We start from the raw sequence: 144,179 nt of genomic DNA on the forward strand, positions 1-144,179 counted from the left end.
CAACCCAGCTGGAAAATTAGGTAAAAAGCAAGGTCTCACTGGGGCTGGGGGGAATTGGTGCCTCTGAGCTGAGATCTTTTGGGCAAATACATTACAAGATTCTGTCTTCTGAACATACTGCAGCCATGACAAGCAGCTGACATGGTTTAAGAGTTACATTAAAATGTCTGGCTTTCGAAAGAGAAGCTAGCTAAAACTAAAGCAAGAAACTTTAGTACCCACTATCCCAAAGGATATTTTGCCTTCAAAAGATATTGGATATACACAGTAGTAATTCATGATCATGGGAGCTTGCATTCTTATGGGCTCCATGTACCTATAACCCAACATCCCATTGAAATGAGCAACAGAGATAAAAAAAAAAAGTCTGTTGAAATAGCTGTTGTCACACACTCCTGACTAAAGATTCAGGGCTTAGCTACATAGCATTGCCATCTGGACTAGGAGATCATGATTTGTACAGTGCTCTAACTGCCCGGTGTCTAGAGCACTCTACAAATCACAGCCCTGTAGTCTGGACTGCAGCAGCGTGTAGACAAGACATCAGATGTCACTTGTGATGTGCTTGTTAGCAGGAGGTAACACGTTACAGAAGTCACAACTCTCACCGTGAAAGACGGCATTTCCAGTCCTTCTGTCACTGCTCATTTTCACAAGGGAGCTTGTCAGATCATCTATTAAGATGTGAAATATTTCTTAAAGGTAAACTGCAGAGTTAAAATTGATCTTTTCATGCACAATGTGTCTATACTCATCAGTCCAAGAGGGGACATTGAGCAGAGCAAAATATAGCAGCTCATCTTTTAAAAAAAAACTTTTCCTGTCTTTGAAAGTCTCCTGGCAGAGATGGGATCTCCAAAGGGCAACCTACTGTGACCTCACTGAAACAGAAAGTCTCATTGCAACACACAGTATCTGTGAGTTCACAGAACAAAGCACTCTGGGGATACCAGCAAGTAGCTGGAATTATTTCAGACAGGGCTGCTGGGGAAGCAGGGAGAAAGTAAAATGCGTAGCTGTGTTGAAAGCAAAGGCATTCAGCACTCAGATCTGTGCTTCATTTGATTTTCATTTCAGCCTTAGTTTGCCTTTAAGATGGCACATACCTAGTTCACAGTTGGTCGTAATCTTACTTACCTTTAAGTCAGATCATGGGTTCAAGTCTCACCTCCGGAGTCTTGGACTCAGTTTGGATGACAACACAAAAAAGTGTACGTAGCACTAGGCAGTTGCTGCATGGTTGGAGCCAGTTTTTCCCCAACCTCTTGGTGCCACTCAGGTTTAAGATCCCATGACACTTACTGTAAGAGTAAAAGGATAACCTCAGGTGTCCTAGCAAAATTCACACTCTCAAAACAAGTTCAAACATCCAAGGCACTCAGAGCTATTGCTGAGCAGTGAACAGCTCTCACATTTACCTACCCAGACCCAGCACTACAGGTATGTGCAACTTGGCGCATAGAAAAGGTGTTTTAGCAACCACATTTAGATCTGTCTCTACGAGGCAGAACAGGTCTATACACAACCATGAAAAAGAACCAGGCAGTAAAAACAGCATTAAAAGAGTGCAGTAGTAGGCTGGGATCTCCCCTCACCAGCAATTAGCTGACAAAGTTCAGCTTCCCTTCTGGGGATATGAGCAAAACCAAAGCAGAGTTTTTTCACTCTAGGTTATGATTATTTATTTCCAGTAATGCCCCTCCCCCCCTTTAGTAGGTGCACTCCAAACACTGGCAGCAAAGTCCCTGTCCCAAAAAGATCACAGATAAATAATAGGCAGGTAACAGAAGGAGAGCAACAGACTTAGAGATAAGTTAGTAGCTCTTTATCTCTATGTTAAATAATCAAGAACTGTAAACTAGACCCAAAATTATTCCTCAACTGTAACCCTGTCAGTCAGCAACTTTCCCATAGACATCACAGAGACAGGTTGCAGGAGGGGCACCAATGTGGAGACTGATTTTCTAAAATTATAAATAGGTAAAAATCAGTCAGACTCACTGTGGTGTTAAGGAAATGTAGTCGCCTCTCAGTTTGTATCCAGGTTGCTCCGCCCCTCCTTCCTGCTGTTGCTGCATGCCAGCTGTACCTTATATTTTAATGAACTTCAGCTGCATCTACTTTCCAATCACTTAATCCTTGACAGTTTGGGTTCATCCTCTGCAGATCTAGCAGGTAAAAATGTGATGTGGGTTTTGTCCCTGCCTATGCAACCCCTGGGCAAGCGGCCTAGGGAGTCTGTGTCAGGATATTAAAGGTTCAATATATTATCCTGTAATTAGGTAAACAATTTCTTCCCAGGTCTGCTAATTACCAAAGCATTTAAGCTGGGGCTTGCTCCCTCATGAACATCTTTTCTTGTTTGATCTCACAGTAAAATCAGAATGCTAATTTCATCTGTCACTAACAGTTCTAGCATCAAGCAGAAGGAAGAGCTTGAGCTGGGGGCTCTTATTTCAGTAAGGGTTCAATAATAGCAAAAGCGATAACCAACAGAGTGTTGCGTAATTTTTAAAGTTTACTTGAGTGCGTAAAACCTCTGTACAAAAGGAACCAGAAATTAGCCATTTGGGCGCTGATCCTGCAAACACTGACTCGTGCTTAACCGGGTTCCATGGCCCTGCTCACATTCATGTGCTTAACTTTATGCATAAGCATTTGCTGGATCAGGGCCTTTAAGACTTTATGTTCTTCAGGGTAGGGATTGCCTTTTCATTATGTACAAGTGCCTACCACAATAGGGTCTCGCTTTCATATGGGGCCTCTAGGTGCTACTGCAGTAGAGATCATAATTAAATACAAAGACCATCTGTTATGACATCAATCTTATTTCGGAGTGCCACAACTCAGATAGTCTAGAGCAGGTCAAAAAACAATTTGCATTCTGCAGAAATTCTGAGGTTTCGAAATTTGGGTTTGTCCTGAATCAAGACGAAAAGTGAAAATCTCAGCGTTTTTTGCAAAATGAATAATAAAATATTTCATTTTGATCTCATTGAAAAGTTTCCTTTCAATCAGGTCAAACACTTCAACTCTTAGATATTAGAGTTGATAATATAACATAAGCCAAAAAGATAGAGAAGATGAAATGCTTCAATAATTTTCCATACAAACCGTCCACAAAATCAGTGTTTCCACAAAAATGTTTCAGTGTAATCAAATCAGCATTTTCCAATGCAAAACTGTTCCATCAGAAAATTTTCAAACAGCTTGTTCTATGGGCTCCTCAGACCAATGACATTTTGTACATATCTAGCACCGGTCTTCTACAGATCTCAAAGCATGTTATGTGTATTACCATCGTGCCGGGGACACCAGTCTGAGATCAGGACCCCATTGAGCTAGGACTGTACAAACATGGAATAGGAGACAATCCCTGCCCTGAAGAGCTTACAATCTAAATACAAACCAGAGTTAAGCCTCACAACAGCTCCACAGGGATAGATGATAATATTTCTATTTTATAGATAGATAAACAGAATCTGAGTGCCTTGTTTGCCCAATGTCACACAACGAGTCATGAAAGAGCTGGAAACAGAACCCAGGCTCTCAGTTTCCTGCTCCAACACTGGAGAACAACGGTTGAAATGCATTCTTAAAATGCTTCGCCAACTGATGCAAGGCCACTTGTCACAACCTTCTCTAAAACTCAGAGGTTTTGTACTGGTATAACTATTTTGGCTGGTGTGTGTGTGATTTTTTACCAATATAGTTACACCAGGACAACCACTAGTGAGGACCCAGTTTATACTGCTATAAAGGTGTCTTACAGTTTATTCCCCTTCTGTTCAGGAATAGCTATGCTAATACAAACCACCTAACTAGGATAACTGTGTCCACACTAGGGGGCATGACTGTACCACTCTTTCTTTTAAAATCAATCAGTACTAAAATGCTTCCAAGATTGGAGGCTGAGATCATAATAGCTAGGCAGAACAGCTGATTTCAGTGAGACCAGGGAGCTCAAGAAAGCATGCTGCCTCTCACGAGGAGGCGGAGGAGATTTGGGTATCCTGTACTAGTGAGGAGTCCAGAAGCAGTCCACAGTTGTGTTATACTTTGTCAACAGATGCTGATATGGTGATGGCTGACATTTCTTTTATTATCTGCACTACGGTAAGTAAAACTCTATTAAACTCCGCCCCACAGCCCTGATGAGGATGATCCCATACACCCTCTCTTAAACATGTCTTCTTACACCTCTTTTCATACTGAGACAGAAGAAAGGTCCACGTCCAACTCTAGTCTCAAAGCAGAAATCAGATTTAGCAAGTACCCTCATACTGGGGGGAAATTATCATTAACTTGCACTCTAAGAAGAAGATACTTTCTATATTTTTAGCCTACACAATGACGAACATCTTAGATTAAACTAAATCTTTCAATGTTTCCCTTTAAAGTAGTCCTCGCCCTGTTGTCTGCTCATATTGGGAGGAGTTTCTTTGTATAGACATTGTCCAATCTGCTCTTTCTGTAAAGCTGAATTTTAATTGCAGAGGCAGGAGCTTTGTAGCTTTTCTCCAATAGGTAGGTATATTTTAACAACAGCAAGAGTGTTAATCAAGGGCATGTCATAAAGCCAGGTGCACTGTGTGCCTAGGCCTTAATTCTATCTGGTACCAAAAATAGTAGACCATAAATTAGAAAGAACAAAACTTTCACATAGTCAAGGTTTTAGTTTGGCTATTTACCTCAGTTACCATATGGTTAGATCCTAGCCACGCTACAGATTTTTAACCGAGTTGTAACTCCTTCTTGAGACAGCATATTGTAGCAAAATCTCCTGGTGTGGTTTAGTGATTCAGGGCTTGTCTACATGAACATCTGGTTTGCACGAACAATCAGTTTGTGGCAAGGTGGGATGTGAATCTACTCCACACTAGCCTGTGCACATTAACTGTCTGTATGGACCTGTTGATACACATTAATAGCCCATTAATGCGCCTTCATCTAGTCCCATTTCAAAGGGGACTAGATGATTAACAAACTGTTAATGCACATCAGCGGAGTCCACACAGACAGTCCACGGCAGGCTAGTGCAGGATAGATTCATACCCCAGCTTCCCGCATACTGATTGTTCATGCAGACAAACCCTCAGAATGGCTCCAAAACATTAAACTGAATTTTCAGAAGATAACAAATATGTGAGGCTGTCAGGTTAAATACTTAAAAGCAGAAACCCTGGTTTTATGACACTGCTCACTAATATGAAAAATGGAAGGCTGAGAGGCTGGGGGGGAAAACATAAAATAGGCATCAGAATTACTCTCTAGTTTGGCAGCCTGCTCTCCAGGCCGACATGGGAAAGAGCAATTACTGGGCACATTTTTTTCAGCTTCATATAGATAACATATTTATTGAAAATTTGCTCCACCAACAATGGTGAAATCATGACCAAAAATTACAAAACATCATGGTAGTTGGCTTTATAAAAATAAACTAACGGATATGTCTCGCTGATTTGTACCAGTTTCCTTCCAATTTCAGTTTCTCTTACATCGTTAAAGGAGTACGATGTAATTTCTACTCTTCGTCACAATACAGTATTACAAAATTGCATTCCATCTGAAAAAAATGATTTTGCTTCCAAATAGCAGAGGTCCTTAAAGTGACTTTTCTCCCTCTCCCCAAAAATAAATATAGAAAATAGCCTTTACAAACAAATTTTAGTTTGGTCATTTGGGGGAAAAAAAAAAAAAGGGTCCTTTTCCCCCTCTTGTAATGACTGAGCAGGCTTTTAAACAGTGTTCAAGTCTTTGGTGAGTTTAGCTGCTGAAAATCGTAGTTCTATGTATATACGATCAAATTAGTCCCTTTTGTCAGAAGCCAAAGACTATGAGATGATGTCACATGTGAATCACTGGTTACAATCACCATATATGATGAATCGTCATCAGGAGCAACCACCTGTCCAGTAAAGCAACCAATAAGAGGAGGACATCTTTGGCAACCGTGGTCTGTCAAACGGAAGGCGTCTTTGGTGGATGAACCTGTTGCATAAGTTGTGGTCGCTTGACTCTTGGTTTCCGTCTCTTTGGCCTGCTCTTAGCTTTGTTGATCTGCACCACAAAGAATGCAAGAACCACCATCGCACCAAGGAAAGCAAAGACAGGTATTGTCTGTCCCACATCCTGGTTATAGCGGCCAGGCATTATACCTGTCAGAGGGAGTGATGGGGAAAGAGAACAATTAAGAAATGTACCTGTTTTAATACTTTTACAGCAGCATTTACATTCTTTATCTACAGAACATGCCATGCAGTAACTATTCTTAACTAAAGCAGAGACCAATTCACTCAGATTACATTTTTAAAAGGCAGATTAATAAACGCAGAGCAACTAGTGCAGAAGAGGAGGACTGATAAATCTGCAAGAGAATACAAGAGATTTCATCTGGAGCTAGTTTTGACAAATGAAGACCTAGCCTGGATCTGTATATAAATTTTCCCCAGAGATAGCAATGTCTTGCTTCTTATAAAAAGAAAAAGTAAGCTTAAAAAAACCAAACCCACCTTCACCATGAATTTACTATCAGATATATATTTTAAATGGAAACAATACATTAACTACAAATTCTGATGCAGTGAAAGGATTGGTTTTGCACTCAGCTCAAGATGGTGTAGAGAGATGAACAGAAGGATAATTTTGGGCTTGGTTGGGTTTTTATTTATTTATTTTTTTAATACCCTTAGTTCTAGAACCCTGGAACTGAAGGCTCTGTGTGTGTATTCCACCAAGAGCAAACTGCTTTGAAATGGGCTCTTGCAGGGCATATGATGTCACGGTGAAGGCAAATCCCATGAAGGAGAATACACGATATTCAAACTGAAGACTCTGCTAACTACTCTACAATTCCTCACCAGCACCTCTTTCCCAAACCACAGTTTTATGGTAGGAAGCTTAGCTAGTATTATAATAGATCTTTAAGTCTTAAAAATAGCATCTACTTGTTAAATTTCAAGAGTCAATATTGAATTGTTTCTAGCCCTACACTGAAGGTATTAAAAGTCATGAACAGCAAAATTCCTACACAATCTGAAAGCCACAAAGTTATTACAAACAATTGTCAGTACTCCTTTACCTCCAATTAACCACCTTTGTTAACATTCACAACAAGCTTATTTTGAACAAATCACAAACTTACAAAAGTTAATTTTAATTTTCAGCACAGACAAACTTTTATACTGTGGCAGTCACTGACATTTCTGAGCGCTTTAAACATTTTAAAGAAAACATGTAAAATCTGAGTCTCTCTGCCCCCCCAGGCAGATTGATATTTACCTCCTGGAATGTCCCATGCTCCACTTTCTCCAGGGGATAAAGGTCTTACTTGGGGTCGGTTCTGTCGAAAGCTGGGTAAAGCCACTTTATCCAAATCAATTGACAATAATTTTTGATGTTTCCAAAGGTTGCTGGAAGAAATTAAAATATAAAAGCATTTTCACATTGGTCCAAGAAGTCCAATAAATTCTGCAGAAATGTTATACGTTTAATTATATAACATTACATAAAAATGTATACAAAGAAATTATATAAAAAGATAATCTGAACCAATAAATAACTCACTAAATTGGATGCACAGATTACTGTGCAATTAATTTTATTGGTTTCAAAGAATACAAAATTCAAATCAAATGCTGTAGATATGAAGTCCGATAGGTATCTACTTACCTACAAAATTTGTCTCTTAGGGGTAGCCTACCAAAAGTTAACCATAATGGCTTAGTGAACCATTAATGGATATATTGGTTTGTCTACCTCTAAACTACCAACAGATGATACACTGGAAAGTAAAGTTAATCAAAAAGTGATTTAGAAATATTTTTCTGAAAAAACATGAATTTTCATTGCTGTTATTTGCAAGATCATATTAATTGTAGTTTGGAGGCACTCAGATAACTACCATTTTATTTGTGGAAATGTCTGTAAATTCCCTAACTTTCATAAATTATAGTATGAATAATGAGTTAGCCAAAAATTTGTATCAGAAGTGCATTAACCATTATTTCCTATTTATTATTCATCTTTTGTTATTCTCCTATTTAAGAAGTTTCAGTCATCCACTCAGAAAGCAGAGACAATACCATTTGATTTAAGTGACTTTTTGATCAAATTCAAACCTGAACATTTCTTATTAAAAACATTTAAAAGAATATATATAATAACCTGGGTGCAGTTTCATTCAAAGGCTGTGGTTTTGCCCAGGACAAGTGAGGACAAGCTGGAAGAGAACGGGGTTTTGGATCTCCCAAGTGAGCCTCAAGCACCTTTGAATACCGATGAAGATGGTTACCTGTAATTCCATATTACACAGACAAAGACAGAGTTACACCTGACAAACTATGAGGACATAAAATTTGTGTAAGATTTTCTAATATTTGTATTATACCAAACAGTATTGTGATTAAGAAAGGGAGTTTCTTATATAAAATGCCTTAGCCCTAAACCTCATTCTTGTAAATAATTAAAAAGTATCTTATAAAACAGAATTGTGAATGTACAATCAGTTGCCAGGCAACTTTAAAATCTCTAGGTTTTGCTAGTCAGCATATTAGACAAAACTGAATGCTTTAAATACACATTGTATCTATCAATTGGTATTTGAACTTAGAAGAACAGTATATATTAGGAATATATGCAAGAGCTACTACTCCAAATTCTGTTTGCATACAGTGCTACAGATAACAAAAACTGTATATTTAAAATTACTGCATTGTGATTTTAATAATAGCTGAAGTCTTTAAATATGTACATACTCTGAAAATGCAGTGTTAAGAAAACAAGAACATTCAGGGAGCTACTCCTATTTCCTGCAGTACCACAGGATTAAACTGGTACTAAATACTAGCAGGCTCTGCTAAGTAACCAACACTCTCACCTTCCATCCTCTCTGGAAGAGAGTATCCTGCTCCTGTTGGTGGTCGTTGTCTGTTTTCAGAATGACTGAGACTTGGTGGCATCACCCCATAGGAAGTGTACTGAAGAAGAGAATCTAGTAGCCAAAAGCAGTCTGTGTGGATTTAATGGCCCCCCGGTTCCCCAAAACAACACACATTATGATAGTTTGGACTTTTAGATAAATAAATAAATAAATAAAATAAAGAAGTTTTAACTAATGAATATGACTGAGTTTTAAATAGGATACCTAAAGCTTTAAAACCTGGTCAGTTTTTCTCTTTCTTTTTGTTAGACAAGTAGTACAAGTATGGTTGTTTCTTTTGGCATACCTAAGGAAAAAATATCCCTGTTTTCACATATGGGGTGGGTTTTAAAGTGTCGAAATTACAACAAACTGTTCAATTTTAAAGGAAAATATTTTCTTCTTTTCTGAACTAAACAAATGTTTAGCTCTTAATGCTGAGAGTAGGTTATTTAGCAACTGCGTCAAGGATGGGAACTTTGGTTTGGGCAAGACTTAGAGCAGGGGTCGGCAACGTTCGGCACGCGGCTCGCCCAGGTAAGCACCCTGGCGGGCCGGACCAGTTTTATTTACCTGCTGACGCGGCAGGTTCGGCCGATCGCGGCCCCCACTTACATGGACAAAGTATATTTTTGGTGGGAGATGATTCTAAACGGCAGAGGTTCTGAACCTGGTATGATGCCCCACAGAGGTGTGCCAAACACATCAGAGATCCCGACCCACTGCTCTTCCCATAGTGCTAAGTAGAATGGGGGTCCTGCCTAGACCCCAGCATCCCAGCTATAGGTGAGGTGGCTCCCAGGGTGATCCCAATATGGACAAGGGGGTTGTGATATGGAAAAAGCTGGGAAACACTGCAGTAGCAAATTTCTTTCCAAGTGTTCTTTACACTGTAGTACGGCTCATGAGCACTGGTTTCAAATGTTTCTAAAACTGTCCTGGTCTTGCTGTAGAACTTGCTGTTGCTACTATTATGATCACAGGTCTCCAGCTCTCTGAAATTTTAGTTTGTAGAATAAGGACAAGTGAATCTTCTAATTCGTTTTTAACATAGAGCCAAAAAAAAAAAAAAAAAAAAAAATCTCAGAACTTCTTTGCTTGAAGAGCTGTTTGGTGGGAATGGAAGTTAATCTTCATAATCCTGATATCACTTAAACCCTCACCTTTGATTTTTGAAGAGGTCAGTCAACCACATTTTAAGGATTTATATTCACATATGTGAAGAATTTAACAGCTTAAGGTCAATGATGTCTTAAGCAGGAGATACAGCTCTTAATTCATAACTTAAAAGCCAATATAATGGAATTATTTAAAGCTTTCCAGTCTGCTTGCTACACAGAGTTACACCAAATATAACAGCATCAGTGTTCAAAAGGCACAGCATTCTATGACTAATATCATTGTTAAAATATCTGTCCTTGCAGTAAAGGTTTTTAATAACCTAGACAAAGCACTCGATAATGGACCATAAGGAACAATCATGGTTTGCAAGGAAACAGACTGTGTGATCCGATACGTCTTTTACACCTCTATCTTCCATGATTCTATGAACCTGGTACCGATCAATTTCAATAATTAAGGGTTCTTCAAGGAGCAATATTTAATTTCTCACCGAGTTCCCATAGCTGTTCTGTGTGAGATGCAGAGTAAAATAGGGCAGCACAGCTGGGAAGTCCTGTTATATTATAAATCTACAATGCAACATGCTCTGAAAAGGATAAAGGCTAATAAGTCCTTAAGTTTTGCTAGACCTACTGATAAAAAACGGTAATGCAAAAATACACTTTAAACGACAATTATACTATGCAAATGACACTATAAAAATAGGATCATGGGGTACCATATTTGTGTCTCAATGACTCCAAATCAGACATGCCCTTAATTTACAAGTAAAAAAAAAAGTTTTTTAACTGCTAATCCTGGAAATCCACCCTGATATCTCAAAGTAATGCTATGTTCTATTAGAAACAGGTTCAGAATATAGACAGGAATCTGTATGAGTAGGTTCAGAACTACTGGAGATCATGAGGTCATTTTACATAGTCACTCTTCTAGCCATAATTGGATTCTACAAATATACTAGACAGAGCATATTCAATACAGCTATGAAGAAATCAGATGGTCCTATGATTGGTGGCATTTAGATTTTTTCTTTTCAGAGCAAATATAAATTTTGCTGATGGGAGCTGTAAACCAGACAGCACTGCAGGTGTCAGTATATAAAAGCAATTCATTCTGCATATCTCAGTTCATATACCTTTTTGCCGATGACTATCATCTAAGCAGTTAGAGTCTCCATACAGAACTAGTCTGCCTCCACCTTCAGAAGGAATTTGGTACAGTCCCAAAATGGGGACATTTTCAACTACAGCAGTCTCCTGCTTTAAAACTTCAAGACCTAGAACAGAGGGAGAAGGAATTTTAAATTTTACTAAAAGCCATATGCAATTTAAACCATTCCCCCCCCTCGACGATACACAATCCTCCACATTTTACAACGTATAAATAATAAACATTCAATAAATGCAGTTGTCTGGCTCTTAATTTGAGATTACATTCATGAGAAGATTTCCTAGACAAATTTGGCAACAAATAAAACCACTCCAAGGCTTTGGTTTTGTAATTCCCCCTCTGAGTTTTTAATTTTCTTTACTTTAGTGCAGCTGCAGAATCAAGACTCAAGTGTTTCACTGTCTTTAACGTTCTCTAATGAAAAATCCTAAAATTTCACCTACAATTCCCCAAGTTTTAAAAATAGCAGATAATTAAGGTTTTCTACATAAGGTTTTTTTTTTCCATTGGAAAGAGTGAATTTTTTATGAAGAGTTTAAAGGAACTTTGTGAAATTAATTTCTTGTAAGGGTGTGCAGTATCTACTAATTTAAACACTGACCATTACAATACATTTTGCTTAACATCCACATACATGGCTACCATGTTTAAATATTATTAGAAGCCAAGCACTGTTCATGGAATTAGAAGCAAGAATACAGTAGTCTCAAAGTAAGGCATTCCCTCTCTTTGTAAAGAGCAATAAAATGGAATTTCTAACTGAAGAATGTTCCTATACAACGTGTTTAATAGTTGGGGTTATGAGGAATAAAGGCAATTGTTTTCCAATGTGTGCATCTCATTATGTCTATGCACTACAAACTTCTGGTGTATTTAAACTCCTGTTCAACTTTCAATTTATGAACAAAAGACTAAGTTTATAATGGAGAAATATGCCAAAAAGAAAATTTTACCTAACTCATATGCTTTCCTCCTATTTTCTCTTTTGTTTTAACTCTTACCTAGTTTCACTTTTTTCTGTTTCTATTTAAAAAAACAAAACAAACCAGATTTCATTGTCAAGTTCTGCTATTGCTCAGTCATCTCCTCTGAGACAGTTGCAATAACAATCTAAAAAGCAACTTTATAAGGATATTCAGGTGCTTGTCACTTACAAGATTGAGACTCTCCTAATGATTAATAGCTATTTAAACTGATGGCTTGTAAATAGAATATTTGCACCTAAATTGAAACTAGTTGTAAATGGGAAGGAAGAAAAACCAAAGAGACAGGTGGTGGTATGGATACATTTATCAACAAAGCAAAAAATTATTAAAATCAGGCACTCATAACTCAAAAGGGCACTAACTATACATTGTGAGATACATTCAAACTTTTGACAGTGAACCATTGATAACTAGTCTTTGAGTATTGTCTTTCAACCAGTTATGCACCACTTTACAGTAATTTCATCCAGACTACATTTCTCTAATTTGCTTATGAGCATATCATTGGGGACTGGGTCAAAACTCTTATTAAAATCAAGATATATCACATCCACTGCTTCCCGCATCCACTAGGCCAATAACTCCATCGAAGAAGGAAATTAGGTTTATTTGGCAGGATTTATTCTTGACAAATCCATGCTGGCTATTTCTTATAACCCTATTATCCTCTAGGTGTTTACAAACTGATTGCTTAATACTTTGTTCCAGTATTTTTCCAAGTATTAAACTGGTCTATAATCCCCTAGCTCCTCTTTATTCTTGCTTTTAAAGATAGGTACTATGTTTGCCTTTCTTCAGTCCTCTGGGACCTCACCTGTCCTCCATGAGTTCTCAAAGATAATTGCTAACAACAAAATGTGATACTTGTTCAAAACATTAGCTATAGCTGTAAGACAAATGCATCACCAACTTATGGCTTGGAAAAGAAAATCCTAAACTGAGATATAGCTAAAGATAATATAAAAATATAGAAGATACAGTCAAATTTGATAGTACCAAGTCTGAGTTTAAAGACATTTAGACTTCAGCTGTCACTTTAACTGAAAAGTACAAGAAACAGTCTGAACTAAAACTGCACAAAATCACATGCAGAAAGGACACTAATAATTACCTATGCCCCCAGATGCACACACAATTTCTGCTACATCTGTAAGTATATATATAGATACACAGAGAGAGCAGTGTTAAATAAATGTGTGTGTATATAGTTGCATATAACTGTCTTATATCAAAAGCATGCCTGTACCTGGTTATAACAGTGCTGCATAAATTGCTTGTGTCCTAAACTGTGTGTAAAAATGCTATACCAAAAGAAACAACTTATCTACTGAATTATTCTACATATTTTTGGTAACTTTTGCACTCAATTATAAATGTTTACCTGTGTACCTACCTAGAAATACCATTAATAAAAAAATAATAAAAAAAATAAGGAAATGCAGAGGTATACCTTGGTCTTTAAAAGTGTGTGAAATTACAATGCCATCTTCTGGAAACCTAGCAATACTGCATCCTGATGCATAGTTCACTGAAAAAATAGACATATGAAGTTACAATGCACAGGCTATGAATGCTCTTTTCCCTCCCCCCTCCCCATTATTCAGTTAACTGTGAAGGTCAATAGAGAAAAGAAATGCATCAATCATGCTTATATGAGTTCTCATATTCTGATTAAAATCACCATATAATCTGCATAGTCAGTGAGTTTTTTTTTTTCAATTAACTGTTAAAGAATGTCCAAGCAAAGGTTTCAAATATTTCATTTCATATATTTCACTCAAGTATACTTTCATTTTAGAAGTTATAATGTTATAATCTTTCTCAAACCCAAAACAGAAGCTTAATTATTTTATCTTCTACAAGCCGCTGTTATCACTATGAAAGATAGTTATTATTTGTATTCCAGTGGCCCACGCCAACAATCAGGGATTGTACGAACAAAATTAGAGGCAGTCCCTGATCTGAAGAGCTTACAGTCTAAATAAACAGAATAGACAAAGAGTGTGGAAAAAAAGGAAACAACATACAAGTAGAAGATTGGAAACTAAGGCAAAGGGAGATTAAGTGACTTGTCCAAGGTCAACTAGAAACCTGTGGCAGAGCTATAAACTGAATCCAGTTTTCCTGAGCCCCAGTCCAGAGTCTTTCACCACAAGACCATTCATCATAATAGCTATAACCTCAAACAATGAAACGTATCAATCTATATGGGTAGACATATTTAAATCAATCAATTATGGATAGAGAATTCAAAGGCCAAGAGGACAAGATGTGCTAAAGAACATCTAAAAATTATATATGTGTGTCAAAAGTGGAATGTTTTGAGGAGTGACTCCACATGTGAATTTTTTTTTAAAGAGAAAGAACTTCAAAATTTAATTTAAAATATTAAGTTAAAATAGGACAAACCTGAACCTTGATATCTGTATATGTTTAATTAGTCAGTAACTATAGTTTCAAATTAAAAAATAAATAAAACACTCAGAACTACATCTGGAACGCAAATACAAAGAAGACCACAGAGTTTATTATACAGATATTAATCTAAAATCTAATAGATTTTTTCATATAATTCCATAGGAGTGTTAGAGTTGCAGTATCTCTGAAAGTCACATGTCCCATAAGTATAACTATTTCCCCAAAGAACATTCTATTCTTGGAGTAGTCAAGTACTGTATTCCATGACTTACTTTCATGGTTTGCCATGGTAAAATCCCCTTCGTACAGCCCATCACTAAAGGCCATGTTCCAGACAGAGAGAAGATCATTGAGAGCTGGAATATTAGCACCTCCAGTATCTGGCATCCACCATTGCCTACAAAAATTAGAGCATGGCACAGCTTATTAGTATAGAAAATCCAAAATTTTGTTTCATGACAGAAATCCAAAATCTCCCTGGATGATATTCAGAATGCACCAAAGCAATCAGTACCAAGGACATAAATGTCAATGTTTATTTGGTAGTGACAGTTTGAACACTATGACTAGGATTTTCAAAGAGGTCTGAAGTGATTTATGTGCCAAAATCCCAATGCATTTCTATGGGATATAGGCACCTCACTCCTTTGAAAATCCCAGCCTAAGCTAATTAACATTACAAATGTGAAATTCTCAATGTGGTCCAGCTTTACAGTGAAACGAAGTGTGCTTTATAAGAACAGGACAAAAAACACCTTGAAATAAAACATTTTGACATAGGTCTACTTGGTTTGGCAAGGAAGGAAAAAAGCCAATGGCCCAAATCATTTAAAAGCTGTCCGAAAGAACGAGGAACTTCTGATATTTCCAATAAAAGAAAATATTGTTTGTTAACAGTTGGTTGGATAATTTCTGGGTTAAAAATAACACAGAGTTGACTTATTAAATGTTTCATTATTAGTGATGCTCACGTATTTCCCCCTTTATAAAATATATAGGAATTATTTCAGATATTTGAATACTGGGTCATCTAGCTAATTGATACCATTCATAATCTATGTTCTTTTTCCCACTCGCCTCCCAAAAACTGACAACTGAGAACTTTTTATTTAAGTAGTCATTGTTTTTTCTAGTCTCTATATTTGTGACATATGTTGCCCTAAGATTATATATAAATTTACAGCAATTGCTGTTAAAAACATGCCCATTTACCATTAGATAAAGACAAAGTGAATTTAGCATCTGCAGTATTCCCTTCCTTATACATATTGTGGGAAACACTGCAAATACTAAAATAATGTTACTTCATTATCTAAGACAATTGACAAAGTTTTTTTTGATGATGATGACCTCCTTATAAAGAGCAATTATGTTAAGTTGTGATTCCCACTGACCCGCCACCACCAACTAATACCTTGTGTTTTCATCGTAGAACTTGACTTTTCTCATCACTGAAGTGTTGTACCAATCACTGAACACTATTAGCGAGAGTCCATTATCAACATCCCTCCTTAGCTTGGTGATTTCTTCAGGAAAATATTCTTCCTCACTGTCCACCATCAGTAAGGTCCCTACATGAACAGAGCAAACAGAATTCATAATCTCTGAAGGTCTAACCAATGTAATGTTATCTCTATCCACAGAACTCATGCAGAAGGTAGCATCTGTGCAGTGTGCCTAGGCTGTCCTAACAATATGCTCCAAACTGACTTGAAGGAGCCACCGTTAGCAGTATCGTGGTACTTCAGTTTCCATGTCCTTTCAGTCCCTAGTTTCTTTCAAGAATGCCAATAATAAGTGTCAATTGTAATGATGGTTTCTAGGATGTAGGTACTGGATTAAGACCACCAACTCCTTTAACGTGTCATGCTACAGAGGAAGTTATAGTAAAGAATAAAGGATGCACTGATAGTGACTCTATAGTTACATTTCAGCCAGGATTTTTCCTTTGACAAGACCTTAAAATCTCACAAACAAAATCAGTGGCTTGCCATCCTGAGCAGGAACATACAGCCATTAAAACAGGAAGGCTTCAACAACGTGTGTAAGAAAATACCAACATGAAAACAACTCAGTAGTGAATATTACACGGATCAGTGTGTTTTGAAGCTGTGCATATGTAGGGGAAGAAGAGGAATTCTGTAGCGTCTCTAATGTAAATACACAAACCGGTGATTAAGTCTTTACATGAGATAGATTGGATGTCCTTTAATATGTAAAGCTTTTTACTTTGATGACAAGTTTAATTTTTATACTTGATAATACAAGAATGAAGAATGAATCCTGGCCAAAGAAACAGTAAAGATTTGAATGGTAATTGCTTGCTTTAATACAGAAAACTGTAAGTTTAGTGATCTATCGCCATGTTTTCCTTCTGTTCAAATACTATCTTTTATTACTGTAGCTGCTGTGAAGTCATAATAGCCAGATTAAAAAAATATTGAGACTTCTTGCTGCAGAAAATTAAAAAACGGTCTTCGTTATTTCATTTAGATATGCCCCTGAGTATGTTACAATGTTATTATAAATAACCAAACAAAATAAGAAGGTGACTTATTTGCCCCACAGGAAAAGTAATTGGAAAAATATATTCGTATGCCCTGGAATAAACAATTGAGATGTTCATTTGCTACTAGTTATCGAGGCACCTTAATTCTTCACTCTCTCTCTGTAATAAAACATTTCCTAATAAGAGGTACATTAACATTATTCTTTCTTTCTTCTAATATTGCTAGAGCTCTTCTTTCAAAGTTGTCTATTGGAATTGTTTTTTCCCCTCCTATTTGCTTTGTTATATATAAAATGGTAATAGGACAAAAGCATTTCAACTGGAAGTGTTAACAAATTGCAGCATCACCAAGAACACAGAAGAGAATACCATCACCTCCTCCCCCTTCTGCAAATGAAGTTTTTATACAGAAAATGCTATTCAATATATTGGACAGTTGAGTAGAATGAACATCAAATTCATTTCCACTTTTGACTGAAGGTAATTTTGTATATTTATCCATATGTGACAGGATATCCTTTATAGTTTATATATTTATGCAAAAGAACAGTCCTATTCTAATTTCTGAAAGCCCAACAGGCCATTTGCTTTTTCAGTGAATGCTGTTACAGTTTAACTTGTATAGGGATTTCCATTAACACAATTTGAGGAATTTAATATTTAGAGTATTTAAATGTATAAGGCTGAAACAAAGTTCGCTGTCATGCAAGAGAACCTTGTTTGGCAGCGTCCATGTGACACTGGCATTTGTCTTAAGGGCTTCCTATTCTCCAGCAGCGAAATGAAGACAGCATGCAAGGTGGTTCCACTTATCATTATAGCAAACCCTATATTAAGGTTGCCTAACGCTGCCCATGATAAAGGATTCTTGCAACCTTTTCTTTAAGGTCTCACACTTTCCTTATTTGCAGCAGTCCTTTGATATTTGGCAGAGGGGGGGATGCCCGAAGGCTATCTAGGCGCCTTCTCTTTGTTCCATGAACTGTAAACTGTTGAACATTGCTATTCCTCTTCTCTCACTTCCCTTCCTTGAGAAGATTTTGGCAGCCTGCCATAATATTAATTAAACCCATGAACAATGTAAGACCAAGATTCACCACCAAAGCAACAGCCACAGACAAAGTAGTGAGAATACATTTCTATGATTCAATATACAATGTGATATAGGGGCTAAGGAAATCAAAACATTATGGCAGATTGAATGATGAGTTTTCCTTCTTCTCAGCCTATTAAATATTTTTGGATACAGCGAAAGGAGAATTGACTAATTTTACTGCTAAAAATGGAATACTACAGAAAAACTTCCTTTGTAAAATTAAAGACACATTTATAATGCATGCAGTTATTTTTCTAATAGCATGTACTCTCTGGTATTTTTTCAAATCTTTTCAATCCCTTACAAAGATAAGAAAGCTTCTAAAAAAAATTAACCGAACACAAATAATGCATGACTGCTTACCATACTGACTAGCGTCAAAACATGTAAATGGTGAACCAAGAACTTCAACAAAATATCCCATGCTTCTTAGATGCTGGTACATATCCCTGAAGTTTGTATGGATGTGGTCACCATTCCTAATAAAAATAAAAGTAAACAAAAATAGTGGTCAAGAAATGTAAACATCACATGCACAAACCTAAACTACATTATCTTGTTATAGGGTCAATGTTCATTTTCTTTTCTAAAAGAGACATTTTCAAATGATGGCTTCTAATTTTCCATGCATAATCAACTCTATGCACAATTCTGTATAATCTGTGAGTGCAGTAATAGAGTGCAATGAATTACACAAACAACATTAAGGGCTGGGTTGAGGCCTCTTATGAAATACATTAGCATCTGTTTATTACACATCACAAAAAGAAAAAATTACCCCGTATTGAAACCAGCTGCTCTTACTGACTTTCCTTCCCACAGAAGAGCTGGTGAGAGCAACGCCAGCTACCAGGAGATGAAGCAAGGAAGTGGGACTGACTTTGGAGAACTGCTGAAACCAGTGGAAGCAGCTCCTGGCCACTTGCCAAGAGCCATTCTAGGGAGACAGGAGTATCCCTGTTCCCCAGGCAGCTGTTCAGAAGACACCCAGCACCTGTAACCTACTTGGTTCCCATTGCTTTCTCACTGTATGCTCCCTCCCACACAGTGCCCACAGTCCTTGTCTCCACCCAAGTCAGACTCTGGAGTAGTTCCTTTTTTGGTACTAACATCAACTTCTTTAGGCGTGAGGGACCAATATGGAGACATTTCTCAAAAAGCAGGGGCCCTAGTCTGGAATCTCTCAGGTTGCTTTGATGTGTGCCAACACAGACAATAATGTGTACACCAGTTCCCTATCACAAAGAGGATAGAGGAGCTGAGCAAATGCCTTATTCAATCTGTAATTAAACTAAAATATTACGTTATTTTTAAAAATGAACCTTCAGTTTGAGTTTTCTATAATGAATTTAGCTGAATTTGTAAAGGTGTTTTGTTTTTTAAATGAAAGCAAAACACTTTAAAAAGAGGAAGCCTTAGTTTTCAAATACATTTCATTCTTTACAGATATCAAACTTTTCTTCAGAAATCCAGGAAATAATTTAAATAAGTTGTTAATAAACCACAGATAAAGCTCAAAAACTCCATCCAGAAACTGTATTGTTTTCCATTAAATTATTAGAAAATAAAATTCCCCATGTTATGCTGGAAGTGGGATTGTGTTCCCTAGACAATAAAGGTACAATACACCCTCGCTATAACGAACCCCTGGGGATCCAAGCCATTTGGTTCTTATAGCCAGGGGTTCGTTATAGGGAAAGAAACCTGCTGTGTGTGGGGGGGGAGAAGGGGTGGCTGACACCTTGAGCCCCGCAGCAGAACTGAGAGCTCCTCCGGCCCCGGGGCCACGGCAGACAGCTCCTCCGGCAGCAGGAGGAGCTGTGCCCCCACCTCCCTGGAGTCCTGGAGCCAGAGGAATTGTCAGCCCCCTGCTGCAGTAGGTGAGGCTGGAGATGGGATCAAGGGCCAGGTTCGCTATAGCCCAAGGTTTACTATTACGAAGGGTGTTATAGTGAGGTTGTACTGTATTGCATGTCATTAATATACAGTCAAGAAATAAACCCACGGAATTAGTTACGATTTCTCAGATAAAACAGAAGAGACACACCAATCTAAAGGATCATTCTTCATCCTCAAATTATCTCTGGGGAAGTATCCTGGTGGATAACGAAGATTGTGATACTGATCCCAAAGGACTCGCTTGCTACGAGGAGGGGTAGGAATAATCTTTACTTTTATTGGGAGCTTCACAGTAGAAGTCTGCTCTGCACCACTTTTAGACTGGAAGAAAAAACGGAAAACAAAAATAATGAAATGCTTTTCCTAAAAGAGTATTTACAATTTCATTTAGGATTATAAAGGTCCAGAAATACTGAAGAATGATTTTTGATTTTTATTTGCCAAGTTACCCACTAAATCCAGGAACAGTTTCCCAGTGCCAGCAACGAATGTTCAGAGATGAAGGTCTAACCCCATAAATCACAAAAGTATTGTAACCCCATTATAAAAAATCCTTTGTATTTTCAGTGGTTTACATTTATACTCAGAATTTAAAATATTTAAAAAAAGCATTTGAGACTTCTCCAAAACAATGAGTTCTTTTTTTGGAGAGAAAAATAATTCTAATTTATTATCAATCTCTGAAGATTTCCTATATTCCACCAGTTTACTTACAATTTATATTAGCCTTATCTCTCTGTGGAGTTGGCCATGTGAATAGGGTTTTTGTTTCTCTGAGTGCATTCATTTCATGTTTATATCATGCCCTGAACTGTTAGATTTCTTGCTCAGACTATTAAACCTTGTCCCCAAATTCAACTGCACTCAAGATTATAAACCTAAACCAACCACTTAGAGGGATATTCATTTATCACTACATGATAAAACACTGAAATGAGGTAAACTTACTTCATTTTCTGCAGGGGACAATACTGTGATCATGACATGACCTTGAGCAATGCCTTCCCAAGATGCTGCTTTCTTTGCTACAGAGATAGAAATTGCTAGGTATCCTGACCAAGGCCATAACACCGGGGAATAGGAGAAAGCCACTTCAATATTATCTCCATTCTGTGGTAAATAGGGCTGCCAGTCTGGCTGCAGAGTAGAAAATAGAAAGTGTTGGTAATTATTTTAAAATGTTGATGAAGGAATATTTGTTGTCACAAAGAAGCTACTAAATTTTATATACACTGCACAAAAACACATTTTTGGAGATCATGTTGTGCTCAATTATAAAATATGAAGTCTGGGAGTCAAATATTGTATTAGCAGCAAAGAGCCCTGTGGCACCTTATAGACTAACAGACGTATTGGAGCATGAGCTTTCGTGGGTGAATACCCACTTCTTCGGATGCATCAATTATTTAGACAGTGAGCTCTTGGGCTGCCTTTAACAGGTATTTGTACAATCACCAGAACAAATGGGTACTTCTGTACTAAAAATAATAATTAATAGAAACAGTTTTCCTCCAACAACAAAAAGGGATGACTAAAGGGTGTCCACCCAAATTATACAAACTTGGTCTAAGTGTTAATGTTAGCCCAGGATGTTGGAAAAGGACTGCAACATGCATCGATGTTCTTTTAAGATTTAATCTGTAATAATGCGTTACTGACCTGCCCAAGGACTATTCATTGTCTTTCAGAATGGCAATAGTCACTAGACCAGGGAAAGAGAGTTAAGGTTGACTATCACCTGGTAATTAGGTCACTCATTTAGGACATGGGAAACCCAAGTTCAAGTCCCTGATCCAATGACTAATTACTCATAAAAAGTGGAACAGCTTCAGCAGGAGAGGTTGAGCCCAGTAGTTAGGGTACTCTCCTGCAATGTGGGAGACTCAAGTTCAAATTGTTTCTCCACAGCAAGCAGATGGGGGACTGAACCCAGGACTCCCACATCTCAGGCGATAGCATTAAGCACTGGGTTAAAGCTGATAAGAGAGCCAGCCCATCCTCTAGACATGTTACAACTCCACTCCTCCTCTGCTTTTGTCAAAATTCCCCAAACTGAAACAAAATCTTTTGAGTTGGGTTGAAACTACATGTTTTAACCCAGCTCAACATTTTTTTGACTTTTTGAATTGCTGAAAAAATTTGTTTTCAGTTCAACTCAAAACGAAACATGTTTTGATTTTTCAGAATTGCTAACAATTCAAAAAATCCATTATTCACACAGCTCTAGGTGTACCAGGTTTATCATGCCAAATAGAAAAGTAAGCACAAAGTATTATCCTCTCTCTAGTCAGAAAACTTGGTATTGATGAAATAGCCTTGACTTGGGAAAGGATTAGCAGCAGCACTTCAATGTGAAACATTATTGTTCCAAGTCACGGCTATTTATGTCTTACCTTGTCTACAATTCTCCCAGTGACACCCATACCATTAAGGATGGTAATATTAACAATAGTTGGCATTCCTCCATAATAAATAGGTTGGGAGCAATAGGGCCACATGTAGGGGCATTCTGTCAAGTCAATGTAGCTTGGACTCAAACTGAAAAAAAAAATACATACAGTAAATTTTAAAAAGTACGTACAACACGATCGTGTTAAAAAGTCAGAGGTAAAATTAGCAAGCTATAGTCACTCTCACAGCTCTGACCTTTCTTCCCAATGAGTCTGAGACATAAAAATCATAATTAAATTAAAATATAACATGAGAAAGTTTTATGTCAGGGATGGTCTGATGATACTTAAGCCTGCCACAGCATGGGGGAATGCATTTGATGATCTTTGAGGTCCCTTCCAGCTCTACATTTCTATGTTGAAATAAAGTTATTCTTTTTATTTTTAGAATGAAAAAGAAAAAAGAAAAAGTAACAGGACACAATTTAGCACAATAAAAATAATCTGGTGTTGGATAACTAAAATTGGACTATTTCTCTAGTTAATTGCTGTATTCACAATACTTGTTAACGTAGTGCTAAATTTTCCACTACACACCCAGGGGATTAAACTAAGGAAGGGAAGAAAATGTAGAAACCTTCATAATAAAGAGGTGACAGATTCCTGCCCCTATTCTTCTCTAATTTTAGCAAGATGATGGCTTCTGACAAGAGGCTTTTCATTAAACTCTTCCATTTGAATTATGTAATCTATATGCAAGTTCTCTTCACCATGTGAGCATGCAGACTGCTCAGCTGAGCAAGATGTGTGACTTTCTTTTAAAAGAAATATTCAGAATACAATGAACATGAATAGATTATTAATTAGCTAAGAATTAACACTCACCTGGCCTGTGGCTTATAGCTATTAAGGATCTGGTAGGCTCTAAGAAGATCCAGTTTGCCATGCCCTTGCTCAAACATGTTAACGCCAGGAAGCCTACGTGCAGATGCAATCAGGGCCTGCTTCATACTAGCTGGATTCACCATTTCACGCTTCTGAACTGTGCTAAAAATGACAAATGTTTATTAGATTACATTTAATAGGCACTGTTCTGGTCTCAGGCTAGGCATAGACTGAGAAATGAGACTAAGGCCAGGTCTACACTCAAAAGTTAAGTCAACGCAGCTACATCGCTCAGGCATGTGAAAAATTCACATGGCTGAGCAAAGTAGTTCAGCCAACCTAACTCCCAGCATAGACAACACTAGGTCGACAGAAGAATTCTTCTGTCAAACTAGCAGCCACTTCTCAGGAAGCGGATTTACTATGACAACAGGAGAACCTCTCCTGTCACAGTCGTGAGCGTCTTCGGCTGTGCTGCTGTAGCGTTTCAAGTGTAAGCAAGCCCTAAACTTATTCTAACCCATTCAATTTAAGCAAAACGCAACTGACGTTAATCTGTTATATGCATAACCTACGCTTAAAATTGGAGAATATCACTTAAGTGACTTTTCAATGGAAATGCTTAAGATGAAAATGGAAATGGCAATTTTGCCACATATTGCTCCTTAAAACATGTATAATTTTTCATCTCTACAACCCAATATGCTCAACTATCAACAATATTTTCAGCCCAAGAGATATTTTGTTCCACGTCAAAAGTATACTTGAAGTTGAAAACATCTAGCCCCATTCTCTGGAAATCTAAATCTTTATATATCTTTCTCCTTAACAAATACCCACTTCTTTTTAAGGAAAACAGAAAAAGCATACTTGACTATTATGTTTGAAGAAAACAATCGCAATTATATTCAAGAAATATACAGGCTGCTAATACATGTGAATAGTTAGTGAATAGTTAAATTTGGGGGATGAAGTTTTCTAAGTATTGTATGTGGGCCATTCTTAAACTACTGCAAGATATTCTTGAACTATTGTAATATTATTGCAAGTTCAATGTAGAAAATGAAAAATCCTCTTTTTCATACAGCTATTTAGCACTTAGCAGAAAGACTTAAGAAGCCATATAATGATATAAACAACCAATGCGCCCACTGCCCCCGCATACATAAAATTTATAGTATTTAGGCACCTGGTGTAAGAGCAAAATGCAAATATCTCCCTTTTTTACCAGAACAAATGGACAAGTAAAGTTCAGTGAATGAAATAAGCTATTAAAAAATATGGCAAAAATGGATCAACAATATAAAATATTTATTTAAATCTTGTATATCTAATAGGGCTGTCAAGCGATTCAAAAAATTAATCATGATTAATTGCACAATTAATCGATTAATTGCGCTGTTAAACAATAATAGAATACCATTTACTTAAATATTTTTGGATGTTTTCTGCATTTTCAAATATACTGATTTCAATTACAACACAGAATATAAAGTGTACAGTGCTTATTTTATATTTATTTTTTATTACAAATATTTGGACTGTAAAAAAACAAAATAAATATTGTCAAGTATCAGGGGGTAGCTGTGTTAGTCTGTATCTACAAAAACAACAAAGAGTCTGGTGGCACCTTAAAGACTAACAGATTTATTTGGGCATAAGCTTTCGTGAGTAAAAACCTCACTTCTTCGGATGCATAGAGTGAAAGCTACAGATGCAGGCATTATATACTGACACATGGAGAGCAGGGAGTTACTTCACAAGTGGAGAACCAGTGTTGACAAGGCCAATTCAATCAGGGTGGATGAAGTCCACTCCCAATAATAGATGAGGAGGTGTCAATTCCAGGAGAGGAAAAGCTGCTTCTGTAGTGAGCCAGCCACTCCCAATCCCTATTCAAGCCCAGATTAATGGTGTTGAATTTGCAAATGAATTTTAGTTCTGCTGTTTCTCTTTGAAGTCTGTTTCTGACAGAAACAGACTTCAAAGAGAAACAGCAGAACTAAAATTCATCCTCTCCATGTGTCAGTATATAATGCCTGCATCTGTAGCTTTCACTCTATGCATCCGAAGAAGTGAGGTTTTACTCACGAAAGCTTATGCCCAAATAAATCTGTTAGTCTTTAAGGTGCCACCAGACTCTTTGTTGTTAAAATAAATATTATTTTTCAATTCAACTAATTCAAGTACTATAGTGCAATCTCTATCATGAAAGTTGAACCTACAATTGTAGGACTATGTGCAAAAAATAACCGCATTCAAAAATAGAACAATGTAAAACTTTAGAGCCTACGAGTCCACTCAATCCTACTTATTGTTCAGCCAATCGCTCAGACAAACAAGTGTATTCACATTTGCAGGAGATAATGTTGCCCACTTCTTGTTTACGTCACCTGAAAGTCAGAACAGGCGTTCGCATGGCACTGTTGTAGCTGGCGTTGCAAGATATTTACATGCCAGATGCACTAAAGATTCATATGTCCCTTCATGCTTCAACCACCATTCCAGAGGACGTGTCCATCCTGATGATGGGTTCTGTTCTATAATGATCCAAAGCAATATGGACCAACACATGTTCATTTCATCATCTGAGTCAGATGCCACGAGCAGATGCTTGATTTTCTTTTTTGGTGGTTTGGGATCTGTAGTTTCCACATCAGAGTGTTGCTCTTTTAAGACTTCTGAATGCATGCTCCACACCTCGCCCTTCTCAGATTTTGGAAGGCACTTCAGATTCTTAAACCTTGGGTCAAGTGCTGTATCTTTAGAAATTTCACATTGGTAACTTCTTTGAGTTTTGTTAAATCTGCAGTGAAAGTGTTCTTAAAATGAACAACATGTGCTGGGTCATCATCCAAGACTGCTATAACACAAAATATATGGCAGACTGCAGGTAAAACAGAGCAGGAGACATACAATTCTCCCCCAAAGAATTCAGTCACAAATTCAGTTAATGCATTATTTTTTTAATGAGCGTCATCAGCATGGAAGCATGTCCTATGGAATGGTGGCCAAAGCATGAAGGGGCATATGAATGTTTAGCATATTTGGCATGTAAATACCTTGCAATGCTGGCTACAAGAGTGCCATGCAAATGCCTGTTCTCACTTTCAGGTGACATTGTAAATAAGAAGCGGGCAGCATTATCTCCCATAAATGTAAACAAACTTGTTTGTCTTAGCAATTGGCTGAACAAGAAGTAGGACTGAGTGGACATTGTTTTGGTTTTGAGTGCAGTTATGTAAGAAAAAAAAATCTACAGTTGTAAGCTGCACTTTCATGATAAAGAGAATGCACTACAGTACTTATATGAGGTGACTTGAGAAATACTATTTCTTTTGTTTATCATTTTTTACAGTGCAAACATTGCAAAAAAAACAGAGCAAAACAAATAATATAAAGTGAGCAATGTACACTTTGTATTCTGTGTTGTAATTGAAATCAATATATTTGAAAATTTGGAAAAAAATCCAAAAATATTTAATAATTTTCAATTGATATTTTATTGTTTAACAGTGCGATTAAAGCTGTGATTAATTGCAATTAATTTTTTTTTAGTTAATCACGTGAGTTAACTGATTAATCGACAGCCCTAAAATCTAAATATTAGGCCCAATAGATATAGATTATTCGAGACTACTTAATGTCTCAAACAGAAAAACTGTATTTGTTGTTCTTCAGAGAGTTAGTTTTCATAAGTGCAGAAACAAATATTTTTAATTGAGGGGCTTTTTAAAAGTCAATTTACAGATCTTGTTAATCAAACGCATTTGAGATACGTGTTCTTCCTTTAATCATTACCTTACTAGCAAAGTGACAGCACCTGCCACTACCGGAGAGGCAACACTTGTCCCAGAGAGGGAGCGGCATCCACCCTTCATACCAGAACCTCTCACTCCAGAGCCATAAGTAACAATATCAGGCTTCACTCTACCATAACCTCCTGGCAGTTCCTATGAATTAATTAAAAAAACAGTTTATGTTTAGATCAACATATCATTTACTGGTGCTGGCCTATGTCAGAGACAGGATACTGGACAAGATAGACCCCAGGTCTGATTCAACCTGGGCAATTCCTATGTGATTCAAACTATTCTGTATATGTTTTAGATTAGCAGTTCATATACATTTTTCACTTTTTTTTTTAAGTAGAAAAAATTTAAATTCAGAAAATTTTAGACTTCTTCAGACAGCTTAAAATCATAAGTCTTAATCAGTCACATGTAAGACACAGGAGGAAATTATTCCACTCTACCAGACAGTGTTCCTTCTAATTTTTCCCACCCATGTACGGAATGAATTTTGTTATGTGCACCAATATGGAGGTGATGTGTGACACATCACCTCCATATTGGTGCACATAACAAAATTCATATGGTGGGGCCGAAGGGTTCGGAGTGTGGGAAGGGGCTCAGGACTGGGCCAGAGGGTTGGGGTGCAGAGGTGTGAGGGCTCCGGCTGGGGGTGCACGCTCTGGTGTGGGGCCGGGGATGAGGGCTTGGGGTGCAGAAGGGTGCTCTGGGGCTACGGCAGGGAGAGAGCACTGCTCCCAGCAGCTCCTGAGCGGGGGGAGGGGGGTGGGAAGGCACCTTTCCCTGCCGTGGCAGCTTCAGGGGTGGGGCCGCAGGATAGGCGCCCCTCCTCCGGCAGGCTCAGGCCTGGGGATGGGTGCCGCGGCAGGTTCGGGGAGGGCCGCCCCGGCTGGGTCTGTGCCTGGCTGGGCTGCCCCGGCAGTTTAGGGCTGGGCTAGGCTGGGGCCGGGGCACCTCTCCCTTGGCTGCTACAAGTCCTCAGGCGGGTTCCCTGAGCACCTGTGTGGTGCTAAGAAGGCTGCTGTGTGGCTGTACAGCTTATAGGGAAATTAACTACCAGGTAATGGTGAGGCCTCAGCTAGTATTGTCCTGGATTCTGGGTGCCACTCTTTAGGAAAGAGGTGGACAAATTGTAGAGACTCCAGAGTAGAGCAACAAAAATGATAAAAGGTTTAGAAAACCTGACCTATGAAGAAAGGTTAAAAAACCTGGACATGTTTAGTCTTGAGAAAAGAATAAAGGGGGACCTGATAACAATCTTCAAATATGTTAAGGGCTGTTATAAAGAGCAATCAATTGTGATCAATTGTTCTCCATGTCCACTGAAGGTAAAACAGGAAGTAATGGGCTTAATCTGCAGCAAGGGAGATTTAGGTTAAAAAGGTTTTCTAATATCTAATTATAAGGGTAGCAAAGGGCTTGCACAGCTTCTAGAGACAAGCACTAAGCCCATATGTGCTCCTCAAGTTAACAGACTGCCTAAGGATAGTGCCGACAGTGGAGCTGGGATCCCACAAAGGGAATGAGGTGGAATGAAGCAGTAACCACAGCATCCTGCACAGTGGCTAACAAATCTGGGTGATTTGAGGGCAAAGACATGATGCACCCCATCAAAAGGCATAAAAGGGTCCCTCTGGCTCACTTCCTGTAGCACTGAAAACCTAAAAGCCCATTAACATAAAGTTCTGTTCTGAGGATGAAATGGCTATTTTAAGGATTTACTTTTATCACCTAAAAAGGAACTTCATTTAATTGAAGTCAGTTTGTGATTAGAGACTGCATTCAGTCAATTCTCTTGTACCTATTACAGTTCAATACTTTGCACATTTTACCTTTTCAACCACATGAACTAATTTAATCCCAGATGACTGGACCTACTGAGATTTTAAAAAGCTAACACGGCAGAGAGGGCATCTCTGTTAGAATGAGAAAGTTCATGTTAAATGTTTTGAAACCACGCATATTTTATATTTGAGCTTACCCAAGTGGTCATTCCCCTCGATGAGAAACGAGCTATATTATCTTCAAAGTCAATTCCTCCTACTCCAATCACATCCATCTGGTCAGCAGGGTTATTGAGAGTGCTAAAATGAGTGAGCAGAGGGAGGGCAGAAGGAAGGGGGGGTGGGAGGAGACAATAAAAATAATGGGCACATCACCACCAGGTTCTTTTTGTCTGTCTAGGTTCTGCAGCTTTGACAACTGACAACCTTGGATAGTTGGGTGAATTATTTCTGACAACTTCATTTACAGCAACTATTCAAGCAATCCCTTAAAATATCAAAACATATACCAAGAAAAGGAGCGATATTTATTTTAGTATTATTACATGAGGGGCCAAAAAGCAATCAATACATTTCTTAGATTTTCCCTGAAGTTTGAGATTTGCATGCACGAAAGTTTGTTAATATTGACAGGCAAACATCAGTTTTAAGGACTCACTGACTTCTTTTATGGGTTTACATACTATCAAAACTACTGAATTAAATAGCTGCAGCTAATCTAATTCAAGAATGTGCTCCTCAGGTAAAAGAAAAATCTACAGTGGAAAAAACAGCCTGACTCATTCTCAAAAGACAGAATAATCTGCGATTTTTTTTCCCAAGAGGAGGTAGGGGATTATACCTCAGATACAGGAAATTTTTAATCAAACGCTTTTAAAGAAACTTACCCATATAAAGGGCCATCATTGCCAATAGCAGAAACCATGATCACATTGTTAGCTGTCAATTCCCATACCTGCAAAGCCAACAAATATAGACACATTATTGAAAGCAATGTACTGAAGCCAGTTAAATAAAGAAATAAATTATTTACACACGTACTGCACTGGTCTGACTACAACAATTTCCTTAAATCCACACTTTTTATTTTAATGGTACTTGCATCACACATACCATTGACACTTTCACTAATATAATTCTCCGTCTCAAAGAGTAAGAATAAACACAACTGTTAGTGCAGGCCAAGATTTTCAAAAGAGACAAATGATTTGCATGCCTTCAGCTCAGACATGTAATTTTTAGTATTAAGTTATATGCTCAATAATCCACCAGAACTGCACCCTTGCATAACAACATGTACATCCTAGACACCTAAATCAAATACTACTTTCCACCCAAATTTTCCAAGGAGAGCAGTAAACATTTGATTTTCAAATTAAACTGAATTAAGATAATTTAGAGAGCGTTTGGAACAGAACAAATTATTTTCATGTGCCAAGCTACCTACATAGCCCTTTCCAAAACAGGTTTTTACGTTTTGGTTCTTTTTAAACATTTTAATTAATTTAGTGCTTTTGAAAGATTGGTTCCTATGGCTGTCAGACTAAGTCATATTTCTTCATAATTCAGGTACAGTTCTGCAGTTTTTACTACAGATGAATGTGGGCTTAACGATTTTTAAAGATAAAATGTAATTGCTAATTTTAAAAAGTTATTTTTCAATGCTGACTTACTTTGAAAAAGACTTGTAGTCACATATTCCAGCCTATTAACTCTACTTCTAATTAAATCAAGTTTCCTCATATAAAATTTGCAATTGAACTTCTGATAAATGGTTTCTGATTACAAAATTTACCCACCATTCAGGAGTAAATTTTTCAAAAGCAATGGATTTTAGCCAACAACTTTCCATTTAAGTTGGTGAGAGTCACACTACTAAAACTTCACCTAGCACTTTGAAAACTTTACTCATCAGTCTGTATACATGGGCTTTTTAATAGAAACCATTCCAATAAAAATAGTGGCCAGTAAAGCACTGATCTTGTAAGCTGCTCTGCAAGGACAGACGCCTGAATCTGTGCAGACCTTCACTGATGCCAGTGGAACTCTGCACAGTCATAAGGGTCTGCCCACACAGAACAGATTTCAGAATTGGGACCAATGAGGTGACCATGCTAAAATACATATGTTCATACGGGGGAGTCGCATCTTATGCGGGGGTTAGGTTCTGAAGTCAGCGCATAAGGCGAAAATCGCATATAGTCAAATGCTCATTGAGTGGAATGGCGGGCAGAATCGCCCGCACTACAGGTACAGTATTTAAATTGTTATTTTTCTCTTCTTTGTTTTGTTTTGCCGAGTGTGTATAGTTAAAATCGTGTAAGTTAGATGCGCCTATGATGAGACTCCACTGTAGTTTTTGTACTTACCTTGTCAACGAAAGGATGATCCATAAAGTCTGGACCACCAATACTAAGGTTTAATACATCTATCTTCTTTAAGATGGCATAGTTAAAGGCATCCAGAAACCAAGATGTATAGGAGACCTGTTCATTAAAGCACAACAAAAGCAACCATTTAGAAATCAAATGAGAATATAACAAAATAAAGTTAGGTATTAAAAGAAATAGAAATTTAAGGGTAGGAAACAGACAAAAGTAGAGAGCTGAAACAAAAAAAAAAATCTTATTTTGTTTTTTCTTTGGTATTTAAAATGAGAAGTTCATTTGATTTTTTTTTTTTTAAATCCTTCATTAAAATAACACTAAAAGTAAGAGGTAGTGGCCCTGGATTTTAATACCAAATTCTTATTTGAAAATAAACTCCAGGAGGCAATTCTAAAATCTGTGTAAATGTACATAATTCTGTTAAAAAAAACAAACTCTTTCTCTTTACAAAAGGAAATACTTTAAAGTTCATGAGAATTAACAGTATTTGTAATTTAAGGGTTAATAGTGTGTTATTCCAGAAAGGTTTGAATTATAAAACATTTACAATATCTACCTGATTATTTGTGAAGACCCTAAAAATGTGCAGCTCTGCATTTGGAGCAAATCCCTGGCATTCCCGCATGCTGGCTATAACACCTGCCACAAACGTCCCATGGCCCAGACCTGTTGCAAATTAGTAGTAGTATAAAGTTAATAAAATAAAATGTTAGAGGCCAAACCATTTCACTATAAAATTTTAAAAAATCCAGACATTTTGTATGCAGATCCAATTGCTTATCTCTTTCATCCTTAGGAACATTTAAGTTTATTTTAAAAAGCAACAGAAATGTTGGTCCAAGTTGAGAACTTGTTTCACTTTGATCGAAAATGCTTTGCAATAGATGCTAAGCAATTCCTACCAACAAGAATTTCTACAACTGAAACTGTATATATATGGGGTGAAATCCTGGCCTCATTGAAACCAAATTTTCCTCCTGATTTCAGTAGGGAAAGAATCTCATCCATTAAATATATAATGTGCAGAAACAGAGGAAAAAGGATATCCTACAGACAGGAAATATTTTCTATCCCTCAAGTTTACTTATTAAATGTTTTGGTCAACTCTAAACAACTTTTTTTCCCCCAACTGTTTGGATTTGGCTGTTTCGGGTGTGTTTCAACCTTTGTGTGTGTGTGGGCGGGAGGGGTTGCTTTTGTTTTTTTAATTGTCCAAATTTGAAATCAAAATACCATTTTGAATAAAAAAAACAGTGCATAAAGTTAAGTATTTGCATATTTGCAGCACAGGTGTATAAGATGGGGCAAATACAAGATGACGAGAGACAATCATACAAAGGCAGATAAAAAGAAATGCAGAATATTGGCAAGGATCTGCAGAGTTTATGTTGGTGCCACAATTTTACTTTTCCACTGAAAAATTATGTGGATTACTAATGCTTAAAGGAGAGCTGCCAAAACTGTAATAACTCACTAGATTACCTGAAAATGAATCAAAATATTATCTCCGATAAAAGGAAAAAAATAACACACTAATATTAAAAAATAATAGGGGCAAGTCAAAAAATGCCTGGGAGTTGCCTCACCCCCAGGTATTTCTACACTGCATTTCTGCTTGGATAACATTTTGTCCCCTAGCCCTTTCTTAAAATCCTTGGAGAAATATGGCATATGACTCAGCGGAGACAACACAAAATCCTGGGCAGTGTTGAGCCATCAGTGAATTTAGTGAGAATTCAAAGCACTCAACACATTGCAGAATTCGGTCCATTATCTGGGAAGACATGTAATTCTAATCTCAAATAAACAATTTTACTTCATAATCCAGGATGAAACACATGATGTAAAATACATAATCTATAGTTTCAGCAATGCTATATATTAAACCCACCATCATCCAAGGTTCTCTCATTAGTCCAGTTTGTTCTTTCTTTTACGTTTTTGAAATGTGGATGTTTCTCACTCAGTCCAGTGTCAAAGACAGCAACTCTTACACCAGCACCTATTTCCGTAAAAGAGGATTGGTATGCAAACATAGCATTTGTATCAGTTTATTCTGATATATAAATGGAGTCTCCTGGGTGCTCAATGCACTGCCTGGTCTACACAAAGCATTTCATGTTTTCCAAAACCAAAAGTCCTGGTTCACTCTAGAAATTCACCTAAAGAGCATTAGTTCCATTCAGTTTCATAAAGGCAAGACTAATTTCACAGAGTCTGGGGGAAAAAAAAGTAAAGCTAATTTTGACCCCATGAGGGATTTGGATCAAGGTAAGGAGATCAACAAATTGATCTCCTTTTTACTTTTACTAGCATACAATTGAAAATTACACGTGTATCTTGGTTTTTCAACAAAAATGATTTAGTATAATTTTCTAAAGAACTACGTTAAAAGAATATTAAGTTTACAAAGTGAAACACTTGAAAGGTCAGGAAATATAAAATATAGTTGCCTGTGCAACCTTAACTTTTTCCACATGCACGTATGTACAGTAAAAGCTCTTTCATCCAACACTTCACCAACCAGCAAGCTCTATAAACCAGCATTTCTGATCTGCATTAAAAGTCTGGTTTATAGTGCAATTGGTGCGGGGGGCCAGCAGGGGGCTGGGACGTGGGAGGAGCTGCGGGGCGCACTCTGGGAAGAAGTTTGGGTCTGGGAGGGGGCTTGGCTCAGGGGGCTTGGGACGCAGGAGAGGATTGTGGTGCCAGATTGGTGGGAAGGGGGCGCTCACCTCCAGCAGCTCCCTGCAAGCAGCTCCCCGTCCCTGCTGGCGGAGGCACGGCCAGACGGCTCTGCAGGCATGCTGCCTCCGTTCCCCCTCCCCGAGCACTGACTCTGCGGGTCCCAGCCCACTGGCCAGGAACCGCAGCCAATGAGAGCTGCAGGGAGCGGCGCCTGCAGACAGAGGTAGCGTGCCTGCTTGCACAGCCACCTGCTTGCCAGGAGCAACAGGAACAAGGAGCCACTTGCAGGGAGCTGCCAGAGGTGAGCATTCCCTCCCTCCCACCAATTTGGCACCCTGAGCCTCCTCCCACGACGCAAGCCCCCTCCTGGACCCAATCTCCCTCCCAGAGCCCATGCCCCAGCCCCCCGCCACTCCAAACCCCTCCCTCTGAGTTAACTGGCATTTTTAATTTATCGGCACCCCCCGTTTCCCCAGCATCCTGGTTAAAAAAAACTTTTACTGTATTATGAGAAAGTACCTCCATGAAAAACTTCCTTAAACTTCCAATATAGAACCAAACACAATGCCCACACAAAATACCTCTACATTACATCCAGCGCATGTACAAAATCCTCTGTATCAGTGGTTCTTAACCAGGGGTCTGGGTGCTCTGGGGGGCCACAAGCAGGATTCAGAGGGTCCGCGAAGCAGGGCTAGCATTAGAATCATTGGGACCCAGGGCAGAAAGCCAAAGCCCCACTGGATAGGGACGAAGCCCAGAGCCCTACCACCTGGGGCTGAAACCGAAGCCTGATCAATGTAGCTTCCCAGGGACTCCTGGAGTGTGGGGCCCCAGGCAACTGCCCCGCTTGCTAATCCCTAATGCTGGCCCTGGCTCTTATATTCAGAAAAACAGTTTTTGTGACACTAGTAGGCCGTGGAGTTTTTATAGCATGTTGGGGAGGGGCCTCGGAAAGAGAAAGGTTGAGAACCCCTGCTCTATATTACATCCAAAGCCCAGCCTTGGATCTCTACAGCAACAGCTAAATTATAATATATTTATATACATATATAGTAAAGTCTCTAATGTTATTTTCACATGAAAAACTGTGAGACTGGAATAAGAGTTGTGTGTTTTGAGTGCAATGTGGAGAAATTTAGTGTTCGAATTACAGCTGGCTTGTTGCTGGAACTGCAACCTGTTGTGCAGATGTACTGTGAGAATATTCGAGTAGTGTGAAGTTTGGGTGTTTAAGGTAACCTTCATTTGCATGCTTAACTTGTGATTTCCTTGATTTTTTTAGTGATTGTAATGGTATATCAGTGTTGACAATTACTGACATGATTAGCTATCAATGTTGATATTTGTTATCCTCCTTAATCCACTACAGAGACTCAATGTCCCCTACACTTTCTACAGCTGAATTCCTTCCCACTTCCCCCAGCCCCAGCTACCCCTAACACAGAGACATGCTCTCTACCTTACATGCAACAACTTGCTCCTCACCATCTCCCCCTACCACATTAAGCTTTTAAAAGTGGATATGTATCAACATTTAAAAGTTTAACGTAGCAGGGAAGCTGGGAAAGAAGCATATTGAGAAGTGGGGCTGTAGGGGGACAAAAAAAAGGAGATGACATGGGTGGAAGGAAGAAATTGGAGCTGTGGGAAAAATTTGGGCTGTATGTTCTCTTTCTAAATTAACCATTTTAAAATAACCGATTTCATTTTTCAGCTGAAGAAAAGCTGCACTGAGTCTGGGCTGCATAAATACAAACGGTATACAGCACTTTCCATCAAGTCAACAATGTTCAATAAATGTATTACAAAACTAAGTACCTCTCAGGCCAGGTCTGCACTACAAAATGTTGCTAGTATATTGCATAACCAACCGTATACTGGTTAAGGGTGGGGAGAGGTGCGAACAGTGACCATCGGGCTCTACTGGCAAAGCCCCTAGTACAGACAGTTATACCAGTAAAACTGCACTTTTGCTGGTATAGCTTATTTTGCTCAGGGGGGCTGAAGTAAGCTATGCCAGCAAAAGTGTAAGCATTTCTAATGTAGGCCTGGCCTCAGTCTCTAGAGAATTTAGACACATCTGTAATGGATTAATAAATACAAAAAGGGAACTGGTTGTGTATCCTTATTACTACATGAGTATTTTCTTTTCGCTTGTCTCAGAGACTCTCAATTTTTTTGTATTCTAGCCAGGCAGTTATCCCAAACCAACAGACAAAAGCATACCTGTATAACCCATTTGCCAGAGTACATCTGCCTGCAGGGTTTGAGCAACTTGCCGTGGTATAGCTCTCAGTAAACGCCTGCTTGAATGTCTGCCTGTTGCATGCCAAAATCCAGAGCCTAATGATAGGCTTGCTCTTCTCAGAGGACGAGATGACTGCCATTTTTGAGTCCATCTGGTTTCATTGCATGGCAATGTAGGATCAGCTAGATATGATTTGGTTGGAGAAAAGAAAAACGCAAAACATTTTATTTTCTATACTATGAAATATATAAATATGTTATTAGTACACTTTAGCCCTACTGTGAACAAAAATTTTAGATAGAAAAATTTTCACTTTTCAGACATTTGTCTGACCCAAATTTTATTTAAATCCTTAATATATCCTCTAAATACAAAAGCTTCATTTTAAAAGCTAATTACTACAGCTCCTATACCGAATATATTACATGCGTTTAACTTAAGCATGTGACTAGATTAACTGAAGTCAATAGGTGAAATCCTGACCCCACTGAAGTCAGCGGGAATTTTGCCCATTAAATCCCTAGTAGATTGAATCTATAACATACTGTATTATGTCACTACAGAAAATCCTTGATCACACCTCAGAACAGGTATTCTAAAATAGTGATAGTTTCACAGTTAACGGGATGAGCCTTTATCAGAAATAAAACATAATATCCAGAAGTCACTGCATTCTTATTTGTATAACATACTCCTGGGGATTTCTGTGTTAAAAAATTTAAATTTCTGCGCATAATATTTTGAAATTCTGCAAAATTCTGCATATTTTATTTGTCAAAATAACACAATATAATTACTTCAGTTTCAATGATTTTGGTAATTTATTTCAAAATACCTGTCAACAAGTATGTCAACAATACAGACAACAGCAAAAAAAATTCCCCCAGGAGTAGAGAGTTAAAGAAACCCCTACAACAACCCAGTTCCGGATGGGGGGTGTTGGAAGGAGCTGTGTGGGGCCCCCACAGCCCAGACACCTGTACTTCCATTCCTCCAGAGTCCAGCTGTGGGGCAGCCCCCGGCACAGATACCGGCACCCCCAGAGCCTTTACTTCACTCAGCTTCTTTACTATCCGGCTGGGGACAAGGGGTGGTACAGCCCTGCCCTTCCTCACCCTCTGCCAGAGCTGGATGGGTCTCCCAGGACCCCCCCCCCCCCCCCCAGGAGAATAAGGATCAAAGAGCGTGCAGCCTCCAGCCCTGACAGGCTGGACTCTCTGCTCACTGCGAGTTGGGCTCTGCAGAGTCCAGCAGCCCCTAGTGGCGGCCAGAAATTCTGCAGGGCAACCAGGGAATTCTGCATTCCGCAGTGACGCAGAATTCCCCCAGAAGTAATAACACTAATGTTTTGGGATTGGAATAAAGCCCACTGATTTTTTAAAAATGAACTTAGTGCCATCAGAGATTAGGAACAGCTCTTTTGAAGGATGAATATACTTACGCTCTGAATACTTGAGAGAGCGAAATACTTTCCGCTGGGGGGTTACTCGTTTGATGTTTGGGTGGTCTTCTAGTGTCAGTACTCCATCCTTCTGTTTCTCTTTGATCTGGATCACCTCAAAATCACTAGGGTAGTCACTGGCTGGGTTGTTGCGAGGTACAATCCGCCAGTTCTCTATATCACTGTTCTTCAATGCACTTGAAATAAATTTACTTCTAGCTTTAGCTGTAAAGTATCCATTGAAAGCCACAATATATTCTGCAAGCAGAATACCACATATTAGAAATGACATTTCAACCATACATTACAAAAGGCACATCTATACCACCACCGAGAACTGAATCTTCCTCCTTACTATCAAAACAAATGTCTCCACCTCCCAAATGAAAATATTATGATTCCATTACTAAGAATATTATGGTAACTTGGATTTACTATTTATATAGGTTATGATTTTCAAAACAGTCTAGGGGTTTTAAAACACATTAATTTTAACAGAAGGTACGATATTTGTCTAATTATGCCCAGACTGTTTGGAAACCTCATACACAGGTTAGTTCAGAATCTGTCACCAAAAAATAAAATAGTGAACACTTTGTTTTATATGGCTTTTATGCTGTGGAATTTGTAAAACATCCAGAAAAAATATTTAAATTGACTTTATATCTGCATTTTAATGTGTATTAAAAATAAGCCAACTAATGACAATGTCAGAGACAAACCCATTCCCTCCAAAAAGACTTTCTAAACAATTTGGAACCCATCCAATTGTGCACATCGTTAGCCTACATAATCCCATGATATTTTTACCATTAGCTTGTCTTCTACTCCCACCCTCTTATTATTTGTCATGCTTTTTTTATGTATCTTGTTTTCAGTTAGACTGTAACTGAAGGGGAAGGGGACAGGGTCTTCCTATATGACTATAAAGGACTTCGCACAACAGGACCCCATATCTGATTGGGGTCTTTGAGCACTATGTTAACACAAATAAAATAATACATAAATCATCATCAGCATGTATCTAAGCTTTAAACACATTTTAAAAAACTGGATTCTTTATTACCATGTTCTACTACTGTTGAAGAGAATTCCACTTTCAAAGTAAGACGAGAGCATCCAGGACATAGGTGGGCCTCATGAGAGGAATTTCCTAGTCTTGTACCCAGGTGTTTTTTGCCGCAGAGTAAAATTACAATCAGGATCAACCAGATGTTTGCAAACTTCATGGTCATAAGAGAATATGGTTTCATTCCAAAAATTCCATATATTCAAATGACACGTTTTCTCTTTATAAATTAGTTCAATTTTGTATCAATAAATGTTGCCTTTGCTGTGCTGTTCAACTGGATAGTCTCAAAGCAAAAATCTAGATTTCATGGTTTTTTGAGGTTAAGCCTAGTAAACAGGCTTATTTCTTTCTACGTTTTCTCTCCATTTTGGATTAAAGGATTCTCTCACTCAGAATGTGATAGCTGAGTCCTGTACTCCATTTTTTGATCGGAAAGGTAAGCCCAAAGTAGAATTAAGCAAGTTTTTTGCAATCCGACCTGTAAAATAAACAAACCCACCAACAAAAATTATTAGATTTGCCAAACATACAAAAACATATATGACAACAATAACTGACATTCAGCAATTATTATTGGAGAGAAACCATTTCATTCTAGATTATGCTTCTCTTTGATTTCTAATTTTAATTTATTTTATTTTTGTAGTTTTCAAAACTGCTGACAAAGTCATTATAGGATATGTTTTGTATTTACTTATTAACAATTGTCTCCTCATTCATTTTTGTACAACACTAAACACAATGGGACCCAATCTTGACTGAGACTTACAGGCACTATCATCAAATATTATTGTTATGTGTATTACTGTAGCAACTAGTAGTGATAGTATAACAACATGTATTAAATTGAGAAGTGTTATGGAAAGGATAGCATGAAGATATAAAACAAGATATTTATCAACAAGCTTTTGCACATACTGAGTTGAAAGCACAGGCAAATTTCACATCAGACATTATGTTTGATAGAAATTGAGGCTAAAGGAATGTAGTGATGATGAATCCAGTTTCATTCTGTCCACTATTACACAAGAACAGACCTTGGCTTATACTTTTGAGTGAAATTTTTATGGCATTTGTCTGTCAAAATTCCCCTAAAGGAATTATTACTTAGAGGTATGTGCTTGTTTTTCCTGAGTGAAGGTGTTATATAATTCCAAATGACAACCATTTAGTAGAGAGTATCACTGGGGGGATTTCAGTGTAACAGGGACTCTGTAAAAATGTTTTTCTTCGGAATCTAGGCCAGCTAGGCACTATAATATACAATACATTAATATGAATTTGTTATTCAGAAAACTCGCTTTAAAAACCGCTAAAATCCTAAATGCTACACTGACATTTTAAATACTTCACTTGGATTTAGGGATGAAGCAACAGGATATCTTGGATGAACAGCTCTGCTGTCCGAACCAGAGGTAGTGAGAAGCAAGTGATTTTGGGACACCCAACATCCAAAATTTTTTATTTGAGTTGAGTTAAAATACAGCATAGTAAGTGACAAGTTATGACAACTCCATGCTGGCAATGCAATTTGTCCTGCTCCATGTAAGAACCACAGCTCAGGATAAAAGTCTTCATCTGGTACAAATAGCACAGATGCATCATATCTTAACAGATCCAGCAGAACATGGCAACAGGAACCTACTGAGGTTTCCAATAAAGAAGTAGTTTAATAGTATAGCAGTTCACCAAAAATGCAGTCTAGAAATATCTGCTGCACTCAATGCAGGGAGCAGCATATGACAGACAAAGCAAGAGGACGGGGACCCAACCCCATCCTTACTGCAAATCAGCCATTCAGCACTTATGAGAACCAAGAGGCTGAAGACAGTTCCTCATTTACCATACCATCTCCTTATTCATGGGTTCCCATGACCACATTCAAAGAACAAAATTATTTAAAAATATATCAGATTTTTTGGAAATTTCATCAAATTAATGTGATAAAAAAATTAATTATTAATTATTTATCAATTAAATAATCAAATAAGAAGTTGGGTTTTGACTGCCTATATGTGACAAAATAAGTCTTGGTCACCCCAAGTGAAGGTAACCTTGAAGGAAGAACTCACTGCAACATTTACCAGACTGCATTAACACCCAGGCAAAACAAGATGCCTCTGAAATAATATCAAGTAATATAGCCCATTTGTATTTGCAGTACATTGCTATTTCACTTTTCAAAAAGCATATGTACATGTAAGCTCAGCTGCACCTAGTATTGGATGTTCAGAGAGTGGGTGTATGTAACTTACACCTCAATGTCACAGGTTAAGGCTGCAAGCTTGATTCCGTGACTTCTGCAGCGGCTGGTGCGGCTGGCTCCAGGATTGCCCAAGGAGCTCGGGCAGCCCCTGTGCCAGTCACACCAGCCTTTGCTGGGCAGTCTCGGGCCACTGTCTGCCCCCCCAGCAGTAGGAAGAGTTTGAGTGGAGGTATCGGGGGTCAGAGTGGGGGTTGGGGCATGGGAGGGGCAGAGCTTATCTTGGGGGGGCTCCCCAGAAACAGCAATACGTCCCTCCCTCAGCTCCTAGCTCCACACACTGCCTCCACCTGCAGGCACCGCCCCCAAAGCTCCCATTGGCCACTGTTGCTGGCCAATGGGAGCTGCAGAGCTAGCAGTGCGCGGAGCTAAGAGCTAAGGGAGGGACATGTCGCCGCTATCTGAGAAGCCGGGGAGGGAGCCTGCCAGCCCTGCCAACCTTCCGCCCCAGCACCAACGGGGATTCCGGGCTGCTCACACCCATGGCACTCCCCAGACCGCCCCCTCGGCATCCCTCAGACCGCCTCCCTCTCCCCTCCCCCCCAAGGACCCGTGGCACTTCCAATATTTACTCAGTGGTATAGCACAAGTCATGGATGGGTCATGGGCCATGCATTTTTGTTTACTGCCCATGACCTGTACATGACTTTTGCGAAAAATACCCGTGACTAAAATGTAGCCTTAACTACATTTAATTATGGTTAGCAGAGATGCTAACAGCTGACCAAAGCACTCCAAACATTTCACATTAGCTGGCCTTACTTTCTATAGATATTCAGAGTAACTGGTCATCAGTTGAGAGAACAAAAAGCAAACTATGACTTTGGTTGGGCTTTAATTCATGCTATTACAGAGGTTATCAGCCAGATGACTCCTATAAGTTATTTCAATGCTTGTTTTAAGTATGTACTGGAAGAGGGCAAGCTGATTTTACAATATTATACATTTGCCATAGTGCATATGATAAAAATAATAATATGTGGACATTTAGCTAAAGTGATTTTCCACTGATGTCAAGAAGTTTTACTTGTATGTTTCTGCAGCATGATTTTCAGTACACGATATTTTACTAGACAGTGCACTAAAAGAGGTAGCACAATGTGTACAGAAACAACAGATTTTCTTCACTTAAAACATTCTTGTATTTGATCATGAAATAGTGATTGAGAGTAAACAGGGAGCAACTTGTACAATTCAACTTCTGTTAAACTGATTTCATCACATAGTCTCGAAAAAGATGATCAGGAGAATGTAAATTCTCCTCCAGACATACATTAGGGTGTTGAATTGCAGGAAATACTGTTCAAGTATGTCTCAATATGACCATTATGGAGTGGCAATGTGCTACACACAATAAAATCAGCCACGAGGCTCGTTCACCTGCACATCTACCAATGTGATATATGCCATCATGTGCCAGCAATGCCCTTCTGCCATGTACATTGGCCAAAACGGACAGTCTACGCAAAAGAATAAACGAACATAAATCTGACTTCAGGAATCATAACACTCAAAAACCAGTAGGAGAACACTTCAACCTCTCTGGCCATTCAGTAACAGACCTGAAGGTGGCAATTTTGCAACAGAAAGACTTCAAAAACAGACTCCAAAGAGAAACTGCTGAGCTTGAATTGATTTGCAAATTAGATACCATTAACTCTGGCCTGAGTAGAGACTGGGAATGGCTGAGTCATTACACTACCTGAATCTATTTCCTTATGATAACTATCCTTACACCTCTTGTCAACTGTCTGTAATTGACCATCTTGATTATCACCACAAAAGTTTTCTTCCTGCTGATTATAGGTCATCTTAATTAATTAGCCTCTTAGAGCTGGTATGGCATCTTCTCTGTATGTGTGTGTGTGTGTGTGTGTGTGTGTATATATATATATATATACACACACACACTCTTTTTATATGTTCCATTGTATGCTCAAATAGATTTGTTAGTCTCTAAGGTGCCACAAGTACTCCTGTTCTTTTTACAGATACAGACTAATATGGCTGCTACTCTAAAACCTAACAAAGGACAGTAACACCACTGTTGAAAACTGGTTCAGAATAGTGAAAAAACAAGATCTGAATGACAAACTCCTTGAAGAGCTTCAGAGTTTGTGGAAATTATGAAAGAGACAATTAAAGGTAAACCATGTGCAACTGCTATAGGCATCTTGCATAACTGTAACAGGAAGTAGAAGTCTAAGAAGAAAGTAGCTGACGTTGTTGCTGATTTAGATATTCCAAAGCATCTCACTCAAGTTGAGACCTGAAATAAATGTCCACATTCAACACCCAAGAACTGAAACAAATATTTTAAGGCTCCTCAAGGGCAGGTGCATAAACCAAAACATTGGTTGTCCTGTCCTCAATAGAGTGTGTGGTCAAACTGAAGAAAGGCAAGGTGATATTCACCAACACACGCCCAAGGGATAATCTACTGTACATCATTAATATAAAAATAAAAAAATATCAGGCAGTAAAAACTGAGGTTGAACTATTTCAAAATAGATATGAAGTGCTGCAAAGGCTATTTACAATGAGTGAGACATTTAACAACAACTGGACTGCAGGGAAATAATGATGGTTTACTCAGTTTCAGAAATTTACAGGAAGGAGTGTGTGGGATTGGTATGGAAAGGAAGGAGATATGGTGACTTCCCAACTCTCCTATTTCTTTACCACAACGCAGTGTTCTACATGTAATAGTTAAAATTTCCCCAAAAAAGAAAATGAAATAATGCTACTTAGTGTATGATAGGTATATATTCTTACACTATATGATGTCCCTCTACCAAGCACCAATGATGGTAATTTGTAGGTAATTTTTTAAAGTCAGACTTTCATTTGTATGCATTTGAAATTGATCACTGAAAGATGACCTTTTATTTGAGCAAAAACCTGCATATACTCCAACCTATGCACATGCATTTTCTGGGTTAGCATGTGGCTGCATGCAAGTTCTAGAATTTTTACATACAACCCTGTTAGTCTTTGTGCACGTGGGCAGATTTTGGATTCTTCAAATTGCACACACAGAAGTGCTAGATTTTTTTTTTAAGTGTGTTGGTGTAATTTTTTTTTTCTTTTTTGAGCGGGGGCCAGACAACAAGTTTTTGTGAAATGTACTTAATATTGTAAATACTGTAGTATTTCTTCATTTTTTATGTGTCATATTATTAATTATATTAAATTTGCCCTATGGCTTATACTGTATTAAGACCATTAATTATATTTTTAAAAATCCTTGGTAATTATATATAAAACACCCAATAAAGCATGTAATAATGGTTTAATATCAACAGTACGTTGGGGTTATGAATAAAGCTTGCTGGGCTTTCTTTTTCTTTTGGAAAATGCAAATTTGTGAAAACAAACTAATGTGTGAAAGGGCGGAGTCCCAAAAAAGTCATTGTGAAGATTTCAGTCTCTCTCTCTTTGGCCTAATGAATAGAATTATGCAGGTGGAACAGCTTCAACAGGAGAGATTAAGAAAGACAAAGATGCTGACTCTACAGACGGCTGGTTTGGGAACTTGCCTGGGGTGCAGGAGACCCAGGTTCAAGTCCCTAATTCAGAGTCAGACTCTCCCCTGTGAAGCGGTTCTGCTTTGTATAAATATTTATATTCCATTGGCCAAACAGAGAGACAGACTCACTCTGTGCTCACCCAGGTCTATGTCCCCACTAAAAAATCAAGCAGAGCAGAGACTTGAATCTAGGTCTCCCACATCCTTAGCGCCCTAACCTCCAAATTATTGGCTTTGCTTGTGTTTCTCTTTTTCTCTGTATTTTTCTGCAAAATATTTGGAAAGATCTCGGTTTTGTCCAGATGCAGAATGAAAACAAATTCTGAAACCTTCAAATTCTTTTTGTGCGAAGAAAAATCCATTTTCTGGTCCGCTGTAGTTAGAAGGCGCTATGTAAAATGCAGTGTTGTCCTAAAACAACTGTGCATTTAATAATCTGACTACTGTTGCTCCTCCATAATGAGTTTGAAAATGTTATAAAAATAAATACAAACTTTATAAACTGAAAAATAAGTCTTTTCACAAAACATTTGAACATTTTGGTCAAAATTTAAAAGTCTGCAACTTGTCGAATACACAAATCTTATTTAAGTCAGTGGAAGCTGCGTACAGCCAGCACTTTTGAAAATCAGGCCACTTTCACTGTCATGCATAAATGTGGGTTTGAAGCATAACTTCAAATACCAAAATTTTAAAACTTTGTCGTATACTACACCATTTTGCTATTTGTGGTGCATTTAAACTGACTAAATAGTACATGTTACAGAAGCTTATTTTATGTACTCTAATTCACTGATAATGTTACTTTGGCCTGGTCTATGCTACACAGTTAGGTCGATGCAACACAGCTTATGTTGACCTAGCTGTGGATGTTATCTACACTTAAATTTCGCTCCTGCTGATGTAACTGCCCCACTACACTGACTTTATAACACCACCTCTCCAAGTGGCGTAGAGTCATGGTCAATGTAGCAAGGTCGACACAGTGTCAGTATAGACATTGTGTTACTTACAATCGACTGTTACTGGCCTACAGGGCTATCCCATAATGCCTTCCCTCCCCACCCCCTGACTGTAACACAGGAGGTGTTGGATCTCCTGTATGGGGGCGGGGGGAGAGAGAGAAGAGGCTATGTAGGCACAGCTCTGATCCAGCCATAAAAACGCTTGACATCTATGAGCAGATTGCTTGGGGCATGGAGGGGAAGGGCTACAAGAGGGACCACCAGCAGTGCTGTGTGAAAGCCAAGGGAGGTCAACAATCGATCTGGTGTGGAGCCACAGACATGCCACTTTTACAAAGAGCTGCATGCCATCCTCTACGGAGATCCCACCAGCACCTCCAAAAGCCCCATGGATATTTTGGAGAAGCCTGAGTCACAGGTCCCCACCATGAACAGTGAAGAGGAGCTGGACGAGGAAGAGGTAGAGGAGTATAGGGGTCAGGTGACCGGGTGATCCAGCTGGGCAGCAAGCCAGGACATGTTTTGATTCCACTGCAGTCTAGCCAGTCCTGACAGTCGAGCACGGACGACCCTGATGCAGGGGAGGAAACCACTGATAAGTATGCAGTTTGCTTTGAAATTACAGAAATGGAACCCCCAAATTATCAAGTCACATCTGTCAATTTACTCTCTTATACTTGTGCTAAAAGAGGTAATGAAACAAACAAGAGAGGTAGTATTGCCTTCTGCTTTTCATTCCCCTCTAGAGTTAGGCAAAGGGGGCCGTGTGAAGCAATTTGTTTGTGTGTACTGGGATGTCTTGCGATATATACAACAAAAATAATATGAAGAAAGAGCATAGGCACATTTGACCCCCAAATAACCATGCTTATTAACTATATACAAACATACGAAAAAATAGCTGAATGCATGCTGCACTTCTGATTGGTTTCTGATGGCTTGCAGAATGCAGTGAGCACCTCTAGAGGAATTGCAATTCACTTAAAGGGATATTACCCTATTGTAATGCACTACAATTAGTTGAATTAGTGAGTGGCTTTAGTGTTGCTTTGAGACTTGCAGTGTGGCTTGGTACACTTTGATTTTTTTTAGAAATGGGAGAACTCTTCATTTGTGGCTGGAATATCTCCACTTCCTCAGTCATAACTGAGGGCAGGTCTTCACTACGGGGGGTGGGGGTGGGGGGTGTCGATTTAAGATACGCAATTTCAGCTACGCGAATAGCGTAGCTGAATTCGATGTATCGGAGCCGACTTAAACCGCTGTGAAGACGGCGGCAAAAATCGACCTCCGCGGCTCCCCGTCGACGGCGCTTACTCCCACCTCCGCTGGTGGAGTAAAAGCATCGATTTGGGGATCGACTGTCACGTCCCGACGAGACACGATAATTCGATTCCCGAGAGATCGATTTCTACCCACCGATTCAGGCGGGTAGTATAGACCTAGCCTAAGACTGCGTGTCTATCACGGAGGCCATAGATTCCGTGACTTTTGCAGCAGCCGGTGCGGCTGGCTCAAGGGATGCCCGAGCTGGGCAGCCCCTGGGCCGGCAGCAGTAGTTTGGGTGTGGGAGGGGGCTCAGGCAGCGGGTTGGGGTGCAGGGCGGCGCTTACCTCGGGGGAGGGGGGAGCTCCCCAGAAGTGGCCGGCATGTTTCTGAAGCTCTTAGGCGGAGGGCACAACCCCCGCAACTCCCATTGGCTGTGGCTCCTGGCTAACGGGAGCTGTGGAGCCAGCACTCATGGCGGGGGCAGCACACGGAGCCCTCTTAGCCTTCCCTCCCCCTAATAGCTGCAGGGACATGCCGGCCGCTTCCAGGGAGCTGCACAAAGTCAGGCAGGGAGCCTGCCAACCCTTCCCCACCTCCAGCACCAGCGGGGATCCAGGGCCACCTCAAGTACTCACAGTGTCCCCAGAGCACCCATGGCCCCCCAGCTCAAGTTTTAGTTACAGGTCACAGGCTGTGAATTTTTATTTATCGCCTGTGACCTGTCCACGACTTTTACTAAAAATACCTATGACTAAAACATAGCCTTCATCATAACAAATGTTGGGGCAAAGTCATAACAAACGTCTTACACATTTAAATTTTGATAAATGTAGCCATTTTCCTGTTCAGTTTGATTAGGAACCTTTGTGTGTAATCACAGACTTTCTAACATCTAGTTGTCCATATAATTTCTGTGAGAACATTACAGATGAATTTGCAACAAACTAGTTAAATACTTTAGTGGAAGATGTACAATATTTGGGAGAGTTTACCTCAGAAAAGAAGCTTTTGTTATGGATAGAACATATCCCAGCTCCTTGAGAACCATCTGATGGTCACCAGGATGGGTCACTTCAGGTGACCCAATATTTGTTTTGTCACATACAGTCAAAACCCAGCTCCTTATTCAAACACCACTTAACTGTAAAATTGGGGTGAAGGAGTGACTTGGCAGCATACTGCACAGGAACAAAGCTTTGGGATGGGGGTGGCATGCCCCAGCTCCTTCACAACAGTCTGACATTGTTGGCCACAGGGGGACATGTCACTTGAGGTGTCCCAAGAAGCATTTTGTCATGTACATTCAATTGTTAGATAGCTAATTCCTGATTCCCACAATGTTAATGTGATGACATTTTTAAAAAATTAACCTTACCCTGATATATTTTTAAATTGTTTGGGCCTTTGAATAAGGAGCTGGGAAAATGGAAACTAACTAACTACAGGCTCATTGAGAACTGTATGCCCCTCCCCAAAACAACCCTACGTGCCTCCACCAAGTAGTTATGCAGCTTCTTCACCCCACTAGGGCTGCGATACAGGTCCCTCACCTCATTAATAAGCGACAAAGAGTCCTGGGGCACGTTATAGATTAACAGACGTACTGGAGCATAAGCTTTCAGGGGTGACTACCCACTTCGTTGGATGCATGTAGTGGAAATGTCCAGATTTCTGATCCTTGCCTGCATATTTATACCTGCCTCTGGAAATTTCCCCTACACACATCTGACGAAGTGGGTATTCACCCCCGAAAGCTCATGCTCCAATACGACTGTTAGTCTATACGGTGCCACAGGACTCGGTCGCTTTTTATCGATGCAGACGACCACGGCTACTGATACTTGACACCTCATGAATGTGAGACCCCTTGTCCCCATCTATGCCCCCTATGGTTCCCGCACCCCTTAGGGCCCCGCTGTGGCTAGGGCTGCACACAGCAGCTCCAGAGCTCTCTCCTGGCCCCCCACACGGCCGCCCCACATTCAGCTCCATCACTCCTCCCCCCCGGTGAAGCGCCGCCTCTCGAGACGGGCCAAAGCTCCCGCCTCCACAGCAACACCCGCCCTCAGTCACCACCCCTCGCCGCCTCTAACCGTATCGCCGCCGAAGCACCGTGCCCGGGGCCTCCACACGCCATTTTGAGCGGTGTTTACCAACAACGTCTCGCGAGAAGACGGCGGCCAACAGCGTCGGGAACATGACCTGACGCTCAACATCGGGGGAGGAGGGGCGCATGCGCAAGACTCCGGAGCCGGTCACAGAGCGATAGGCGCGCATGTGCGTCAGAAGTCTCGCGAGGTTGGTGCGGGATACAGGTCTTTCAGGGTCGCTGTGGGTCACGTGGGGGTGCTGCCGCATGCCCCGGCTGGAAAGCGCGGCGTACCTACAGCAGCCTGGGGCGCGCCTCCGGCAGCCGCGAACGTGTCCTCCCGGGAACTCGCGTGTTCTCCACGCTCACGCTGCCGCGGGGGGTTTGAGCCCCTCAGTAGTGCCATGCTGTGGAGGGGCTGGGGGTGATTTGTGGGGTGTAACGCCTGGGGGGGGGGGCTACCCAGCGCCGCGCTGGAGGGGCCACTGTGGCTGGGGTTGGGTAGGACCCCCGTCAGTTACTGTTCACCATGTCTCCAAGGGACGAGATCACCTGAGCACACGCCCAGAGACCGTGTGAAAAAAGAAGAGTGAATTCCTCAAGTAGACTAGGGAGATCCTGTCACAGCATTGAATGTTAAAGTCAGTCTCTTCTCTTGAGGAAATGCACTTGTATTCGTTCCCTAACGTTCAAGAAGCAGGCCCTACATGGCATGGCATGACTGAAGTTAGCCCACGAAAGCTTATGCTCAAATAAATGTTAGTCTCTAAGGTGCCACAAGTACTCCTGTTCTTTTTGTGGATACAGACTAACACGGCTGCTACTCTGAAACCTGTCAAATAAATTTAGTCTTCCAGGAGAGACAGCTGTACTACATTTTCTATCTTACCTTTAACTGGCAGGGTCGATTGGGCCATGCTAAATAAGACCAGCTTTGTTCTCTTCTGACTCGGGGAGAGTGAAGGCTTCTGCTAATGCATATGATAAACAATGCTGCAAGCGTTTCTGCTGCCACTATAGTTTAACTCTGAGCTGGAAGGACCACTTCTGCAAATGAATAGAGCCTTGCAAATACACGGGTATCCACTTTAGATCTGCGGATATCCGTGGGACCATTTCTGCGGATACCAGCATGGATGCAGATACAAATTTTGTATCCATGCATGGCTTTGATGGTAAGAGCGGGCAGGCAGCTGAGAGGAACTGGGGTGCAGATCCTCCACTTGCCCTGGGCAGAGGGCCTGGGAGGCAGGGCCAGGGGCGGCTCAGGCCCCATACCCAGGGCAGGTGGAGGGTCTGCGATGGCTCCCCACAGCTTCCTGCCCAGCTCTTACCTTGACTGGGCTGCAGCTCCCAGCTGCCCCACTCCCCAGCCAGACCTGGGTCGGGGAGAGTTGTGCTGGCAGCTGGGGGGAGCCTGGGTCCCTCCACCTGCCCTGGGTGGGGAGCTGTTTGGGTCCCATGCCCAGGACAGGGGGAGGGTCCGCTGCAGCTCCCCGCAGCTGGACTCAGGGGGTGGGGCTCAGATAATTAGCCCCTCTACTGATGCTAACACTGATGGCACAGTTGGGAACTAATATAAATAAACGTTTGTGGTGTATAGTGCAGTTTAGACCCTTAGTCATAGCACAGTGTGTCACAAATATTTTAATTGTTAGTCCTGCAGCTCCAATACACTTTAAGAGAGCAAGCTAGATTCTACTATGGTTCACACAATCAGCTAATTATTTTTAAGCTAGCAATGATGCACAAGCTGGGGGAAGGGAAACAACTTTCAGCTCCTCCATGAGTCTCAACTGCTTGTAGTTAAGAAGAAAAGTATTTTCTTCAATCAATTGAGCACATTTGATCTGGAATTACTCACAAATGTTGAGTTTTAGTCACTTTTTCAGCTACAACCATAGTTTTATCACAACGTATATTATTATAGCCAATGAACACAGATAGTTCCATATACGTTGTGTGTCTTGGAAAGCTGTACAAAGATGCACTATATACAGTGTAGTTAACCAGAAAGCTTTCACTTCATTTTATCACTTGTACAGGTGGATTCCCCTCCCCCCCTTTAAATAATTTAGTGATTATTTAAATTCTAATGAAGGTCAGAAATTGACGACACTAGCTAAAGCAGGAAATCGCCTTAGAAAGACACGGTGCAAGGTTCTTTGCAGTGCTATCCCAGTGCAAGGTGTGCATTATTTTGCAATACAGACAACAGGTACTTGAGACCACCAAACTAATGTCACAAATGATCACAACTGAATTGGTCTTAAACGTGGGCAGCCTAGTCCATCCTTAACCTACTGTTTCTCTCACTTATATCTAATTTTTTGTTTTTAAGTGCTCCGACTTGGCTGTTTAATTTCTAAGGAACCTTTATTTGATGTTACATTCACATGATATTTATATCACATTCCTTTTTTAGTAATTAATATTTGTGGTATTTAACTTGATTTCAATTACTTTTCAAAAGTTTGTAGGTTTTAGCTGCATATGCCATTTCACTTTTATAAAAATCAGTACCATAAGTTAAAGTTCCGATTTAATACATTTTTACATATACACCTCTACCTCGATATAACACTGTCCTCGGGAGCCAAAAAATCTTACCGCATTATAGGTGAAACCGCATTATATCAAACTTTCTTTGATCCACCTGAGTGCGCAGCCCCACCCGCCACCCAGAGCACTGTTTTACCACATTATATCCGAATTCGTGTTATATCGGGGTAGAGGTATAGTTTGAGAGTGGGCAAAATTAAAGAGTTTGTTTATTCACAGGTCACTGACTAGGACCCCAATTCCTGCAAAGACTTAAGGATGTGAATAGTTTGAGTATGGACCTATTCATGTGCTTAAAGTTGAACATGTGAAAAGTTTTTGAAGAATCACTTTATCAGTGTTTTCTAATAAAGTGTGTACAGTTTGTGTACACCATTTTTGCATGTACCCACATTTATCTAAATCAATCTTGTTCATGAGCACGAGTCTTCAAACCATATAGGCTTATAGGAAACACAAATTACGGTGTTAGACCCAACTGAATTTCACTCTCGGCCGTAACTCAGTCAGCCAATTGTTAATTAGCATTGCAAGTATACTGAGTCATAAAGCACTTTGTCTCATTTTTATATAATAAAAACCTGTGGGAGGTTTCACAGTATGAACTATCTGTATATTGGATTTTAAAGAGATCTGACCCAAAATACCATAAGATATGTTTTAGAATTAGCCATCTTGTAACAGGTTTGTAATTAGTCACATCGGCACCCATCCTTTATTCAATTGGGGCTGAATTCTAATCCCCCTGTACAAAGTAAATATTCAGGCTTTGCACAGGGCACCTACAGTAAGTGGAGTTGGGTGGTGGGGGAGAATCCTGCTTTCCCAACCCACAGCAGGCACGAAGGAGTCAGTTTTATTTTGCAGCCACAACTGCATCATCTGGGATCTATCAGAGGCTATAACCTGCTATATGCCCTCCACCGCGGGGTTTTGGCCAATGGATAGATGTAGTTGTTGGACCCATGTGAACTCTCTCTCCATGTTGCTGCCATGAAGCACTGCTCTGCTGTACAAGAGGTGCAGAGTACTCCTGCAGGGTCTCCCACCCTCCCTCCCACAGTGGAGCTGTATATTGTTGCTACTGCTCTTTAGACCTGTATCCCACACAAGACGTTGGCATTGAATGTAGGGCAAATCCTGTCCTCATGGGTAACAGATCTATTAACACAAATTAGAAGATATAGAAGTTACCCACTGCTCTACCTGAAGTTACTTTTGCATCATTATTCTATATTTTTAATGGTCTCATTATAACAGTTAAGGGGGTGGTAATACAGAATCCTAATGATATTACATAGAAAACTGAGTGATAAATCTACTATGCATAATTCAGATTCTGGTTTAACATGGGATTTATATGTAGACAACAACAACAAAATAGCACACCTGACTCCCAGAAAATTTAGTTTTTGTGGTGAGTATTAACACCACAGTATATGGTACCAGGTGGACAGAAAGTAGTGAAAAAATGCTACAGTACTAGCTACATAAAAGCAAATGTTACAAAATTAATTAGGGTTTTCACTTACCGAAGAATGAAGACCTAAATATATTTTAAAAAGCTCAAAAGACTCCACCTTAAATCATGGACTTTTTAAAATAGTTTAAGTATCTGATTTAATAATCTGTGATGTCTGAAGAATTTATGGAGTATCCACTTGAAAACTGGATCAAAATCTTTCACACTTGGTATAGGAAAGCAAGCAAACATTTTTATTTGAACTTTATTGCTGCTCTATCATAGCAATACAGAACACACACAAACAAAAAGGAGTTAATTAACTAAAAAGCCTTAAATGCATTCTATCTTTTCCCCAGTTTTGAAAAAGTAACCTTATACATTTTTCAACATAATACCTGCAATGACAAGATTGGAAAACCAACACAAGATAGTCCACTGAAAATCTGAGATTGTCTTTATAAACACAACATGATTTGGGATCCCCTTCAACTCTTCCAGTGCCCAATCCTGCAAAACACCGGGCTATCTAAATTCCCATTCATATTATTAGAATTTCCATAACCAGTCAATTCCATGCAGGATCAGTACCCCGCCCACTCTCATTCAATTACATGAGAAACTCAGAGATTTAACTATCTGAACTAAACTAGACAAAAAACAGTTATGTCCTGCTCAGCTTTTGCTCTGGGCCCAGTAGTACAAAGAGAGGGGCAGATCCAGGCTTCTCTGGTAACTATGGTACGTATATTGTTTGTGATGAAAACATATTAGCAAACTGTTTTTTGTTGTTTTTTTTAAAAAGAGTTCTTCCAATGCTCAAATTAGGTTACTGCAGTAGTTTAGCACATTGGCTATTTCCTAGAGGATATTCCTAATATATTCTGTGGGATAAGGCGTCCTGACGTAGAGCTCTGTTGAGAATCTGCATTCCCCAAACCCAGAACCATTCTGGCATGTACTGTACAAGCAGAAACTACAAAAGAGAGGGGGAGAAAAGGTTAAAGGATTTGTTCTGTCTAGGTAAACTTGCAGTTTTTCGAACTACCATGAAAGTACAACTCCTTTTCTGAACATCAACACTTATTATTTTACATTAAATAGAACAAACTACAGAATATGACAATTAAAATTAAAAAAGAAATGCTGTAACTAAATATAATGTTATGGACCTTACAACCACCTTACTCATACAGGTGTAAGATCAGGCTCTGCAAATATATCTTAGTTGTTTATTCATAAATTCCATGCTCTCCCCTTCATTTCTTCCTAATCTCCACCCCTTACGTCCCCCCTTCTTTCCCACTTTACAAAATGATCCAAATTAACCAGGAGATGTCATTAGTGCTCACACCAGTCCCTTTGCAAAGTGAGGTTATGGGCACATACTGTGCAATTAAAAAAAGGAAATCTACATTAAACGGAGAGACATTTTCAGGTAGTTGTGGCTAAAGATGTGGATTTTGTAACAATTTTTTTAAACACAACAAATATTTTCAGGAAATTTTAAGTATAATTCAATGAAAACAGTTACTGAACTGTGACATATTCAAGTTAAGAGAGGTGCAAGATGTTATATAAGAACACCATACTGGGTCAGACCAAAGATCCATTTAGCCCAGTAGCTAACAGTGGCCAATGCCAGGTGCCCCATAGGGAATGAACAGAACAGGTAATCGTCAAGTGATCCGTCCCCTGTCAACCATTCCTTGCTTCTGGAAAACAGAGGCTAGGGACACCATCCCTGCCCATCAAAGCTAATAGCCATTGATGGACCTATCCTCCATGAACTTACCTAGTTCTTTTTTGAACCCTGTTTTAGTCTTGGCTTTCCCAATATCTTCTGGCAAGGAGTTCCACAGACTGACTGTGTATTGTGTGAAAAAAATACTTCCTTTTGTTTGTTTTAAACCTGCTGCCTATTAATTTCATTTGGTAACCCCTTATGTGTTTTTGAATGCAATTTTTTTTTAATTTGCGCTGCAAATTAAAAGTAGCAATCATATTCTCCCTCTCCTCCTAAGGCAAAATATGAAGTCCAGTCATAATTTGATTAAACATGGAAGCGGTCAACCAGTGCCTCTGGTTTAGGTTAATTGGTTTGTGCTGCTGATTAGAACAAATGTTCAAAACTTTGCACTTGTTTTAGCTTCTCGACTCCCATGAAAATCAATGGAAGCCACAAAATTAAATTTCCCCCTTCGAAAAAGTAATGAGATTTACTAATGTAAACTAGTTGGATTAATTATGTTACCTGAATAGAATGGATCCAGTATCCTGTAGTCCTTCTGGATATCCCAAGGGTGGAAACAGCATGATGTGCATATACTTTAGCTGAAGGCACAAAAAAAAACTTGTTTGACAGAATGCGATCACCAAATTGTGTCATGTTTGTGGAGATGAAGAATGGGATTAAACTCTGAATAAAGATTCCTTTTGAAGCATATTCGTAATGTAGTGCTCTACTGAAGTGGTCCAAGTAGGCCTGGTAAAATAAAAGCAGAAAATTAGGATTCCTCAATTTTGCATGGGGAGGAGCGGGGTAATAAAGCCTTCGTGTAAAGTATTATTAAAACTAGTATCTTGGACAACTATACTACTATTCTGACAAAAGGGTTATAAAAAAGAAAACCTATATTTTGACATAGATACTAGAAAAAAATCCAAAATATGTTTTTATGGCATGACCATGATTTCCAGTTTTCAGCATCTATTTGTGTTTTTCAGCAAATTATAGGAGACCCAGTTAATTAGTTTAAAGGTATGTCAATTTTTAAGACCCTTACTTCTGGCTGAAGTGTTGCACCTACTATTGCTGCAAACACTACCTGAATTTACAACCAAAATATTTTTTCTTTAATACCTTTTTTTTTTTCCAGTTTACTTAGTGCATTAGACAGCACTGTGTAGCGTTATTTAGGTCCTGCTCCTGCAAACATTATACAGGTGCTTAACTTTTCATGTGCACGTAGTCTCACTGAAGCTAACAGAAGTACTCGTGTGTAAAATTACACACATGCATGTTTACAGAATTAAGGCCTGGGCATGGCCCAAACACCTTCCTCAGCTCATTTTACTCCCCAGTGTAAAAACTAAACTTTAGCATCATAAACCTGATAGTGGGGACTATGGAAATCAAGCACAGCACAATAAATAAGTTTGGTGCACTCTTATCATAGTAGTAACATTGCTGTAATGTTGTCTGCTGCATTGCTATCATAATAAATGGTTAGTCAGATGCCTGCGATATCAGTGCAGTGCTGGTAACTAAGTGGCCAGCCAGTACGATCCTGGATTCCCACATGTGCACATACTTTCTGCATTGCTCCATGACTCATGGGATTCTCTCCCACAGTTGCTCATGGGGCGTAGTGGGAAAAAGGGAGTCATCTTCCCTTCCCAAACTCACTCTGCTTGTGGAGGGGAAACAAACGAAACATGAACAAAACAACCCCCGCCCCCCAAAAAACTTTAAAAATAAAAATAATATGCCTGAAGCAGAAACTGAACCTGCAATGTCAATAGCCCCACTAGTGCTTCTCTAACTCCTGGTAGCCTTGGCTGTGATCCTGCAAACACTTAGCCTGTTAGTAGTTCAACTGAAGTCAGTGGGATTACTCACATGCTTAAAATTAATAAAGTGTTGAAAGGATTGGGACTGTCGTAATCCTACCCCTTCATGGGATCTTGTATGGAGGAGGCAGGAAGTCTCTGATACTAGTTCTACTGCTATCACGAGGATTTTGGTCACTTCTAAAACTTCTAGGCACTACTGTAATATTAATATATGAAATTCCACATCTAGGTAAGTGAGACATTAAGGCACATCCTTTTCTCTAAATTTTGCAAAAAATAGCACTTTACTGTTCTGAAACTGACATTTAATAAAGGATTAATTTAACAACAAAAAGAACTACCAGCAAGTAGCTACACTAAACTACTTTTAGAGGTTTACTATAATCCACAGCAAATTACTGGGAACACTATGCCACAAACTTAAAAAAATAGTGTTATATGAGAACCTGAGAGTCTCATGTTTTAGCTAGGTAGAATATATCTTAAAACATCTGAAATGACCTGGGACTTGCCCTGTGGGGGTGCCTAGAGGGGAGAGGCAGAGAATGAAGTCCAGAGCCTTCCCTCTCCCTCTGTAGGGAGAAGGCACAGTCCTTGTGCTTCAGACGGCCCAGGCTAGCATCATTTGTGACACCAGCCATTCTAAATGGACCAACAGGTAAAGCCATTTTTTGTATAGCATTTACCAAATGGTGCCCTGATCCACGACTGGCGCTCTTAAGAAGTACCACAATACAAATAAATAGCCTCACGCCCCTCTGCACAAGCTAGTGAAGCTCAATTGGCATGGTAGGGTTAAGCACATTCTGCACCCTGGCTTACCTTGGAGGCTGAATACGCTGCCATCTGTGGTGTGGGTTTGCAGCAGGATCCAGAAGAAACATTCACAATCGCACCTCTTTTCCTCTGTACCATCCCTGGCAGCACTATATGCACCATCATGTTAGCGGCAGCAATATTTACATTGACAATTTCCCATAGTTTGTCCTCAGACAACTTGGTAAAATATTCCGGGTAGGTATAAAACACTCCTACATTATTCACCAAAATCCCAATGTCTTTGTCTCTGAGGGCTTCCTTAATGGAAGAGTAAATCTCACGACCTTTGCTGAAATCTGCTACTATAACAGCAGTTTCAACGTTATAGGTTTCGGTTATGTCTTTAGCTACGGCCTCCAGCTTCTCTTTGCTCCGGCTGATTAAGATAATGTTGATGCCACGGCTTGCCAGTTCTTCAGCATAGGCTTTTCCAATGCCAGCTGTGCTACCTACAGTAGAAAGTAAGATAGTAATGTGGAGATACAGCAGCTAATATGGTGACCCCAGTTTTCTGTTTCCACTTTTATTTCATTATGATATTGTTCCCCCTCAAGGTGATAAGAAATAAATGATCAGCCCTGATCTCAATAAAGCCATGCCAGAGAGAGACTTGTCTGTTACAATCAGTTAAAACCCCAAATCATAAAGTAGTAAATGTAACTATGAGAGTGGCGTAGGGTTTAAAACACAGGATTAGAAGACTGAGGCAAGTCTAGTGAAGAGAGTATGTCAGAGGTGCAAATTTTACCCTGAGCCAAATCTGAGTGCTTTGTGAAAGTCGTTATACAAAGAACGTGAACAAGATAGTGGGTACATATCTGCCTGCCATTCTGCTCCTCCAGTAGTCACTTTTCAACTAGAGGTCTCTGCTCATCTTCTTAGATGTCAACAGCTTCTGAGTCTGATCAGACATGCAGAAGCAGCAGAATCGCTAAGTAAAGGAAAAAGAATGGCAGAATCCAGTAATATCTGCATGGAAAGAGGTTGTGTCAGACTGTAAGAGCATGACTGAAGTCAGTAGGACTCCCTAAGCTCTGAGACACTGGATCCTCTGTTTAAAAAGGGAGGAAAACTATTGCTGGAGAGTTTAATTGTCAATGCTGTTATTTCAGGGCCAGTATTTACTATGAAAAGTCCAGATTCATCTGAAAAATAGCTCCACAAAATATAGTAACATATATCACCAACGGGTTGATCATTACTAAGGGCAAGGAGGGGAAAAGCATCTTTCAAATCAAACACAAGTACGACTGGCTTTCAGATAAAAATAACAGACACACTGTTGCGTTCTCTTACCAGTGACTACAGCCCATCTTCCATACTGCTTGACAAAATCAGCCCTGCTCACCAGCTTGGGGATGAAATGCAACCTGATCAAGCTGTAAGAATCACACACAAGAGCGAAGCATTTTCTGGCCACATACCAGGCTCCAACTAAAGCCAGCGCCTCCATATAACAACTGCAGGAACGACCAATCTCCCTATACAAGAGGTAGAAACTGTCAACTGCAGCCATGGCAATCAGAAATCTAAAAAAGAAAACACAGGTGATAGATAAGCAATTATCAAACCCCTCTGTTTAGCAGAACACAAATATTACACTGAGCATAGCTTTAGAACACAGAATAATCTGATTGAAATGAGGTGGAATTTTATTCTTTTTGTACTGATGTTTAGTAACATTTCAAGATGGAAGGAAGCCAGGACACCAACACAGAACCATGCAACTGTCGAACATTTGGAAAGTCCACCGTTAACATCAGCAGTCTGACTTTCCTTTTCCCATAATGTAAACCAGTTTATCACCACCTCCCCACAAAATAAGATGGTTTCAAATCCACCCTACTTAAAATCCTGATCTATAGTTCATCTTTTCTTGGCTTCTTGATTGCAATGCTTCCCCAGACAGCAACAAAAATGAAAAAGGTTTAGAAAACCTGACCTATTAGGAAAGGTAAAAAAATCTGTGCATATTTAGTCTTGAGATAAGACGACTAATGGGGGACCCGATAGCCTTCACATATGTTACAAAGAGGATGTTGATCAATTATTCTCCATGCCTAGTGAAGGTAAGGCAAGAAGTAAGGGGCTTAATCTGAAGCAAGGAAGATTTTGGTTAAATATTTGGAAAATCTTTCTAATGATAAGGGTAGTTAAACACTAGAATAGCCTTCCAGGGGAGGTTGTGGAATCCCCATCATTGGAGGTTTTTAAGAACAGGCTGGAGAAATACCTATCAGGGATGGTCTACGTTTACTTGGTCCTGCCTCAGGACAGAGGACTGGACTCCATCCTTTCCAGCCCTACATTTCTACGATTCTTGGTGTCCCAAGTCCTATCTCCAGACTGTCACATGAATGATGATTTCACCCATCCTACTGCATGTTCCCACCAATGGGCAATCCCCTACAACACCTCTAATTCCCTATTACCTCCAAGATCAAAACTGCGGTCCTTGTTTTGAAGACACTACATGGCCTTGCACTGGCCTCGCGCTCATTTCTTCATGCCTACTTCTGCTCATTCTGCACCTACCTCTTCTTTCTGTCCCAGCCCCCACCAATTTCACCACGATTGGTGCAAAATCCTTCCATTTTGCTACTCCAACTACCTAAAATTGTTTCCCTTTATCTATCACCTCCCCATCCCCATCCCCCATTTGGCTTTCCATTTCTTTTCAAATCTCAGGTGAAAAGATCACTTTCATCCCTCCTATATATTATTTAATTTCCTCTCTGCTATTGCTTTGGATTTATCTCTGTAATTGTATTATTTACTCCCGTGAAGCATTTGGGCATGTGAGACATTCAGGCTTGGCAGAATTCAATTTTTATTTTTTCTAATTTTGACAGATAATATCAATGTTTATTTTTAAGCTTTTTTCTATTTTTATCAACTTATATTTTCATAGTTTCACAAAATTTGGGGTTTAAAGATTTTTTTTATTACCTATTTATATCTGCACAGTTGCAGGAAAGTGTTGAGGTGTCAGACAATTATTTAACAACAGCCTCTAACAAGTTCTCAAGAAGAATTTCTCTTAGTTTGCTAATCTTTAAATTTCAATCATCATCTACGGAAATACTGTTTAGTCAGTTTGTGTGTGGTGAAATAGATACCCACATTTACCGATAAAAATCTAATCTTTCCCAGCCTAAAGAGGCTACATACAGCATATAGTTGCAACATATTGTACATATTCTACTCCTACAAGTGCTTGTAAAATGTTTTGCCTATGAACATTATTTTCTGCTGTTATGATTGCAACACATAGGAACTGGCAAGAGATTAGAATTAGAAACAGGGAGTTAGAATTCCACAACAGGATAAAGAAGTTTATGTGAACCACTCCTCTCCGTTAATTAAAGACATGCACAGTTCAGGATTTGTATAGTTACTTGCTAATTATGGGATGCATATACTGTAGCTTGGATTCAGAAAATACTGTGGAAAGTGCAGCCCACTTGCAATCTAACAGAATTCAATGCTAGTTTTGTCAATGTCTTCAACATGATCATGAAGAGAAGCTATGAGATTAATGTAGTTCTACTGGTCAGACACACAGGGTGAAACAAAAAAGCAAGCTCCTGAAAACCTGTGGTTACAGTCATAAAATACAGTATGGGGAAGAGGGGTGGCTTAATAAAAAAGACTTTCTGTCCCAACTAAACTTCAACTCTGGCTATTCTGTTCTGACCTACCTATGTTTCTCCTATTGTTTCAGTTGAAGATATTCTTCCATTTCTCTCCTAAATTAATATGCAGTATTCCTAATTTTGGAATATTAAGTTATATGCCACATCCTACTTGCGAAATGACTACATTTTAGTGAAGGGTCTATGGACCCATATATTGTCTATAAAGCCCATTGCAATCTGCTTCTTTTGGATAAAACATACTAATTGTGAAGCTTAATAGGCATGTGAAAAATTATCATCACTTTGAGCTAAATTGAACAGCATATTTCTTATTTTACTAGATCAAACTATAGTCCATCTTCTTAGTATGCAGAAACAAGCAAAAACTAACAAACATAAAGGTTCACATGTTCAAAAGTACATGCCCAATGCGCACACATCTAAACTGAGGATTTGTAAACTCTCCAATGGCTCCAACTTGTGTATGTACCCTGGGTTGTTTACAAAACACTTGGAAATGTGGGTCAAAATGCTGATCTCAAATTCTAGTTTGTTGGCCAAAAGACCATAAAGTTCATGCAGTACTAATGTAAAATGTAATTTTGTGCATGTGAATTGTCACCATATAAAAAGCTGAATTCAGCTACATGAGTCTTTTCAACAGCCTATTATTTATTCTGCAGCCATTAATTACGCTTTCACTGATTATAAGTGGCCATCAGTTTACAAGCTAGTAATTTCAAAAACTGATTTTGAAATCGTGTCAGATACTACACATACTGCTGATTCATCATGCCAATATTTGTGGTTTTACAAATATATTTTCTGAAGTTTTATCCTGCCCTAATATTTTAGCATTCCATGTTGTTGTGTGAGAGAGACGCACCCACACCAAAGGGCAAACAATCTATGCAGGAGATACTGTTGAAACTGACTATATACAAAGTGCTGTAAAACACAAGCTTGAGAAGGAAAAAAAAATCACTTTTTCTGCTAACCTCTTTCAGCTAGTCATTACTTGTAATAGAAGTACGTAATACAGACAGAAGGGCAGTTTTTAACTTGATGTTATCCCTTTAGCTGCCCTCACAGATTTAATGCTCTTATCAGATAATCCCGGCAGGTTGTTTGCTTCTAGAATGTTTCTAGTCTGGTCCACCAAACCACCACCCTCTCTGTATTCAAATGCGGTCTTAAAACTTACCTCAACTGCAACAGCCCACAAGTGATTCAATTATAATATTTTAAACAACTTTGTTTTCCCACCCATTTGTACACATACCTAAACTGAGTTACTATATGATCTACTATTTACTTGCATCGCCCCACTGCCATAGTATCCAAGTACCTTCTAACTATTTCAAAACAGAAATAATCTCTCTCCTCTCTCTCATCCTGATGGAGAAACAATGTGGCTAGTTTGCCTGTTAACCCTTGTCCTTCCCCTCCCTATTATTTGTACCTTCACTCACCCATATCATATCTATTATAAATTTGTCAGTTCTTCAGGGCAGGGACCTTATCTTTCCATTTGTTCTCCAAATCATCCACTGCACTTCTGGCCATTATGAAATAAATGATAATTCTTTGAAGTCATAAAAATCTCAAATTCCTGAGAGAGTCTGAATTTATTTTTTCCAAACTAAGTAAAATAAAATACATTTTGTATTCATTTAAATCTGAAAACCGAAATTAACTTCACATTTTTAAGGAGGAGGAATATCTTCTATCAGATGCTGCTGTGAGGGGCTCTAACTGAGAAGTAAAATCATTTTAATTTTAAATTTATCTCTATAAAGGCAGTGGCAAAACTAAAGATAAACCTCCAGTTTTAGGGACCAATCTGTGGTGGTGCTTTCAACAAAATATGTTAAAACAACTTCAGGAATGATTGGCGGATTAGACCCTTTTGAATAGTATTAAACACGCTGAAGTTTGCATGAGGAACATGGATGTTTTACTGGCATTGGACATCAAACAGAAAAAAATTGACTCCCAGTTCGGGTTGCCACCTGTCCAGGTTTTCCCAGGATCGTTCCTTTTTGGAGGTAGTTGTCCCAAGAAACCTGTAATGGAGGCTTAGTATACACTGGCAGCTGTCCAGTTTTATGGGCTCAGGATCATGCTGTCTGTCTCTTTTTTTGTACCTCAGAGGTGGCAACCCTTTCCCACTGCAGATGGGAAGGATTAAGGGCCTGGGGAAAACAATACATTGGTGTAAAAAAAAATCTAGTCCTTAACTGACCTAAAAGTGCCCCTTTAATTAATGCATGCATGACGCTCTCAGTACCAAAGGCATCATCTTAAGAGGAAAAAAAATTCAAGATCAATACAATATAAAAGAACCTCTGCTTGTTAACAGAACTCTCCATAAGACTCAACCAAAGTCTGCCCAAGCTAATAGCTCTTACACTATGTCCAGAGGGCTGCCAAATGCAGATTCTGGTGAACTGCTGAGGACAGCAGACTATACAAGCATGCCTTTGCTGTGAATGTCCGGCCACCAGGAAAGTAATTCCAGAACAGACCTGACAGATCTCAACTTCCATGGTGGGGCATTTTCATTTCTTATTCATAGAGCACTGTAAGTGTACGTGACACTTTCCAGAACACACAGAAGGCTTAGGTCCCAGTCCTGAAGGGGTTACAATCTAATTTTAACAAATATAATACTGTATATAGCACAAGTACACACAGAAGAACCATTGTGGAGGAGATTAATAATGGAAGATTACAAAAATAGGTAGGGTTTAAAGCGATGAAGGAAGCTGCTTGGCATACAGAAAAGGGGGCTGCATGAGAGATGGTGAAAAACCAGGAGTAAGAGGAAACCAAAGAAGTTAGAGAGGATCTGGAGGACGAGAGGGGAGTTTATGATGCAATGATGTTTGAGATGTATTAAAAATAGTAAATGGTCAAAACTCCTCAACTCTCTTTTTAAAAGTGGATGGTTCTATCTTTATTTCACTCACCGATGTTGACATTTTGATCTATTTTAACAATTACCGCCTGAGTAAATATATTCAGGATAAACTGCTTCTATTTTATCGTCATGTTTGTAAATTACCCAACTAAAACAGCTGTCTTCAGTCCTTATCTATACACATTGTTGCTCATGTGTTTCATGTTATTGAAACATGGTTTTTCATGTTATTACCCTACAGAAAACAGAACCACAGAGTCACTGGCCCAAGGAACTCACAATTTATACAAACACAAAATACAAATCAGATAGAAAATACAAGTAACCAGAGGATGGATTCTGCACAGTGCAAGTTTTATGTAAATAATATAAAAGTATAACAACAGATTTTACATCTAGAAATTTGACAGCAAGATACTCACACATCCATGCTTGAAGGAGTATCACAGAAATGCTAGGTCTCTCATCACTTGCTGGAATTTCACTCGTTCTTAAATACGTTATGGTTGGCTCAACTGAACGTGCCTAACTGCAACTATAATGCTACTGCACCTTTGAGAGGGCGTACAGACGTATTTTTAATCCTTGAGATCAGAAGCAACAGATCTTGGCATTACAGTCTGAATTTATTACCTGGGATGGCCTATAGCTGTATTAGCTATTAAATGGAGATGAGCCCAGAAAAGTATTGCAGCAGAGTCTGGGGTAATGCTCCTCAGTTGGCAAGTGACAGGATTGCCATGACCAATATAAATAAAGAGATTTACTTCCAGCCTGATGCACTCAAGATCTATTCTTGTGCCCTATGAGTTCAGTAAAGCACCATCACATTTTGAAAAAGACAGAAAGCTTCCAGGAAAATATCCTGGGACAGTCAATGCTACACTCTTTGTGAATCAGATAATCTTGCTTCAAAATTGGCCATGTTTCTCTTCCCCCACCACTCCACTCGCCATCTGTACCCCCATGTCTTTTGCCCCAAAACTCTTCAGTCCACACAATTCTATTTTATCTTCCAGCCCATTTGAAGCCTGCATGCATATATTATATTCCAAAATTATGCCTGCTTGCTTTGCTCCTTTAAAACGTTGTACAGACACATTTAATGCATTATTGACAAACACCTCCCGATATTTCTCTTGGTTTCTCTGTATTATTCTTCCTTGTATGCTATCGGCTAAGTCGACTCAAGTCTTTGCTGGCAGCAGCAGATGGAGATCTCTGGCAGCATACAGACTAGTAGGGGGCTACAGGTGGATAGCATTGGTTGAAGAGGATGCAGGGTCAGAGCAGCTAGGAGATGTGTTGATCCAGCGCATCCTATACCAGCAGGGTTCCTGACATAACTCAGAGCTGCCTTTTCCCAGTGGCAACTGCGAGGGAGCAGTACTACCACCTGTTTTCTCTGGTTGAATCACTCCCCTGTTGATCACAGCAGGAAGGAATCTGACCATATGCCTACTTTTGGTTCTCTCATCAATCACTCAATTTACACTGAAATTCACACAGCACTCTCTCTGGAATATTTGTTTCTCTGCTTTTCTCTATTTATTCACTTGTGTAAGTCAAGGCCATTTACGTACCAAAAAAACAGAAGTGGGACTGACACTTACCCACAAAGTATCCCCCCTTTCATCCTGAATGATTTCCCTTTGCTAACCCTGTCCTCTCTCTAGGCCAATCGTTCTCAAACTTTTATACTGGTGATCCCTTTCACATAGCAAATCTCTGAGTGTGACCCCCCTTATAAATTAAAAATACTTTATAAATGCTGGAGGCAAAGCGGGGTTGGGGTGGAGGCTGACAGCTCACGACCCCCATGTAATAACCTCGCGACCCCCTGAGGGGTCCCGAACTCCTGTTCTAGGCCATTGTCTCATATCAATACTTTTCTATTCTAAGATTTTTGACCCTGTCAGTTTCCTACCTTGCAGAATATTTACCTGTAAATTATTTAAAAAACAAATGCCTCCCCTCCAGCTTCCCATTAATAATTCAGTCCAAAAAGAGGCTGATTGTAGGTGGCATAAGCATACTCGCTTTATTTTTAATAGGTTTTTTCTTACCCGATAAGTCCAGACATTAGATCAGAACACAAGTCAAGAAACCCATAAATTTTACATACCCTGTGAAAAACTGGTCCAAGGTTTCTGGTTATACTTTTGAAGGCATTTTCTATTAAATAATAAACCAAGAAGCAAATCCTCTCCTAAGTTCTGCTCATTGCTTTAATAGTTTCAGCGTGAGAAGCTTCAAGATCAAAGTAAAACCTGGATAGCGGATTCTCACATTGCCTGGCAAGTGTATCAAGAGCGTCACTGGCAAACTACAGGTCATAAAGATCCAAAATCCAGGTTTTCAGATGTTCGGCTTTTAAAGAGGAGCAGTGGGTCTGACATTTCTAAGTCTGCATATTCTATAAAAAAGGTAAACTGCAAAATTATGTTTGCAGTGTAGCCATAGTACAATACACTGATATTACTTGAAGATTTTAAGGCTAGGACCTAACCATAGTTCAATGGGAATTCTCCCCACCCAATTTTCTTTTGGAGAAAAACAGTATTTATATCATTGTTGACGTAGATACCTTAAAAGGACCTGGATATAAAAGTGATAAGCCCACAATAGAATGAGTCAGTCGCATGGTAACCCTGGGGCATATTTATCCCTACTGAAAGCCAGAGTAATTTTAGAGACTTCAATTGAATTATACCTTTTTCAGCCACTCTAAATTTGGCCCATTACATTTTTTTTGCTATGGAAAACAAAATGCTCGTTTTTGTTTTGTTTTTCCAACGATGGAGATGAAATTTGTGAGTGTCATGACACTAGGGACAAACTGGGAGAATGATGTTCACTCTTTTTATAGAGAAAATGGAAATTCAAGAGACAAAAATCCTACTTAAGTCAACTATACATTACAAATACCAAGAGCATGGGTAGAACTGAAACAATTTTGTTATGGTTTCTAAATATTTAGAGCAGTCAATACACAATGATTATGAACGTTAAGAAATCATCAACATCAAACAGATCATCATTATTCATGTAATACTAACAATAAGACTTTGTGCTACATGGAAAGAGCAAAGTTATTATTTACCATTTTCATTCATGGGTTTGGAAGTAATTTATGAAGTGGGGAGAGCATCTCAATCCCTGTTTGGCAGATGGGAAAAATTAAGCAGAAAGTGATCTCCTGGGCTTCCAAGGCAATGCCCTACCACTGGACACTTACGCTCCAATTCAGTAAAGCACTTATGGATGTGCTTAATTGTATAAAAAAAGGTGTGCAAGTCCATCTTTGTTGAGCAAAACACCAACTCATGCTTAGTGCAGCACACAATATCTGACTTATATAAATACTTCATGCAAAGCACAGTCAAGCACTCAAAAGCCAAGAAAAGCCTAATTATTGCCCCACACACAGGCCTAATTCTGTGAGGCCGAAATTGGTTTCTTATCCGTGCTTCCCAGTTCCCCTATACGCTACATGTGGATTAGGAAGCAATTGTTAATTGCATACTATTAATTCAGAATGCTCATTTCCTTATTCAGCACACAAGATGCACAATGCACAGTGAAGGAGAAAGAGGTACAGCACTTATTTTTAAACAGCTTATTAAAAATAGAAGCAAAGAGGAAAACAATTGCTTTCAAAGAATTTTAAAAATACTAATTCCCACTGGGAAAATTATCTAGTTATTTTTAAATATTTTAATAAATGAAATATTCTGATACATTATTTCAATGCTTTACTGTATCTTCCCTGTTCAATGAATGCATCTCTGCTTCATTCACCGAGCACCATCCAACCTGAATGAGGCAAAGCAATTACCAAGAAGTAGGTTTCAGGGTAGCAGCCGTGTTAGTCTGTATCCTCAAAAAGAACAGGAGTACTTGTGGCACCTTAGAGACTAACAAATAGCTTTCGTGGGCTACAGCCCACTTCTTCGGATGCATATAGAGTGCATCCGAAGAAGTGGGCTGTAGCCCATGAAAGCTATTTGTTAGTCTCTACGGTGCCACAAGTACTCCTGTTCTTTTTACCAAGAAGTAGTGACTGTAGAATGCTGTAATATATGTTCTCCTCTCACCCAGACTTCCTCTCCCCACTTGTATCTAGAACCAGAACCATCATGGTTATAACCTAATTATTAAGGATTGAGTGGGCAAAAGGGGAAGGGAAGTGACACTTCATGTCAAAAATGACATTACCTGCTTCTAAGTCACTGACAACTTGGAAGAAAATGATCTTGAATGCTTTTGGATCAGTGTCCTAATAGATAAAGCACAAGATAGGGTACCAGTTGGTATCTGCCACAAACCATCCTTAGTGTGATTTGAACAGGATGACCAGCTCTTTAGGAACATAGAAAAAAAGCTGCATGATCATGGGGGACTTCAATCTGAGCAACAGACACTGGAGGTTTCATATGCTGCCAGTACTAAAACATCCTCAGAATTTCAAAACATAGACAATTTCCTATCTCAAAAGCATTGCAACCAACATGGGGGAATTCTATATTAGATCTTCTCCTGATAGAAGAGGTAGCTTGGGGTAGCTTAGATACAAGTGATCACATTTGTTATGAGCAAACCAAATAAAGTTCAAACCAGTAATACGTATACTTGGTGCTTTATAAGGGCTAATTTCATAAAACTAAACTATTATGAGCCAAATCACATTTAAACAGAAAAATGTGAATAATTGGGAATTGTTCAAGAACATTTTACTAGAGGCCCAAAAAGCCAGTCTCACAATTGAGAAAAAAAGATTGTACTGGCTAAAAAACAACTTGGCTTAGAGGGGAAGTAAAGGCAGCTGTAACAAATAAAACAATATAACAAATTGAAGGGGAGGTTGATTAAATAAGAAACTAGGAATTGTAGAACATTGATAAGGGAAGCTGAAAGAAACAAGGAACAATCTATGGGCAGTAGAGTTAAGGAAAATAAGAGAGGTGTTATTCTTTTAAAAAAAAATTAGGAACAAAAAGAATCCTAACAATGGTATCAGTCCATTACTAGATGGAAATGGTAGAGCTTTCAATAATAATGCAGAAAGTTCAATAAATATTTCTCTTCTGTATTTGGGGGGAAAAAACAGAGATAATGTAGTTCTCATATGATAAAGAAACACTTTCCATTCTAATAGTAACACAGAAGGATGTTAAACAGCAGCTACTACCAAAGTTAAATATTTTAAAATCAGCAAGTCTGGGTAACTTGAATCCAAGAGATTTAAAAGAGCCGGCCAAGGAGTTTGCTGGACCATTTGTGTTGATTTTCAACAACTCTTGGAACATTTGGGAAATTCCAGAAAACTGGAAGAAAGCTAATGCACCATTTTAAAAGGGTAAACAAGATGATTCAGGTAAATACGCCTGTCAGCCTGATATCAATCCTGAGCAAAATAACAGAGTGGCTGATACAGGACTCAAATAATAAAGAATTAAAGGAGAATAATATAATTAATGCCATTCGTCATGTGTTTATGGAAAACAGATCCTGTCAAACTAACTTGATATAGTCGGTTTGGTTTTTTAAATGGAATTACAAGTTTGGTTGATAAAGGTAATAGTGTTGCTGCAACATACATGGACTTCTGTAAGGCAGTTGACTTGGTACCACATGATATTTTCATTAAAATATTAAAATGTTACAAAACTAGCCTGGCACACATTAAATGGATTAAAAACTGTCTAATTTAGAGGTTTTATAATGTAGTTGTAAAAGGGGAATATCATTGTGTGGGTGTGTACAGGGATTGGTTTTGGGCCTATGCTATTTAACATTTTTATCAATGATCTGGAAGAAGACATAAATCACTAAAAAAATTTAAAGATGACACAAAAATTGCGTGCATGGTAAATAATGAAGAGAACAGGTCACTGATACAGAGCGATCTGGATTGCTGGGAAGCTGGGAGAAAATAAACAGTATGCATTTTAATATGATCAAATGTAAAGTCATGAATCTAAGAACAAAAAAAATGTAGCCCATATTTACAGGATCAACTGAACATGAGCTTGCAGTGAGATACTATGGCCAAAAGGGCTGATACAATTCTTGGATGTACAAACAGGAAAATCTCAAATAAGAGTATTCAGGTTATGCTACCTCTGTATTTGGCACTGGTGTGACAAATTGGAGAGAGTTCAAAGGAAGACACACAAAAGTGATTAAAGGATTGGAAAACATGCTTTATAGCGAGAGAATCAAGGCACTAAATTCATTTTCCTTAATTAAGAGAAGATTAAGGGCTGACTTGATCACAGTTTATAATACTTACATGGGGAACAACTATTTGATAATAGGCTTGTTAGTAATGATAATATAGCATTTAAGCCTGTTTATTTGCTTGAGATAGAATTTTAGATTTTGTTTGCCCATTTGTATTTTGAGGTTTTTAAAATACAACTGTTTGTGTCCTATATCCTTACTGACATAAGTGAACAAAGGCAGTGTGGGCTGCTTCTGCCTACAGCCAGATGGGGTTTTTAGAAAAATGAGAAAAGATAAGAAATAGAGTTAAAGTGCTGCTGGATAGGGTGGGAGTTTGTTATACAAATGTACAATTGAAGAACAGTTCTGCCTCAACTCCTCTCCCAAGACAAGGTTAAGCAACCAGTTGGGAGGGGCAAGGAGGATGAGGGAAGAGGTATAAGAAACAAAAGTAAAAGAAAAGGTGTCCCTGGCTGGTACATAATCTCACTCCCTACCCCCCTACCCCACTCCATGGGGTACAAAAGAGGTGGTACCAAAGCCCCCATACTCAAGACCCTCCAAAACAGAACAGGACCATAAATTGTAAGGGGTGGTACCAGGGGTGAGCACTACAGGTAGAGTTAAGCCTGTTAAGGGGAGCAGGAAGAGCTCTAAGGATGTATAGAGATGTGCATACATTTGCTTGTTAACCCCAATAAACATCACATTGCCTGCACTTTGGACTATGACCTTCTGCTTTCTTTCTGCGGGACAAGAACCAAGCTCTCTAGGGTGGGGGAGCCCTCATAGCACTCTTCAAGCTAGCAGAAAATAGGGTTGCCAACTGTCTAATCACACAAATCCAAACACCCTTGCCCCACCCCTACACTGAGGCCCTTCCCCCTGCCACACACCTTCCCCAAGGCTCTGCCCTGATCACTCCATCCCCCCTCCCTCCGTCGCTCGCTCTCCCCCACCCTCACTCACTTTCACCAGGCTAGGGCTGGGGTGCAAGCTCTGGGAGGAAGTTTGGGTGCTGGAGGGGGCTCAAGGCCGGGGCAGGTAGTTGGGATGCAGGATGGGGTGCGTGGTACAAGCTCTGGGAGGGAGTTTGGGTGCTGGAGGGGGCTCAGGGCTGGGGCAGGGGATTGGGGTGCAGGAGGGGGTGTGGGGTGTAGGCTCTGGAAGGGGGTTGGGGGTGCAGAAGGGGCTCAGTGCTGGGGCAGGGGGTTGGGGTACAGGAGGGGGTGCAGACTCTGGAAGGGAGTTTGGGTGCAGGAGAGAACTCAGGGCTGGGGCAGGGGTGCAGGAGGGGGTGAGGTTGTGGGCTCCAACCAGGAGGCGCTTACCTCAGGCGGCTCCCGACTGGTGGCACAGCAGGGCTAAGGCAGGCTCCCTGCGTACCCTGGCCCTGCACCGCTCCTGGAAGCGGCTGACATGTCCCTCTGGCAGCGGATCCTAGGTGGGAGGTGGGGCCCAAAGGGAGTCTCCACACACTGCCTGCGCTCCCAGGCACCGCCTCCGCAGCTCACATTGGTCACAGTTCCCAGCCAATGGGAGCTACGGAATCAGCACACAGGGCAGGGGCAGCACACGGAGCCCCGAGCCCCATGTCCCCCTCCCACCCCCCCATCTAGGAGCTGCTGCACATGCTTGCCACTTCTGGGAGCGGCGTGGGGTCAGGGCACGTAGGGAGCCTGCCTTAGCCCTGATGCACCCCCAGACTTTTAGAGCCTAAAATCTCCCGGTTTGGCTTCAGTAGCCTCCAGGAGATAGGGCCTGATACCAGGAGGGTTGGCAACCCTAGAAGAGAAAGGTATAACAAGATCCAACAGCCAGAAGTTGAAGCTAGACAAGTCTGAAGATTAGGTGTAAATTAACAACAATTTACCAAAGTCATGGTGGATACTCCAACACTAGCAACTTTAAAGTCAAAGTTGGATGTTTTCCTAAAAGATATACAGTACTCTCGTTCAAACAGGAATTAGTTCAGCGAAATCAATGGCCTGGGTTAGAAGAGGTCAGACCAGAAGACCACAGTGTGGTCCCTCCTGGTCTTATAGTCTAGAAAACCCACATCTCCCAACCTGTACTTAGAACCCCCTTCCCCTCACCCAGACCCTCTTCCTCCTCCTCCACATATACCCTGTAAGCCCAGACACCTTCTCCTCTGCCCAGATCCCCCTACCCAATCCCTGTCTCCCCAGACCCTCACTCTTCACATATCCCACACCCTGTCCAAACCCCCCATTCCCCTCTACCCAGAGGCTCCTCATCCCCCACATATACCCCCTAAGCCCAGACCCCCCTACCCAATCCCCTGTCTTCCTAGACCCTCACTCATCACATATCCCACACCCTGTCCAGACCCCTCGACCCGGACCCTTCTCCTCCACATATTTCCCTTCAGCCCAGCCCCTGCTGACGCCCCATACCTGCGCGCGCGAAGGACGGGGACCGGGCTGGCCTATTTCCAGTTCTCCCTCGGCCCCGCCCACTCCCAGACCACCTGACTCCTTGTTGGTAAGGTCCGGGGGCGGGACGCTCCGGACGCCGTTGCTAGAGGGCGCCGCGCAGGGGCTTCTGGGTCCGCCGTTGAGGTCGCCATGGTTACGGGAGAAGCGGTTGGTAGCGGTTGAGGCGGAGGGAAGGGGGTGAGTCTCCGCTCCGGGAAGGGAGGGGGGAGGGGCGCGCGCGACCCCGAAATGAGCGAGGGGGGATCCCGGCCGGAGAGGGACCCCATGATCAGTCCCTCACGGGGTGAGTTTTCTCCCCCCGGCACGGGAAACGGGAGGAGTGTGACGCCCCGCTGCCGGGGACAAGCGCTTCATGGGGGCAGGGTGACACCCCATAGGGGTGGGAGCGGGTTATGCACCCCCACTCAGAGGGGAGGAAATCTGCATGACACCCCCGGGGGGGGGGTCTGTACCCTACACACACAGGGTAGGGGATTTGTGAGACACCCATGGGCACAGTTTGCTTTCTATATTTGAGGGGGGCAGCTCCAGTCAGGCCAATGGGGCTGTGCACGGGGGGGGGGGGAATTCCGTGCTTGCCCACAGGGGGAGGGGGAGGGGCAACTTTAACCATAAATCCAGGGGCCACTTAGGCAACTGAAAACTCCAGTGTGGTGTTTTTGTTTGTTTTACAGATAATTTAGAAATTATCTAATAGGAGCACTGTATCTAATTCCTATATAATGAAAGAAAATTAAATATTAAAAAAATTAAATTAAATTAGACCCACTCAGCTCTAATATGAACATGTTCTGACATCTTTAAATTAAATTAATGGCTAGAACTGGAAGGGACCTTGCAAGGTCATTGAGTCCAGCCCCCTGCCTTCACTAGCAGGACCAAGTACTAATTTTGCCCTAGATCCCTAAGTGGCCCCCTCAAGGATTGAACTCACAACCCTGGGTTTAGCAGGCCAATGCTCAACCCACTGAGCTATCTGTCTTCCCTTCCCCCTCTCCCACCACCACAAGTCACTAGTCACTTAAGGACAATGGTTAGGTTTAAAATTGTAATGTATCTTACTCAGATACGCTTACTGAAGTCAGAAGTTTCAGAGTGGTAGCCCTGTTAGTCTGTATCAGCAAAAAGAATGAGGAGTACTTGTGGCACCTTAGAGACTAACAAATCTAAGCTTATGCTTAAATAAATTTGTTTAGAGACTAAGCTTAAATTTGTTAGTCTCTAAGGTGCCACAAGTACTCCTCGTTCTTTTTGCTGAAGTCAGAAGTGACCATCATGATCATCTAGTCTGACCTTCTGCAGCTTGCAGGCTACAGAACCTCACCCACTCAGTCCTGTAATAAACCCCTAACCTCTAGCTGAGTTACTGAAGTACTCTTTTAAAGACTACAGTTACAGATAATTCATCATTTACACTAGTTTAAACCTGCAAGTGACCCATGCTATAGAGGAAGGCAAAAAAAAAAAAAAATTCAGAGTCTCTGCCAATCTGACCTGGGGGAAAATTCCTTCCCGACCCCAAATAAAGTGATCAGTTAGATCCTGAGAAAGTGGACAAGACCCACCAGGCAGTCCTGTCATACCCAGGGGTGGCTCCAGGCACCAGCACAGCAAGTGCGTGCCTGGGACGGCAAACTGCGGGGGTTGCCTGCTGGTGGCTGAGGACGGTAGTCAGGCAGCCTTCGGCGGCGTGTTTGCAGGAGGTCCACCGGTCCCGCAGTTTTGGCAGCAATTCGGCGGCGGGTATGCCAAAGCCGCGAGACCGGCAGATCACCCACAGAAACGCTGCTGAATCCGCGTGACCACGGACTGCCCGCAGGCATGCCGCCAAAGGCTGCCTGACTGCTGTGCTTGGGGCGGCAAAAAACATAGAGCTGGTCATGCCATCCTCTCTATAAAGTTATCAAGCTCAGTTTTGAAGTCAGGTTTTTTGCTCGCACTGCTCCCCTTGGGAAGCTGGTCCAGAACTTCACTTCTCTAATGGTTACAAACCTTCGCCTAATTTCAAGCCTAAACTTGTTGATGTCCAGTTTATATCCATTTGTTCTGGGGTCCAAATTGGTGCTTAACTTAAAGAACTCCTCTCCCTCCCTGGTATTTATCCCTCTGATGTATTTATAGAAAGCAAATCATCTCTCCCCTCAGCCTTCTTTTTGTTAGACTAAACAAGCCAAGCTCTCTGAGTTTCCTCTCATAAGGTAGGTTTTCCATTCCTCAGATCATCCTAGTAGCCCTTCTCAGCAACCAATTTGAATTCATCTTTCTTAAACATGGGAGACCAGAACTGCACACACTTCTCCAGATGAGATATCACCGGTGCCTTGTATAATGGTACTAACACTTCCCTTTCTCTACTGGAAATACCTCGTCTGGTGCACCCCAGGATCGTGTTGGCCTTTTTCATGGCTGCATCACATTGATAGCTCATAGTCATCCTGTGATCAACCAATATACCGGGGTCTTTCTCTTCCTCTGTCACTTCCAACTGATAAGTCCCCAGCTTATAGCAAAAATTCTTGCTGTTAGTCCCTAAATGCATGACCTTGCACTTGGCACTATTAAATTTCATCCTATTTCTATTACTCCAGTTTACAAGGTCATCCAAATCTTCTTGTATGATATTCCGGTCCTCCTCCATACTGGCAATACCTCCCAACTTTGTGTCATTTGCAGACTTTATTAACACATGCCCACTTTTTATGCTGAGGTCAGTAATAAAAATGTTAAATGAGGAACTCTACTAGTAACCTCCTTGCATTCTAACAGTTCACCTTTCAGTATGACCTGTTGCAGTCTCCCCTTTAATCAGTTCCGTATCCACCTTTCAGTTCTCATATTAATCCCAATCTTCTCCAGTTTAATTAATAATTTCCCATGTGGAACTGTATCAGATGCCTTACTGACATCCAGGTAGATTATATCTACTGCATTTCTTTTGTCTAAAAAATCAGTTATCTTCTCAAAGAAAGATATTAGTAATTTTGTTACTACCTCTTGAATACAACAATTGAAACAACTGTAGAAAAATCTACAATTACTTTCTATCATTTAGACTACTTACTTTTTGCAGTTCACCGAGCTTGGAAGAGATCATTTAACTTTAGGAAACATCCTAACAGCCCTTTCTTACCTTAATCCCCTGATAATCAATACGTTTATAAACAAAATTCTGACTCCCTGCTTCAGGGGCACAAGCTGGGAGCAGTCTCCTGTCTCCTCTGCAGAACTCGTTATATTGCACTCAGGCTGCCTTGCCCCACCCCAAATCTGCCCATGATGACACCCCCTTGTGTGGATGAAAGCTGTTCATGTGATACCTCCATATAGGAAGGAAAGTTTGATACCCCCACCCACAGGGTAGGGAATTTGTGTGACGCCTCATATGGGAGGTTAGGTGATACACCCCTGTCAAGGCTTGTTCCCCACTTTGAACTTTAGGGTACAAATGTTGGGACCTGCATGAAAACTTCTAAGCTTAACTACCAGCTTAGATCTGGTCTGCTGCCACCACTCCCAAAATGCTAATTCCCTTCCCTGGGTAGCCTCGAGAGACTCTTCACCAATTCCCTGGTGAATATAGATCCAAACCCCTTGGATCTAAAAACAAGATAAAAATCGATCAGGTTCTTCAAAAGAAGGCTTTTAATTAAAGAAAAAGGTAAAAATCATCTCTGTAAAATCAGGAGGGAAAATAACTTTACAGGGTAATCAAACTTAAAGAGCCCAGAGGAATCCCCTCTAGCCTTAAGTTCAAAATTACAGCAAACAGAGATAAACACTCTAGCAAAAAGGTACATTTACAAGTTGAGAAAACAAAGATAAAAACTAACACGCCTTGGCTGGCTGTTTACTTACAAGTTTGAAATATGAGAGACTTGTTCAGAAAGATTTGGAGAGCCTGGATGGATGTCTGGTCCCTCTCAGTCCCAAGAGCGAACAACCCCCAAAACAAAGAGCACAAACAAAACCTTCCCCCCACCAAGATTTGAACGTATCTTGTCCCCTTATTGGTCCTTTGGGTCAGGTGTCCGCCAGGTTACCTGAGCTTCTTAACCCTTTACAGGTAAAAGGATTTTGCAGTCTCTGACCAGGAGGGATTTTATAGTACTGTACACAGGAGGGCTGTTACCCTTCCCTTTATAGTTATGACAACCCCACAAGGAAGGGAGATGGATGGAACCCCACAGAGTAGGGGATCTGTGAGGGACACTCCTTGAAACAGGGGCATGTAGTAGGTTAGAGTGGGTGAGATTCATATGACAAGCCCAGCCTAGCCCAGCTACTATTAGAAATAAATAAGAATATTAATTTCATGTTCAAAATGACCCAACAGCCTCTATGCAGGACTCAAACCCATAGTAGTTCATGTCTTCTGATACTGGAGAAACGTTACAAGCTCAGAGCTGTGTATGGTTTTCAAGCTTCATATCACCACTGTCTGTTTTATACTGCACTCATCACCATAACTAAGAATTATAATTCAGCCCAGATTTGATCAAGAAGTCAAAATGAACTTGGCCTGGCATTTCTTATTTAATATTATACTGTGGCAATGCCCACTGCCACCATTTTGCTATGCATTCTGCAGATTTACAGGAAGATATGGACCTGCACCAAAGAGTTTACAATCTAAAATGATAAAAGATAAAGAAAGAGAGTGGGGGAAAGGATCCACATACAAGCAATGGGTTAAATTGTCCCTGGCATTTACTCAGATACACAGAGGAGTAAGATTCCATCCTCTTACTTCCCCATGTGACTGAGTTCCTAGCAACTCACCTTGTTGCTCTGGCCCTGGGAGTGTGGTGAGGGGAGAGTAAAGGCTGTTCATCCAGTAATCCCTCCAGCAAGCAAGTGGTCAGGGGAAAGTTGGAGAGGGACAGAGAAGTGGGAGGAGACTTTGGTTATTCCCCAGCCAGAGTAGCCACTCAAGTACATAAGGGGCAGTAAATAACATCCTGAAAAGGGTTGAAGAGACTTACTTCCTCTTAGGGCAAGAGAGGAATTATGTCTCCTGGAGGCACAATTCTTTCCTGTGCTCCTTTTGGCGTGGCACAATTTATGCTCTGCCCTTTTCTCTGGGCTGAGCCTAAGGGCTCTATCTAGCATGAAGCGACCAGGGTGCTGACAGGCACACAATTTGATAATTATGTACTGTATTTATGTTGATAGGCGAGGGAGTTCTGTTTTTTTTTAAATATAACCTTACCATGATCTTATGTGACTACTGTGTTTGTTTAACTTTTTGTTTGGTTTAATCCTTGCTTATTTACTCTGTTTTAGTGCTTGCTCTTTTTCATCCTTCTCTCAAAAAACACATCAGGATGGTTTTCAGGAAAGATTTTGAAAATAATGCATTTTTTTCACAATATGTTTTTTCAGGCTTGGTTTAGGTCTCAATTCTGCAATCAGGTCCCTGTGATTGTACCTTCCTGCCCACAAAGTCACAGGCGCAAATGTCTGCCTACACCAATCCAACTGCAGGACTGGAGTTTTGGTCCTTACTTACACAATACTCCCATTGAAGCCATTGGAAATTTTGTATGAGTAAAAGTAATAGGATTGGCTAATAGGTTATACCCTAACTTGTCATCCATCTAAATGGCAGAGCTTAAAATGCGACCACCATATGGAGAGACTGGTCCAGAGAAGGGAATCAAAGAAGATGTTAATGAGCAAGATATGTCAGAAGAGTCTCCAAGTGATTGCAGAAATGGAGATATCCAGACAAACAATGAAAACAGTCTTGTAAAAACAGGTAATGGAAAGGAAAAGCTACATTAACACTTGACCATAGTGTTTTCTGCTAGTATGAATTTAGTGATCAGGTGGCTACTTAATTTTTGTTTTCTTAAGTAGGTGATATTTTACCAATTGAACTCTTAATGTCCAGTCCTGCCCTTACTCACATGGATACAGCTTGCATTAGGCTATATCCTGCTCTGTTATGCTAGTGTAATTGGGATCAAAATATGATCCAATATGAGCTTGTTCCTGCTCCCACTAAACTCAGTGAGTTTTGCCCTAAATGAGGCCAGTATAGGAACCTTAATGACAGGGTGGATAAAAATCAATGATTTAAAAAAGATTAAAAAAAATCAGATTTTTTTTTATTTAAATCAGATTTTTTTTGATAAAATGCTTTTTGAGGAAAAAAAATATAGTTTTAATTAAGATACCTTATAGCTCAAAGATCTCTCTTCATGGGATAGGGATTATAAATTCTAATTCTATAGTATGAGACAATATATTCATGTAATGTTTAAGAAAAGTTTTGTAAATGAGTTCCAATAGTTCATGGATTAGGGACCCAATCTTATGGAGTTCCAGGAGCTTCTGTAAAGATTATTTAGGTTAATCTTTCTATTTACCCAATGGGACTCAGTGCTCAGTCTAGAAGATACAATCAGAGATGCTTAGTTTTGCAGATCTCAAATTGTGAATTTGTGTCTCCAGAGATAACATGCTTGTTAACAGCAAAAATGTTTTAAAATAAATAAATAATACATAGAGGTGAGAAATAACAGACCTCAAACCTACTGTCCCTCTGCAAATTTGTGTACACAGAGTCAATCCCTTATCTCTCTCTAAAAGTGCAAAGTTTCAAAAAGTTCAATGAATAGAAGATTGTTGGGGCCAGAATAGATCTGGACAAGGAGAAGAAGTCTGGAGATAAATGTGAGAAGGGAGGGACAGGCAGCACAAACAAAAGTAAAACTGTTTGAGCAGCATATTCCAGAAGGCTTGAGGTCTTTCTGAGTGTAGCCTTCATTGATTTGAGATCTGCCATACCATTCTCTCACTAAAAGGGAAAACCTATAATGGCAGCAGACCATAAAAGAGACCCAGTTTGGGAATATTTTAATGAAGTTCATCTACCTGTGGGTAAGATAGGCATGCGTGCAAAATGGAAAGAAGTGCAACAAAGAGAAATGCAAGGCCTGGTTGCTCAATTGAAACAATATCATGAGAAGTGTTCCTTCTCAGGAGGAAGCTGTGTTGAAGATGATGAAAGGAACATGTCTGAAACATGCAGGATCTTCAGGTTGGTAATCTTTTTTATTTCATTCTTCTTTCTTAAGGACTGCCTGTCTTCCTTCTGGACTATTCTTGAATTCTCATGTTTGAGCAAAAAATATAGTTATTATGCTATGGTACTATCATTTTAGATGCAGTTGTGATAAAAAAAATAAATAGCTGAAATAGGCAGATCTTCCTTTTACAATTTCACCTTTAAAGTAGTACTGAGTGGCAGTGAATGCAATGAGTAATATTAAATGAACAGTATGGTAATAATCATTAAATAACTGCATTGTTATTTATTTTGTTTAGGAGAATCCATCCTCAACATACAGGATTCTGAAGACTATCCACCTTCAAGATCACCATCATTTTCTATAGTTTCAGAGTTATCTGCCAATGATAGTGTTTCAGTCACATCATGTATGTCACACAGCCACAGTATATCACCTTTAGCAAAAAGAAAAAAAATCTCTATCATCCAGAAACAACCATAGATAAGTTTGTGATAAGAACCAGCAGATTACAAAAAGAGGTTATTGATGAAAAAATTGCGCGGTTTGTTTATGCAACAAACTCTCCTTTCCGTATGATTGAAAACCCACACTTCATTAACATGGTTCAGTCATTAAAACCAGGATACAGTCCACCCAACAGAGCAGATGTTGCAGGCAAATTGCTGGATAAAGTGTTTGAAAGAGAAACTGAGTAGTGTGCAAAATGTCTAGAGGGTACAATTGTTAACCTGTGTCTTGATGGGTGGAGCAATGTCCACAATGATCCTGTTGTATGTGTTTGTGTGACAACAGAAGAAGGGAATGTCTTCCTTACAGAAACAATTGATACATCAGGAAATCCACACACAGCAGAATACTTACAAGAAGTAGCAGTAAAAGCTATAACAAACTGTGAAAAAAATTCAAATGTCTGGTACGCAGCTTGGTCACAGACAATGCTGCAAATGTATCCAGGATGAGGAGACATTATTTAGAAGACAGTGACGAGAGTCCCAAGCTAATAACATACGGTTGCGGTGCTCATTTGATGCGTCTCCTAGCCAAAGACTTCAGTGTTCCATAAATAAAGGCTAATATTGTTGAAATTGCAAAATATTTATGTAACAACCACTTTGCAGCAGCTGCTCTGAAAAAAGTGGGAGGAACCAAGCTAACTCTCCCACAAGACATGCAATGGAACTCAGTAGTGGACTGTTTTGAGCACTATATCAAGAACTGGCCTAATCTGATGACAGTTTGTGAACAAAATCGTGAAAAATAGATGGCACTGTCACAGCCAAAGTTCTCAACATTGGGCTTAAGAGAAACGTTGAACACATGCTGAGTACCCTGAAGCCTATTTCTGTAGCCTTGAACAAAATGCAGGGAAATGTTTTATTGCTGACACTGTTGAAATTTGGAAGGAACTGAGTGAGATCTTAAAAAGAGAAATATGCAATGACAGAGTTAAATTACAAGCATTAAAAAAATGAATGGGACAAGCACTATCTCCAGCTCATTTTCTTGCAGATATTCTCAATACTCGGTACCAGGGTCAAACCTTAACTGCTGAAGAAGAGGAGTTGGCTATGACATGGACATCCAGCAATCATCTCTCTGTAATGCCAACTATAATAAACTTTAGAGCTAAGGGTGAACCATTCAAGAAATATATCTTTGCTGATGATGTTTTAAAGAAAGTCACACCAGTGAACTGGTGGAAGTCACTTAAGCACTTGGATACAGAGACTGTTGAAGTGATAATCTCACTTTTAACAGCAGTAGTTTCTTCTGCCGGTGTAGAAAAAAATATTTTCTTCCTTTGGACTAATTCATTCCAAATTGAGAAATGGTTTGGGACCTGAAAAAGCAGGAAAGCTTATTTTTCTTTTTCAGATTATGAACAAACAGGAAAATGAAGGTGAAGATGACTGAGTTAACTGCAGAAGACAATATTTTAAAAGTTTCTCATGTTGACCTCGCTGACATAGTCGATTTAATTTTTGTGGGTTTTTTTAAATAGTTCATTTAACTATTTTAGTTAAAAACAATTTTAACAAAAACAAACCTGATTTTAAAAAACTTGAATGTTTAACTAAATTCAAAAATTCATATGCTTGTTTTGTTAAAATATTATATGTTTGCTGTTGGAGAAAAAAATCCAGAATACGTAATGTTGTTGTTTTAGTTAAATAAATCATTTTAAATGTCTGTCTAGTGATGTTCTCCTCCTAATACAGCATGGCAAGAAAATCCTCCAATATTAATGATTAACCTGTTGAATTGGAGATAGTTCATCTCCCAATGACTTCATAAATACCTTCTTCAATTACCTTTCATAAATGAAATAACCAAACAATCATTCATTTTCTGATACAGCTGTAAAACTAATCTGAAAAGTTTTCAAAATAAATCACTTAAAAAATGTATAGCGTGTACCTTCTAAAAATGAAACCTACATCTACCTCTGAGTTGTGAAGAACATGTATTAAGGTTATAACAACCAACAAGAATGCACTTTTATGTAGAAATCCATGATTAAATCAAGTCTTCCTGACTAGTGATTTAAATCATGATTTAAATCAATTTGATTTAAATTTGATTTAAATCAAATCCACCCTGCTTAATGACCTTCCAATTTTTACTATGGAATTAATTCTGCCCTTAGTTATAATCAGACAGCTTCCATGAACTCCCAACTGGTGTAACTGAAAGTCTGATTTAGCTCTGTATATTTATATATTTGCTGAGGCCATCTTGTTTATTTCTTTCTCTCTAAATGGCAGAACTACAGTCCCAATCACAAGATGTAGAGCCAGAGGCTGAAGAGGGAATCAAAGATGATGTGACTGTACAAAGGAAGTCAGAAGAGATTTTGAATGATTACAGTACTGGAGATACCATGATAGCTGTAAAAACAGGTAATTGTATGAAAAAGCTACACTAACAACTAAGGTGCCCTGTAATAATATGGATGTACTATTATTTTAGTTTCTTTACATGCAAGGTTGGCAGTCGTATACTAATACCAAATCACCAGTAATTAAGAGGATAACTGTAATATGCAACAATCATATATCATTGCAACAAGAAACTACAAGAGCTCTGATACTAATGCTCCCATTGTTACCATTCATTTTTGGAGTCATAGATACTACCATATCAAAGCTCACTTCAAGCTTATCTAGAGGTAAGCAATAAATAAAATATTGGAATATTCTTAGTCTGTGATTAATAGCTACTGCTTCTAAAAAAGCTGCAATTTTCTTTAATTAAAAAAAAGTTAAATGTTTTTTGGGGCAGACTGCTTTTACTTGAACATTTTTATGGAAATGAACTTTTTAAAAATTAATATTTCTCTTTAGAAAGTAAACAATGTACATTTCACATTCATACTGTTATATGGCAATATTTTTTCTTACATAAAACAAGAAGATACTAAATCTGAAGAGAAAACCGTATACACTGTGTCCAAAACATATCAACATAATGAGCAGCAGTCAAGTGGTGATCATAAACCAGTGACCGACTCATCCAGTCACAAGGCAGAAGAAAACAAAGGTTGCCTTCGGTAATTTATTTTAAAGTTATTAATGAGTGAACCTGTGGTTTCATTGAAGCCAATGGAAGTTTTGCCATTGACTTGAGTAGAGCCAAGATCTTGCTGTCTGTGGTTATCTTAAATGATGCAGCAAAATGGTATATAAGATGAACCTGATGCCAATCAAGAAATCAAAAATTGTCCTTGACACTTTACAAAATTCATACTGCTTTTTGATGTCCGTAGTAGCAAATTGCATTTTGAATACACCATGAAGGGTTATTTAATGGCTTCAGGGACAATTGTGCAAACTTAATGGAAGCTTTGTCTGTAGGATTGGACCCTTTCTCAGTACCACTTCAGACAATACACTGTTTAGCAACCTGAGTATGAATATTTCAAATTCAGAGAAAAATTTTAACAAAGGAAACGTAGTAGGTGGCTCAAAGGGGTGGGATGTAAATCTTTTCTTTTTCTCCAAGGACTCTGGTTCAAATCTGTCCTGAGTTAGTATAGATTTTTACCATCTGAAGTTCATGCAGTGGCAGATGTGAAATGGGCTAGTTTTCTCAGTCCATTTCCCTCCTGTGGACAGATGTGCACTCCACAAAATCTGCCACTATAACTAGTACTAATTGGTAACCTTGTTGAAAGTTTCAGCAGGCAGACCAATTACTAAATGGACATGATATATGAATTACAGTTGTAAACGTGTTGGTGGGAGATAATATGGGGAACATTGCATTTCTGTTAGCTCCTGTTCTGCCGCGTTTTTTAAAGTCAAAGGAAAGAGTCCAACTGACTTCAGCAGGATGTGGATCAGGCTGTAGATATATACAGAATTTCAGTCCCTTGGGTTACCAGCCAACACGTTTCAGAAGAACTAAATTCATATGAAAAATATTGGAAGGGAACATATGCTGTATATAGTGAGATTAGTTGTGTTTCCAAAGGAAGTAGCATATTTTATTATGAGCCTATACATTGCCTGGAGGTGCCAAGAATTTAATTCAAGGGCTTCAAATAGTGTAGATTCATACCGAAAAGCAGTGAAATGTTGCAAATAGGTAAAACAAAACACTATGATCTGTCATGCATAAAATAGTTTGTATTGTCTACTAACACTAAAGAATGATCTAGATGTAGAGGTTTTGCTCAATGCTTATAAACCCCTTCAGTTCTTATTGAATCTTCAGACCTTCTGGGAGTATTTCAGCCCCATGATGTTTATACATTCTGACAGTTGCCCACATTTTCTATTGCATCGTGAATTCAAGTGACCAGTCAATTGTGTCAGAACTGTTTGTTTCTCAGAAATATAGAATTATTCCAGTGTAATAAGTAAAACTCTAAATGCAGTTTCATTTCTTAAGGTCCTGATTCTACCAGTTTTCCTCAGCTTTACTGTGTTAGTTTGGGCCTGCCTTCCTGACAAGAATATATTACCATTTTAAGCCCCAATCCTGCAAAAATTTAAGCAACTGAGTAGTGCCATTCAATGTATAAAGTTAAGCACATGCTTAAGTCTTTGCAGGACTGGGGCTTTAAAGTTCAACCTATGCGGTTTTTGTATTAACAACAGGAATATAGAGCAGTAACCCTGAAATATAATTTTGTAATATCTAATACTGGTTATAAACTAATCACAACAAAACTAGATACAAGTTTGTACTGTATGTAGGGATAAATTACTAAAGTTCTCTTTTAACCTTTTAGACAGGTTTATTTTAGTAAAATCAAGTCTCCTCAAAGACACAATTATTTTCAGCTTGTTTCAAATACAGTAACTCTTCACTTAACGTTGTAGTTATGTTCCTGAAAAATGCGACTAAGTGAAATGATGTTAAGTGAATCCAATTTCCCCATAAGAATTAATGTAAATGGGGGGTTAGGTTCCAGGGAAATTTTTTTCACTAGACAAAAAACTATATATTATATAGATATACACACAGTATGTTTTAAACAAACAATTTAATACTGTTCACAGCTATGATGATCGTGAAGCTTGGTTGAGGTGGTGAAGTTAGAGGGTGGAAGAGGGAGGGAGGGATATTTCCCAGGGAATACCTTGCTGCTAAATGATGAACTAGCACTTGGCTGAGCCCTCAGGGGTAAACACATTGTTGTTAATGTAGCCTCTCACACAAGGCAGCACGAACACGGGGGAAGGGAGACAGCATAGCAGACAGAGACAGACAGACACACACCTTGTGTGTGGGAGAGAGAGAGAGATGCATACTGCCCCTTTAAGTAAGCTGACCCACTCCTAAGTGCATTGTCTTTTTAATTGGATCAGGAAGTTGAGAGGGCAGCTGCTGCCCCAAGCTCGCTCTCTCTCTCTCTCTCTCTCTCTCCCCGTCCGTGTCCCCGCCCTGCTCTATATGGTGAAGGGGTAAGCGGGTACAGGAGCAGAGGGACACCCTGACATTAGCCCTCCCCTTCCCCCCCCGCACAGCAAGCAGGAGTCTTTGGGAGCAGCTCCAAGGCAGAGGGCAGGAGCAGCACATGGCAGTAGGGTGAGGGACAGCTGAACTGTCAGCAATCTGCTGGGCGGCTGCAGCATAGGGAATTTAGGGGAGCGGGAAGCTGATAGGGGGAGCTGATGGGGGGGGCTGCCGGTCCACCCTGGTTACAAGCCCCCACCAGCTAGCTGCTACAGGCTGCTCTTCCTGCAAGCAGGCGGCTGCCAAACGACTTAGAAGGGAGCATTGCACAACTTTAAACCAGCATGTTCCCTAATTGATCAGCAACGTAACAACGAAACAACATTAACAGGGACCACTTTAAGTGAGGAGTTACTGTATATTCTATATATGTTAATTATTTAAGTTTAAAAGCTTACATATTAAAACAGTTCTGTTTTTGATAATACCCAACATGTGTTAGGTGATACACAGATTACTAAAAGAGACAGGGGCACTGATCCTGCATGTGGGACTCCATATGGGTAGATCACTGTGCCCATGCAGAGCCTCATTTACTTCAATGGGGCTGTACATGGACACTGGGGTCTGCCTGCTAGTAATAGATTCAGGGGCTAAGTAACAACAAGACACAACAAATGGAAACAAAAAATTAAGGGGTGGGTAGAGGAAGAGAAAAAGAAGTTCTAACAAAAAGATCATGTGGTTGCTTAGCTAATTACATTCATGAGGAAATATTAATAGCCTATGTAATTTCTTGTTTGTTTTCTTTTTTTAGCAGCATAGAAAATGATAAGCAAAACATGTGCACTCTAAACAAGCAGAAATGGAAAGCAGTTCTAAAATAACTACTATATGATTACTCTGAGTAATGTTCTGAACTCTGAGTAATGTTCTGAAAGGGTAAAGCCGCTAATGAGTTACATGTCATTGAAGAAGCAGATTGTTCAGCTATTTGAAGTCAGGCAGATATTAAAGCTTCCAGAATGTGTTTTATAATTTAAAGGTTTTTTAACTTGTTCATGCTTCCTGTTAATATTTTAGAATGACGAAAAAGCTCCTGCGAGACATCTGCAAACAGCAAAAATTATACGTGACCCCATGTTTGAATGACACACTATATTTACATTATAAAGGTAAGCCACACACACACACAAAAATCACATTTCAGAATTATTGTTCTAACTAGCAATATAGCAGGGGATCTGAATAAGGTTCATTGAGGGAAGGTATCTGAAAATTGTATTAGAAATATAATTTAATTTGATGGGGAAATTTAATTAGGGGTGAAGCTGAGTCAATAGCAATGTACAAAAGTACTTCAGCATCCGTGTTAAGGCCTGATCCTGGAAGATCTTCCAGCTTCCATTAAATTCACCGGGAGCTGAGGATGTTCAACGTAGTGCAGGATAAGATTCTAATGACCAAGGCTAGCGGATTCAGCGACAACTCTGTTTAATTTTGTGGCACTTGTGTATCAGCCAGTTATGTGATTCTTCATTTAAAGACAACAAATTTAAAATTGACGTAAAATTACACACTGTTTAGTCAGCTGTGATATTCATCATCCGCTGAAATCAATCAGATTTATGGCTTTTGTGGAATTTTGAGAGCGAGTTTATATACATATATGAAAAAAACCCAGCATATGTAGCTGCATGAGCTGGCTAGATAGGCCCAAAATACTAGGGTTATTATGCCTCATGGTTAAGGTTATACGACTTTCTGTGGGGTTAGAAAGCAATTTTTTCTGTTATGATAAAAGATCATGTTTTCACCCCTCAGCTCACAGACAGCAGAGAATCACTGTTGCCTCGGTGCCTTTTTGGAATGTTTTCAACTTATTTTGAAACATGCCAGTATTGGAGGCAAGATACTGGAACTGAGGGAGTACTGATATGTTCTGGTTTGACAGTTGTGATGTTGCTACAGACAACCAGTTAACCAGGGGTAGGCAACCTATGGCACACATGCCGAAGGCGGCACGTGAGCTGATTTTCAGTGACACTCACACTGCCTGGGTCCTGGCCACTGGTCCAGGGGGCTCTGCATTTTAATTTCATTTTAAATGAAACTTCTTAAATATTTTAAAAACCTTATTTACTTTACATACAACAATAGTTTAGTTATAGACTTACCGAAAGAGACCTTCTAAAAACATTAAAATGTATTACTGGCATGCGAAACCTTAAATTAGAGTGAATAAATGAAGACTCGGCACACCACTTCTGAAAGGTTGCCGACCCCTGAGTTAATCTAACCAGACACCCAGTTAATCTAAATTTGAATCTTACTCTTTTAAATGTACTTTTAACTTCTGAACTGTGACCAACAATATTCATGAAAAACAAGTTACTATAAATTAAGGTGGGATCTAGGTGGCACATTGAATCAAAACACTAGCTTCTCACTTCTAAAGACCTGGTTTAAAATATTGGTCCTGAATATCTCATGAGCAAAAATGTACCTTATTCCTTCTTAAATGTTCTTTTAGAAAAAGACTGTTTTTCAGCTACAGGAGCTTATGTACTGATGCATAAAGAATGCCCAGAAAAAAAATGTAAGCACATTGCGTTCAGTTTTGTTATTAGTGAACAATATCCAAATGTGGATACTTCACTTTCTGCATTCTAGTATTAATAAAGGGAAAAAAGAATTCCTAGAGCTAATGTGAATGGTGCCCTTTGTTGTCTTTAAGGACATTTTTATGTGGTATACCTAGCCTTTCCATAACAGCTTAAAAGTGGTTATATATATATATGCCATGCTAGTCTCCAGAGAGCCCATCTCCCATTTAGTGGCACTGTTTGTGCCATTATGCCAACATATTTTCTTTGACATTTAAAATCATCACCTTTGTAAATCTTTAAGCTTCCTTTTTGATGGGCCTGATTCTTGAAGTCACTGGGAGTTTTGTCATTGACTTCAATGGGAGCAGTTCATAGATTCCAAAGCCAGAAAAAACCACTGTGATCATCTAGTCTGACCTCCTGTGTAACAAAGGCCATAGGACTTTCCTGAATTAATTCCTGTTTGTTTGATTCTAATCTTGATTTTAAAATTGCCAATAATGAGAATCCACTACAACCTTTGATAAATTGTTCCAGTGGCTAATTACACTTGTAGCAATTAGTTTATTTAATCATTTCATAGAGATTTATTGTTGTGACTAACAGGGCCGGCTCCAGGCACCAGCCCACCAATCTTGTGCTTGGGGCGACACCTGGAGGGGGGCGGCGCGGCGCTCCGACTCTGGCCACCGGGGAGAGCGGAGCCGCAGCGGGCTCGCCGCCCTCCCCCCGGCACTCTGGCCGCTGGGGAGAGCGGAGCCCCGGCAGGGCTCGCCGCCCTCCCCCCGGCACTCTGGCCGCTGGGGAGAGCGGAGCCCCAGCAGGGCTCGCCGCCCTCCCCCCGGCGCTCTGTTTGGGAAAACAACCACAACAATAAATCTTCTAATAAATTATTAAATACACTAATTGACTACAAGCCTCCTTCTTTGATGGGATGAATATTATGGAAAAATAAGAAACCATCACGCACAAATTATATATCAATATGAAGCAAGCACTATAATTCACTACAAATATAACTTAAAACTTGTATATGTATAATTAAGGGCTAGTAGTTTCTTCATATGGAAGCTCGGGGGATTGATACACTGTTTCTACAGGCTGTTGGTGATGTACAGAAACATACGGAGGTTCTGGTACTTGATATGGTTTTATGCTATGCTTATCTTCATAAATACTCTCCTATACTGTGGCTATGGACACTGCTACTGGATTAACTGTGGCTTGAAGAGGGATAGAAACAGGTTGGACTGAACCAGGCTGGTCTCTGGGCATTTCTTCGCTTAAAGTCCTAATCTTTCCTCCCCTATAACATAAGGCAAAAATAATGTAGTGAGGATACTTTGGACAACAATCCATCCCTTCCCTCCCTACAGGGGTGGTTAATACTGCATCTGTTCCATCTAATAATTTGTTCAATGTTTGCTTTGCTTGATCCATATTACTAATTTCAATAAGATGCCAATTTTTCCTTTCTAACACCTGTTTTAGCTGTAAATCTAATGGTTGTATGTGTACAGAATACCGTGCCGGGTATTGCATGGGCTCTTTCAGGTTTTGTATATGTGTTGGTGTCATAACTATAAAGGGAAGGGTAATAGCTGTCCTGTGTACAGTACTATAAATCCCTCCTGGCCAGAGACTCCAAAATCCTTTTCCCTGTAAAGGGTTAAGAAGCTCAGGTAACCTGGCTGGCATCTGACCTAAAGGACCAATAAGGGGACAAGATACTTTCAAATCTTGGGGGGGGAAGGCTTTTGTTTGTGTTCTTTGTTTTGGGACGGTGTTCGTTCTCGGGGACTGAGAGGGACCAGACATCAATCCAGGTTCTCCACATCTTTCTAAACAAGTCTCTCCTATTTCAAACTTGTAAGTAAATAGCCAGGCAAGGCGTGTTAGTTTTCCTTTGTTTTCTCAACTTGTAAATGTACCTTTTACTAGAGTGTTTATCTTTGTTTGCTGTACTTTGAACCTGAGACTAGAGGGGAGTCCTCTGAGCTCTTTAAGTTTGATTACCCTGTAAGGTTAATTTCCATACTGATTTTACAGAGATGATTTTTACCTTTTTCTTTAATTAAAAGCCTTCTTTTTAAGAACCTGATTGATTTTTCCTTGTTCAAGATCCAAGGGGTGGATCCTGACTCACCAGGAGTTGGTGGGAGGAAGGAGGGGGAATGGTTAATTTCTCCCTGTTGTAGATCCCAAGGGGGGTTGGAACTGATTCACCAGGAGTTGGTGGGAGGAAGGAGGGGAATGGTTAATTTCCCCTTGTTTTAAATCCAAGGGGTTGGATTTGTTTTCACCAGGGATTTGGTGAAGGTTTTTCAAGGTTTCCCAGGGAGGGAATCCATTGAAAATGGTGGCAGCCGAACCAGAGCTAAGCTGGTAATTAAGCTTAGAAGTTTTTCACGCAGGCCCCTACATTTGTACCCTAAAGTTCAAAGTGGGGATCTCAGTCCTGACAGTTGGTGATTGTAACATTGATTATCTGCTTAGTGAAACTTATAATATGGACAAAATTCCTTACTTGTGACTGTGTTTGTGGCCATTGTATTCATTCTGTGTGTGCTCCTAGGGAGTCTCCAGACCCAAGAAAATTTCTCAGGGTAACTCACCCCGCTGATTTTAAAACTGTAGCTTCACAGGTGACAGACTCACTCACTAGGGACACTGTGGTTTAACACAGAACTATTGATTACTATGTCAATTCACAATTTTACTATGTAAAAGCTATACCCTCATTGTCATGGATCACAGTTTACATCAGCATCATTGCTTAATTTTTCTCTATACTCATTTTCAGCCAATCTCTTCTTATTTAAACCCTGTTTTCTGCAGGATTTGACCGCCTTGAGAATCTTGAAGAGTATACAGGATTAAAGTGTCTATGGCTTGAATGCAATGGTTTAACAAAAATTGAGAACCTGGAGGCTCAGACAGAGTTGCGCTGCCTCTACTTGCACCTCAATTTAATTAATAAAATTGAAAACCTGGAACCCCTGCAAAAGCTGGATTCACTCAACCTCAGTAACAATTATATCAAGATCATTGAAAACCTCTGTAAGTATTTCTAGTGTAGTGTGTTTCATTTATGTTGTATTCATTTTTCCATGCATCAACTTACTAATGACTAGTGATCATATTTTGCAGGGTTTTTTTTATTGGGTTAAAATATTGCAAAAAGTGCAGAAGCAATTTCAGGGAGGCTTTTGGATGGAAAGTCAAACCTATGTGTTTAAAATTTAAATTTTGGAGGGGTTAATTGATCAAAAGAACAGGTTTTACAGTTACTTACAGTGATGACTTGAACAATTTATATAGTTATTCCTTACCTTGGAATACCTACTGAATCCTTTGGTTTCATTCCTCTTTATCTAGCACTTTTTCATTTGTTTTTTAAGTCGGATGTGCTCTAGTGGCCAAGGACATGATAGCCAAATCTTTCCTGACTACAAAGGAATTTATGCCATGTTGAGGTAGCTACACTTGACATGATAAAGAGGGATTTCTATGCACCACCACTTGTGTGTTTTAGATGTAACTTGAAATAGTAGCTCTTGCTTCTGTGTAATTGACTAGTTCAAAAGATAAATATGCATTTAAAACAAATTCAGGCATTCTAGGCTTTGTGATAAAGAAACAGAAATGGTGTGTGGGGGGGAAAGGCTTGGAAATACATTGCCAGACATCAAATATATATGAAACAGTCACAACGTGAAAAATAGTCATGATATTTAAAGCAGCAGTTTTCTACTCTGTCCAGAGAATTATCCTTGCACAGAAGGCTGTGAATTAATTTTCCTTTCATTGTATTGTTATTGTCCAACAGCTTGTCTGACAGTTCTGCACACTCTGCAGATTGCTCACAATAAGTTACAAACAGTGGAAGACATACAGCACTTGCAGGAGTGCCCAACTATCTGTGTCCTTGACCTTTCTCACAACAAGTTAGATGATCCAAATATTCTAAATATCCTGGAGACCATGCCTGATTTGGTAAGCAAAATATACATGAGGATTTTGTATATGTTCACCTACATGAGTTAGAGACAATAGCCTCATTAAATTGTCTTGTCAGAGAGAACCCAATACACAATAATAGTAGAACTTCATCTTCATTAGAAGAAGGTGCTCTAGAGATAAAGTATATGGTTAGTAGCACTAGGCAAATAATTGAATTTTTGGCTCACTGAAAAAGTAACATATAATTTTGGGTTGAACAAAATGTTTTGCCCCAAAATGATACATTTAGACATCAGGTGTTTTTGGTTATTTTTAAACACACAGCTTTCCCCCTCCCCCGCTCTTTTTTTTTTTTTTAAGTTAAACCTAGCTAAAATTCAAAATAAAATATTTCAACTTCTTTGGAATATTTTTTCCCCAGCTGAAACTGTTCACTAATTTCAACCCGAATTTGTAAACAGTTTCAGTCAACCTGAAGCTGCATGTTTCAACAAATAAAGTATTTTCCCCCCAAAATTCACCCAGCGCCATTGATTTGTTATAGTCTCTAAATATTTTCTCTGATTCTTCCCCTGAACTTTTAAAAGAAGTTCCATAGATTATTTGAATTCTAGGGGAAAAAACTAAGTATTGTACAGTTAGAAAAGCTCCAAATTGTTGTCAAAAACCCTTATTGTAATCTTAATGCTACCTACTCTAGTCTCATGGACATTTTTTTCTCTGTATTGTACGTGCAAGTTTGTTTTCTTTGTAAAAACAAAGATAGCCCTGATGAGATGGAAAATAATGTTTATACTGTCATTTAAACTGAATCTTAACTATCAAAAAACTGCATGGAGATAGCTAGATTGAATAGGAAATTAGTAAGATTAGGTCTGTGGTTATCAGCAAATACTACTATAGTAGTTTAAAAAAATCAAATATTAATGCAACTTTGTCCATGATTGGAGGTTTTCCCCGTGTTGTTTGCATGCTGGGGTATATCACTCATTTTTTTTGAAGCCTCCTAGGTTCACAGATTATAGAGAAAGTGCCTATCAGAAGTTAATTTTTATCTCTTTTTAAAAAAAACTATGTACCTTGCTTTTATAGCGTGTGCTGAATTTGATGGGAAATGAAGTGATTAAGAAAATTCCTAATTATAGAAGGACACTTACTATTCGACTAAAACAGTTAACATACCTGGATGATAGGCCAGTTTTTCCAAAGGACAGGTGAGAAATAGTGAAGTCTTCTTTACATAGCAATGCAGATTAAATACTAATGATCACACATTCCATTTTTAATCAATATTTTTGTCATGCATGGAGAAGAAGAATGTGACCAAAATAAGGAGTCACAGGATAAGAGGGAAGGTCCTCTTGTTTATGAGTAACTGGTTAAAAGGCAGAAAACCAAGGGTAGGAATAAATGGTCAGTTTTCAGAATGGAAAGAGGTAAATAGCGGAGTCTCCCAGGAGTCTGTACTCGGACCAGTGCTGTTCAACATATCCATAAATGATCTGGAAAAAGGGGTAATCAGTGAGGTGCCAAAATTTACAAAATGATAAAAAATTACTCAAGATAGTTAAGTCAAAAGCAGACTGTGAAGACTTACAAAGGGATCTCACAAAACTGAGTGACGGGGTAACAAAATGGCAGATGAAATTCAGTGTTGATAAGTAACGCACATTGGAAAATATAATCTCAACTACATGTGCAAAATGATGAGGTCTAAATTAGCTCTTAACCGTCAAGAAAGAGATCTTGAAGTTCTTGTGGATAGTTCTCTGAAAACATCTGCTCAATATGCAGCAGTAGTCAAAAAAAGCAAACATAATGTTAGGAACCATTAAGAAAGGGATAGATAATAAGACAGTAAATATCATAATGCCACTATATAAATCCACGGTATGTCCACACCTTAAATACTGTGTGCTGTTCTGGTCGCTCCATCTCAAAAAAGATATGTTGGAATTGGAAAAGATACAGAAAAGGGCAACAAAAATTATTAGGGGTATGGAACAGCTTTTGTATGAAGAGATTAAAAAGACTTGGACTGTTCAGCTTGAGAAAGAGATGACCAAGGAGATATGACTGAGGTCTATAAAATTGTGACTGGTGTGGAGAAAGTGAATAAGGAAGTGTTATTTAGTCTTTCACATAACACAAGAACTAGGGGTCACCCAATGAAATCAATAGCCAGCAGGTTTAAAACAGACAAAGGGAAGTACTTCATACAATGCAGTCAACCTGTGGAACTCCTTGCCAGGGAACGTTGTAAAGGCCAAAACCATAACAGGGTTGAAAAAAGAACTAGAGTTCATGGAGGATAGGCTATTAGCCACGATGGACAGGAATGCAACTCCATGCTCTGAGTGTCCCTAGCCTCTGTTTGCTAAAAGCTGGGAGTGGAAGACAGGAGATGAATCACTCTTTGATTGCCTGTTCTGTTCATTCCCTCTGAAGCACCTGGCATTGGCCACTGTTGGAAGACAGGATACAGGGCTAGATGGATCTTTGGTCTGACCAAGTGTGGCCAGTCTTATGTTCTTATGACCATAGGTCATAAGTGGGGATAGTGGCCTTGTGTACACTAGTATCTTACAGTTAAGAGTTCTGCATTCCAAATTCTTAATATAAGGAAACAAAATATCTCCCTCAGAATGTGGTATATTCCTATACACAATTTTACAGATTTTACTAACAAAAGATGCAAACTCGGTTGTTGTAATCACTAGCCTTTACAAACTTGTGTTCCTTATCTGTTCTGTTTCACCTACAAAATATCTGTACCTTACATAGCAGTCCTTGCTGCTCAGGGAAGCATTTTTTCTGATGCTCATCTGCTCAGTAACTTTTCTTCCCTTGCAAATAGATATTTGAAGGCTCCCTTTCATCATGAACACACTGTGCCACTAGTATTTACAAAACTGTGTTACAGTGGTCTTGCCTTTTGTCATTAGAGCCTGTGCAGAAGCCTGGGCCATGGGCGGGCGTGAAGCAGAGAAGAGTGAAAGGGAAAAATGGGAGACCAGAGAGAGAAAGAAGATCCAAGACAGCATTGATGCGCTAACAGCGATCAGGCGAAAAGCTGAAGAGAAGAAAAGACAAAGGGAAAAGGAAGAAAGAGAGATACTTAGAAAGTGTGAAAATAGAGGTACAACAGAGGCCCAGGAAGGTTTGTGATAAGCTTTTGGATAAAGCTCCTGTTTCTCTCTGCTTTAAGTCTAATTGAAGTTCTAACTGTCTAATATTACCTTACTTTGACATTACTTTTTATCAAGCAATGATCAGTGCACAAAATTTCCTTCTTATTTTCAAGAGTGTACATCCAGAGTAACTCTACTGACTTCAGTGGAGTTACAACAATATATGTCTGTAGAAAATGAGAACAGAATTTGACAAGTTGACTATAGCTTAGAGGATTTAATGCAGCCCTGATGCTGCAATAATAAAGATGATATCTTACACTGATGGAGAAAGTCAAGGTGGGTTAGGTAATATCTTTTATTGGACTAGCTCCAGTTGGTGAGAGAGAGAAGCTTTTGAGTTACACAGGTCTGGGAAAGGCATTCAAAGAGTACCAAAACCCAAAGTCCAATACAAGATATTACCTCACCCACCTTGTATCTCTAATATCCTGGGACTGACACGGCTACAACAAACACTGCATACAACTGATCTAGAAAGTGATTTTAGAAGGAATCAAGCAGTTATTTTCCCCATATATTGATATTTTAAAAGAAATCAATATTCCCAAAGGTTTCCAAATACATTAAGGTAAAAAGGATCTTTAAAAACAAACAAACACAGTTTTCTGTCCCATGTCTCAGCTATCATTCTCTACTATATTAATTGACAGTCAGGACTGGAGCCTGTAATTTACCAGCAGTCACTATTATGCAGGCTGTGTGTGGATGATTTTAACAACTCATTCACTTTCTGCCATCTCTACACCATGGAGTCTCCTTCCACATTACTTAACATAACCAGTGTATGAATAGGTTTCAGAAAGCTTATGCTCTAATAAATTTGTTAGTCTCTAAGGTGCCACAAGTACTCCTGTTCTTTTTGCAGTGTATGAATAGTAAAACTTCCCAGCTGAGACTTTGGGTAACAGCAAATAGGTTGCAAGATGGCCAAAACACCACCCACAAACCAAGTGTAGCCAGAGGTTTGACTACAAAGCATATTTTCAGGGATCTACCCACTGATTAAAATTTTAGAGATTAGAGGGAGTTTTGCAACAAATAGATGAGATCTCAGTGAGTTATGGAAGTTATGTAAGGAACTCCCTCTTTGGCTCTTATCCAGAAAAATGCTGAACCATGTACTTAATTTCAGGTGCATAAGTAATCCTTTTGAAATCATTGGCTTAAATTCAAATACTTAAAGTTAAGCATTGGCTTAAATGCTTTTCCTGGATCAGGTCTTTTGACTGGGCACTGACAGATGGGCAAACCACTTGCACAACGTGTCTATAGCCACCTGAGGGATATTGATTCCGAATGACAGACCAAATACAAAAGAGCTTTTTGGTGTGTGAGAGCTAAGAGTGAAGACCATATATTATAGCCTGAATACTCTTACCTTGCAAGAACTTGCTCTACTGCTTTACTTTTATCAACTTTCCTACTGCTTTAGGAGAGGTTCCACCCACAAGTTACAGCAGCGATGTGAGTAACAATACTTCAGGGATTTCAAATGCTTCTGAAGAGACAGAAACTCAGAAGATTAAGAAATTTGTAAATGAAAGCATGGAGGCCCATGATGAAGTTTTAGCTGAAACATCAAGTAAAGAAGATCTGGATAGCCTGCATACTAACGTAACCGGTAACATTCAGAAGGATGGGCAAGAAGCTAATTCTCACAAATGCCCAAATTTCAGTACTAATGAAGAAGGTAATGTACACTGTAAAGAGACACACAGAAGTGAAAAGAGAAACAGATGATGAGCCAAACTTTTTGCTGATATACATCCCCAGTGACCTGATTGAATTCATTGGGGTTGCCTGGGATGTAAGAATGAGGAACTTGGCTTAGCATCTTTCCACAGTATGTAACTGAGGAAAATGGAGTTTCGGGTAACATGGCATTAAACACCAATAAAGTTTTTAAAAAAGGAGGGAGGGGCTGATGCTTTGGTGCTTTTATAAGTGAAACAATTACATTGACCTACATTTCAATTTCTTCCTTTCAAAATGCAAAAATCAACTTATATAATTCAAAGGAGTTCACTGGTACGATGTAAAGACAGAACGGTGAGATACAGCTGGCTTGGGTACAAAACTTTGGAAATATATAATGGAAGAAAAAATTCATCATGTTGGGTCTAATCACACTTTCCTAATCTTAAAAATTTCTCATGTACTTTGGACCTAATTCTGCAAGTTAGACATATCCTTATATTTTCTAACACATTGAGTTTCATGAATGCAGAAAAATCCAAATTTCCTTAGTGTAGACATGGCTAGAGACTGGAGATAAGATGAATTTAGATCAGTGATAGCTTTGAATATCAGGAGGGAGACAGACCTCAATTAGGGACTTAATAGACAAATAACTGACTAAATATTTTTCCTTATGCCTTAGCGATACTAGTAGGGAATATGGCTACCGAAGGTGCCCTGGTTACTGAACTGGATGAGTCTGCAGAAACAGAGCAAATTAAACTGGAGATACCAGAGAAGCTTTTCATTGATGTATGTATTAGGGCTGAGTATGTAATCATTTGTTTCGTATTTTGAGGGACCCAAATTTAGATCACATCAGTTGTCCACAAATTCACTCCTCTTATATACTGGCTAAACAATTGCGTGTGGCCCAGGTTTTGTAGAACTTTCCACTGCCAACAAAAATTCCCTGAAAAAAATATGAAGTACAATGCAACATCTGCCTGGGACCTACATGGCATCTGGCGAGGTTTTCTGAAGTTCCTTTGGTAAATTTCTTGACACATCTTCCACATCTTGTCTGCTCTGTTGCACACAGTAGTTCTAAAGTCAAACTGTTTAGAACTCTGAAATCTACTTTCATTTTGTGTAAAAAAAAAAAAAAGTTTTCAATTTTAAAAAGATGTCAATTACAATATAATTATTCTCATTGGAAAAAAATGTATCCAAGAGTTAGCCAAAACCCAAATCTAATGTACAATGAAAAATATAAACTACTGAACAAAAAATCATGAGGAATAAATAGCCATCCAGTCATTTTGTATACATATTATTTGAGTCTAGAGCAATAATTAATCTTTCAACAATAGTTATATTTAAAAAAAATAAAGAAATATACATTAGCCAATATATATAATTAAAGATTACCAATCTAATACCCTTTTCAGGGCTGCCCAGAGGATTCAGGGGGCCTGGGGCAAAGCAATTTTGGGGGCCCCTTCCATAAAAAAAAGTTGCAATACTATAGAATACTATATTCTCATGGGGGCCCCTGTGGGGCTTAAGGCAAATTGCCCAACTTGCCCCCTCCCCCCCTAGGCAGCCCTGACTCTTTTTCTGTTATTTGGGCCCTGAGTATGTAGATAAAGTTAAACAAATACATAACTATAATTAAGGATATGCGTAATCCCACTGAAAAAAAACTCTCTCTATATATAATAGCATAGAGAATCTAAAGTAACCAAAAAAGAAAAAAAAATCATATTTAAACTTTAAGGGATGCAGATTCTGCCCCTACTGACAAACTCAGAATTCTGAAATTATTATTTTTCAAAGCACTCTCTCTATTCTCTTATTTAGAATCAGGATGCAGTGATTTGTGTTTTATTAGCAATGTATCTTTTAATTGTCTTTTAGTTTCTCTTTCCCTAAGGGGGTGTGTGACACTTTTTGCCTTGGTGGAATGCTCACTACAATGTACTCCCACTGTTTACTTTATACTTTGTCTAGCTGTGAATATTTGCTGGATCAAGCCCTTAATCTGCAATTTGTATGGTATCAGTTTAGAGTGCAGATTTTGAAGCCACTCAAAAACTAGCTTAAAAGCAATCTCAATATTGTGTGCACCCTCATTGGGAAAATCATCTGGGCTATGAGTAGGGCCCTACCAAATTCACGGCCATGAAAAACACGTCACGAACTGTGAAATCTGGTCTCCCCCCATGAAATCTGGTCTTTTGTGTGTTTTTGCCCTATACTATACAGATTTCACGGGGGAGACTCCTCCCTGCCCTCCATTCCTCATAGAGCTTACCCAGAAGCCATGCTGCTATTACATTCCCCCACTGTAGTTGCAGATGACCACCTCTGAGAGGAATAGATGTTACAAAAGGAGAGTAGGAAGCAGCATTAACATTTCTATCTAGAAATCTCTTGGGTTTGAGCGGCACATATGCAGTGCAGATGTTCCCTGGACACCCCCAAATCAGCCTATGCCCCCAGAGATCCTCCCCACCTGACAGTGGGCATGTAGATGGGTTTCTGTAGGCTGACATGCAGGAGTGAACACTGCTTCTTCTTTTTAGAGCTGTCCTATCCTTTTCTCCTTCCTCCCTCCTTCCTTCCTCCTGCATGGTAGTAGAGAGGATTTGGTGCTCTAAGACTATTGCTAGCCTGATTTTGGAGGCAGATATTCTATTCCATACTAGGCATGCATTTGAAAGACAAGGTTGCCATTTTGGAGGGGGGACACAATTGTGGAGAGTTCTAATTAGAGTGTCAGTTTTAAAAGTTTTGCTTCAGAGCTCAGGTTTCAAATGGGGTTTTGCTTTTTAGGCGTTAGAAATTGCCTATACCATTGATAAGCTATTTTGTGATCTGCTTCAGGAACTGCCTGATTTAGAAGATGTGGATGTTAGTGAATTCTCACCAGTAGAGGAAAACTCAATCAGAAAGGTGAGCTTCTTGCTAATTATTCTTATCAGGCTGGTGCTCTTCTACTCACATTTACTAATACATTATAATATGTACAATAAAGTATAAATTGTGCATTTCTGTGTGAGAGGTGGAATAGTTATTTAATTTATAAAATGTGATCGGCAAAATTTACCAGCACATTCGCTATACATTAAAACAATGAGTTGCATGTTACCTTTCAATTTGAATTGCCACCTTATCACACTGTAACAATAAAAGGATAGTAAAGTGAAACCTAAATAAGATGGACCTCTTAAGAGTGTATTGTATTTCATTTTTACTTATAAAATATGAAAGAATGATATACATTTACTGTAATGAATTGGATTGATTGACAAACTGCCCTCTACCGAATAAAATCAGAGGTGCTCAATTGGATTTCATAGGCCCAATGCTGCTAACAGCCATAAGATATAGGCTTATTCTGCTCTGTTGGTAGGAGCCTGCAGTTAGTTTTAAACCCACAGTTGCCAATGAGATTCCAAATGAGCAAAATATGCAGCATAGTGGCAACTGTCAAGACCCAGGTGAATGTCGATTGTTAGAGAATTACATATAAATGATACAAAATGGTATTTTTCTGTCCTGGTGTTATATAGACGCTATTAATATTGGCTTCATTGGATAAATTATACAACTGGATTATACAACTGGATACATTAAAATTGGAAAGCTACCTAAGAACATATTTCTCATCACTAGTCACCTCTCCATTCTTCAGTCACGTGTACCCAGTGGGTGGCAACAATAGAAGCACCTTCAGAAACTTTCCAGAATTTTTAGTTCCCCTAACATGAGGCAGGAGTCTACTTTATGCAATCTTAAAAGAACCTTTGATTCACCTACAACAGAAAAATCCATGTGGTTTTTTCTTCTCCTCTGGACATGAATCTAGAAAACTAGAAACAATTTATTTGGGAATGCTTTAGTCCTCAATTAATAATTTGTTCTGATATACTGTATGCAAATACTTGACCAGATCTACTACAGTAACTCCTCACTTAAAGTCATCCCGGTTAACGTTTCGTTGTTACGTTGCTGATCAATTAGGGAACATGATTGTTTAAAGTTGTGCAATGCTCCCTTCTAACGTTGCCTGCTTTGTCAACTGCTTGCAGCTAGCTGGTGGGGGCCTGGAACCAGGGTGGACGGGCAGCTCCCCGCCCCCCTAAGTTCCTTGTGCAGCAGCCACCCAGCAGGCTAGCAATTGCAGCTGTCCCTCCCCCCACTGCCATGTGCTGCTCCTGCCCTCTGCCTTGGAGCTGCTCCCCGAGACTCCTGCTTGCTGTGCGGGGGGGAGGGAAGGAAGAGGGGGGCTAATGTCAGGGTGTCCCCCTCCCCCCTGCTCCTGCACCCCGCTTACCCCATCTTCCATAGAGCAGGGGACACACACAACAGGGTTCAGGACAGAGGGAGCTTGCTGGCAGCAGCAGCTGTGGTCTCCGCAAGCTGATCTAATTAACAAGGCAGCGTACTTAAAGGGGAAATGCGCATCTCTCTCTCACACACACAGTGTCTCTCTGTCTGCAATGCTCTCTCCCCTCCCTCTATTCCTGCTGCCCTGTAGAGTGTGAGAGTTAACCCTTGAGGGCTCAGCCGAGTGCTAGTTCATCATTTAGCAGTAAGGCATTCCCTGGAAAATATCCCACCCTCTGACTCCTCCACCTCAACCAAGCTTCACAATCATCATCACTGTGTACCAGTATTAAATTGTTTGTTTAAAACTTATACTCTGTGCATGTGTGTGTGTGTGTGTGTGTGTGTGTGTATACATATATATAGAGAGAGAGAGTCTTTTGTCTGGTGAAAAAAAATTCCCTGGAACCTAACCCCCTCATTTACATTAATTCTTATGGGGAAACTGGATTCACTTAACATCGTTTCGCTTAAAGTCACATTTTTCAGGAACATAACTACAGTGTTAAGTGAGGAGTTACTGTATTTGGTCAGCTACACTGCATTTTAATCTGTTAGAATAGTGCCATCTTGTGAAAATAATCAGAAAGACTCAGTACACATTTGTACAGGCAGTGCTGGGGAATGAAACAATCATTTATGCATAGTTATTGAGATTAACAGCAGACAGAAAATCAAATGAGGAGAAAAACTAGCAAGATATCAGCCCTACACTGTAACTAGTCGCAAATGTAATTTTCCACGCTGGCCTCATCCCCTTCTTCTTTACATGGGCCCTTGGGAGGAGGCCCACGCCCCAAAATTTTCCCTCCCGCAAAGAATAAAGGTCCATACAAAGGATGCCCAGTTTGTATTTAGCTTAAAAGCCCTCCATCCATGTAAATCAAAACTGCGGTTCTCAGCCCAAACTTGCCCCCATTCCTGTATGTGGGACTGGAATAGGCAAATAGCTCTTTCGGGGCCCCCCACTGCAATGTATTGACCCCACATCACCTGTCCCTCCAGGGGGCAGAGAAGGAGAATCAGGAGCTGCAGGGCTCCTTGGGCACCTGCCTCCCACAGCACACTGTGACTCACCCACAAGTGCTAATGGAGGGTCCCTACCAGGACCATACTCAAGGCTGGTGGCAATTTGTCCACCCTCCCTCACTTGTCCCTGGATTAGGGGAAGCCAACCAGCACTCTGACTCCACCTGAGCTGAAGCCAAGTGCAAGATGAAGGCTGTCATTCAGACACACAACCCCAATGGAGAGCACTTCCAGCAGGGCCCCACAGGGTCACCCTGGGGCTGCCCCAGTACCCTAGCTCTGACCAGAAGTCCCCATGGAGATCCCATGCTGCCGCTGAACCTGTAACCCCAAGTGTACCCTGGCCTTGTTCCATGTCATCTCTGCCCCCTGACATCGTGTGACTGCTGAGCTTTGTGGCAAATGACCTGATTTAGAGCAGGCTGAATCCCTGGGGAGCTGGGATCAGGGAGCCAGCCAACTTCCCAGTGGCCCAGGAATGGGCCAGTCAGAGCCACTGGAGACACACAAGAGAACCTAACAAGACAGCCAGAAATACTGCATGAGAACCTCTCCCCTAAGGCTGAAAAAGAGCATAGGGCCCAATAAGCCCCACTCTGTAAGTGGGACAGGCACAAATAACCTCAACTACTTTGCCATTTATACAGCTTTGATTTGTTTTGATTATTTTAATTTAAAAAATCTGAAAGACATAATTTATTGGTATTTCAATTTGGTGATTGACTCCTGGCATACATTAGAAATTTATATTCTTTAAAAACAAAAACAACCCCACTTAACACATATGAATAGGTTCAGATAATTTTAGTTAGTGGCATCTAGAATGTTTTATAGGCTGCAGATCCTCCAACATTGAAAACTGCTTAATCAAGTGTGCCTTCATTTTATGAACTCTAATTAGTTTATGACATGCCAGTTAAGACTGATGTCTGATAACTGATTGGGAGAAAATTCAGCTCTTTTCCACCAGGCAGCCCTGATATTTCTGCTTTCCTTGATCTCTGTATGAAGTGGATGTTGTATGTATGGTGGGGGGAGCAGGGTATTAAAACTGAGAACTGTCTCATGGATCTAAGAGCAGAAGTTTGCCTTTGAATTGTAATAATCTCTTAGTGGCTACTTCAGTAGTAACAGATTATTTTCAATTATGTTGTCTACCTTTATAGCAAGCATGTCATCCAAAGATTGAAATCATTTCTGAAGTGAGTGATGACAAGGACTCTGCATCAGAGGAAAACAAAACCTTATTTGGGAACTCAATAACAGAAGAGATCCCAACAACCATCTTTTCAAATATATGTAAGGTACCTGAAGACAGTCAAAGGGAAACCACAAGACTCCTTGTAGAAGGTTTAGCAGAGCCTTGGAGTCCAGAGAGCGACTTAGAGATCAAAGTTAAAGCCAAACCTTTGAAACCATTGATACAAGAGATTATTGCTGAACCAATAGATGAGATACTGACATCAGCAGCCTACAATAAAGTGGATAACCTAACCCCAGAGGAATTGGACAACAAAGACAGTCACATTAAACCCTCCTGCCCTGGTAAGATTATTGTAACAGAATTTAAAAAAAAACAACAACAGGTAAACAAGGGGGAAATGGGAGATGGTGGCTGTATTTTGAAAGAAGGAGTTTGTTCACCCATTGACAGTGACCTTAGCTAGTTAGGACTGGGGGAAAGAAGGGACTGAGGAAATCCCTTAGTGCTCTTCCCCCCAGTTTGTTGTACCCTACTGGGATCCCAGTAGGTTGAGACAGAGTATTTTTCTGTGACTATTTCCATGCAAATGTTCATAGTAGATTTCAATAATTGGGATTTGTTTCTTTTTCCAGTAATAAAGATGATTAATCACAATTTCACTTGTCTTCATGCTTTAACAGAGAATAGCACTGCGGACAAAACAGTGCAGTGCCTGGCAGAAAATGGAGGATCCCCTCATAAACCACAAGAAGATAACAAGGACATTGAATATGGATTAGATTAAGTGATGAATAAAAATGGACCAAATCTGGAATATACCATCCGGCCCACTATTTGTGGTTATTCCTACTGTGGGTCCCTTAGTAAAACACCTGAAAATACACTTTGAGTGATGTCATTCATAAAATGACTGCCTTAATATAAGAACTTTGTGTTCTATCACAAAGTCAGCCAGTCATAACATAACAGTATAGCTCTCAGAAGCACTACATTAAAGTGCAGCATTTCTGTGAATGATGCCAGACAAAACTATTCCACACTGCTATGCAGAAGAAGGTGGCTAATTGCCAGCTAACCCACAGGTACCAAGTGCTTTATGGTCTGATTTTCAAAGGTGCTGAGCACCTATAGCTCCCATTGCAGTCAATCACTTGAGAGCACGCAGTACCTTTAAACATCGGGTCAGTAACGTTTAAAGGTTGAATTGAGGTTTCTTTTGAGAAGTTATTTCTCATGTCTTTCAAAAAATAGGGAAGTTAAATGTTTCATTTATTTCTATAGTTTTAATTCACTGTGTTACATTTATTTTTATTCGGTCTAAAGAAAATTCTGTTATTAAGGTGTTGCATTGTTAATTTGTACAATTTCCATGTATGTATATTCCAGCAAATACTTACCAAACATACTCACTGAAAATAAAGTTAGTTTGCTTCTTAGTAAGATATGTGTAACCCTTCTGCCCCTCTAAGTTGGCAGCAACAAGGGCTGGGTTCAGTATCTAGGGGTTCCGTTTCAATAACACAATGCACAACCGGCTCGAGCCCCCACCCAGTGACCTGGGACAATTACATACCACCCCTCCGGGTGCCTTTAGGAGGCAATACTTCCCCTCTCGCAAGCACGGAGTCTGAGTGTAGCAAAAGCCTTTTAATAAAGGAGGGAAACAATGCAGCATTATGCTGGGGAAACACCACAACCAGGATTCATAACACAAACCATGAGCAAAAGACCCACTTCCAAGTAAGTTTGGCAGTGTCCTTTTCCCCTCAGGGTCTTAAGACCAATCATCCCAAAGTCCAACAACCCCAAAGTCTCTGTCCCTGGTCAGTGCTGCCCCAGAGTTCAAAAGTTTATCTGCAGAGTTTTACCCCCCAGCCTCGGCGGAAATGGGGAGGGGGCACATAGGATGTTAAGGGGCACCTTACATGGTCCGAGGCCGACTGCCCCTCCTCTCCGTTTAGTTCTGCTGCAGCCTTTACCACAAATGGCTCCGCTCTACCAGCCGCGCTGCGCTGCTCCGCTCCTCCAGCTGTCCCCCGCAAACTGCTCTGCTCTGCTCCCCGCTCCATGGGCCGATCCAACCATCCCACAAACTGCTCAGCTCTGCCAGCCGGTCCACTCCACCAGCCATCTCATGAACCACACCAGCTGCCCTCGCAAACGGCTCCACTCCGCTCCACTTGCTGTTCCATGGGCCGCTCCAACCGTCTCACAAACTGCTCAGCTCTGCCAGCTGCTTAGCAATATTTCTTCAGGCTCCCCCCCTAGTTAACACAGTACTGAGTGATCTCAGCTCAGCAATTTTAGCTCTTTTAGTGATTTCAGCTTGTAGTAGGGGAGCCACAGTACTGATGCACCATTGGCCCAAAGTGAATTCAGCTCAGCAACTTCTAGCTAGACTCCTAATGGAAACAAACTTAGTTCTGCTAGTCAACAGTGGAGAAAGAGGGTAGTGCAATTGGTGTTCCAGGCCCTCAAAAGGGGCCCATACCATCAGGTACACATACCTGTCCCCAACCTCTCTCAATTCACTGTGTTTTGTAACCCATGCCCCTTGTCTAGCGAGTGCTACTTAGTTACTGGTGAGTCCCTCTGTCATACAACAATTCCACTGGCCTTGATTCACAGAATCAGGGTAACAACACTTTATTCTTCCTGCCCCAATAACAGAGAAACTGGGGATCCCACACCAGCCAAAGCAACCACTTTCAGTTGTAAAAACAACAAGGAGTCTGGTGGCACCTTAAAGACTAACAGATTTATTTGGGCATAAGCTTTCGTGGGTAAAAACCTCACTTCTTCGGATGCAACTTTCAGTTGCAGTTGTCCCAGACTAGGCAGGTGGGTGTGCCTATGCAAACAAGATCAGCCCCTGAAGTTCTTTTCCATCCTCGCCATAATTCACCACCAGATGTCAGGGTAGAGCTCATCCTGACTCTGCTTACATCTGTTAAGACTTTAAAGCTCAAATATTCAAAATTATATGCAGAAAGTGTACTGAAATACTGTGTTCCTGCATGCAAATTATGGGTGTGCATTTTTGCACACAGAGTTAGGGTCACTTGTACCTAACTTATCAAAGAACTGTGATGAAGATACTCCTACACAGACATCACACTTTTATACATGGAACAAGTCTCAGCCCTGAGAGTTAAGACTTTTCAGTTCATTTTTAAAAAATTAAAACAGATTAAATTATTTTCCTGTTAGGGACATCTGAGATGAAGAGGGCAAACAGTTTTGTTGTTGATAGGTTTTCTCTAAACTGCCCAAATTCTGGGACTAGCTCCACAAATCTTTTAGGGAAATAACAAGTCAGTCAGCAACAATAGGCCTGAAGTTTCTGCTATTACATTGGAGGCCAGAAGAAAGCTGTACTGAGTGGAACCATTTCTTCTCTTCTAGGCTTCTCTTTTACCCTGTAGTGGCAACCTTGTGCCAAAATTAAGTGTGGGCTCAGCTGAGACTCTGAGCTCTGGTCCCTGCTCATTCAATACTGCTGAACAAGGGGACATGATTGCAGGAATTTATGCAAGGGTTCACAATAGAGCTTTGCTTCCTTTGTGCCACTGTAGAGGGGAAGTTTGGGAGAACGACCAGTGGAAACACAATTTCATGGATCCACTTAGCTCGTGGCCTCCAAAATCTATGTGGTTAAATTCCTTCCTCACCCCCACACTCCCTCTGTACCTCACCGCACACATTGAATTGCTGCATAAGGTGGTTCCCTTGCAAATCCCAATCTGGTGAAGTGCAGGATGTGAAGCACTACACCCAACTAATCAGATGCAAATTGTTGCACAGAAACAGCTAAGTTCTTATGAGTGGAGGTGGCAGGGCACCTGGAAAGCCTATAGTAGGAAATTGAAAAAGAGGGAGAGGTTGCTAGAAACACCATCCAATTCCTCCACATACCACCCTGTGAAAAGCATTCCCACTTTCTTCTTTGAGTGATTGCACATGTCTATTCCACTTTAGGTGTGCGTGCACTCCCAGTTCACCCAAGCTGGATAGTTTTTCCTCATAATGGTAGCCATTGGAGCGCCCATGAGTTCCCCTCTTGCTTGAGCTTCTAGCTGGTGGTATAAAGGGGAGGGGACTCCCTGACCTTCTCTCAGTTCCTTCTCACGACCTGTGGTCGGTAGAGTGTGTGCACCTGCTCACACAAATTCCTGAGTCAGGTGTCCTCAAGTGATATTTGCAAGGCTGCAACCTGTTCATTGGTACATACTTGCATTAGTCATTATGCTATTTCCCAAGCAACAAGCATCAAAGGCTGATGCTGCTAGATTTGGAAAAATTGTGTTGCAGTTCCTGTTGAGCCACCGAAACCCTCCTCCTTACTGCTTGTGAGTTGCCTAAAATGGAATGGACATAGGGGAGGGATAGCTCAGTGGTTTGAGCATTGGCTTCCTAAACCCAGGGTTGTGAGTTCAATCCTTGAGGGGGCCACTTAGGGATCTAGGGCAAAATCAGTACTTGGTCCTGTTAGTAAAGGCAGGGGGCTGGACTCAATGACCTTTCAAAGTCCTCTCCAGTTCTAGGAGATAGTATATCTCCATTAATTAATTTAATACAAGAACTAGGGGTCATCAAATGAAATTAATAGGCAGCAGGTTTAAAACAAATAAAAGGAAGTTCTTCTTCATGCAGCGCACAGTCAACTTGTGGAACTCCTTACCTGGGGAGGTTGTGAAGGCTAGGACTATAACAGAGTTTAAAAGAGAACTGGATAAATTCATGGTGGTTAAGTCCATTAATGGCTATTAGCCAGGACGGGTAAGGAATGGTGTCCCTAGCCTCTGTCTGTCAGAGGGTGGAGATGGATGGCAGGAGAGAGATCATTTGATCATTGCCTGTTAGGTTCACTCCCTCTGGGGCACCTGGCATTGGCCACTGTCGGTAGACAGGATACTGTACTAGATGAACCTTTGGTCTGACCCGGTACGGCCGTTCTTATGTTCCATTCTGTTATGATCTCTGTAGGCTCTCTGGGTGTTGTCTGCTGGCTTGTAAGTGTCTCCTGTTCCTTTGGGTCACTTATCCCTCTTGTGTGGTTCCCTTGTATGACCTCGGTTCCCTTGTATGACCTTTTGTGTGGTTCCCTTGTATGACCACTGCACCTCTCATGACTCCTTCTGCCCACTCCTGGTGTCTCTAATGGCTGTATCCTCACAGGAGTGCCTGTGTTCAGGGCCAATATCTCTTTGGCTGAACTTTCATCTATTTAGGAACACTATGAGAAGTCCCCCGTAGTCCTGGATTTTTTCAGACACACACACCTAGCCTAGCAAGGTACCTGGAGGCAGGAGGCGTTTGAGGTGTACGCAGACCTAGCCCTTCAGGAACATGACAACATGGGAAAATAAAACTGCTATTTTTACCTTATTGGGGAGGAAGCCAGAGAGGTCTGCACCACTGCCTCAAGTATCACAGTAATTCTAGGAGCCCTGGAGACCTATTGCTCCCCAAAGCAGAATGAAACTGGAGTGTGTACAAGGGTTAGCCGGGGCTCGACCCTCTCCAGGGTGGCGGGGAGCCACACCGGCTCACTACATACAGTTGTCGTTCCGGGGAATTCGTCTGTCCGTGGGGGTTTCCCTCGGCAGCCCTTGCGGTAACTGAAATAAACTCCGTAAGCCCAGGCCCTCAGACAGGGTTGAGCAGTGACAGTACAAACAGTTGGGAGCCCAGGCCCTGGGTCAGGGTGGGGCAACAATGAGTCAGGGACTCAGGCAAGGCTGAGCAATAACAATAGGCTCAAGCCGCCAAGGCCTGGGAGAGGGGGAGACGGCCACCCATGGGTTGGGTGGCGGGGGGACACAGGCCCTCCCACTTCACTGCGTCCCAGCCCGGGGCCCTAGCAGCAACAGAAGACCCGCTGCTGCGTCAGTGGGGATCCTGGCGGCAACACACTGACATGGGCTCTGGCAGTGCTGCAATCGGACTGAGGTCGGCTGCCCCCGGGCTACTTCCAGACTCCCCCTCGGGTCGTACCTGGGTCAGGGTGTTGTGCTCTGGCGGGTCCAGCACCAGGGGTTCTTCAGGGCAGTGGGAGATCAGCAGGCCTGGCAGCTCCTCCAGGTAGCGAGCGCAGGGCAGGCCCGGCCAGTCCTGGCGGCCGCCTTGGGCCACGGGGGTTTCCCAGCTGCAGGCTAGGCTAGAGACGTCTGGCCTCTCCAGTGGCTGGGACCTTACTGAGCTATGAGGGCAAGCCTTTATACTTCCGGGTCGCCGCCTGACCCTCTGAGGGGCGGGCTCTGAGCTCCCTAGCTCCGCCCACTCCAGCCGGGCTCTTCCCTCTCCAGGGCGGCGGGGAGCCACACCGACTCACTACATATCCCTCCCCCCCCCCCCCCCAAGTCTGGCTCCCGCTTGTCGGGGTCAGGCTCTTCCATCCCTCCTAGGCGGGACAGGAAGTCTGCATGCGCATGCTCCTTACCAGCCCTATGCTGGATGGTGAAAGCGTAGGGCTGTAAGGCCAGAACCATCGCAGTAAGCGATCTTTGTTATTTTTCATTCTCATCAACCATCAGAGGGGAGCATGGTTCGTGACTAGTGTGAACAGAGTCCCAAGGAGGTAGTACCATAGGGCATCACAGGTCCACTTCACGGTGAGTGCCTCTTTTTTGACCACGGCGTAATTTTTCTCATGGGGAAATAATTTTTGGCTGAAGTATAGGACCGGGTGGTCCTCTCCATCAACTTCTTGGGACAGGCCGGCCCCCAGCCCCACCTCCGAGGCATCCATGTGGAGGATGAACCCACGGTTGAAGTCAAGACTGTATAGGACCGGCTCCTGGCAGAGACACGTCTGGAGCGTCCGGAAGGCATCTTCGCAGTCTGGGGACCACCGCACCTGCCGGGGACTGTCCTTTGTCAACAGTCCTGTTAAAGGTGCTGCGATGGAAGCAAACCGGGGGATGAACCGCCGATAGTATCCAGCGAGCCCCAGGAACTGTCGGACTTGGCGTTTCGTGGTGAGTGTCAGACAGGCTGCCAGGGCTTGCACTTTCCCGATGAAGGGTTTCACTCGTCCTCCCCCTATGGTGTATCCTAGGTATGTGGCCTCCTGCCATCCGATGTGACACTTTTTCGGGTCCTGCCACACCGCCTCACTACAGAGTGACACAGGTTTTTCACTAGATACCAATCTGAAGCAGAGGGGATAAACCCCTATGTTACTGCCTTATGCACATTGGTTGTTACAGGCAATATTTGGGGACTTGACAGACTCCCTAATCGGAGACAGGATCGTTTGCAGAACTTGGGACCACCACACACAAGTGGCTGCTCCAGGAAGGCACCCTCACATTAGACAGATGTTTAGACATGGGGCATGCAGTGGAAGCCTCAAGAGAGAAGGCCTAGGAGGCACAACTCCCGTACGTGCAGTGAAACAACAGCAAAGGAGAGCAAATGGCCAGGTTTCCATAAATTCATAGATTGCAAGGCCAGAAAGGGACCGTTATGATCATCTAGTCTGACCCCCTGTATAGCACAGGCCATAGAACTTCTCAAAAATAATGTCTAGACTTCATCTTTCAGAAAAACATCCAATCTTGAATTAAAATTATGGTCAGAGATGGAGAATCCAACATGACCCTTGGTGAATTGTTCCAATGGTTAATTATTCTCACTTCTCATTTCCAGTCTGAACTTACTTAGCTTCAACTTCCAGCCATTGGATCAAGTTATACCTTTCCCTGCTCGACTGAAGAGTCCACTATTAAATATTTGTTCCCTGTGTAGATATGTCTAGACTGTAATCAAGTCACCCCTTGACCTTCTCTTTATTAAGCTAAACAGATTGAGCACTTTGAGTCTGTCACTATAAGCATGCTTTTTAATCCTGTAATCATTCTCGTGGTTCTTCTGTGTATAGTCTCCAATTTATCAACGTCCTTCTTGAATTGTTGGCACCAAAACTGAACATGGTATTCCAGCAGTGGGTAGCACATGTTCAGCTGATTATCCATCACAACCTGCATTTCAGAGTCATTGCTTCCCAGAATAGTGCTCCAGCCTGTAAGTATGGCCTGGTTTCTTTGTTGCTAGATGTACATTAACTGTATTAAAAGCCATATTGGTTGGTTGTGGCCAGTTTATCAACCAATCCAAATCACTTTGAATCAGTGACCTGTCCTCTTCACTGCATACCACTCCCCCACTTTTTGTGTCATCTGCAAACTTTATCTGTGATGATTTTTATGTTTTCTTCCAGGATATTGATTAAAATTGTTAAATAGCATAGGGACCAGAACCAATCCCTGCGGGACCCCACTGAAAACACACCAGCTCAATCATTATTCCCCGTTTACAGTTACATTTTGAGACCTATCAGTTAGCCAGCTTTAATCCATTTAATGTGTGCCATGTTAATTTTATATCATTCTAGTTTTTTAATCAAAACGTCATGCAGTCCCCAAGTAAAATGCCTTCAGAAGTCTAAGTATATTATATCAACATTATCATCAACCAAACTTGTAATCTCATAAAAAAATATCGAGTTAATTTGACAGGATTTATTTTCCATAAACCCAGGTTGATTAGCATTAATTACATTACCCTTCTTTATTACTTGAGTTCCGTATCAGCCACCCCAATATCTTGCCCAGGATCAATGTCAGGCGGACAGGCCTATAATTACATGGGTCATTCTCATTACCCTTTTTAAAAATTAGCATCACTTTAGCTTTCTTCCAGTCTTCTGGAACGTCCCCAGTCCTCCAAGATTTACTGAAAATCAGCATTAATGTTGAGTGTGCTCCCAGCCAGCTCCATATCCATAATGAGATGAATTTATTGTGGGAGATAGCTTGAGCAGGTAAAGGAGATGTGCCCCGCATTAGGACAGCATTGCAAGGAATGTGACAAGTTGAACCATTTTAGCCATGTGTGCAAGAGCAGTGGAAACGCCCTGTGCAATTTCAGCAGGATAGCAATCTAATAATGTACAAAGAGAACTTAATGCAGCCCATAAGAAAATGTGACCTCATAGTAACTAACCCAAAAAAATAACAGTCCCCCCAGGGAATATGGACCTCTGACTAATTCCACAGATCAAGATATTATGTCCATTCCACTGTGCCCCAGGTGAGATGACAACAGATTGAGAGACAGGAATAGTTTTAAGCCTCTGGGGTTTTGTCTTGAAGCTATACCCCCCACATGCTAATATGGCTTAGGCCTGGTCACTATTTGGCTGGAGGACCTCCCGGGAAAACCCAGTAGCTACAGAAAATGGACTTGGTAATTCAGCACATGGCCTTGTTCCTTGTGAACCGGTACTGGAGCAGCCTGGTGTTGGAGGCGCTGCTATCCCTTGGCTCAGAGGTCAGTCATGGTCAAAGAGAGCAAGTCATGGCAATTACAGATCCCAGAGAACTGTTCTGTACACCCAGGGATGTTAATCCCAATGTCCTTGCTACAGTCCACATTCCACCTCCCTAAATTAGCAAATTGCCACTGGGACCTGCTGACTTGAACTCGCTAAGAGTCCAGGAGGCATTGTGCCTGCTGGATGCTTCTCCCCACCCTTGCATACCACAGGGAGGGTTGAGCCCTCACGGTATGAAATATATAAGGTCAAGTTGGAGCAAAGTCTGCCCTGAGGGCTGGGAACAGGTTGAACAACTCTGGTGATATTGTTCTGTTCCTTTCCTGTGTGATGGGGACTTAATGGAAACCTGCCACTCCCTTTAAGTAAACAGCTCACAGGAAGACAGCAAAGAAAAATCCAGTGTTAGATCAGTACAGGAGCTGATCAGGCACTTAGTGCCTACAGTCCATGCAACAAGTATGACAAGATGGCTTATATTTATACTAGTCAATTACCTGGCATTAGGTAAGTTTTGGACTTAAACCTTCATTTGAAATTGAGCACAAAGCCTTAGAAACCAGAATGAGTAAAGGCCTGTCTCTTCATGCTCCTGTTATCATACATTTATGAAAACAGTCAGAGGGAAAGGCGTAAATTTTGACATAGACAGGGGCAGCCCTTCTCCAGAAGGGGATTATGTCAGCAGTGTCAGCCCAGTTCAAAACAGGTCTGGGATAATTTTTCTTGGATTTGGTTTGCATGTGTTTGTTCCTGCTGCGTTTGCTTAAATGGTTCGGTGAAATAAAACTTAGCTTGAAGTTGACACATTTTGTTACGTTCTCTGTGTGAAACTGTTTAGTTTGGATCAATGTCAGAAGTAGAATAGCAGCCAATGTGGGAAGTGTTTTTTTATGGGTTGATGTTCGGTAGGGAGCCTTGACTTCCATCCTGTGGCTTGTTCTACTGAACATGGCTCAAACTCAAAATACAGCGACAAAGGACAGCCCCCAAAAGCTTGTGGATATCCAAACAGAGCAAAGCATTTGCATCCAGTTTCAAAGAATGGATGAAAATTTCACATTAACCACTGTTGATTCATGAATGCAGATCAAATGCAACCCTAGGTTGATTAGGAGGGAGATCAAGGGTTAGATTGTTCTGTTATTTACAATATTATTTTCTGTCAAGTTCTAATTGGAGCCGGTGATGGAGGATAGTCACTTCCATGAGCGCCACTTGTCAGCTGGATGCAAACCTGCACTCTTCTCTGCTCCCAGTGCCCCCTGTTGGCTGTTGCCCTTGCAGGGTGGGACTTCATTGGTTCAGCCCTCCAGCTAAGTCACCTGGTTAATAGGTGACCGGATGACCCCTTCTGGGGTAACAAAGTTCAACATATGGTTGGCCCTCAACAGGGTCTTTGGCCCCAATTCTGGGCCTGTTTAAACTCCAGCCCCTTTCTCAGGCTTTCAGTAGAGAGTCTTGTCCCCTTTTGGGACTTAGGTCACTTTCTCCGGGCCCAATAGGGGAACTCAGCCCACCCACTATTCCAGGTCCCAACCCAGGGACCCTATGACAGCAGCCATGTACTGCTTCCCTTAATAGTGCTGCTGCTATTCTCCCTGGGCTGTTTCCCACTCAGTCCCGTCACTTTCACCAGTTACCTTAGGGTTACAGTCCTTGGGTTCTCTCTATCTAATCCCTGGTCGATCAGGGTCTCTCCCAGGTCTCCTTGCCTGGAGAGTTTCTCTGTTTTCCAGCCCTTCCTCACCCTTCTGATTCAAGCCAGCAACTCATGTACTCAAGCTCTGAAGCTGCTTTTAACTGAGCCTGCTGCACTCTGAGTGGCCACTTCCCTGCAGCCTTTCTCAGCAGGCCTGGAGGACCCACCTTCAATGCTCCTTTCCTGGGGTGGGGTGCAATAGGGCCACAAGGCCTCCAGCAAGGGCCCTCAAAGGGCCTGGTACACCCCATCACACAGGCTGAATAATGACTAGCATTCTTCAGGAAATACAATTGCTATGTTTTTCTTTTTTGATCCATTGTAGCCCCATATATAAGAAATATTAACTTAATCCATATGTACATAAATAAATAGGTAAAGCAGGAGATATCTTACCTTTGGAGAATAAGGCTAGGATGAAGATTTTGAAGGGTTAGGAATGATTGAAGTGTTGTAAATAATTATAATTATGCTTCTTTCAGAGGGTATTTTGCAAGTGCATCTATTTGATTGCCCATTTTGCTGGTAATACAGAATGCTCCAGTGCTGGGTTATTACCAGCTGAAGGCTGTTGGGTGCCTTATATGAAATGAGCTGGTGATCTCAGTCCAGGGGAGCTGCAAGGATTTAGTGCAGCAGTTAGTGGTGGCAAAGTGATTTGAAGATGGAAATGCCGTATAAGTGCAAACTATAAATATACGTAATTCCTCCTGGGGCAAGTGTCTTCGCCACAACATTCCCCATCACAGCTGGTGCGAGTTAGTACCCTTGTTAACAGTCTAAGTAGAGAGGCCAAGCATGGAGTTGGGAATGGGGAGTGAATTATCCTCACTCCCTCTCAGGAGTTGGGGCTGAGTCCCACTGCAGGGGAGATGTGATGGCGTTTGCCCTACTGCTCCCTGCGCTGCATTGTGAATTACTTGGCCTATGCACAAAGAGAGGATGTTAGTTTTCAAGGCTCTCAAACCAGGACCATCAACAGCACTAAATTTACCCACAACTTCTAAACCAATGAGAGAAGACCTAGTCCTAGATGCATGCAGTCCATTTGAGAGCTCCAGGATGAGAGCCCAGCTACCCTCACCAGTAGCACTGAAAGGCCCCTCTCTGTTTCTTTGGGAACAGGTCTGACAGCCAGCCAGGAGACATGCAGTTATTGGGATGTGATGAGCAACCTGAGTATTGCAGACGCTAATCCTCGCCTGATGAGCGTGCGCCCAGTGACTGACTGGAGAGAGCCCTCTATCGTCAGAATTGATGTCAGCTTACATGCCACCCTGGACTTGGTGAGGGACTCTGCCAGTGCATGGGTGAAAATTCCTGCATCTTCTTGCCTTAAGTCAGGGACCTGCACTGATGCAGCTACACTGCTTGTTGGCCACTGATACTGCACCAGTGCTATTCCCAAGTGCGGAAGCGGCCTTAATTTCTCTATGCAACAGATCCTTCTTTTCACCAGCCTGTGTGAACACTCATAACTTTTTCTCTAACACCACTCAGCCACTCCCATTAGCTGTATCTCAACTTCCTTTTAGGTCTCACTTACCTGTATCTAGCAGTCATTACCCATGCAGGAAATTTTCTGCATCTTTATTAGAGACACAACAGATATGAACTCAGTTCTTTCTCTTCCTCTAGGATGAGAAGTTACAAATCCTTACGTCTCTAGTGAGATTCCAAATGGTGAGGATCATGTTTTTAATTTACCATGTCACTTTATCACACCCACTAAATGTGAATCTTCCCCTAACAATCCATTTCTTTTTTCAGAGCTGGAAAAATCAGTTCCTCACTTGGGATCCCCAAAACTTCTGTGGAATCTCTAAGATCTTCATCCCTGTGGACTCTGTATGGAAGCCTGACCTCTTTGTCTCTGAAATGTAAATTCTCAGTATTAAGTTGAGGAGTGGGGTCCTCTTTCTTTCAGTGTCAAATTGGGGATGAGGCTGTGAATGGCTGGTGAATTATGTGTGTGAGTAACATGCAGTAATTTATTGGGACTCTCGTCAGCTTTTGTATGAATGAAACTACACAAAAATAAACTGCAAGGCATTGCTCTTCTCAACCAGCATTACATACTGCAACTTACTGCTGTGCATTATCTAACAGAACACAACAAATTCATCCTTTCCCCTCTTCCTTCAGTTGCTAGTTGCTATCATTTTAGGCAGCAAAATCGATTATTTGATATGAGTCAAGGAAGTGTCTAAATACCCATCATTATTACATATGCATGGACCAAAGGCTGTGTTAACTGTCTAGAAGCCCAATGATCTATTCCTTCCCACCTCTCTGTCTCCATTGGCAGTCCATGGCAAAGACCTCTGCGCTCTTCAAGGAGCCAGTGTTGATATTTCCAATGCATTTTTTCTTCTTTAGGACTGAAGATCCTCAATCCCCCACCGTTCCTTTCATGTCCCTCTCCAGTGACGGCACCATCAACCAATGGAAACCAATCAGGATAGTGAGCACTTGCAGCTTGGATATCTACAAGTTTCCATTTGACACCCAGAAGTGCAATCTGACCTTTGGTCCCTATGTGCATACAGGTATGTGCAGGGTTGGTGCAGGATGCTGGGGGCTCCATTTAGCATCAGTAATATGGGAAGGGCTGGTGAACAAAGTTGTCACCCTTGGAGACTATTTAGCAGAAATCTAACTGTCATAGAGCACTTATAAATAGCTCCCTGGAGAACTTGTAGACAACTCCTAAAAGGGGTGAGGATTTTGTTCAGTCCCCTCCGAACCAACCCAGAGGATGCTCTTCTTGAAGACACAAAAGTGCTTTGCCCAAACTGGGAATTCATCATGGGCTGACTCTATAGGTGTGGGGCTTCCATTGAGATACACACGCAGCTTGATAAAATGTTCTGCGTGAGTCAGCTTTCAGTCTCGCTCAGCTCCTTAATTGCCACCTTCCCATTCTTCTGCTAATGGTTTAGGGCCAGATGGTGTCCAATCCTTGCATGAATGTGTGTGGGGGGAAAGGTGCAGTGGGCTCCTGTGTGAGTGCCAGGCACAACTGCTTGCCACACTGAAGAAAGCATAGGGACTTCTCCTTCCTGGCACCCTCCAGGGGTGAAGGGCCCTCAAAGATGGAGGGGAGGAGCCATTCCCCTCCCCATCAACAGGTAGACACTGGACCATCATACTGTACTGTCCTAAGTGTTCCAACATCTCCTTCATGCTGGGGAACTCTGGGATCCCAACTGGCGCTCCCCCTGGCAGTGCTGCTCCTCCTTGTCCAGCACGGCCCTATGACTCTGGCCCTATCTGCCCTTTAATCTTGCAATGCCATGCTGACTGTGAGAGAGCAGGATGGTGCCAATGCTGTAAGGCTATTTGAGATGTGACTGCTGGGTGATCGAGCCCTCCACTCATTGACTGAACGTGCCATCTTGGACACCTGCCCATCACGATCCCTGTGGAATATCCCTGCAGGAATGTGCGATGAGATTTTAACTCACACATCTAGGTGATCACTGAGCACATGCCTGTAATGGTTTTTGTCATTGGAAGGAGCCCTTCCAAATGCATCAAAGCAGAAATGAATCATATTCCCTGGGAATGGATTAACCCATATCATTCTCCTTTCTAACTTAAAATAGTTCAGGACATAGTGGTGGTGCCCAAGTCCAACTCCTCTGCAGTTACACAAGCTTCCCAGGAGAATTATGCGAAAAGTGAATGGCTCCTCGGGAAAGTGGATGTTCTGAGCAATAACGTATCCACTGAGGAGAAAGAATGGAGTCAAGTCACATATCAGGTAGGACTGGAAACAACACACACCACACATGTAGCCTATATCTAGGGAATTTGATCCCAGATTATAATATATATTTAATAATCCAGTTAGCACAACTGTTGTCTATCCAGCACTAGTCTACTCAAAATCCATCCTACTCCTAATCTAACCTTTCCACTTGACTTTCTTCTTATAGAGGGAGGAGCTAGGGGAAATCTGTGTATCACAATCACTTTGGAACACAAAGCTGTGTAAAGGAAACTACACAGATTTCCTTATATCATGTGGTATGTCCTTTCTTGGCTCGATGATGTTAGAAAACATCTTATTGCAATAGATTTTTTTATAACTTGCTGGCTTGATGCAAGAATAGGACTGTTTGGCCTTAAAGTCCCACCACGATGATACACACCATTTTATAAATAAAGTTTTTTCAAACTTGTCGCCCAAGAAATATTTTTGCCAAATACCTTGTCCAGCCTTGGTCATCCTTCATCTTGACCAGGGGGTGGGCAAACTTTTTGGCCTGAGGGCCACATCGAGGAATAGAAATTGTATGGCAGGCCATGAATGCTCACAAAATTGGGGTTCGGGTGCAGGAGGGGGTGTGGGCTTTGAGGTGGGGCTGGGGATGAGAGGTTTGGGGTGCAGGAGAGTGCTCTGTGCTGGGATCGAGGGGTTTGGAGAGCGGGAGGGGGATCAGGGCTGGGGCAGAGGGTTGGAGCATGGGGAGAGGCTCAAGGGTGCAGGCTCCGAGCAGTACTTACCTCAAGAGGCTCCCGGAAGCAGTGGCATGTCCCTTCTTCGGCTCCTACGCGTGGAGCAGCCCCTGACCCTCAGAGTGGGGCCATGTCGCGCTGGAGCGGGGCCAAGCCGACCTGGCTCCCCAGAGGGAGCTTGTGGGCTGGCTTAAAATGGCTCGCAGGCTGTAGTTTGCCCACCTCTGATCTTGACTGTTCCAGGCACCTAATCCCTGGCTTTCTACCTCTTGCCTCACCATCTCCAGTCTCTGCTTGACGTTTCCAGTCTCTTTCACTTCTCCAGTCACAGCAACGATCATTGGTTCCCTTTAATTGACTGCCTGTCTTTCACTGCATCAAGTATGAGCCACTCACTCTTTCCTTCGAGGCCTTGTATTATTGTCTCCCTCTGGTTTAACCTACATCTCTGCTTTCAGTGCGGTATAGTCTTCCTCCCTTTTTGCTTACTTCATCGCCTGCTTCTGCTCTCAGCTTTGGGCCTACTGTGTTGCTGCGCCTCACTCTGGGAATAACATTGCACCTCCTTTCTTTCCCCTTTCTCGTCTCCTTCAGACACTCCTTTATACTCACTTTGCCCAGGAATCCTTCCTAAACCGATGTCCTCACAACATCATCTCCACAGCTTCTTGTGCTGAAATGTTCCTTTGTGGTTTGTTTTTGTCTATTAGATAATATATTCTCCAGGGCAGGAATCCTGCCTTATTTGCCTTCTAAAGCACAAGGTAAAAAAGGTACATTTCTGGGGCTATATAAATAAACAACAACAACAAAGAGAGACCCAAGCAAAGTCCCATTCAGGTAGAATGTGTCTGTCTTTCTGTTAGAAGAGTGAGGTGGAACGTTTTAGTGCACTGCTCACAAGTGCTGCTCTTTAACAGATAACCATACGGAGGGTACCAATCCTCTATGTCATCAATCTCATAGTCCCTGCTGGTTTCCTGGTGCTTGTGGATGTTGCCAGCATGTTCATACCGATGGAAGGAGGCGAGCGGCTGGGGTTTAAAATAACAGTTGTTCTGGGATTCTCTGTGCTCTTGTTGATATTGAACGATTTGCTTCCCAATTCAGAAGTCACGCCAATCTTGGGTAAGAGCTGCACAGTCTGTCATTACTATTGTGATTATTCATACTGAAATAGAACCTAAAGCTCAGGCCCCTATTAGACTATGCAACTGTACAAACGCATTGTAAGAAACAGCCCCTGAACCCAGAAGTTTACAGTCTCAAACCAGACAAAGAGGGAGGGCGGGGGACACAGAGGCACAGAGCGGAGACATGATTTGTCTAAGGTCACGCAGTAGCTTGGTGCCAAAGATGGGATTTGAATTCAGGTGTCTGGAATTCCAGTCCACTGTCCTATCAACTGGCCCCCTCAAAAAACGACATGAAGTGCCCTAGGGATCTTGCAGTGCAGATCTAGTTTACCGTTCAGTACTTTTGATGGCCACTATACAAAACTCTAAGATACACAGATACATTGGGTGGGATCCAAGAAGTGAGGTTGCAACACTGAGCGTTGCAGGGCCTAACCTTCAGGTGCCTAGAAAAATCACCGGGACAGCACTACAGTCCTCACAGTTGAGGCTCCTGATGCAGTGAATGGGGAGAGAGAGGCACCAAAGAGCACAGTTCTCAAAAGCCAACACGCTAGAGGCAGAGCCACCTAAGCCAGCCAATGGGAGATGGTGACAACAGGAGTGTGTGCTAAGCCCCAGAGATCCGTACCTTCCTGCAGCCCAGGTTTAGGTGCCTAGCTCTGCTTAGCCATCCGCGTTCAGGAAGCAGCTTCCTGGAGCCAGACAGCTCAGGCGTCTAAGGAGTTGCTTGCAGGAATGAGTTAGGCACCTGCCTTGTGCCACCCAAAGTGGTCAGAGACGGAGGAGATGAGGCTGATGAAGATGACAACTTTTAGCCCAGTGGTTAGTGCACTCACTTGGGATGTGGGAGACCCTGGTTCAATCCCCCCTCTTTGCCAAAAGTGGAGAGAGGGTTTGACCAGGGGTCTCAACTCTCAGGAGTATGTTGTAACCACTGAACTATGGGATAGTCTGAGATGGGATGCCCGCCATCTCTCTGCTGCAGCTGCTCCACTGTGGCTAAATTATTAAATAATGAAGGCATGATTGGAGCAGGGGTCTGGACCTGGGCTCTCCCATCTCCCAAGTGGGTGCCCTTACCCCTAGACTACAGAGTCATTCCCCCACACATTCACTCTCTCTCTCTCTCTCTGGCCCAATGACTGTTCCACTGTGCATACCTACTTAAACAGTCACTGGGCTAGAAAGACAGAGAGAGTAAGTGACTCCATAGCTCAGTGATTAGAGCACTCAAAGAGGTGAGAGACCCCACTGTTCAGATCCTTTCTCCCCCTTAAAAGGGTGGGGGATTGAACCTGGGTCTTGCACATCCCCGGTGAGTGCTCTAACCACTAGGATAAAAGTTATAAGGCAGGCTGCTCCTCTTCTCCCCCCTCCCCTTGGATTTTAAATAGGACCTGATCTGGTATGCACTCTCTGAACACCTACTGGCTCAGGCCCCACATGCATGTTAGGCAGAGGAGGAGCCCCCATCTTTAACTGGCTGATGGATTGCTCTGGGGATTTGCTGGGAGATAGGCATCCGGATGGCTAGAGGGAGGCAGCAGTGCACAAACTCAGAGGCAGAACCAGAGGTGCTGAGGGAACTTTTATCCTGAAAACGTAAGTGCCAAGTGAGTTAGGCACCTACAGGCTTTGGTGGGAGTTTTGTGAATCGCAACGGAGCCAAGGCTGGGACTTTGACACTTAAGTGCCTTTGTGGATCTGGGCCATTGTGGGTAGGTGACATTCATGATCAAGATGATGTGCTTATTTTATTGCGATTATTTCCAGGTGTTTTCTGTGCTGTGTGCCTGGTGATCATGATAATCAGCATTGTTGATTCCATCTTTATCTCCTACATGCTGCATCTCTCAGCAGTGCGACCGGATGTGCCCCAGTGGCTGAAGATCTGGGTACTGAAGCATTTGGCTTTCATACTTCGCATTGACACAGGAGAAGTTAGTGAAAGCAATGTTGCGGGAGTCAGGAACACAAACAAAGGTATCCACTGGAGTTAATCCAACAGGGCCAAGCTGGGCACTTAACTCCCGTAGGCTCCTTTGTGCATCTCAGCCATTGACCAGGACTCTCCCCCTCCCAGGATGACTCTGGACTGCAGTTAGTTGTAGATAATGTTTTTTGAATGAGGGCAATGTGTGTTTCCGGCCGGGGGGGGGGGGGGCTACTCATTACTTTCCCTCATTACTAGGAACAATTCTCCCAACCCCTAGATGGCGGCAGAGTCCAGCAGATTAAACAACCAACATTGGTTTTAGCAACAGTACGATATTTTCACAAAGAACATGCCCAGAGATCCAATCTGGTGAGCTCTTGCTGATTTTGTATAGAAAAGAAACAGTGAGATCCAGGTAAGAAGGGACTCGCATGAAATGACTGAACTCACTTCAGTAGGTAGGCTCTGAAATGGGAGACAGATTTCATTCACCAGTAACCCGCTGCATAAATGCAGGTTATTAATTGATTAGTTGATTTTGTTCATCAACAACAACAGGTGGCTGTGCAGACTAATGGTTAGAGCACAGGCCTGGGCTTGGGGCATCCATTCCTAACTCTGCCACTGTCCTGCTGAGGGCAAGTCACTGAACCACTTTCTTCTTCGGAAGAGAATCAACATTTCCCAAACCATTCTAATATATTGGAATTAATTGTCCCCCATCAACATCTTAACATACAATTATTTTTCTGGTTGTGATTTTAGCTACTTCTGTGGTGGAAAAAGAAGCAGACATACAAACCAGGAGGTGCTTACAAAAAGAACATGACAGTGCGGAAATTAAACTGCTGAAGAAGGTGCTCCTGGAGCTCTTAATGATCCGTCGTCACATGATCATGAGTAAGAGAGAAGAGGAGGCCAAATCAGAGTGGAATATGGTGGCCTTTGTCCTTGACAGATTCATCCTGATTTGCTACCTCCTAACAGTATTCATTATTTTGATAACAGTTGTGGTAGTTTGGGCTTTCTAAGCTGTTTAACAGGCCATACTTGTAATTTGGGAAAGGCGCTCCTTTTTCTGTGATGTGTCTATAAATCCAAAGTAGATACGTAAATCTGAGATGAACTTGTAAACAGAAGGGTGATAGCTCATTAGCTCTGATTACTGCCCAGAGCTACCTGTGGGTCTCACAGGTTTCCATTCTGGTTTCTAGAGGGTCTTACTATAACAGGCCACAACAACCTCCTCTTGTCTGCTGTGCACCTGGGAAAAAAAAGCTCCTGTTCCAGTCTAGCTTCAGTTACTACCCAACACAAATAAGTAACCTGGCAGAGGATATCCCAACACTGGCACAGTGATCAAAGCCAACTTCAGCTCTTGGAATGCCTAGCTCAGCCTGGCCCTCCATATGAATGGTGACCTCTTCTCTGTTAGTCTATGCAATGGGGCAGCTATCCCAGCAAAGCTCCAGGAAACCTCTGGTAGTAAGGGACAACACCAGGAACCCTTGAAGCTGGCGGATATGCTGGAGTTCTGGCCACTCCAGGCACTTTTTCCTGGGTCAGTGGAGGTCCATTCCTCACTAACAACATGTCCCAGAAAGCGTTTCCCTTCAGCACAGCTTGCACATTGCAGGGTGGAGCTTTAGGTTTGCTCCTGGAAACTGCTCTAATACATTACTTGCCCATTCCAGTGCTGTACAAAAGTTCCTGTTCAGATCAGCATGTCATCCAAGTAAACGGACACCTGAATAGTGGGTTGCCCAAGGCCTGCTCCATTAACAGCTCAAATGTAGCTGGTGCATTATGTCATCCAAACAGCATGACACAACTCCCACAGGCCCTGTCCCTTGGTAAAGGTGGTCTTCACATGGGGTGACTTTCCCCCCTCACCTTGCCAGCATCCACTCTGTTGGTCCAGTGAAGAGAACCATTTGGATTCTGCTCACGTCTCCAGCATATCGTCAATGTGGGGCATTGGATCTGAGTCCTTGTGGGTCACCTCATTCAAATGTGGGTAATCGACACAGATCTGTGTTGTGCTGTCTTTCTTGCCCACCAGTGCCATGGGGGATAGATAGTCAAGGACTTCTGGATGGTTCAGTAATTCCTGCAGTCGCCATCTCATGAATCTTCCATTCAGTTTCCTCTCAGTGGACCATAGGCAAGTAATGTGGGCCTTCCTTAATAGGTCAGGTATTACCTGTGTTGATCTCATGCTTAACTAGGCTGGTTTGATCCAAATCATGTGCCCCCTTGGGGAATACCCCCTATAATTTCACAACAACTGCCATAAAATCACCCTCTGACTTTGTGTCAGTCGGGCTCCTGCACACTGATGCATCTCCTCTAACACACCCGTCAGAACCCCCAGGGCCTCTGTTCCTGGATGGCACCTATCCTCCTTCCTAACTGTATTAAACTCACATGAAATAGCTGACCCTCAGTTCCAACAGTCAGATACCCAACTAGACCTGCAAAGAGACTGTTAAAGTTTCAGACAGTCCAAACCCAGACTCCGAACTGCAGCTACCCACCTTTTCTGGGCCACCTTCATCTCTCCAATTCTAGTTTTCTGCAAGACCTGACCAAGTACTGGGGCCACCTCCCCCATTTCGTTCTTTCACTGCCAACTGGATGGGCCCAATCTCTTTCTTCAGGAAGTATCCCCATTTGTCCAAAACTGCAGGCTAAATGATACTCACAGATGACCCTGTATCAATTAACCCCTTACAGTAAACACCAGTATACCCTGCTTCTATTGGCCTGCATAGGGGGTCATTTCATCACCATCCCATCCTCACATCAATGGAGCAACACAGGATCCCAAATAAATGAGGTGAGATCATATTATCAAAAATCCAATAAACATTTTAATGCAGGCAGTGCCCCCTCGAGACACTTGGAAGCTCCACCCCAAAAGAATGCTTTGTTACCCTTTGCATTCCCCAGCCGCTCTCAAACCACACCCATCTATTTGCCCAAACAGTGGGGGAGGTGAAGCCCTGTATAATACCTTTTGAGTTTTATGTTCCATTGACATCTCTGCTCCAATTTCCATAAAACCAATGACAGCTTTAAAAAGAGAGGACGTGTGATTCCATGAACAGAGAGAGGAGGGGCCTGGAGCTAGGTCCCACGGGTTCTATTCCCTATGGTCTTTGTCTGAATTGTTGTATGTTGTTGGGCAAAGCACCTAGGATAAAATTTTCAAGTGTGGCTAAGTGACTTTAGAGCTTAAGGGTTTCAGACCATTCAAAATGTATCTGTCTTTGCCTCCAAATCCCTATCTGTAGCAAAGGCATTAATGATACTTATCTAATTAAAGGTTTTTAACATGGATTATGATAATTGGAAGCCATGTAAATTGTAAATGCAAAGTAGTGTTGTGGCTGTGAAGAGGAACACTCACTGCTAGTGCCACCCACGGGTCAGGTTGGGGGTGGCAGGTTGTCTTCCTCCGGAGCGTTCCCCTTTCTTATTACAATTCCACCTTACCATGGTCTGTCCTTTCAGTGACTCAGCCCTCCGGCCAGGTCACACTTTCAAGTTCACCCTTTTCGGGGTACATATAAAGAGTCTGATTATAGGGAATGCTTCAAAATTCAGTGAGAATTCAGGGATTCCCTCTTGGACTGGGGTCTTGTGGTCCATAACCCTTGTACCTTCAGGGTCTTCTCCCAGTTAGGTTCCCCACCGAGGGATAGACTTATATCATTGTCCGTCTTTGGGTCTGGTAGGGGAGCCTGGGCCCATCCTCTCCATCAAGCTCCAATCCAGGGCCCAATGATAGGTAGCTAAATCCTGCACCTTGGGGTCCTATACTGCTACCTCGCTGATCACTTCTACATCACACGTCCATTTTTTGTAGGCTAGGTCAGATCACTATAGCCTGGCCACAGGCAGCACAAGCCCCTTGTGGTGCTCCTTCTCATTAGTTCATAGTGCAAGTCAGTTTACCTCCACTGTCTGCTACCCTCCTGAGCTGGACTGTTCTTCTTTTGAGCTCCTCCAAGACATGCATGCTTTGCAGGTGTGCAGGATTGGGCTGCTTGGGCCCAGAGCAGCTACTGAACCCCTTTCTTACTGGTGTGGGGTTTGTTTACCCAGTCACAGTGGCATTTTCACAAAAGAAATTTGGGATTAAATAATTTCCCACTCTATTGCGCTATAAAATTCATTCTTGGTCAGAGGAACCAAACAATATAGGCCTCAAATAAAGCAAAACCTTTAAGTCCATTTGTATTCAGTAAAGCACTGAAAGAATTATTTAACTTAAAGACCGAAGTCTACGTGACTTAAACACATGTTTAAAGTGTATTTAAGACCCATTGATTTAAGTATGTGCTTAAGTGTTTTGCTTCTCTCTCTCTCACCAAGAGAAATTGGTCTAATTAAAGATATTACCTCAGCCACTTTGTCTTGCTAAACAGGAATGGACTTAAGCATGTGATTGAAATTAAATATGAGCATAAGTGTTTTGCTAATTCAGGGCAATACTTGTTACTGTCGCTCACGCTGTAGCACAAGGATAAGGCATTCCTTCAGAATATGAAATTGGTGAAGATGTAACCCTGAAACTAAATGTGAAATACTAGCCAACCTGGACTTTTAAGCCATAGACACTGTACACTGATCATGCTCAGTTCATTTCTTGTTCCTTAAGCTGTCGGTTATTTATGATCACTCCCACACTTCCCTTAGTTTTCTGCAGTTTATGCACCGCCCATCAAAATAAGCAGCAATTGTCTGGACTCTGAGGGACTTCTGGCCAAAGTAACAGAGCCAATACCAAGTCATTGAGAAACATATCGAGGACTCACTATGTACTATAATTGTCAGAGTAAAGATCTATATTGTAACATGACTTTGGGGTGAAGAGAGGCTGCTGGAAAGGAGAGCTGCATATGATCAGCATATAATCTGGCCCCAAAATGAAATGAATACTTTGATTTGATTGTTAGTAAGAATGGTAATATGGAACAAGGGCATGAAGGCAGGATGGCTGATGGAAATGAATGTATAATAATGGAAATTATCACGTGAGGTGGAAGTAAACTCAAAGATCTTAATATGCTCAAATCGGGGGGAATGGATAATTTCCATCTCAGAATACTGAAGGAACTGGCACATGAGATTGCTAGTCCAGTAGCAAGGACTTTTAATATATCAATGTATTTGGGTGTAGTACCATATGACCAAAGAATGGCTAACATCATACCTATATTTAAGAAAAGGGGGAAAAAGGGGATCTTGGCAATTACAGACCTGTTAGTCTAACTTCAGTAGTATGCAAGACTTTGGAACACATTATGAAGAAAAGAATAATTAAATTCATGGAGGTAAACGGAAAAGGGGATGTAATGCAATATAGGTTTATCAAAGGTAGATTGTGCCAGACTAACCTGATTTCCTTCTTTGAGAAAATAACTGATTTCTTTAGATAAGAGAAATGTGGTAGACCTGATATACTTGGATTTCAGTAAAGCATTTGACACAGTACCATATGGGAAATTATTAGTTAAATTAGATAAGATAGGGCTTAGTACAAGAATTGTAAGATGAATGAGGAACTACAAAAGGAGAGACGGCAACAGGTTTTGCTGAAAGGTGAATATCAGACTGGAGGAAGATTACTAGAGGAGTTCCTAAAGAATTGGTCCTGGGACCAATCTTGTTCAATAGTTTTATTAATATCATTGGCACAAAAAGTAAGAGCGCGCTAATGAAATTTACTGATGATACAAAGTTGGGAGGCATCGTCAATACAGAGGAGGATCTGAATATTGTACAGGAAGATCTGGATGATCTTGAAGATGGGAGCAAAAGAAATGGAATGAAATTCAATAGTACAAAGTGTAAGGGTTTTTAGGGTCTAATAATAAGAATTTCTACTACAAGCTGGGGGCTTATCAGTTGTAAGTGACAGAGGAGGAGAAAGAACTAGGTATGTTGGTCGATTGCAGGATGATAAGGAGGCATGAACCACCAATGTGATGTGGCTGCAAAAAAGGCAATCCTAGGATGCATCAGGCAAGGCATTTCCATTAGAGAGAGAGGAAGTATTAATCCCATTGTACAAGACTTCATCTGGAATACTGTGTACAGTTCTGAGCACCTGTGTTCAAGAAACATGAATTCAAACTGGACTAGGTGCAGAGAAGAGTTAGTAGGATGATCAGGAGAATAGAGTGCGTATCTTATGACAGGAGACTAGAAGAGCTTGGCTTATTTCGTCTAGCAAAAAGAAGACAGAGAGGATATGATTACTTTCTATAAAGAAATTGGGGGAGTGGAGGGAGGGAGTAAACACCGGGGAGGATGAAGGACGTTGGTCTAATTTTCAATGTTGGATTTAGGATGTGAGTGTTGGGTGGTGTTGGTGGTCTGTGATACATGAGAGGTCAGATTGGATGATTTGGTGGTCCCTTCTGACCTTAAACTCTATGACTAAGCAAAGCAACAGCCCCAACTAGTGTGCCATCTATTGGTCAAGCCTCACAGGCAGTAGGCCTTTTTTCAAGTGGGATATTCCTTTACTAATAAGTATTATTTCCCATCTTCCCGCCACACCATCACAGTAAAAGGTGTTGACTGTGAATATCAAATAGAAGAGAAAATGGGAAGATGAGAAAAATTTAGTCTAAAAAAATCCTACTGGGATAGAGCTGGTTAAAAACTACAAAAGTTATTCATGTGAATTTCAGCAAAATTCATCATGTTTTATAACAGTCCATTTTTTTGAATTTTGCATAAAATTGTTTAATCAAAATTAGAATTTTTAGAAAAATATTGCTGCACAAAAAAATCCCACCATGTGACTAAACTGACTAATCAAAATTATCAGTGCAAAAAACAAAACAAAACACTCCCCCCCAAAAAACAAAAATCTACTAATGATAAATGAACCAAAAAACAACCCTCCCTCTAAAAATGATTCCCTAAAAGATTTTGTCATAATTTTTTGAAAAGTGAAGTATTTTGAAGCAACTGGAATGTTTCCACAAAAAAAAGTGTTTGTTTAAATGTGGCTGTTTTTTGTTCTTTAGGTAACTAAACAGATTTAGACACTGATTTTCACTTTAATGGACCTATTCACAGTGCATAAAGTTAAGCACATGTATAAGGCTTCGAAAGATAAGGCTTCGAAAGATTAGTTTGAAAAATTCGTCCAGATTTACTAGCTTTGTGTTAATATTCTTTTCTCATTTATTTATTATTTAAAGATTTGTGGAGCCAATTGTCTGTTTGGAAAATAACAATTAGACTTCAGTGCAGTTGGTCCTATCCCACACGCAAGCCCCTTGAAATAGGAACTCATTACCACTTATAAATGAAGAGGGAATGGGGAATGGAGAGATGCCAAAGCAGGACTAAATGAGAAAAAGGAAATGTATTTAATTAGTGTTCTCTGTAAAACTTTACAAATGTACAGCATAGTGCAAAAATGCAGTCTCAATGCATCAACTTCAAGTAAAATTAACAAAGTGTAAAAAGCCAGGAAATACAGTCACACTTCCTTGCAGGGGAGATTTCAGAAAAATGTTCCTAGGGTTTCCTTTCTACCATGAATTTCCAATCTAATGCCTAGAATAGAACAAGAGGTCTAAAGAAAAAGAGGGACTCTTCCCAGAGTAGCAGCTGGCAGTGGTCGCAGTATAATGTTTGGCAGTATGAAGGCTAGAATCTAACTGTTTATATAAGAGCTTGTTTGGAATTGCTCATTCTTTTGGATTGTGTTTAGTCTATTCCTATTTGCAAGTAGCTATCCTAATATGGTTCATTTTCCTACCACGAATGGATTCTGATTCAGAAAGGTACTTAAGCACGTGCCTAACTTTAAGCATGTGATATCCCATCAACTTCATTGGGATTACTCAGGTGGTTTAAATCAAGCATGTGCTTAATTACTTCACTGAATAAGGGCTTTAGACTTCCACACACACAAAGACCAATTTCAATGGAAGTTGTATGTAAAGATCCAGGCGATTAAATAGTCCTTGAATAAGGAACCGTCAGTTTGTCAGGTGGAACAAGCTTCCAGCCAATTTTAAGTTTTCTAATAAAAGAAAATAAGTAAACGGAATAAAAATCAACTCAATAAATTTCAGCTCAGTTCATTGCTGAAAATGAGACACAGATAATCAAAGAACCATCTTTACTTCTCAGTATAAATGAATCATACCTGGTCCAACTGGGTATATTTTCTAAATACCAAACCAGTGGGGACTGCCATGGGCTTCCCTGAGTCACAAGCACAGAAATACCAGATGGAATTTATGGAAATGCTGCTACATCACCATTTCTTAAAGGACTGTACCTTGTGGGGAGTGGATAGAGGTACTCAGTGAAACTCACAATGGTAGCACCCACACTATTAAGTTAGATGGCCAAAATTTTGTTAACCAGCACAATGTTTCTCAACTCTTGAGCTCTTTATTTATTGATAAATCGATGGAGGAAATGGCTCTGAGGGGAAGTCCGTTTAAAATTTGGGATGTTTTTCCCATTAAGGAGAATTTGACAGCAGTTATACTTTATCTCAATAAATATTTTGGGATGGATTCCACCTGACCATTCAAATTGCTCAGACACATGGTTCGGTACCATGAATCGTCATGGCAGTAAGAGTAGGCAGGGTTCTTCTTTCATTTGACATTGGCATGGCTTATGCCTTTCCTTTCTGTTTCAGCTTGAAGGCCTAAGTTAGGTCTGAATTACTAGATATTTGGGTCAGTAATTCCTCTAGGGAAATGCAACTTATTTAGAAAATTCTGAAATATCTGATACACAGTAAATTTCCGATTCTCCATACTAAATCCCTTGTGTAACACTAGAACTACAGTATGAAAAACAAAGCTCTGCTTTGTTGAGAAACTTAGTCTTCAGAAACCACACGAAAGAGAAGGTTGATTCAAGGTTTGGAGGCTGGTTTAGGTTGGACAAAGAATAGAAGAAAAGCTAGTGGGCAGAGTACACTGTACCTCTCAGCCCTCCTCCCCCGCAACAGGTATTTACACTGAAAGTCTCACTCAATCAGGATCCCATTAAAGAAATCTGGGTCCTCTCATTTGCGTATTTGAATAAAACAACAGGCTAGCAAAATCTTATTCAGGGGACTCAGAATAACCTCCAGGTCAATGCGAACACACAGCAGATTAGACTGGATAAGCATGCAAGGTATTGAAACGCCACTGAAAACCAAAATTATATCCAGCCCTTTGTCCTATTTTATCTATTATTCTATATAGGTTATTATACTGCTCTCATCACAGTAGTATCTGAGCGCCTTCCAGAATTGCATTAAGAGATGTGACTAACATCTGTTACATCTGGTTCATTCTGTCTCATCCTCTTCCCAGGGGGAGAATTCTGTGTGCAGTGGAGTGTTGTGGTTTGGTAGGTTTTAAAAAAAAAAATTAAATGTCCATGCTGCTCAGTGCTGATGTTGGAGAAGGCAGGTCAAAGAAGTGCATCTTGCACTTGGAACGGAAGATGGTTTATGATGGTCCTTAGTTTCTATGGGAGTTTCTTTCACAATCTAGGATGGGCCTTCAGAAAAAGTACTATCTCCTGCACAGATTGACATCAACTGAGGGATGTGAAAATTCAGGATATCCTGCTTAAACTGTGAGGATAAGGGAGAGATACGAGTATATCTCATCAAATCAAAAGAAGGAAATGGGTAAAAAAGAAAACACTTTTAGGGGGTGGACCAGTTGCAGGACTGATTTCCTGTAACTAGGCATTCACAAGGCCCCATGCATATACACACTGCTCTTTGCTGCTCCATTGGAATCCATGCATCTGTCTTTATATTAAATTAGCCAGTGCGGATTTATTTTTCAATGTCCATGACATAGTTTTATCATTTACTCTACTGTTAAAATCTTAGACGCTTTTCTTACAGAGTATAAAAAATGAAGAAGATTATCTGCTTTTGTGAGTAAAGGAAATAACAAACCCTTGCTCCCCACGGGAGTGAGCAATGATTGCAGTTTGTTGCTTGGAAGAAGACTGCCCATTGTAAAATTTGTCTTGGGTAAACACTGGAAAACATTGGGCAGTGCAAACAGTTATGGTGGCTGAGTTTTCCATCAATTCAAAAAAAAAAAAAAAAAAAAAGCAACCACTCTTTTGTGTGTTTCTAAGTCACTGTTGTTTCTTTACATTCAAAACTGTAGATGTTTTGTAAGGGAGTAAAAGGCACAATTGTCTTGTAAAGCTAAATAGATCACTAGTTACTTTCAGTTGGAGAGTTCAGGTTTAATGGGATATCTCCTTGGAGACCCACAGAGGACAGATAGGAAGCCATATTTTCAGATGGAATATAAAGAGCTGAACTTTCAGGTAGGTTTACAATGTTGCTCCCGAAGCCTGCTTCACACTCAATGGGAAACTGCTGGGTGCATTCAAGAATGACATCTTTCCCTAGGAATGCAGATAGAAAATGGAAAACATGGTTACCGACAGGCAAACTACTGGTCTTTATTAGCTAAGCGCTGGATCCTAGGAAGTGTTGAATTCCAATAGGAATTGAGGGAGTTCAGGACTTTGCCGGAAGTGCTTGGAAACTTTCAGGACTGGAACTGGGACAGCCCAAAAGCCCATTAAAGTCAGTGGGAGTCTTTCCATTGGCTTCAGCTGACTTTGGGTCATACTTCAATAGCTGAGATGTGTGGGAATAAGGAAATGGAAAAAGAGGCAAATGGCCTGAGGCCTTTGAGGACTGGGTAAGAACAGCTCCTCTCCCCCACTTATACATGTGCTCTTAGCTTTTTTCCACCTCCATCATTGGAGGCACCCACGAGTTCCAATTTCTCCCTTATTTCACCCCTACTATCCTCACACTGCTACCTGTACAATAAGGACCTTGCAAAGAAGAGACTAGAATCACCAGGCCTTACCAGTACAGACATGCATGTTTCATGCAATATCACCTACAGTGCCAAGGAATTCGGTCTTCAATACATCTGTTTTTTAATGAATTTTTTGCTCATGGAAGCTCCTCGGCTGAGACTAAAGTCACTGGTCTATACCCAACCGCTTTGATACATGGTGGGGGGCATTACCAGAAAATCGGAAGGCTCTGTTTAGAGCAGGGGAACAGACGGATTTAATACGTCCTAGCTAACGTATTTCAATTAACATATTTCACGCACCACTGGGCACCTAGCATGGGGTCATGGCTGACCAGCTAATACATTTTTAAAACCCTGTCTACACTAGGTCCTAAGTGGTGTTTTAAACACATTTTAAAAACCTCTTTCTACTCTAGACAGAGCGTAAGGCCTTGTTTACTCGGGGAAGATTTTTCAATATAACATAAGGTGTGAATTTAAACCAATATAGTTATACTGGTATAGCTGCTCTATATGGACACCAATTCTGTTCGAAGAGTGCCTTTACTTTGGTTTAACTTATGATATTAGGGAAGGAATTTAAACTAAATTGAAAAAAACGCCACTCTAATTCCAGAATATGAGTGTCCACATGAGGGGGTTATACTGGTATAATTATATCAATATACTTGCCCAGGCAGACAAGTCCTATGATAGAAAGAAATGGTACAGCACAGACAGCAGTAATGCAAGCATTGTGACACTGCTGAACCAATGTGACTCAATCATAGTCTGGAAAGACCAGCTCCAGGGGTAAAACAGAACTTAATTTCCATACCCATTCAGACGTTGGCCTCTCTGCTGAGACTGCTAACAAGGGTTTAAATGAGTGGTATTTATTTTAAAAATAGGGACATATCTCTAGTAGATCAAGAGGACAAGGGAGATTGAGACTATCAATATTTCACCTAGGTCACCACATAGCAATTAGATGGCAATGAACAATCAAAAGGAGACTGGCTACTTTCTGACAGACACCATAGATGTTTGCAGTGTTACTGTAGCCCTGTTGATTCCAGGATACTAGAGTGACAAGATGGGTAATATCTTTTACTGGACCAAATTCTGTTGGTGAGAGAGAGAAGCTTACACAGAGCTCTTCTTCAGTTGGTCCAATAAAAGATATTACTTCACCCATCTCGTCTCACCATAGATGTTAGCGGGAATAGCTAGAGGTTGGTCATATTTAAATCTTGGCACATCTCCAATACAGCCTGCTCCATACTGAAGCTATCTTAAACAGTTACTCTTAAAAAGATCATTGAGTAATAATCACTAAACTGAAACACAAAAGTTGCACTACTATAACAAGCCTCTGGTCTGCTAAAGGATCAGTACTGGACATTTCATCTAGCCATTAAAAATGCTTAACCATTAGTTTCATTACTGAATTCCCATGCCTATGTTTGCATGAACAGCTCTCGCTGGTACCTGAGCAGGTGGTGTTAAAGTGAGGATTTAACACTTTGGGAGACGGCTCATTTACATTCTTCTCCAGATCCACTGTGAGTTGCTGCATCTTGATGCAAAAATACAAACTACAATGTACAATTATACAAAGACAGGGAGATGGTTAGAACTAGGCTGTTTGTGAAGATCAGTGCTTTATTCATATAGCAAATGATAACACATAGTATTTATACCAGTAATAGAATTTATCATCACTGTCCTCCTAGTCCATTGGGCTGGCCTCTGTTCTAATAAGCAACACAAGAGGAATTGTTAGTAAATTGCCATGCTCCAGTCTACGTAAACCTTAGGTTATCTCAGATTTGGCTTCCGCACCTGGAGAGCTACCCAGCACCAAATATGAGATGTCCTTGGGGAAGCTTTAAATAAAAAAATTACCTGTGGTTGCTTTCTCTCTCCTCTGCCTCTCTATTCCATGTGGAACATGGGGCCAACCTGTGATTGCTACTTACAGCCAATTGGGGTGGGAAAGTGGGATTACCTTGCCCAATCCCACTCTTTTCAGGCTAACTTTGGAAGGTGAAAAATGAGGGGTTAAAATTCCTGTGCAACCAAGCGTGACTAGCTGGGTTCATAGAGCCAGCTGCTAAGATAACATCTCTTAATCACACTATACCATCTAACTAAGGGTCCTTATCTAAAGCCAAATACAACATGCCATCAAACAGAGGTTTTTCAAATTTCTAACTTAACAAAAAAACAAACAATTCCAAGAGTCCTCTCACATTTTCTAAGTTGCGAGGCTGGAAGGTGCCAAGAGAAGAGTTAAAGTTGTTGGAGGCCTAACTTTGAATTTCTTCTCTTTTGGAGCCATCCTGGGAGGTGAATAATGCCCTGTTAACTCCTACTGACTTCACTGCTCAGCAACCCACAGAACAGTAGATTGGGGGGAGGTTGATGTATCCCCGGATCTCTTCTATGTGCTTGAAGGTGCTTTGAGTAGATTTTGTACTTGCTTGCACTGTCACTCTGGCCATAAAGCTGGTTATATGACTATATGCTCTTTTGTACGCTCAGGGCGTCACCGTAGGAGGCTGCCTGAGGTACTGGAAAATCCGGTTGAGCTGAAGGATTGAATTACTAAGTACACAGCCTTCTTCTGCGTTTGGCTGAATGGAGAAAGCAACCTAGGAGTAGCTGTTGGTCTTTGCTCTTATACAGAGTCCTCCATTTTGAAAGCAAGCTCCCACTCCTGTTGAGCCTTTGCATTACCAACTGGGCCTCCAGAGGCTCTATTTCCCTCCTGACAGCCAGGGGGAAAAAATTTACCTCAGAAAATGGTCAATTATGAAAGAAAAAACAAAAGCCAGCCAACGATGTTGATGTTATAATGATGGAATATTGCCGCCTTAGCAGCACTGACACAGAGGAGCGAAATCCTGCCCTCTGGCCCTCTGAGGAGACAAAACAACCTGACTTGCAACTCTGCAGATAAAACTTGTCTGGAGGGTGATATTGTAGCTCTGAAATGCTGCCCCTGGTCTCAAGTTAAGAGAAGAAACCCCAGTAGTGAAACCCAACATCCTCTGACTGTTACATTTCCATCTGTGTGTAATATTACTTTACTGATATTAGCCCCAATGTCAAATTCCAGTCTCACCCTGCCTAATCACATTCCCCCACAGTTTCAACTGTATATATACTCTTCATTTTCTTTCCTAAATGGTTGTGTTACGTGGCTGTGTGCTTTTAAACAATGGCATTATTACACCGCAGGGAGGGCTACATTTCACACATATATTTTGTGAAGCACTTTCACACACATGGCACTATATGCATTTGAGATATTATTTTTCTTCCTTTTAGAATATGTTGTAATTAAATCAGTTTTCCAAACTAAAAGTTAATTAACAGGGGTGAAGGGTCAACAGAAAGACTGGTACTTGGGCAGCTGGTTTCAACTGAAGACCATATAAAAGGCAACTCAGATTCTAGCACATTGCATTTTCATTATCCCAACCAGTCCTCCAAATAAGCTCAGATTTCTTTTGAGTGGGAAATAGAGGTCCAAGTCTATTTTGGATCACATGTGAAGAGTATTGGTGCTCTCAGTTTCATCCCTGGTGAATGCTTACCCACTGGAAAATTCTCCTCCTCCTCCCCATAAAACAATTATTCATTCTCCACTAATGTACCAGCTCTGTTCACAAGAAACGCTGTTTCATATCTATAGTATTGTTTTCATACAGACACAAATACGCATCCCTTACCGGTGAAAAATTGGCTTCCATGTCAGTCAGATTCCACTCACTCACTGAAAGATTTGGATTAAAGACCTATTGGAAATGAGACATTTATTTTCCTGGTAAAAAGTAAAAGGATTCTACAATGGCTTTATGATTCATATTCTTTTCTGAAGGACTGTCCTAAGACTTTGTAGTTTAGGGCAAGATTTTCAGAAGAGGCTAGCATTCAGCTGCTCCCAATGTGACACTCAATTTAGGATGCTAAGCTCTTTTGAAAATCAGGCCATTAATACTACGTTCTGATTCACTCAGAGAGAGAAGAAAGAAGTTGTATTATTAGCAGAAAAACTCCTACCAAGGAACAATAAGAAGAATAAACAATGATCACTGAATCTTTCCATTAAAATCAAAGGATTTTAATGGAAAGGTTCTATCACCTCTCAAGATTTGGCCCTGAGAGAATAAAGGTGTCCTATTTTGATCTCCATTCTTAATTATCCAAACATGTTTATTATAAGGATAAATATGAAGCATCTAAGAGATCAACTCTTCCCTATATATGGAGCTATTTGAACACTGGTATAAAACAAAATATACAAGGTATGGATGAAACCTAATTGCCAATTTGCAATTAAAAATGTCCCAGGAGTTCCAGACAGGTGAAGACCTTGGTAGGGATAACATGGCCTCAGCAGCACTTCTAAGAACTAGAAGAAAAGGTGAAGATGTAATAGGTCCAAACATAATCTAATTGGACGAGGTGGGACCATACAGGATGCAGAATACTATGAAAAATATTAACTGGACTACTAGAGAATAGTATTAAAACTATTTTTATGTAAGAGTGAGAGTGTTAAAACTATTTTAGATCTTATCACCTTGTCTTAGCCGAATGGATTGTGTTGTGTGATCCCAGGGTATAAGACCTAAGTATATTTGCCTTCACAAGAAATAAAAATGCCTGACAAAGTCTGAAGCTGCTCAAACTTACTGTTACGAGAATACTCTACAGAGGAGATGTCTGTACATACCTAGATAGTTAATCAAGAAGATGCCAGTAGATGTTGCACAAGCATATGCTACATTGTTCACAGTTTTTCTAGGAACGATCCAAGTGATCGTCACACCCAAAAGTGTGCTCTTAACACTCACATCCAAAACGCTGGCAGGTTCCAGATTATACTGCTGGCTTCTCAGCAGCAGCTGCAGGCCTTCTAAACTCAACTCCGTGCCATCCATTGGGTCCGAAATTTCTGTTCTGAGGAAAGAGAAAAGGAAAATGTGTCATCGATAGGAAATAGACACGTTTATATAGAAAATACAATTTATTAACTTCCCAAGGTAAAGCACGTGCCCAAATTTTACCTGGCAACCCTACGGGCCATACTCAGCCCTAGGTTATACGAGCTTTTATGGACTAACCCCAGGAGCATGACCCACCAGAATGGGGAGAAGACTATTGTGACACTAAGCAGTGGAGCCTGCTGTATGCCTTCTAAGGGGCCCATGTGTCTGGGAATATATTAATTGGTCACATCTTCTCCGGGGCTCCCAAAGACTGGGCTCCTATAGAGTCTCTGGCAGAATTAAAGCTATCCTCCCTGGAGGAAATTCTGAGGGAGGAGCAGGTGGTTATACCTCTCTCCCCTCCTCCCCCTCCCCCCGGATGGATCCCCTCTAGATCTGAAGTCGGAACATTGCACACCTTTCTATAGCAGGCTCAGTTAATCTGATCCAAGAAGCTTTAACTCCTGTGATTAAATGGTATTTAGGGAAAGAGCCCATTATAGAAAGAGTTTTACAAGCTAACAGAAGAGTGACACCCTGCTAGGGAGGGAATCGTAAAAAGCAGCCAAAATCAGGAACTGCTTCACTTCACACCTGCCCTCCTATCTTCTCTTCCCCTTTAGATGATCCCCCTCCTAATTATCCTCTCCCTCAAAAAAAATTATGGCATTTACATGACATTGGCTACCATCAAATTGTTCACTCTGCTGGTGTCTTCTACTCCTTCCCCCACCGTGAGTGCCTGTCTTGTCTGTTTAGATTGTAAGCTCTTCAGGGCAGAGACCGTCTGTGTTTGAACAGGCCTACCAGAATGAAGCCCCATTCTCGGTCAGCTCCCAGGCACCAATAAACATGATTTGTAAGAATAATAAGAATATAGCTGATGAATTATTATTAACCCTTATGCAAAAGTTCTGTAGAATACAATAGGGTTTAAAATCAACAGGGTTCTAGAGAAATCACTCTACAAACCTACAACATGTAAAAGAACATGAGTTCTTTTTATAGACATTTGTAATTATCCCTTAGAATTCTATAGCAGGGATTTGATTTTCTATTAAATTCTATAAAATTGTGTTTCCCCCCACCATTTTCTCTTAAATTCTATCAGACTTTTCCATAAGAGACCATACAGAAAGTTCCAGGTTTGCAGCCATTCCTGCCCTGTCAGCAGGCGCCATAAACAAGATTTCCATGGATGCCACCATAAACAGATGCCCAAACCCTTATATGGTCACCTTTGAAAAAAAAAAAAAAAAAACAGCCTGAATTATTAGTTTGTGTCAGTGTGCCCATGTGTATACCATATAAAAGGGAAGACAAATAGGCTGCAATATATTCTAATTAGAGGGAAAATGAACCAAACAGATTACAAGAGGGAACAAAATTCCAGTAGTGAGTTGAAATAAGGGGACATTCTACATGGCAAGAAAGCACATAGACCAAATGGCATAATTAGGTTAGGTATCCATTTTGTGGCAGGCAAAAAATATTGAGAGGAATGATAGGATAGTTTTGTCTCTAAAATGTCTTCATTGTACATTGTATCTACATTGTAGAGTAGACTCATGCATCATTAGGGTCTGAGCAGTGGAGTCATACTACAATCTTTACCGATATTTCAGAGGGTAAACATCTTCACTGAAAACATTCTGAGCCAAATTCTAACCTTGATTTTATATTGGTGGCTAATGTAATCTCCAATGGCAGCCTTATCTGAGAGCTAATTTGGGACTATACATTAAGAGGAACTATGGAGTTGGCAGGATGTGTTAAAATATGATCAATACAAGGACAGGGTGAGTGTCCTCAGAGGTATCAGATTTTATGTAGACCCTTGTTTGCAGCAGTGGGTCCGATTTCTCTCTCTGAGGCTCCACTGAAGTCAGCGAGCTACAACTGGGATTCACTTAGCCTTCTCTCTTCCCCTTTCCCATGAGAGTTTTCATCCAGCCCAACATGTGGTAAGAACTTTCTTCTCTGGGGCTGCCCAAGTCTTCTCAGATTCACTCAAAACCCGTGTGCCTTTCTGTTCATTTCTTACTGCTCTGTCTACCATGTGGTGGTCAGATGTGACAGGCAGGGCAGTTCTCCTTCTGCTGGTTGGACATGCTTTGTGTTTCCTGACATATCATCCTTACAGCTGAGATTCAAGCCAGAGACCCTTATGGACCATATACAGCAGCTCTTTCAAGAGAGCTACGCAGGATGTCCCCTCTGGCTGAGCCAGGAAGAGTTGTGCTAAAATGCCTTCTCAGCAGGGTACCGGTCTCTGTGTATCTTACAGGTCCTAGTATATTTATCTGCAGTGGCTCCAAGATTCTCAGTGATCCTTCAGAGTTCAGGAGCAGAACTGCATTCGTCTATACCTGGACCTCTTGTGTTCATTAACACACAGCTCTTTGTTCTCCATCCCCATTAACAATTTGGCTTGTCACGTCATTGTTTCAAAATGTGTTTCAAAACCCAGTTATTTTTAATGTAAAAACTACTTTTGAGTAACAGTGCCTAGATTTTAATAATCTCTTCCAAATAAAGGATAAAAGACCAATGAATAAATCTTTGGTCCCTTGCATGACAGGCTTGAGCTTTAGTCAAAGATGGTCAGGAATTAAAACACTCTGGCTGAAGACTTGTGGCTACCCACAAACACACTCTGAGGCAAGAGTCAGTGGATGAAGTGATCTTCCCAAAAACATATGGGCTGAGAGCATGGTATCCAAAGAAATAACCTGAATAATGACCTAGGTTGGATCAGTTATTGACTTGTGAGCATTGACTTGTGTGCCAGAGCATGAAGAGATGTTCCCGGCCATCAGGAATGTGATAGATGAGGAGATGAAAGGAGTGCAAACTGAAGGGGGAAGAACCCACATGAGTTCACGGAGCTGGAGAAGGGAGGAAAAAAGAGGAGGACATAACTGGCAGCTCTTTGCTAATGAAACATTCTTCCCGTGAGCTAAACCTGTGTCTGATGGAGGTTTCTTGTCATCTCTTATCAGATATATTCCCCAGTATGACACAAGAGGATACAATGGGCACAGCATGCTGTGTGAAGCCAGTGCCATGTTCCACTGGTTTTAGCACTGTACGTTGGTCCTTAGGCCCTTTGCAGCATGGAACTTGCATCACTACAAATGTTATTAGCAGACATGATGTTAGCCAGCCACAAGCCACGTGTAATTGGGTTGCTACCTCTGAGGTACAAAAAAACACCAGGACACCCGGGATAATCCTGAGCCATCAAACTGGACAGCCGGCAGTGTGTATTGAGCTGCCTGACAGTTCTTCCAGGATAATCCTGGGAAAACCTGGACAGGTGGCAACCCTCATGTGCAATGCAGTTGAATGTGCATAGCTGCTGTCCTCCCCTCACCTGTCTAGAGGTGCCCTTCTGCCTCTTCTTTCGGGTTGCTGTGAACTTGCAGACTGTGGCGCCCCGCAGCTCCCTTTGCCTTCTAAAACAGACTGAACCATTGCAACTGGTAACACAGGGGGTTCAGCACAGGCACTACAACCAGGCAGAGAGACATCTGGCTCAGATGTGGCTTTCACTCCAGGGCTAACTGGTTCTTCCTTGATCAGCATGTGGCATTTTCCCCTGAACCAAAGAAAAGTTTCAGCACCACACTCACACATACGTGCCCCAAGGGCTTTGCTATTCGCATGAATAGGAAGGGCAATAGTGGCAAAGGGGCTGTTTCTGTTTTTGATCCAACTGCCATGCAGTGTTTATCCCTCACTGTGGCCAGCTGCACACATGAACTCTGTCTACACCGAAGTTTAATATTTTAATTTTGGGCCTACTGAAGTCAGTAGAAAGACTCCCATTGACTTCAGTGGGCTTCGGAATAAGGACCGGCTTTTCTCAGAGATTTTTCCTTCTTGTGCATGCACATGGCTCTTCTTATTGCCTCTGCCAGGAGAAAATGGGGTGGCCTCTTTTAATCAGCAAGAACTGTCAAAGGCACAACCGCATGCAACACGTGCTGTGCCAGAAGGAAAACACCAACTGGGAAGTCTTAGATTTCAACTGTCAGATCAAGGGAAGGGCACTGACATTTCATTTAACCTCACACACATGTGGGAAATACTACAGGGCAACCACCCTGGTGGTCCTGACCAGTGCTGCCGCCCTGGCTATGTGGCTTTTTCTGTGAGACTGTGTGTTTTACATTTCAGTTCTATATCAGACACTGAGACCACACCGCTAAATGGATTAAAGGAATCCTGGATTATGCTGGAGTCTGCTGCGTTATTGATATTGTGTTAACCTCCCATCTGGAATGCTGCTGCTACTGCATGTTACCTAGAAGCAAGCGTGATCAAGGTGCAGCACATTTCCTGGAGATGTAGGACCAGCTAGAAGGAATTCTTGGTTCAAGGTGCACGAGAGGGTCATTAACATCAGCGGGTCATTAATCTCCAGGGCGTGTCCTGCATTAAGGTTGTTATTAATTATAATTATTATTATTATTGTTATTATAGTTGAAAATAGGCATATTGGGCCAAATTTTCTGCTGGCATAATTCCATTCGCTTCAACAGAGTTATGCCAGAGGTGAGTATGTCCCATCAGGTATTTTACATATGCGGAGAAGGTGGCATCCATATGGTACATCTATTTATCACGCTCTTTGGACCACCTCACCTGCACTCTGCCCATATCCTCAGCACTCAGTCTAACATTCCCACCCCTTGGGAAGCTTCAAACAATAGCCCTGTTTCTTTAAATTAACCTGCCAGAGAAATATTTCCCTCTTCTCCTCCCTACTGTGTAACTTCCTCCAATCTAACCCCCGTCTGAGGCCCAGGATGTGGGCAAGATTCAGACACAGCCCAAAGACAGGTTTTCTATAAGTAAAAGTGGCCCTGTTCATTATCTTGCGGCCCTGCAGGATTAGAAACAGGGGTGTAGGTTTTCAAAACTGACTAAAGGATTGAGACACCCATTCTCATTAAAATTCCCACTAGGTCATCCAAATCCCATAGCTGCCTTGAAAGTCTCAGACAGAAATGTTATCCCATTGGGAATGGAAGATTTCCCCTTTTCCAATGGGACCAGCCTTCAATTCTAGCCCTTAAAAGATATAAGCCATTAGACTTTCAAATAGTGACATTTTATGAGTAAAAAACTGCTATGTGCCATTTTTAGAAGTTTTTTATAAGCCCTGCACAGCTGGACTCACAGTAACTAAGGTGATTAGCTCTACAGGCAGAGGGATACAAAAACGAACACTGATAAAAAGTGATCAGACTCTACAACTTGCTGCTGTAACACATCTGGCACGTACGACATATGTGATGGGGTGGGATGTTACAAAGGATTCATCAGCACAAATTTGGGATCGTCTGCAGAAATCACACATGGCGAGCACCCATCAAAAGCTCATGCTAATAAAATCTTTATCATGCACCACACCATCATGTATTCATTATATCTCAGTCTTGTTATGAGACTTCTCTATAAAAGAGCTATCCCTATATATGTAGATAGTTTATTAATAAAGTGCCAGTAGATGGCACTCAAGAATAAGCAGCATTGTTATATACTGAAAACTGCTTTTAGGGAGCAGATCTTACCTGGAGCACTTAACATGCTTCTAACTAATTTTAGGGATAGCACAGTTCAATCAACATGCATAGGTCTTTTCTAGAGAGTAGCTGCCTTGTCTATTAGCTAGAGAGATTGATTACATAGCTTTCACCATTCCATTCCGTTTGCATGGACATAATTATAGTTTATAATTTCATCACTGTAATATAAAGCCTCTGAATATCTAAAATGGACACTAGTAAGAGATAAGCTATATAGTCTAACTCTGAAATATCTCTGTGTATTTGAATGTTGTAACTTTCTGGAATCTTTGCACGTTGACCTAAAAGTTCTAGAGCACTTATGGCAGTCTTCTCTATTTTCTGGTTATAAGGATGATGTTCAGTTTAGTTCTTCCTCATTTAGTTTTTCCTCATCAAAACCAAATAGAAGCTCTCGCTTTCTTTTTCACTCTGTCTCAAAATAAAACCAACAAATCCAGATATCTTACTCTCTGATTAAGACTGAGACTTCCATTTTCTTGAGGAGAAAGTATCAGTAAAATGTTCTGGATAACTTTTCAAGGAAGTGTGTG

The 144,179-nt window shown here is 40.9% G+C and overlaps 5 protein-coding genes across 13 annotated transcripts in view; 2 read left to right on the forward strand and 3 right to left on the reverse strand.

Annotated features, from left to right (window-relative positions):
• Positions 1-5,340: 5,340 nt before the first annotated feature.
• Positions 5,341-49,067, reverse strand: MBTPS1 (membrane bound transcription factor peptidase, site 1). Of its 2 annotated transcripts, none has more exons than XM_034788447.1 (23): positions 48,950-49,067; positions 38,825-39,308; positions 37,759-38,016; positions 36,296-36,499; positions 33,270-33,380; positions 31,935-32,044; positions 31,361-31,477; positions 29,879-29,946; positions 29,189-29,291; positions 27,197-27,348; positions 23,396-23,557; positions 22,514-22,658; positions 21,069-21,257; positions 20,269-20,441; positions 18,585-18,700; positions 16,031-16,187; positions 14,889-15,013; positions 13,649-13,726; positions 11,178-11,318; positions 8,879-8,992; positions 8,167-8,293; positions 7,282-7,412; positions 5,341-6,158 (listed from the first exon to the last, which is right to left on the reverse strand). In XM_034788447.1, exons 2-23 carry the CDS (start codon positions 39,009-39,011, stop codon positions 5,962-5,964), a joined length of 3,165 nt encoding a protein of 1,054 aa, XP_034644338.1. In that variant the 5' UTR covers positions 39,012-39,308; positions 48,950-49,067; the 3' UTR covers positions 5,341-5,961. The 2 variants fall into 2 exon arrangements, with proteins under 2 accessions (XP_034644338.1, XP_034644337.1); XM_034788446.1 differs by having other exon boundaries at positions 8,879-9,010.
• A 4,135-nt stretch (positions 49,068-53,202) lies between these two features.
• On the reverse strand, positions 53,203-72,655 carry HSDL1 (hydroxysteroid dehydrogenase like 1). Of its 5 annotated transcripts, none has more exons than XM_034788579.1 (5): positions 72,571-72,655; positions 58,661-58,893; positions 57,368-57,813; positions 55,224-55,454; positions 53,203-53,945 (listed from the first exon to the last, which is right to left on the reverse strand). In XM_034788579.1, the coding sequence occupies exons 2-5, from the start codon at positions 58,878-58,880 to the stop codon at positions 53,844-53,846; spliced, it is 999 nt and encodes a 332-aa protein (XP_034644470.1). In that variant the 5' UTR covers positions 58,881-58,893; positions 72,571-72,655; the 3' UTR covers positions 53,203-53,843. The 5 variants fall into 5 exon arrangements, with proteins under 5 accessions (XP_034644470.1, XP_034644473.1, XP_034644472.1 ...); XM_034788582.1 differs by lacking the exon at positions 72,571-72,655 and adding an exon at positions 71,485-71,503; XM_034788581.1 differs by lacking the exon at positions 72,571-72,655 and adding an exon at positions 67,029-67,247.
• A 62-nt stretch (positions 72,656-72,717) lies between these two features.
• Positions 72,718-105,033, forward strand: DNAAF1 (dynein axonemal assembly factor 1). 4 transcript variants are annotated; one of them, XM_034788575.1, is made up of 14 exons: positions 72,718-72,789; positions 78,221-78,370; positions 82,415-82,549; positions 83,061-83,199; positions 86,637-86,728; positions 91,001-91,222; positions 91,992-92,158; positions 93,218-93,339; positions 95,071-95,285; positions 96,752-97,009; positions 97,700-97,809; positions 99,886-99,954; positions 103,587-103,965; positions 104,305-105,033. In XM_034788575.1, the coding sequence occupies exons 2-14, from the start codon at positions 78,229-78,231 to the stop codon at positions 104,406-104,408; spliced, it is 2,154 nt and encodes a 717-aa protein (XP_034644466.1). In that variant the 5' UTR covers positions 72,718-72,789; positions 78,221-78,228; the 3' UTR covers positions 104,409-105,033. The 4 variants fall into 4 exon arrangements, with proteins under 4 accessions (XP_034644466.1, XP_034644467.1, XP_034644468.1 ...); XM_034788576.1 differs by having other exon boundaries at positions 83,064-83,199; XM_034788577.1 differs by lacking the exon at positions 78,221-78,370 and having other exon boundaries at positions 72,728-72,789.
• Positions 105,034-116,977: 11,944 nt separating this feature from the next.
• LOC117886759 (5-hydroxytryptamine receptor 3A-like) lies at positions 116,978-123,236 on the forward strand. The gene is made up of 5 exons (XM_034788804.1): positions 116,978-117,215; positions 118,275-118,432; positions 120,051-120,258; positions 122,043-122,252; positions 122,971-123,236. Exons 1-5 carry the CDS (start codon positions 116,978-116,980, stop codon positions 123,234-123,236), a joined length of 1,080 nt encoding a protein of 359 aa, XP_034644695.1.
• Positions 123,237-129,606: 6,370 nt separating this feature from the next.
• Positions 129,607-144,179, reverse strand: part of HSF4 (heat shock transcription factor 4) — a 34,798-nt gene continuing 20,225 nt past the window's right edge. Inside the window, exons 9-13 of the mRNA XM_034788098.1 lie at positions 141,426-141,650; positions 137,915-138,020; positions 136,787-136,852; positions 134,538-134,625; positions 129,607-132,636 (exon numbers count right to left, since the gene is read on the reverse strand). Coding sequence (XP_034643989.1) covers positions 132,443-132,636; positions 134,538-134,625; positions 136,787-136,852; positions 137,915-138,020; positions 141,426-141,650 — 679 coding nt within the window. The 3' untranslated portion in view covers positions 129,607-132,442. The remainder of the gene's footprint in view (positions 132,637-134,537; positions 134,626-136,786; positions 136,853-137,914; positions 138,021-141,425; positions 141,651-144,179) is intronic.

This window comes from Trachemys scripta, chromosome 13, assembly GCF_013100865.1.
Source record: "Trachemys scripta elegans isolate TJP31775 chromosome 13, CAS_Tse_1.0, whole genome shotgun sequence".
Classification (NCBI taxonomy): Eukaryota; Metazoa; Chordata; order Testudines; family Emydidae; genus Trachemys; species Trachemys scripta.

Coding starts and splice junctions, on each gene's coding strand:
- DNAAF1 (XM_034788574.1), top strand. CDS start 78,214: ATGGCAGAGCTTAAAATGCGACCACCATATGGAGAGACTGGTCCAGAG. Junction 78,371..82,414: donor AAACAGTCTTGTAAAAACAG/GTAATGGAAAGG, acceptor TCTAAATGGCAG/AACTACAGTCCCAATCACAA. Junction 103,966..104,304: donor CATTAAACCCTCCTGCCCTG/GTAAGATTATTG, acceptor ATGCTTTAACAG/AGAATAGCACTGCGGACAAA.
- LOC117886759 (XM_034788804.1), top strand. CDS start 116,978: ATGGCAAAGACCTCTGCGCTCTTCAAGGAGCCAGTGTTGATATTTCCA. Junction 118,433..120,050: donor GGAGTCAAGTCACATATCAG/GTAGGACTGGAA, acceptor GCTCTTTAACAG/ATAACCATACGGAGGGTACC. Junction 122,253..122,970: donor AGTCAGGAACACAAACAAAG/GTATCCACTGGA, acceptor TTGTGATTTTAG/CTACTTCTGTGGTGGAAAAA.
- HSDL1 (XM_034788579.1), bottom strand. CDS start 58,880: ATGGCTGCAGTTGACAGTTTCTACCTCTTGTATAGGGAGATTGGTCGT. Junction 55,455..57,367: donor CAGCGTATTCAGCCTCCAAG/GTAAGCCAGGGT, acceptor TTATTTTACCAG/GCCTACTTGGACCACTTCAG. Junction 53,946..55,223: donor ACTGGATCCATTCTATTCAG/GTAACATAATTA, acceptor TCTCTTTTGTAG/TTTCTGCTTGTACAGTACAT.
- MBTPS1 (XM_034788446.1), bottom strand. CDS start 39,011: ATGAAACCATATTCTCTTATGACCATGAAGTTTGCAAACATCTGGTTG. Junction 21,258..22,513: donor CTGGGAGAATTGTAGACAAG/GTAAGACATAAA, acceptor TCTACTCTGCAG/CCAGACTGGCAGCCCTATTT. Junction 18,701..20,268: donor AAGAATGATCCTTTAGATTG/GTGTGTCTCTTC, acceptor TATTTTTATTAG/GAATGGTGACCACATCCATA.